General features: G+C 31.9%; 4 protein-coding genes and 3 long non-coding RNA genes across 7 annotated transcripts; 1 reads left to right on the top strand and 6 right to left on the bottom strand.

Annotated features, from left to right (window-relative positions):
• Positions 1–67,272: 67,272 nt before the first annotated feature.
• On the bottom strand, positions 67,273–68,464 carry LOC141664407 (uncharacterized). Its single transcript, XR_012552012.1, has 3 exons — positions 68,383–68,464; positions 68,052–68,197; positions 67,273–67,405 (listed from the first exon to the last, which is right to left on the bottom strand). It is a non-coding gene; the product is annotated as an uncharacterized LOC141664407 (long non-coding RNA).
• A 13,001-nt stretch (positions 68,465–81,465) lies between these two features.
• On the top strand, positions 81,466–83,665 carry LOC141668692 (uncharacterized). Its single transcript, XR_012553149.1, has 4 exons — positions 81,466–81,788; positions 83,132–83,201; positions 83,286–83,385; positions 83,490–83,665. It is a non-coding gene; the product is annotated as an uncharacterized LOC141668692 (long non-coding RNA).
• Positions 83,666–85,350: 1,685 nt separating this feature from the next.
• Positions 85,351–89,194, bottom strand: LOC141667646 (F-box/FBD/LRR-repeat protein At1g13570-like). Its single transcript, XM_074474214.1, has 4 exons — positions 89,120–89,194; positions 87,949–88,816; positions 87,631–87,795; positions 85,351–85,851 (listed from the first exon to the last, which is right to left on the bottom strand). The coding sequence occupies exons 2-4, from the start codon at positions 88,810–88,812 to the stop codon at positions 85,570–85,572; spliced, it is 1,311 nt and encodes a 436-aa protein (XP_074330315.1). The 5' UTR covers positions 88,813–88,816; positions 89,120–89,194; the 3' UTR covers positions 85,351–85,569.
• Positions 89,195–98,999: 9,805 nt separating this feature from the next.
• Positions 99,000–103,085, bottom strand: LOC141667647 (F-box/FBD/LRR-repeat protein At1g13570-like). Its single transcript, XM_074474215.1, has 4 exons — positions 102,936–103,085; positions 101,731–102,598; positions 101,441–101,605; positions 99,000–99,532 (listed from the first exon to the last, which is right to left on the bottom strand). The coding sequence occupies exons 2-4, from the start codon at positions 102,592–102,594 to the stop codon at positions 99,254–99,256; spliced, it is 1,308 nt and encodes a 435-aa protein (XP_074330316.1). The 5' UTR covers positions 102,595–102,598; positions 102,936–103,085; the 3' UTR covers positions 99,000–99,253.
• Positions 103,086–109,668: 6,583 nt separating this feature from the next.
• On the bottom strand, positions 109,669–111,449 carry LOC141663736 (uncharacterized). Its single transcript, XR_012551619.1, has 5 exons — positions 111,166–111,449; positions 110,984–111,071; positions 110,779–110,899; positions 110,448–110,593; positions 109,669–109,801 (listed from the first exon to the last, which is right to left on the bottom strand). It is a non-coding gene; the product is annotated as an uncharacterized LOC141663736 (long non-coding RNA).
• A 10,766-nt stretch (positions 111,450–122,215) lies between these two features.
• Positions 122,216–139,913, bottom strand: LOC141667809 (F-box/FBD/LRR-repeat protein At1g13570-like). The gene is made up of 6 exons (XM_074474431.1): positions 139,764–139,913; positions 138,560–139,427; positions 138,270–138,434; positions 124,814–125,681; positions 124,496–124,660; positions 122,216–122,716 (listed from the first exon to the last, which is right to left on the bottom strand). Exons 4-6 carry the CDS (start codon positions 125,675–125,677, stop codon positions 122,435–122,437), a joined length of 1,311 nt encoding a protein of 436 aa, XP_074330532.1. The 5' UTR covers positions 125,678–125,681; positions 138,270–138,434; positions 138,560–139,427; positions 139,764–139,913; the 3' UTR covers positions 122,216–122,434.
• Positions 136,083–139,423, bottom strand: LOC141664654 (F-box/FBD/LRR-repeat protein At1g13570-like). The gene is made up of 3 exons (XM_074470608.1): positions 138,560–139,423; positions 138,270–138,434; positions 136,083–136,361 (listed from the first exon to the last, which is right to left on the bottom strand). The coding sequence occupies exons 1-3, from the start codon at positions 139,421–139,423 to the stop codon at positions 136,083–136,085; spliced, it is 1,308 nt and encodes a 435-aa protein (XP_074326709.1).
• Positions 139,914–144,179: the final 4,266 nt, after the last annotated feature.

Raw genomic sequence — 144,179 nt, 5'->3', positions numbered from 1 at the left:
TCTGATATCTTGACTGCATTAGTTTGGCAAACTTCTTGCAAAGTTTGTCATTTGTAGATCCAAAAATGATATCATCAACATAAATCTGGACCAGAAGTAAGTCCTTTCCATGGTTGAGGTAGAACAGTGTTTTGTCTATTGTCCCTCTGTTGAATCCACTTTCCAGAAGAAACTGAGCTAAAGTCTCATACCATGCTCTAGGAGCTTGCTTAAGTCCATAAAGTGCTTTATCAAGCCTGTAGATATAATCTGGATGTTTGGTATCTACAAAACCTGGAGGTTGTTCAACATATACCTCCTCCTCCAATTCTCCATTGAGAAAAGCACTTTTCACATCCATTTGAAAGAAAGTAAACTTTTTGTGAGCAACATAAGCCAAGAATATCCTTATGGCTTCTAACCTAGCAACTGGTGCAAATGTTTTATCATAATCAATTCCCTCCTGTTGAGAATATCCTTTTGCAACCAACCTTGCCTTATTCCTTGTAATTATGCCATCACTGTCAGTTTTGTTTCTGAATACCAACTTTGTACTAACAACAGATCTATTATTTGGTCTTGGCACTAGGGTCCAGACTTTGTTTCTTTCAAATTCATTCAACTCTTCCTGCATTGCTTGCACCCAATCAGCATCTTGAAGAGCTTCTTCCACTTTCTTTGGCTCAGTCTGAGAGAGAAAAGAATTGTAAAGACATTCATTTGAAGTACCTGTTCTAGTTCTGACACCTGCATCAGGATTTCCAATTATCAAATCAGGTGTATGTGATTTTGTCCACTTCCTTGCAGATGGAAGGTTTTCTCTAGAACTGGATGCTCCCCCATGATCCATGCTATCTTCATTTTCATTTTCTGATGCTCCCCCTGAAACTATGCTCTCTGAGTTGGAGTCTTCAGTATTTAAATTTTTAGCACTATCAGAACTTGGCTTATCAGAACTTGATGAATCAGAATTTGAAGAGCCAGATGTATGTTCTGATGTTTCTTGAGCTGTGGTAGGATCTTGAGTATGCTCCCCCTGCATCAGTGCATCTTCCCTTGGCGTAGCCACCACAGTTTCAATAACATCAGAGTTTATTCCATCAGAGTTTACAGTATCAGGACTTAGACTTTCAGGATTTTCAGTATCAGAATTTGAGTCTTCATTTTCAAATCTCAGCTGATCATGGTCAATGAAATCTTCAAGACCAGTAATCTTCTTGTCATCAAAAGAGACATTGATAGATTCCATGACTACTTTTGTTCTCAAATTATAGACTCTAAAGGCTTTTATGGAAAGTGGATATCCAACAAAGATTCCTTCATCAGCTTTTAGATCAAACTTTGATAGCTGTTCAGTATGAGTCTTGAGAACAAAACACTTGCATCCAAATACATGAAGGTATTTCAGATTTGGCTTCTTTTTCTTCACCATCTCATATGGTGTTTTTCCATGCTTGTTAATGAGTGTTGCATTTTGAGTAAAACAAGCAGTCTGCACAGCTTCAACCCAGAAATAGGTTGGAAGCTTTGCTTCTTCAAGCATTGTACGTGCAGCTTCAATGAGAGTTCTATTCTTCCTTTCAACAACTCCATTTTGCTGTGGAGTTCCAGGAGCAGAAAATTCCTGCTTTATTCCATGGATTTTGCAGAACTCTTCCATTATCAAATTCTTGAACTCAGTGCCATTATCACTCCTTAAAACTTTCACAGAATCTTTGACCATTTTATCCAGATGTTTGACATGATCAATCAAGATTGATGCGGTTTCACTTTTTGTATGCAAGAAATACACCCATGTGTATCTGGTGAACTCATCCACTATGACCAACGCATGCTTCTTCTTTGCAATAGACATGACATTTACTGGACCAAAGAGATCAACATGTAGTAGATGATAAGGCTCAAGAATTAATGATTCAGTCTTCCTCTTGAATGAAGATTTTCTTTGTTTGGCTTTCTGACATGAATCACAAAGACCATCAGGAGCAAATACTGTGTTTGGCAATCCTCTCACAAGATATTTCTTGACCAGTTCATTTATATTGTTGAAATTTAAATGAGAGAGTTTCTTATGCCAATTCCAGCTTTCTTCAATTGATGCTCTACTCATCAGACAGATTGCAGAACCATTAGTACTTGTTGAAAGCTTAGCTTCATAAATGTTACCACGCCTGTATCCTTTCAGAACAACTTTGCCTTTAGATTTACTCACAATTTCACAGTGTTCTTCAAAGAAATCAACATGATAACCTCTGTCACAGATTTGACTTATACTCAGTAGGTTGTGTTTAAGTCCTGAGACCAGAGCTACTTGTTTAATTATGACATTTCCAAGATTGATATTGCCATGTCCCAATGTTTTTCCAATGTTGCCATCTCCATAAGAAACACTTGGGCCAGCTTTCTCCACAAAGTCTGATAGCAGGGCCTTATTTCCAGTCATATGTCCTGAACTTCCACTGTCCAGAACTAGAATATTTTTCCTGTTGCCCTGCAATCACAAAGACCACTAATTATTAGTTTTAAGGACCCAGACTTGCTTGGATCCTTTGGCCTTATTAAGTTTGTTAACATTTGCAGCGGATTTAGCATCAGAGTTTATGTTAACATTTTTCTTATCAGAACTTACACTATCAGACTTTGAATAAGAATTTACACTAGAAGGAACAATGGAAACTTTCTTCAAAGAAGGTTTTATTTGATAATAATCATAGTACAAGCTATGATATTCCTTACAAGTATAAATGGAATGCCATAAACTACCACAATAAAAACAAGGATTTTGTGGTTTGTATCTAACAGACTGACTCTTAACTCCTGACTTTGAAGGTAAGGAGTTAATATTCTTATTCTTCCTGCAAAAAGAAGCCAGATGGTTAGAACTTCCACAGTTATGACATGTTTTCCTAGAAGCATCAGGAACAGGTTTATAATTATTGCTTTTATTCACACCTTCCTTTCCATTCCTATTTTTCCTAGGTGATTTTACCTTGTTTACATTCTTAACATCTTTCAGCTTATGCTTAAGCTGCTTCTGTGTCATTAAGCCTATGTTCACTTCAGCTGTCTTTTCCTGTTTTAGTTTGTCAGAAGTTAATTTCTTTGTAACTTCTGATTTTTCATTTTCAGACTTTACAGTTACAAACTTAACAGGTTTTAACTTTGGCTTTTGCTTATCAATAGACTTAATTTCTTCAGTTCCTTTATCATTCTTATCTTCTCCATAACCTAAGCCCTCTTTCCAGTTTCCACTACTTAGCAAATTTTGAGTTGTTTTGCCAGAGTTAGTCCAAGTCCTGATAATCTCTCTTTCCTTTTCTAACTCAGTTTTTAGAGATTCATTTATTTTTAGCACTTCATTCCTAACATAAAAAACATCATTTCTATCCTTTTGAGTTTGATGGAACATGACTAACTCTTTTTCTAAGAAATCATTTCTTTTCTTAAATGCAAGATTTTCGGAAGTTAATCTTTCACATGTTAAAGTTTGATCTTTATAACTAACAAACATGGTTTTAAGATATCTTCTCAACTCATTAATATCATCAGTATGAAAAGCATAAGTAGTCTGATGTACCTTTCTTTCAGCAGCTTCAGAACTGCTCTCAACACTTTCTTTATCAGCATTTGCCATCAATGCATAGTTTTCCTCACTTTCAGAGTCTGAGGTGTCTGTCCAGCTTTTCTGCTTTGTGACAAGAGCCTTGCCTTTGTCACCCTTTACCTTCTTACAATCAGGAGATATGTGGCCTTTCTCACCACAATTATAGCATTTAACATTGGTGTAATCTCCTCTGTCAGACTTTCCTCCTCTGCCTTCAGATCTTCTGAAATTCTTCTTATCAGAACTTATGCCTTTCCTGGAAAACTTCTTTCCCTTCCTGAACTTCCTGTATGCAATCTTTCTGATTCTTTTCACCATAAGAGCATACAGCTTCATCATCTCCTCATCAGCATCAGTCTCAGGCAAGCTTTCAGAATCTGAGTCATCATCACTCTCAGAACTTGATGACTCAGTATCAGACTTTATGAAAAGAGCTTTACCCTTGTCTTTCTTTGAGGAAGCTGCTTTGGGGAATTCTTCTTCAGCCTTAAGAGCAACTGTCCTTGACTTTCCTCCTTTTCACTTGCTTCTTTGTTCCATCTCCAGCTCATGAGTCTTGAGCATTCCATAGATTTCGTCAAGAGTTGTTTCATCAAGATTGTAGTTGTCTCTTATTATCGTTGCCTTCAAATCCCAGCATTCAGGAAGAGCTAACAGGAACTTAAGGTTTGAATCTTCAAGATAATACTCTTTATCAACCAACGACAAATCATTCAAAAGTTTGACAAATCTATCATATAAATCATTCAATGACTCATTAGCCTTTGAGTCAAAGTGTTCATACTCTTGAGTGAGTATTGTCTTCCTATTATTCTTAATTGTGTCAGTTCCCTGACACCTTGTTTCCAGAGCATCCCATATCTCCTTAGCAGTCTTGCAGTTGATTACCCTGTTTGACATTACATTATCAATGGCACTATGCAGTAAGTGTCGTACCTTAGCATCCTTAGCAATTGATGCTATGTCTTCAGCAGTATAATCACTCCTCTCCTTTGGTACGGTCTTTGCTGCTTCACCTGCAACTGCAACAGCGAGCTTGGTTGGTTTGTGAGGGCCTTCCTTGATTCTATCAAGGTATTCTGGATCTGTTGCTTCCAAGAACATGGTCATCCTTACCTTCCATATGGGATATTCAGATGGTCTCAGTATGGGAACTCTGATGGTCTCATACCGACTCTGAATTTGTGTCTTTGGTGGTTCCTCAGTTTTGGTAGGCTTAGTTAGAGTTTCCGTGTCCGACATGATTATGTTTGGATCTTTAACTGTATGTATGTTAACAGATAGGCTCTGATACCAATTGTTAGGTCACACACACACTGTAGAGGGGGTGAATACAGTGTATAGTACACTCAAATCGAACTTTAAGAACTTAAGTAACAGAAAACAAACTTTATTGAAACAATAAACTCTGTTACAGTATGGAACTGTTACCTCTCAGTGATGAACAAATATCACGAGAGCTGCTAGGGTTACAATGAATAATCTTCTCTAATAATGATAACACTTATAGTGTAAACCCTATGTCTGTGTTTATATACTACACAGTTACAAGATAATCGCTAATTGATATGGAATATAATTCTGCTTCCTAAAATATATCAATCAGATATCTTTTTCTTCCAAGTATTCCATTCTTTACAGAATTCCTTCTTCATGCATATCTCTTCTTATGTTTATCTTGATCTTCTTTCCTTTAATCAGCTACTGTCTTTATCTGATCGTCCTTCAGCACTTAAGTTCTGATATCTATCTTCTGATGATTATCTCCTGATAACATAAGTACCGATATCCTTAAGTCCTGACTTCCAGTATAAGTACTGATCAACAGTTAAGTACTGATTTATCCTGTTCAAGTAAGATCTGAAAGCTAAACATAAAACATATTAGCCATGACATTATCAAATATATCTAACATATATATGTGATGTCTAGACGATAATTTGAGATCTTTGATTTGTGCCATGGTTTGTGAAAATATCGAATAAGAACTGAGGACCGTGGTCACCGGATTGTAGTGACAGTTTTTTGAAAATTTAGAACAGTTATCAGCGGGTTGTAGTGGTCGTGACACGAATTATGGGTTTTGAATAATTGTTGTTTATGTGTTATGTGTATCGTACGTGTCGAATAAGAGTAAGAATGTGTATGGAAAGTATTTGTTTCGAATATCTTGTCGTATAATTATCGTATTTTGTTATATTGTATATGTTACTTGGCCTACTAGTTAGATCGATTGGTCTCTTGCTGGGTTTCGCAGCTCATTCTTACATTTTTTCAGGTTTCGTCTAAGAATTCGAATTGGATAGCATTGAAGTTCGAGGACCTTATGATCATGTTCTCTGATAACACCAAAGGGTCCAATATATTCATACCGTCACTGCCCTGAACTTCATGCCCCTATATACAAGGTTGAGATAAGAGTTTAGTATTAATCAATAGTTATGTTACCAAGAAAGCTATTGTAGATATTTGATGTAAATGTATGTGTTGTATGTTCCAACTTATCCAAAAAATATAACATTAAACATTGTATATGCACGGCAGAGGTGAATGAAACAATTTCTAACACTTAAGAAATATACTGACAAATAAAATTGGGACTGAATACAATCTTACAATAGACAAAATGGGAAGCTTTAAGATATAACACAATTAGTAAAGAGAAGAAAATTTAGTTAACAAGTAATTGAAGAAAAAAAATATTATCCAAGAAAGCATACAAAACAACTTTAAAGCATAGTTTATCTCTTTTTTAACCAACAACTTCACATATGAATACTTTTCAAAAAGTTGAACTTCTTGGATACCGATTACGGACATGTCAACCAAACAAGTGCTATCTGTTCACTTAAAGCTCCTAGGCTTTATATGTGAACTCAAAGTTCCGAACACCGATGGAGGTGTATATTTCTCCCTAGTGTTGTGCTCGAGAATACATAGATTATTTATCTTAGATTCATTACTATCGCCTACTTTTGACGGTCGGAGTCCAAATAAAGTTAACACTCAGTTTCAAGTACACAAATTTTAAGTTTTATGCGAAAAAACAAGTCATATATATCTATTTTATATTATGGATGGTTGCAGATGATTTTATAGCAGTTTCTGTAAAAAACTTGGCCGCAGACCTCCAAATCCAAATAGATCTATTTTAAAAAAATACAAATGATTAATGCTTGTGCCATCATTCAGTACGGTTAGGAGGAAGCTCTTTGTGAATAGGTGAAATATTTTGCAAATTAGACATTTGTTACATATAGGAAGACGAAAATGATAAAATAAATCTACCACTAAGAAAGGCAGGGAGAGGTATCAATACTACTCACACTCTTGCAGAATCACAGAGTTGGATTCATATGAAGGAAAATGTATTTAATAATTTGATCACATAACTGGTCCTTGGTTAAATTTAGTTTTACATAAGAATGGAAAATTGTCCCAATTCTTCTCTGTTCTATGAGTCACAATCCAAGCATGCAGAAACCTTCAAAATTATAGCTAGATACATTATCTAATTAAGTATCAATATAATTAACTAGGATTATTGCCCGCGTTGCTAAGCAATTTTTTTATATTAAAATAAAACGTGATAGTAAATATTATTTGCACTAAATTTATATGTTATTATAAACATTCACAACATCCTTCTTTCTTTATTATTATTCAATTTAAATAAATTTTCAATATCTCATAAAACTTTTTTGTTCCAATATATGTTAATTGTGCAATATGTTAATAAATTTTTACCTTTATATTTAATTACAAAATTTTGACATTAAAACCTCACAAAAAAAGTTCTATGTTCATAATAATTATCAATTATGATTTACTTAACTGATAATGTAACTTGAAAAATGATCATTATATATTATATAAATTATATAAAAAAAGTTAGTTAAGTATTTAGCAAAAAAAAAATAAAGTACAATTAATGGTAAAAAGTATAATTTAGCAAAAAAAAAATTTAAATTTAGCAAAAAAAAAAAAGTGATGTAAAACTAAATATAAAAAAGTTGGTTAATATATTTCAACAATGTCTTTGTAATATTTTTTGTTATAATAAAGGTTAAATTTTATTTTATGAACATTTCTCATCGTCCTCGACTTTTAATTAAGCATCACCTTAATTCATAATATTTTTTATATTTAATATATAAATTTTGATATCTTGGTTTTTTTAGCATTGCCTTCAACAAAATCTCGATTTTTATAGAAATGACTTAATTTGTTTAAATTTTTTATTATTAAGATTTAATTTTTATTATGAAACTTGCTTGGTGACACTTCGACTTTTATTTTATTAACTTCTAAATTTTTAATAAAGTACATTATAATTAAGGTTAAATATTCAATTATTCTAAAAAAATCTCGGCATTGCCTTTCACGACCCCTCAACTATTAGTTTTACGTCGTCTTAGTTTGTAATTTCAAATAATTCCAAATTAGTTAACATTCAAGATTGATAGTTTTTTATGATTAAGAAATTATTTAGCCTTTTTAAATTTTTTCCATCATACTTTTTTGGTATTGATTTGGGCAACATCTCAATTTTAAATTAAAAATGACTCAATTTGTTTTATTTTTATTATTGCTAAGATTTGATAATTACTAAGAAACTTGGGGATGACACCTTGGTTTTTAGTTTAATAACTTCTCAATTTTCAATAAATTATTATTAAAACTAAAGTTTAATACCTTTTATATAGAAAATTTCTTAGTAATTAATAATTAATTTAACAATATCTCAATTTATAACTTTAAATTAAACAACATTGAAGATGGAGACGTTAAATTTAAAATTATTTTAGTAAAAGTAAAATTCACTTATAAGTTCGAGGCTTTAATATCACAACAACTTCTAAATAAAAAGTGAAAGTGAAATGGAGTACTTGTTCATTGAATTTAGGCCTTATATAGGCATTAATTTTATAGACACCTCGGTAGCCCAAGTAGTTTTTGGGATCGTTTGCCAATCTATTCATGACTCATGAGCTAACTTATGCTCTATAATAAATTGAAAGTAACTATGTGCTTTCATCCCTATATATTTTTTATTATATTAATTTTTTAAATTTTTATAATTTAAAATTTAATAAATATGTTTCTATGTATTGAGATTATTATAATTAATAATATTTTTTAAAATTTAATTTAGTAAAAAAATTCTAGAACTAATAAATATTCATACTTAGTCATTTAAGTAATAAGAACATCTTTAATGGGATTGAATAAATTAATTAGCTATATTTATCCGTTATAATAATCAGTTAAAAGAGGATTTTAAAATAATAGCGTTGATCTTCAACTACCAAATCAAAAGAGTATAAAAGTCATCCATGCAGTGAATAAATTTAAAATAAATGGCATAAGGCTCTAATTCAATTTTAATAGTTAAAGTTTAAGTTTAAAATAATTTGTTTTTGTCATATATTTATTGAAAAAATTCAACTTAACACATTATAAACTTAATCCGCATATCGTATATCAATTTAGGTAGAATTTTATGATTTGAATAAGTAAAAAAAAATTGAGTATTTGGAGGTGTTAGCAGATATGTTTTCAAAATCTTGTACATGATGTCTTATTTTAATTTGTGAATATGCAAGTATGATTTAAATATGTTAACAAATTTTAAGTATTTAAGGTGTTGTAATATGTTTTTAAAATCTTGTACAAATAATGTCATATTATAATTTATAAATGCATCACCTAATAAGTATGTATTTTGGTACCGTATAAATTAATATTTCTCAAATAATTTACAGGAAAGTTCAAATATTTAATAAAAACGAAGTATAATTGCACATGTTTGATTGACATTAAAATATCATAGTGTGCGCAATTAATGCAACCTTTTTTTAATAAGAATAATTTGATTTTAATTTCAATAAAGTGTGCACAAACTTTACACATGGTCAAATTTCTTAAATCGGTGATTTGAAAATTTTAATCAAAAAAATATAAATATAAATTTTTAAATATTAATATTTAAATTAATGTGTTCAAGTTAATAATATAATGTATAATGTCAATCATAAGCGTATGCACTAAAACAATACAATTACATATTTATAAATAAAAAAGTGGTTTGTTACATATTGTATTTACAAACTAAATTTAAAATTGAAATAGGTTTTTAGTTAGTCGAAAAATAGGAGACCCCATTTTTAACCCATTTAATTATATTTAATTATATCAAAATTTCGGGTACCCATTTGAAGATCGAAAATAGGACTCGTTCGTTGGTTGAGTTGGTAAACTCATGGGCGTGCTCAACAGTTCGTTAACTGAAATATTAATTAATTAGTTAATAATTAATTTTAATATTATATTATATTAATAATTTATTAATTTATCGATATGTATCCTAGTTAAATTATCAACGTATATTTACAAATATATATGTAGAAAAAGTATTAATTATCATAATACAATAAATGCAGAAAATGTTATTGATTATCTTGACGAAAATGAAGCACGAGTAAAATTGCGGGATGATAAACGAATACTTAGATGTATTGGTTGACATAGAAATGAGAAATAAGATCAAGCTAAGGATGACAATATTAGGCTTAAACGGGTATCAATAAATGATTTTTAATATAAAGATAATGACATTGAATATTTTTTACTGTAGTTTGTATATATTAATTTCCTTTTGAAATATGTAGATAGTAAGTTAGAACTCCATGATTTCCTAAAAAAAATATAAAATGAAATACATGCTACAAATTACTTTCAAAAAGTATATATTAATAAAATCTATTACATTAATAGTTTTGTTTAGAAATTTATCTTTGAATAAATATATAATTTTGATATAAGATAAAATTATTAATTCATATATTATACAGGACCTACATGTTTTAATGAAAAACTATAATATTATAAATTTAGCGAATTATCAATTTATAATTATGGGTAAAAGTTAGGATTATAGAAAATTATTAATTAATCGAAATTTAACTATAGGAAGTTTAACTTGCTTTCACGCATTTTAAATGTACTGAAACTATAGTAAAATATTAAAATTTTAATCTTTTTAAATTAAGTTTAGCATATACAATTTTTTACAAAAAAGATAACTTATTTTTCTAATCAAATATTTAAAATAGATTTAAAATGTATGTGAAAAGATAAATAACCTATATTGTAGATAATTCAGGATTGAAAAGTGGCGTGGTCTAAAAGAAAATGAAAAAAAAAGTGTAAAATTTTGAATCAAAGCACGAACAATCTTGCAGAGAGGGCTACGTACTCCCTCTGTTCTACTCAGTTGTCTATTCCACTCAATTGTTTTTGTTTTAGACAGGGTGTCTGACATATATTTTAAGACTGATATAGAATATATAGTTTTATAATTTTCTTTTAAAAATTTATATTTTTGAATAACAATAGAATGTTTAAATTTTTATTAAAAAAAATTTAAAAATTATAAAACTATGTTTTTTTATTCATCTTAAAATATATATGCCTAGGGACGGATGGAGTAGTTCGGTAGCCTTGAGAATACATTAGGTAGATTTGTAACTTCATTGGAACTCACATGGTAACTTATCTTTACGATAGAAGAGTGGGTAGAACAGTTAAACATATATATTTAAAATTATAATTTAAGTAACGTCGGTATTCGAGGTAATTCTTTGTTCCCTTTAGAAATTATGTAAATTAAATTAAACCGTTAACATTGCCCCTTACTAATATACCCTTAAATTGAATAAATATAATTTTTTAATGAAGTATCCTTGCATAACTGCAACTTCAAAGTGGTGTCAGCATAGCTATTTCATTGAACAATTTTTAAATTGACCCCAACGTCCATTTTGTTATTAGTGTTGCAGACACTTACACCAGTTTTTTACTGAAAAGTGACAAAAGTGTTTGGTAAATTCTAAAGTTGTTGTTGAAAAAACGCTTTTGGTCTAAAAGCTGCTGTCAGCAAAAATATGTCCCCATACTTTTTGAAAAAGCCATTTTCAGCTTTTAAAACATTATTTTTATATATTATGTCTCAAAATATGCATAAATTACAAAGAATTAGCAGATAGTAATTTAATTTTCCTAACAACACTTTTTCCACAGGCATCTTTTGAATGACACTCCCACACTCCCAAATCTGAGCCTAAATCAGATACCTAATCTTCAAAATCATAATTATGTTAACGAAAGAATGTGCATGTCTACGCACTTAGCATTTTTACAAAAATTCATCTCTATCTAACTTTGTACACTTGCACCCAATCCCCTACTATCTTTTAGTGAATATCATTTCGTAAGTATCTTGATTTTTATTATGAGAATAAGTATCATGAGCTAGATATTAGAAATTTTTTCCTGAAATAGTGATTAATTTGTGTGTAGTACATTCATCATTTAATTATGTGATTTTTTAATTTTAAAATAACATACAAATATGGAAAGTACATATTTACTCATAAATATCTAGATCTTTATTTTTACAGGTTTTTCCCATTATCTCAGGAAAATTAGCCTAAGATTAACCTTATGATCCTTATTCTCTATTATATTAGGGCGGGTTTATCAAATTTGCAGAAGTATTAATTAATTTATGAAAGTAATTAATTTTAAAATTAGGAAAACTTAAAAAATGAAAAAGAAGAATTAATTTGTGGGGGAGAAAATATCAAGGAGACCCTGTCAACATTTTCTTATGTAGTGGCTTAACAAAATTACCTGTCAAAACACTCGTAAATTGAGAATGTCAATCCTCCGTTGGAGGAAACTTTCAAATTGTAGTTTTGTTTTCTTTTAACCAATTATACAAGTCATACCAATTACATAAAGCTCTATATCTGCAATTTTAAGTTGCCGTTATGGTTATATTAACCGAAATGACTTTTGAACATTTATACTAATGGTAGATTATTCAACTTTGGGGCGCTCACATACAATTTACACACCAAGTTAATCTTGCAATGTAGTATATATATATATATATCTTTCTCACTGATCTAGTAACTCAAAAGCAAGGAAAGTTTGTCAATCAAATCAAATAACCAAACTTCATTATAATTGAAGTACATTTTTAAACAATAAACATAAGGCTTTGGGCTATATTCTAGGAATGGGGTTGCTGAGTGTTTCTGGGATGAGGTATGTCATCAGCTGGTGTTGCTGCAATTGAAAATCTTGACGACTTTTGAATTGTATCTTGTATGATTGTATCCGTGAAGCTTAAGATTAAGACTAAGACCTAGGGTTTCATGCTAAGGTTCAAAGGTTAGTTTATAAAAAAGTAGAGAATTAGCCCAGGACTATTAAGCAGAGACTCTTTTATTTAGCAACAAAAAGAAAAGTTAAAACAAACACAGTACTTGTATAAGTTAGATATAAAAACCAATCTTGAATGTAGCAAACACCCACCAAGTATATGACCCCTACAGCCATACATGCATTCCAGCCAGTCAAAACCAATCTTGAATGTAGCAGCAGCATTACTGGAGTATTGAGAACATTTCCAAGGTAGGCAGTAATAAACTTTCAGCTCTGCTACAGAAAAGATATAAAAAAAAAGAAATTAAAAAAAAAGTAAGAAAAAGTAAGAGAGAAATGCAAATCAGGTATTAAAAGTAACTATCTCATACAAACATACATATGAAGAAATACAAACTTACATAAAAATCAATAACTATGTACTAGTAAACTTCATACCATTACAGTACTACATACAATAACTGATCTATACCTTATCAAATAAAGCCCAAAGATCTTATTCCATTTCCTCATCTTCTCTTTCAATATTGTACTGCAAGAATGCAACAAAAAAATGTTCTTTAGACCTAAGATCAAACAGTTGGAGCGCAAAGCTTAAGTCGCTACAAAATTGAAAAAATTACCTGAATTATGATAAGAAGAAAATATCAGATGATTGCGCATCTCAATTATCACAGAAGATCATTTTTTCCCAATTTAAGAACCATTTTATTCCTCCGTGATCTTCAAATTATGAATACACCCATCTGAAACAAAATAAGAATCAACGAACACAAAAGAGCAAGTCAAAATTATGGATACATAGATGTTGTTCTTGCAAAGTCATACCCCTGCCGTTATGTGAAGCCGTAATACTTGCAAAGTATGAAGAGCTAAAATTTCAACTATTGAATATTGTAAAGAAAACAAAGCTCACAATAATCAAGAAGACAACAAATAAAAGGCAAACATAAGGAAGACAAGGCAAACCAGAATTATAGGTTACGCAAGCGATTCATCGATCCAACCAACATAGAGCCAAATGCCTGCAGAAATAAAAGTGAGAAGATAATATTTTATCGAAATAATTGAAAAGAAAACATCCAGCTTAGATACCAGACCAAGGAGAAGAAAAAGATTCAAAGAATTATGTCATTATCAACATATTTCAACATTTAGTGCAGAATGGTTGAAAAAGTAAGTTGTACCCGCATCAAATCAACTGTGCACGTGGGAGAGGGTTACCTTCAACTGTAGCAAATCTATGTAAAAATTACTTGCTCTCACACGTGTGAAGAAAGTGAGGCTGACATATGATGAATTCCTACAATTATTAGACAAACAACTACAGTTTCCACTTTGACCACCGGAGGCGGAAAAAAACTGTTCATGTAGGACAAAAAGGGCATGAAGGTGGTAAACATTTTACATTTATATTGAAAGTACTGAAATCATTTATGAGGGTTGTAGGAGGGCTGTATTGGTAAAAATGCATCACGAAAGGATTCAGTTTTTATAATATACATAGATACATAGATTAGATTGGCCGAAGTAGTTCTCACCAGGTAAATGTCAAGAGAATGTAGCTTAGGTGAATCACTAGATTCAATATCGAAAAGATACAGATATTTCAAGTTCTCCATTGTTGTTGTAAGCCTCTTCATAACAACTGCACCTGGTTGCAAAGACTATACATTGAAAAATGTATTAAAATTTGAGACATATGGTTGGAAAGCTAAACAAATTGTAGGATATTCACTTTTGAGGAAAATGCCATTAAGGTCAAGAACATTGATTCTAGAAATTTTGTCAAATAGCTTGTCTATATCCATGATTTTCTTCGCAACTCGATAATCCTCCTTTCTGATGCTATCAAGCGAGCATTCAAGTCCCCGATATTGGAAGATGCTCAAATCAGTAAGATTCTTATTACATTTTAATTGACTACATATATGTTCAATTCCACTACACCCATAAAAATCTAGTGTACCGAGTTGAGTCCCAAATGACAAGTCAGTAGTAATTATGACATCCACAAGTTCAACTATAACTAGGTTACAGAAACCTTGAAAGCTAAGGGGTGGCTTGAGTATACAGTTAGTGAGCTTCATATGAGTTAATTCCAAATAGGAAAATAAGTAGGAGGGAATTTTGGAGGCACTTGGTGCTTTATTTTTAATCTTCGATTTCCTAATTCCATTGTTTGATATGCACATAATCCAAAGAGTCATATCTAGACATTGATGAAGAGGCAGATCTTGAGGAATATAAAGAACTGTTGAACCTAAGTATCTCTCCATACTCTAAAGTACCAACCCCCTTTCAAGTAATACTCCTCTCCTATTTATAGTAGAGTCAAGTGGGCTTTATTAGCTTATTGGGCCTAATATTAAGTCTGTGCCTTCATAATTGGGCCTCGGCCCTAACAATAGTCCCCACCAGGAGTTAAAAATCTTTAGATTTTGCTTTGAAATAGATTCACCGAGCATTTATTTGCAGCGGTTATTTTTCTCTTTTCTTCTTTTTCTTTATTTTTTGAAATTTGGGCCGCTTTTCTTCGTTCTTCTTTTTTGTATCTATACAGTTGCCCGCCCTTCTCTTTCATTCTTATTATTGCTTTAGGAACCCAAAGGTTTCTCCTTTGTCTTTCCACCTTCTCATTCTCAATTGTCTTGGAGTTTACTATAAATTTCTGATTAAACTTTTTTTTGCAGGTTGTTTGTTGGATGTGCTTATTCTCTCTCCACCATTTATAATCGGGACGTCAGAGACGTTCGCGAGGTTCTAGGTCTGTGGGGTCCTTCTCGTTGTCGAGGGCTTCGAGGATCTCTTTTTTCGAAATCTCGTGATCTTCGTGGACTTCGGCTTCGTCGGATTTTTGGGGATCTGGAATGCTGGATACTTCCCACAGCTTCCAGCTTCCTGAAGGGTAAATCTATGCTCAATAATCTTAATAGCCATCTGCAAGGTTTTAGGCTCCTTCTCGAAGAGCTCATCGAGCAATTGACTATGCCTTGTCCGGTCAATACCAGCTATGAGATAATTGACTGCTAAGGGATCGACCAAGTCAGTAATCTCAACAATATGTGCTCTGAAGCGTGTCAAGTATGCTCTCAAGCTCTCGTTCGATTTTTGATAGACCGTAATAAGTGACGCTGTGATTTTACCGCCTTTCTTGTTACTTGAGAAGCGAGTTCTGAACTTACTTTTCAAAATTGACCAGGAATCGATTGATCGAGGCTGAAGGTTGTTAAACCAATACAAGGATGTTCCCTTCAGGCAAGTAGAGAAGAAACGACAACGGGCTACCTCGGAGTGTCCAAAAAAATCCATCCTCCTGTCAAACAGGTTAATAAAATCTGATGGGTCCGAGGATCCATCGAATGACTCGATAGGAGGAACCTTCAGATCTCTGTTGATTTTAGCGTTCTCAATTTTTACTGATAGAGGACTTTCTGATGCAACTTCAATTCCTCCACTCTGAGTTCGAATGTAATTCTTAATCAAGGATAGATCATCTACTAACTTGGTTAGTTTCGATGTTTGCTGACGCTTCGAAGCTGAGTGAAAACTTTCATCATCTTCAGAGACGTCGTCTGCCTCTTCCTTTTCTTTTTTTCTTTTAGAATAGAGGGATCCTGTGGACTCCTCATATTCTGAAAAGTTTGACTGCTTAGAAGGAAGCCAGCGTCGAACTCCGTAGTTTGATTCTCTAGAGATTTATGATCCTTTGAGACTTCGGAGTACTCAGGCTGGAGGCGCAGAATCTCTTTCTTACGTCTGATTTTCTCAGTTAAAAGTCTACGCTCTATTTCGTACATTCTCAACTCCATATCATCCTCATCCTGAACAAATAGGTCTTCATCATCCTTCTCCTTGCTCTTATGGCGCTCTTTTTTTCGAGATGAAGGCGCATGTCACTGGACAATACTTTTTGACCTGTCGAGGCTTCAACCAGAGTTCTATCACGGCCTTTTGGTCATTTTTTCCGATAAACCGGATCTGATTGCGTTGGCCTCTCTACTAGATAGCATCTTCTCGGTCGAAAAGCAAGGTTTGAGGCTGTATTACCGATTTGGACTTGAGATCTGCTTTTTTATATACGCTTTTCACTTCATTGTTGGTGGACGTTGATTTTCCCGTGAGAGCTGTGTTGCTCCCTTCTCCCTCTAGTGACTTGTATCACTATCTGCCATAGGAAACGACTGAAGATCAGCCCCCTCCTTCTAGCGCCACTGTTGAACCTAAGTATCTCTCCTTACTCTAAAGTGCCAACCCCTTCCAAGTAATACTCCTCTCCTATTTATAGTAGAGTGAACTAGGCTTTATTAGCTTATTGGGCCTAATATTAAGTCTGGGCCTTCATAATTGGGTCTGGGCCCTAACAAGAACGAACTTTAAAATTGGGCCACTATGAGCTAAAAGTATATTACTGATGGTTCTTGAAAATTCAGATAGTTGAGTTTGTGTATCTTTCTGAGAAACCTTCCTGCAAACCAGTTGCGAGAAAAATGTATTATCAAATTCAAGCCGTGAATGCGTTCCCCATATACTTTCCCAACTTTTAGAGAGGATACTCGTTCCCCATATACGTTCCCATATACATACTAGAATTGTGTATGAGTTCTGCACGAATTTTATACCAGTTTGCTCGATGATAGTGATCGTGGGGTCGATTGGAGGAGCAAAGTTAGGAGTAATTTTAAATATTTTTTTTTTATTTATTGAACTTGATTATTTTAGGGTTTATAAGCCCCACATCTTAGCGTAATTACTTAGGCTGTGTTTCGGATAGAAAAGAAAAGAATAAATTTTCCTTTTTTTCTAATCTTTCCAAAAGTCGAAGAAGATTTTGGAGACAAAAATAAAGAAAACTTTTTTCAAATCTGCGGCTTTCTTTTTCTTTCTTTCATAAAAGTTGGTCAGGAACAAGCCGAAGAAATCTATTCTTTACATTTCTTTTCTTTTCTCTCCAAAAAAATGTTTCTGTAACACAGTGTTAGAGCGGGCCACTGGCCTAATTAGTAGTTTGATTCTAATATTAATGTTCCGAAATTAACATATTAAAATAGTGTTTATATTCAATAAGTTAATTTTTAAAAAGTTAGAGGAGTTTTTTCGATTAGATAATTATTCATGTACGGTAAAAATACAAATAACTAATTAAAATATTTATTTATCAAACAATTTTATTAAAAACATCGCGGAGACAATACAAACTTGATATAGTGATGATCTTCGGTTTTGGACAAATGACCGTAGGAATGTATGATAGGATAACCTGTATCCCGGAACCTTTTTGAAGCCTTCTGTGTATTAGTCTACGTCATCAAAAGGGATTTAATAAAAGTCAGAGGTTGACAAGGAAACAAAAAAAAAGATCTGTCATGAACGATTAATATAAACTAACTTATAAAAAAGCACACTTGTTGAGATACGGTGTTCATAAATAACATTAGACTAGAAATTTATATGGAGTTCTTATAAACGGTCTTTTTAATGTGTGACCAATGACACACAGTAAGCACTAATTCTCATGAGTTTTGTGCATTTTTATTGTTGGATTTTTGTAAATGCGGGGTATCCATCAATATTTATGATTAAAAAACCAATCAAACATAATGAAAGCAAAAAACCACAAACATATCTTTCACGTCTTAAAGTTACAAGATACGGTAAACTTTTTCAACTTGCGGAGTTCGTTTCAAACCAATTGAATTTATAACGGGAAAAAAAGATTCAATATGCCCAAGCTAGAACTACAACTCTTCTCCACCAGTTACAGTCCAAAACATTTTGAAGTTTACATGCTTCAACATTTCCTTCCAAGCACATGTCTGCCCTGCCACTAGCTACGCCCGCTACTACATCCACCGGATCTGTGCAGATTTGGATGCTCTAGAGATCTGCGACACCTCTCTTGAAATCCTCAACTCTTCTGTACAATTATCAATTCCGGTGTCTTCCATTTTAAGATTAATCTGTTTAAGTGAAGGGGACAAAGCAAGCAAAAGTTTTATGAACTGAAACTCGGCGAGGGAACCGACCAAGTAAAATATCAATATAGTTTCGAGTTTGTCTAGAATCATGTAGTCTGATAACACCATGAGGTCCGATAAGTCCACACCATCACTGCTCTGTACTTCATGATCCTATATAAAAAATTCTTTTCTGTTAAAAGTTGTATGAAATATTAATATAAATGTTATCCAGTTACTTCTTAATAATATTTATGCATTCAAGAGTAATGTTAGGAAGAGAAACATTGCTGATACATATGTATCTCATAAGTTGTAACTTGTCCACCTCAAGTTAGATAGAGTAGTGAATAATCAAAACCAATATCTAAAACTGACAAGTTGTCCTGGCTAGCCAACAAATAGACTGATAATATCATTGGACTAAACACAACTTTGTAATAGAGAACCTGAGAAACTTCGGGATATAATGTAATTCTTAGCCAGACAGTACATACTAAACACGAGTTATGACATTAAGAGAAAAAAAAAGACATAATTCAAGAGAGAAAACAAAACTTTCGAGATAAAGTGGGTAAAAAAGATAAAATATCTAAACAGGGAAAGTGGTTGTGTATCTATGAGAAAGGGAACTTTCACATTTGTAGTAGGAGTGAGCACAACAAAATCAAGAGGAACAATATAGATTTCTAAAATTGAGATGCCTAGTAATACTTCCAGCATGCTGTGAGGATCTACGAGGGTCTTGCATGTGAGCATAATCCGTTAATTATAAATTCTTTTTAATTTCATAACCAACCCATTTCTCTCATTGATAGGAGTGTTCTAAAAAGCAAATTCAACAGCCGCCTAAACGGATGCTGATACAAAATCGGACCAAAAAATATTTTCATTTTGTAACGCCACTTATACAGAGGAATACAGGGAAGGCCATCATTAGGCACGTGATTAAGCGGCCTATTCAGCGGATCAAATGGTCATTAAGTGTATTAAGTGGTCAAAGATGCCGACTTGCTAATTATTTAACTTCAACATATTAATAGTTATTATGATATAACTACATTAAAAAAAAGTTGAAAATATGTAAGAACATTTTATGTTTACATTTTTATTATTCAAGTATAATATAATTTAAAGCTTACATATATTAACATTTTAATCAAATTTTAAATATTAGTGCTTCCACTTAACCTCTAGAAGGCCCCCCCGACTCTTAGGACCTCTTATCGCTTGACGAAAAACTTCACAAGAAGTTGTAATGTTAACTGATCAACAAGCACTACATGTCAACTCAAAACTCTGAATATCAGTGGAAGAGTGTTTTTCTCTTCAGTGCAATGGTGAACCAGTTTTCGTCCCTATCTCTTTCCTTTTAGAGGGGAATCCTTTCCGGTAAGGTCAATAACAAGAACTTTGATTGCACAAAACACACATTTGCCTAGAAATTTCTGCAAATTTAAGCCTTGCAGAGAGGGGCTTTTACGGTGTTTCTTTCTTTTCCCTACTTTAGGCCCGTTGGGCTATCTCTGCATTTAATCATATTAGTCCTAGTCCGAATACAGTTATGTTACGGGTCTAACACGGTTTTCTAATTAAAGAAGTTTTAGGTTTATGCACAAAATAAAATATACCTATCGCTATAGGTTTGAAGAATTTATTATAGAATAGAACTCATTCCTTTCTTGTACAAGTTCAATTGTAAACAGGAGAGAGAAAGACATCTAGGGTATGTTTTGTGAATTACACTTCCGTTACAAGTTGAAAGGCGAAGTGAACCAAAAACGTCCAGGGCCACATTCATATGCAGCAAAACATGTATATTTAATAATCCAATGCTACTGTTTGATATCGTAAGTTATCACTTGATTAAAACATTATTTCATTTTACTTGGAGAGGAGATAAATAATCCAATTTCTATTGGGATTATATGATTACGACATTCCCAGAAGAATCCTTAAAAAATAATCAAAACAAATAAGGTAAAACTTTAATATCATAAGGTTGGGTGAAAAAGTTCTCACCAGATCAATGTTAAGAACTTGCAGATTAGGTGAACTCCTGATCAAACAAAGAACTTGTTGAATCTGAACCAAATCATGTAATTTAATATTGTGAAGCTTCAGAATTCTCAAGTTCTCCATAGCTCTTGTAAGCCTCTTCAAAATAGCTGCACCTGGTTCCAAAATCTATTTACAAAAACACAAGTACATCGAAAAATGAATTAAATTGTGAGACATGACATTGGATCAGCTAATTAGGTTAATAACATTTTCATTCTATCTAACTTTTAGAATGTTAAAAATTACCTTGAGGTAGAAGCCATCAAGGTAAAGAGAACGGATTCTAGGCGTATTGCAGACTAGCTTGTCTAAACTAATCATTTCTTTACCAGAACTTGGCATTTCAAAATGCATCCAGAGGCTAAGAGTTAGCAACTTTTGGGTGTATTCAAACCATTTCCAATCAATTTCTTCACAGTTCCCGATACTCAACTTGAAGAGTTTGTTTTCACATCTAAATTGGCTTCCCAAATGTTCAATCCCAATGCAAAAATACATATTCAATTCCTCGAGTCTAGTGCCGAACAACATATCAGCATTAATTAACACATGCTCAAGTTCTACCATAACCAGGTTACAAAATCCTCCAAATCCAAGGGGTGGATTTAGTATGCAGCTCACAACGGTTAAACGAGTTAACTGTGAACAGGAAAACAAATGAGAGGGAACAGTGCAGGCATGTAGTGATTCATTACGAAGCTTCAGTTCCCTAACACCATTGTTTGATATGTTTTTAATCCATAAAACCATATCTGTACTTTGATGAAAAGGCAGATCTCTAGGAATGAAAAGAACGAAATTCAAAATGGGGCCATTGTGAGCTAATAATATATTACTAATTGTTCTCGAAACTTTGTTAATTTTAGTTTGTTAATTTTATATTCCTCCACGTTTTCGAGAGAACAGTTGTCCTTACTGCATCAGGAGTCGACAAGCGTTGTAGGAAGAGGTGTATTATGTTTTCGGGCAATATCTATAAGCACATGATAAATAGCTACATATATTTAAAATTAATAGTTGTAGATACAATCATTTCTAGACTCAGGAATACAAACAATTCAACCAAGGGAATATCACATTTATAACAAAACAATTGAGGACAAATTGATTTCCCACAAATGAATGAATCAATTTACAGGTTTATAAAAAAATATATATAATCATGTACGTGTTTGATACCTGAGTTTCGGTGATAGACTTGTAGCAGTAGCCGTGATTTAGGACTTCAGTAAAAAATGGCACAGAAGTCGCAGAAGTGAGTGTCCTGATTAAATGTTCCGAGCTCCCACGCCTGAAAGATTATATAATTAGCTCAGTCCAATGGAGGAAAACTAAAATTGTAAGGTCTAAATTTTCAGGGGTGTATTTGGTTAATATTTTGAAAAATTGGTAATAATTCATGGGTTTTACGAGATTTTGTTAGCAGATTTTGACGGAGTTGATAAAATTCTTGTAAAATCTTAATATTTTTTTGAATATTTTTGAAATTGTTCAAAATCATGTATTTTGGTGGTTTTAAAAGATTAAAAAATGTGTATTCAATTCACAGTTTAAAAGATTTATAACAATTCATTGATTTTGAATGATTGTTGCTAATTTTGGCTGATATCGAGTGTACGCTAAAATGATATTGATTGTACGCTAAAATGTACAGGAATTTTAGCGGAGTTGTTGAATAGATATGGTAAAGTCTTGCTCATTTAAGTAGCGATTTCTACAAATCCATCAAAATCTTTATTTTTTTTAATAATTATGGAAACATAAAATACGGTAGCAAATCCATCAAAATTTTCAATTTTATAAAATACAAAACAATCCATGAAATTTTGAATACCACCAGATTTTAATGAATTTTTTAAAATCCAAATTGAATACCACCAAATTTTAATGGATTTTATAAAATCTAAATTGTATACCCCATATTTTAAAAGATTTTTTTCAATCCCTATTGAATATCATCAGCTTTTAAAAGATTTTTTAAAATCCAAATTGAATATCCTAAGATTTTCAAAATCCAAAAAATTTTATTTAAAATCTCAATTGAATACACCTCTCTAAAAATGTACTATCAAATCCATCAAAATCCACATATTTTATAAATAAAACAAATCCCGTGGACTTTTGAATACTATCAGTTTTTGGTGGAATTTTTAAAATCTAAATTGAATACCCAAAAACTTTGATAGATTTTTTAAATCTAGATTGAATACGCTCAGATTTTAATAGATTTTTCACAATCCAAATTGAATAAATCCAGATTTTGAATGATTTTTCAAAATTTAAACCGAACCCCATACATTTTGAAAATCCTTAAATATTCTTAAAAATCTTGATTGAATACATCTCCTTTGTTTTCGTGCATATACCTATTTATTTATTGCATTCAATGCTAAGTTATAAGTATATATATTTATTATAAACTTTGGAACTAATAATAAGGGATAAATATGAAAAAAATATGTTCAAATGTGAATTGTAATAAGAATGAGACAACTGGGGCAATTTTTTTAGTAAATGTGATAACAAAAAAGAGACTAAGGGAGTACTAGACTACAATTTTTTTGAGATTCGATCAAAAATTGTAATTTGTTTGGGGATAAGAATTTAAGACTGATTTGAACAATGACCACGATAAAATGTTTGGTGTTGTGTTTACTGCTCATGCCGAAACTAGTATTTGGTACGAGCAGAGCTGTAAATTGACCCGGAATATCCGATATCTCGGCTTATAACTGACTCGAAAATATGATACATATCTCATATCTGTTTTATAAACGATACAAATCTGGCGGAAAAATTAAGCTCAAATACAATATGATCCCGAATATGAGCACTCATATACCCGCTCAAATTAAGTCTCATATTATTTTCTATAAAATAATCTTACCTGAATATCCAAATATGATTCAAGACTCATATTCCATTTGACCCCATATGTAGAATATATTTTCAACTCATTATATTTGTAAGTAAATAATCATTTTATAACTATTTATATCTTATATAAGTTTGAACTTCTAATAAAATATGACATTTATGGTTATTATTTTTATAGTATTATATTTATTTTATACCAACAATTAGCTAAATAATTGAAATAAAAATGATATTTAATATTAGTGGATCATATTTGACTCGTATCCGGTGGATCATAAACTACCTGGTTAGAAAATGAAAATACGGTATCAGCTCATATTCGATTGGATCCGGTCCTCATATACCTGAGATCAGTTTGTATCTGAATAATATGATCCCAGACCCAACTATGGACACACTAAAAGTAAATCGATACGATACTTGAGCACATGGGTTTCCGGTTCTACTCGGATCATTTTACAGCCCTAGGTACGAGATTAACTCAATCTTTGGTGTGTTTAATTCAGATTTTGAGGATTGATAACAATTCACAGATTTTAAAATTTTTTTATTGATTATAATAGTTTGTGATTTTGACAGGTTTAATAAAATAATAACAGTTTACGGATTTTAACAAATTTAATAGAAAAAATAGAGTCTTAATGATTTTGTGAAATTTATGTAAAATTGGTTTAAAATTTCATGCATTTTAGAGAGATTCTGAAGTATTAAAAATATACTAACAATTTAAACAAAATCCACTGGTTTATCAAATCTATGGACTTTTTAATTGTATTAGATTTCAATGGATTTTTTTAAGTCCAAATTGAATATCTTAAGTTTTTAATGAAATTTTTAAATTTTAATTGATTACACTAAGATTTTAATGGATTATTGAACATATAAATTGAATAACTCGAGATTTTAAAGGATTTTTCAAAATGGAATTTAATACTCATTGACTATGAAAATCTTATAAAAAACTTAAAAATCTTAATTGAATACACCTACCCAATGAAAAAAGAAAAGAGAAAATTTTCATTCGTATTTGTGAGATAAAGTATAGTTAATAAATTATTTTAAAAACATTTTTCTTTTAAAAAGAAACAAAATGTTTAAAACACATATTTTAAAGTTTATATAAAATATAATTTGATAAATTATTTTAAAAACATCCTACATTGAATTAAATATTTAAATTTTATTCAAAAAAGAAAATTTATAAATAAGTTATGAAACTATATTTTATACACCTTAATGCCTGCCGATCCATCTACTTTTTTAGGATGAAGGAGAAATAATATTTTAAGTTATGAAACTACATTTTAAGCGATTCATATCGCTTCAAAATAATAAACTTAATTTTATATTATAAAAATTATTTATATTTTTTTAATATAGGCAATTATTCCGACGTCCTCCAAATCCAGAGTCTAGATTTGAGATTCACCAGCCAATCATAATCACAAACCAACTTGGGTAATATATATATATATATATATAAATATGCATCTAACCCCTATAACTAGCATGGATCGATCTCATGTTATCGTATGAACTAAGAATCCAAAACATAACAATTATTACAACCCAACTTAAATTCTCAACACAACTTTCAGAATAAGCATACTATAAAATAAAATCTAGTTAAGTTTTACAACTTGTTCAGTTTTAACACATACACAGTACATAATTTACACCTGAGTGGGTAACTCAAAACTCTCCTCTTGAATAGGTACTAGCACAATAGGTACTCGAGGGTCCCGCCTTCTCACACGCTTCCTTGACGTTCGGGTGTGGATAAGCTTCATCTTCTAACTTAACTAAAAGATAAATGGAGTAATAACGAGCATAAGCCATAATTGCTCAACAAGTCCATAATATGTATATATACAAGTATCAACAAACGTAAACAAGGTGAATCGGATAAAGAATCAATAAAGCTAAGGGTGTGCATTCAGTTCGGTTAACCGATAACCATACTGAATCACCGAAATTATTTCGATCCGGTTAACCAAACTTCAAATTTCAGTTCGGTTTTCGGTAGTAAAAATTCTGAAATTTGATTTTTCGGTAATTTGGTTATTAATCGCGATTAACCAAAAAAACAAATTAATGACCGAATATTTAATAAAAATGTATAATATTTACTATTTATTAAAACATATGTCTATGTTCAGTACTACTCCATTGTCTCATTGTCTCTTATCTTCTAAGTCAAATAACAGCCGATACTTACACAACCAAACAATTACACAACATACAGTACACAATCACAAGAGATTAAACCCGATCGATTATGTTCATCTCTTCTCTTCTACGACTACATAGTCTCTTCTTTTCTCTCCTCTCGATTCACCATTAGTTTCTCTTATAGCTATAAACGAACCGAGCTGTTCGTTAAGCTCGTCCGGTTCGTTCGAGTTCGAGTTCGATAAGCTCGTCTGATAAGCTTATCGAACTCCAGTTCGAACAACATTTCTTGTCCGATAATCTTAACGAACCGAACTGAACTTTTAAGGTGTTCGACTCGAGTTCGGTTCGTGTTCGGTTCGAATGTGGTTCGTTCGTTAAGTTCGAGTTCGGTTCGAAAAAATAGTATAGTTATAATATTATAAGTATAAATAATATATATTATTAATAATATATAATAAATATATTTTATAATTATTTCAATTAAATATTTTATTTATAGAAAAATATATAATTAATAGTTTGATATAATTTTTTACTTAAAATAATATTTAAAATTATTTTTAAAAAAAAATATAAATGATGTTCGCGAACAGTTCGTGTTCGGTTCGGTTCGATATGTTCCCGAACAGTTCGTGTTCGGTCCGAATATTACGGAACTCGAGTTCGGACAAGAAATTTTGTCCGATAAGCTTATCGAACAGTGTTCGGTTCGTTAAGATTTTGTCCGAGTTCTTTAAAAGTTCGTCCGAGTTCGGTTCATTTACGACTCTAGTTTCTCTAATTCGATTATTAATTGGATTTGATTGATTATATTGAGGTAAATATATTCAACTCTATTTTGAATATATTCGATTGATTGATTACTCGATTTTTGATTTTGATAATATCTTAAATAATCATAGACTCACAGGACTGCAGCAAGCAATCATTAAAGTTTGGACTTTGCACTTTTGATCAACTTTCTTCACCTACATTGCACTTTCATATTAGACATTTTTATCACTTTAGCTTCTTTTTTTTTTCTTAAATTTAATTTTACAATCCGATTTTTGGTTATAACCGATTTATTTAGTTCGGTTTCAGTTAAAACCGAATATAATTTGGTTCAGTTTTCGATAGGTGTTTTCCCATAATTTCAGTTCCAGTTAACGGAAAAAAGTTCGGTTTGGACCGAATGCACAACGCGCCCTAAATAAAGCAATCTCAACAGATAACTGTTTACTTTAGCAATTAAAAAGGAATGTCGCTAACGACGATCAACAATAAATTAGACTGAACACTAGAACCAACTTATGTACTATAACCCGCTTATCAATCGGGATACAATACGAATCTATGCCCATCCGCAAAGGCCCACAATCATATAGGGTACCCAGGCCCATTGTGGCCTCATAAAATATAGGGTCTAGTCCATCCCTGACCCTTTCTCGTAACCATCCAGTCCATAAGGTTAGCATCCTGACCAATCGGTATGCTTTGATGTTGTCCCAACATTATAATATTTTCCTAGTTACAAACAATGCGTAAGGAAAATAGGATATGAGTGGGTGCGTTCAACTTATCTAGAATATTAGGCAATCTAGTAAGAAACACTATCAAAGAAAGATAACTGAATTGCAAATAGTCTAGAACAATGGTTATATGCTCAAGATATCAATAAACTATCATAATGAAAGATCAAGGATATGCGTACTAGCATAATCAAAATTTAATGTAATAAGAAGTAAAGTATTTCTCTATTCTGAAATTAGAATATGTGACAAAACTTGCCTAGTATGTGATAAGAACAAATTCTATTATTGCTAGTTAACCTTGGCTCATATCGCCTCGTCCGACTCGCATCTATAAATAAAAGATACTATTTAATCGGTTTGTACAATAACTTGTACAACAGATTACTCATTTAAACCCTATCGTCAACCCATACGATAGCAAATAACTCACAAAACAATTAAAGATGATAATTAGGACTCGACTATACACATAAATTATATAACATATAAGTCAGATCATCACACAGGTTTGTAAATATTTTTAAAATCGAAATGAGATCATTATTCACATTTTTATAGAATATTTGGCTCGTAAAATAATTTTATAAAATATTTAATCCCTATTTCAAAATAATTTGGAAACTAGACATAATATGTATTTATTAGGTCACACACACTGTAGAGGGGGTGAATACAGTGTAAAGTACAATCAAATCGAACTTTAATATCTCAAGTAACAGAAAACAAACTTTATTGAAACAATAAACTCTGTTACAGTATGGAACTGTTACCTCTCAGTGATGAACAAATAACACTTCTAGTGTAAACCCCATATCTGTGTTTATATACTACACAGTTACAAGATAATCGCTAATTGATATGGAATATAATTCTGCTTCCTAAAATATATAAATTAGATATCTTTTCTTCCAAGTATTCTATTCTTCATAGAATTCCTTCTTCATGTATATCTCTTCTTATGTTTATCTCGATCTTCTTTCCTTTAATCAGCTACTGTCCTTATTTGAACATCCTTCAGCACTTAAGTTCTGATATCTATCTTTTGATGATTATCTCCTGATAATATAAGTACTGATATCCTTAAGTCCTGTCTTCCAGTATAAGTACTGATTTATCCTATTAAATAAGATCTGAAAACTAAACACAAATCATATTAGCCATGACATTATCAAATATATCTAACAATCTCCCCCAACTTGTAAATTAGAAAAATATACAAGTTAACAGATATTTGATGATGTCAAAAACATTAAGTACAAATGCATGAGAATTAGACTAGATAACTACAACTTACAGTCCTTAAAGCTTTACCAACATTTAACTTCTGATAACAGCTTCAGTCTGTACAAATATCAGACTTTAAGCAGTTGTAGATCTTGACTTGGCTTCATCTTCTGATCTCTCTGATGTCAGGAGTTGTTCTGAGATAGTTCTTCAACAAACATCTCTCAGCATATCTAAGTTCTTCAATCATCCTCCTTTTAGCATCTTTAAGCTCTGCATTATCTTCACCAATTTGAAAAATTACAGCCCTGAGATCATTAATCTTTGCTTTTCTTATATCCTGATCCAGTCTGATCAAATATGCTTTATCAGACTCAAGATTGAATTCCACAGCCCTGTAACCTAGAAAGGTAGTTATAATCTGAGCAGAATTGGGCTTCATTTCAACTATATCACCCTTGTGATCTCTGTAGTTTGGAACATATGTGCTGTCAGACTTAACAGAATAAAGCCTTTTCTGTCTCTGAATCTGATCCTTCAAATAGTTTGCAGCACTTCCTGTCAATCTGTCATTCACTTGAAGTAAGAATAGTACATGCTCCAATTCTTCAAAATACTTGGTAAACCATTTGTACAGATTTGTAAACCATTTGTACAGATTCTAGTTGATTCAATCTCTCAGGAGTTGCTCCAATACCTGGTTCACTCAAGGAAGTTGGATCATTGGTAGTGTTATGTATTCATCTTTCATCAGCACTTCCCAATCCAGTTTTATCTCTTGCTTCCTTTCCAGTAACTACTCTTGCTTTAAAACCAGTTGCAGCAGTCTTCAAAGGTTGAGTCTGTTTTGCTTTAGTGAATCCTGGTAGGAGTGTCTTTGGTCTAACTTCTGATATCAAGTTAACTTGAGTTGTGTCAGAGGTTACTTGCTTCTTTGAAATATCAGAACTTACTGTATCTTGACTCTGAACAACTTGAGCCATGTCAGAGGTTGTTTTAAGAACTTTTCTTGAAGTCAGAGCAAGATCATCCTTTTCATCAGTAATTTCTTCATTCTCAGGAGGCACATAAACCTTGATAGGTTCACGAACCTTTTCTTTACCCTTGGATCTTGGATCTATCTGCGGTTGTGATTTAGCCAATATTGCTTCAGCATTTGTCCTTTCTTTTATCACAATGCCTTTTGAGTTTTGGAAGTGGCTTTTTACCAGAAGCTTCAGATTTAGATATGGCTTTTTCTGATTTAAGTATGGCTTCTTCTTCCATTAAACTCTCCAAGTCCATTCCTGGATTTTCCTGAAGAAATAACTGTCTTGACATTTCTTCATCAAGATCTAAAAGTTCATCAGAACTTATCCTTTTACCAGTAGCAGAACTAATTTTTTTCCCAGTATCAGAACTTGTCCTGACTTGAGATTTCAGCTTTTCTTGATGTGAATCCTCTACCTTGACTATGACCTCTACCCATTCCAGAGCTTCCATGATCATCCTTTGCAACATCCTTTCCTTTCAGTGTTTTGTCAGGCTTGCATTTGGACTTAATTACTTTCTCCCCCTTTTTGGCATCAGCAGGTAGTAGAAGAGAGACAAACAATTCCACTGAGGCTTGGATTTCAGTAAGTTGAGATTGCTGAGAAGCTTAATTTTTCAGAATATCATCAATCTGAGTTTGTTGTGTTTCTTGAGTCTTCTCAATATAAGCAATCCTGTCAAAGGTAGGTTGGAAGAACTTTTTCTTATCAATCTTGTGAACTTGATCTTGCTTCATTAGTTCTTTCCTTAAGAGATGTAACTCTGCATGAGTATTTGAATAAAGACCTTGTAAATGTTTAGTACTCAATGCAGTGACTCTAAGCTGAGTTTTGAAATCATCAGTATTTAACATCTCATCAGCTTTTGTCAATTGCTCAGCCAGATGCTGTACAGAAGGGACACAGGTGACTGAGTTCCATTCCTTAGTCCACTCATGTCCTGCAGGAGTGTCACTCCAAGGCACTGGTGCTTCTCTGGTAACAAACTTCTTAACAAGTTTAGACTTAAGAATAGTTTGTTGAGGAGCATGTCCTGAAGGACCTGCTTCATCAGCATCTGCAGTTGGAGCAGCAACACCACTATCTCCAGCATTTACAGCATCAGAACTTACAGAACCAGTATCTTCTGATAAAACAACAGTGTGAGTAGCAATGGAGGCTTCAGCATCCTCTAATTGCTGATCTGGTTCTAAGTTCTGATCAACAGCCATATCCTGATGCTCACCTAAATTCTGATCATCAGCATCTAGATGCAGAGAAGGTGTAGTAGATAACTCTGGAGTTTGAACAGCATCAGTAACAAGTGTTGTTGAAGGATTAGTTGCTGTTGGAGCTTCTAAGAGAAGTACTTCAGGCACAACCAAGTTTTGAACATCAATATCAGCACTTGTGCCTGCATCAACAGGAGATACAGATGGTGTGTTGACCTATTCGGAAACAGCTTCCTGAGATGGAGTTGATGAAGAAGAAGTGACTTTAGCAAATTCCTTTTCTTGTGAGATCAGAGAATCCTGATCCCCTTCCTGAGTTGCTGCTTCTTCATCATCTGAAACAGGTATTTTTGCCCTCTGCTTCTTGTATCTCTTTGAAGATTTGGATTCTTTGGAAGTTTCAGGAACTGTCATTCTTCTAAGCCTCTTGAGAAGCCTAGATCCCCAAATTCCAGAATCCTTCTGAGAAGTCACTTTCTCAGCTTCTTTAACAACAGGTTCTGAAGAAGGAACTTGTTCCTCAGTATCAGATTCATCTCTCAAAGCAATCTTCCTTCTCTTTTGAGGTGTTTGAGGAACAGTCTTTGTCCTCTTTGGCTTGGAAGATGAAGGATTCACAGTAGGTACTGAGGTTGAGGGTTGAACTGTCTGTGAAGTGGAGAGATAGGATTTGATATATTGCCTGAGGGTTGGTTGAGTAGAATGGGTGGTAGGTGCTGATGGTTGTTGTGGTGTTTGGGAAGTTGTTGTTGGTTGGACATCAGAATATACAGATCTATAAGTATCAGGATCAGCATTTACTAAGATCTGTTTTACAGATTGAGGAATCTGTAAAGGTCTAACCACTGATTTCTTAGTGTCAGTATTTATCAGGTCATTAAAGTAACATTTTACAACCTTAAAAGGTGGAGTTGAGGAACTGACTAATTGAGGTTCATCAGTACAAAAAGTATATATAAGTTGACAGAATCTAGCAAAGTAAACAACATTCCTATCCTCTGTCATCCTATCCCCAATAAAACCAATTATAGCAGTTGCAAAATCAAAATGAGTTTGGTTTATAATAGCATACCCGATGTGCTGACTCATTATAGGAATATCATCAAAATTTGAACACTTGTTCCCAAAAGCTTTAGTGATGCAGTCGAAGAAGGAGCTCGATTCTCTTCTGATATGAGCCCGTTTCAACTGCCCAAGCTTTGCCAAACTCTGTTCATATCCCAAACTGTCCATTAACTCCTGAAGAGCTGATTCCTCTGGAATTGAAAAAGTACATCCTTCTGAGAGATGTAGAGCCTTGCGTATTGTACTAGGAGTGACTGCATATGAAGAATCACCCACTTTAAAAATAATACTAGGAGTACCATGTGTACCACCATTATCAAAGTGCCCAGTCCGCCAAAATGTCAGAACTTGTTGGCTTGAAAAGACTGAAGGCTGGGTCAATGCATACCCAATTTCACTATGTGCAAGAAGATCTTGCACAATATGCAGTTCAGATGGAGCTTCAGCATGATCAAGAAATGCAGCATAGTTATTTGGAACAAACTTAGCTCCATCAATGATTAAATCCTTAGGTGCCATGTGAAAAAATTGAGAGTTAAGAGTGCCTGTTAGGTGTTTGATAAAACGTCTGTATGAAAAACCAACGTTAGAAGAAGAAGGAGAGTAAAAGCAAGTAGAGAGAAAAAGTATGAAGGGAAATAAAAGATTAAAAAATCCTCTCTCTCTCTCTCTTACTTATACTCTGAAAAAAATGTTACCGTTGGACACCTGTCAGACATGCAGTAATAACGGATAGTTACCGGGCTCGAGAAAACAGTAATCATTACTTACCCACTTACAGTTTTTCAAGGAAAAACCGTTCCACTTACCCAGTTATTCCATTAATGACGGTGAAACAGTTTTAATTCAAAATTGAAACCGTTCCCACTTATTTAATTATTTGTCACTGCAACATCAATATTCTGAAAATAAATTTGAGTGAAAATGACCAAAATAAATCAGATGAGTAAGTACTGATAAAGAAAAATAAGAACTTAAATTAAAACAGAATTTATATGGTAATCAGAATACGATTATTTATCAGGATTTACCAATACATTACAAATTATCTCAGAGACAAAATCTTGAAACAAAAACAAATTTCATTAATATATCAAGATAATACATTCATGACATTGAAATTACATCAGAACTTATACAAGATTTCCCTAAGCTGCTAAACCTAACGTCAACAACCTTTGTCCTAGCTCAAGAAGCAGGGCAAGGCTGATGATGAAGAAAAATAGGAAGAAGAAAATAAATCATTTATTCTTCCTACTTTCGACAAACAGAATAGTGAGTCATATGATTCGCTCTTGCTGGCGGAGAGCTTCCAGCCTTTTCTCCTCCAATCGCTCCAGATGGCGATGGTAATCCATATAGAAGAACATGAGGTGGGTGAGAACCTCCTGGGGCACAGAGTCCCATATCTCATCAGGAATGGCAGTGACGTGCCATTCCTGCTGCCAGTCGGCACAGCTTAGCTCTATATTGAAGGTTTCGTAGTTCAAAAACATGTTATATCTGACCATGGTGTTTTTGATAGAAAAAGTATGAAGGTAAGGTGAGTTTGTGAGAAAAGATTTGATGGAAAGGCTGATGTGAAGTGGTTGCTTATATAGGCAAGAGAATGCCAGGAGACAAAAAGAAATTTAAAGCTGACAATTCTACCTCGTCTCCCCAGACTTGGAAAAAGAAAAACATTTATTGGAAAGAGAAAACATGATTTAATGCGCACAAGAAGCAAGTAAAAGTTGACTGTTCAAGTACGAGTACCACTAACCCTAACCATAGTGACTATTAATCTTCCACTTCAACATATTCAGGTTTAAACTGAGACTGTTGTCAAATTTTATCCACAGATAAGTCAAGTAAAGAATTATACTGTAATATCAGAACTTAGACTTACATCAGAACTTAACAGTCATCGGAACATAATTTCTTAACTCGAAAAAGGAATGCCTATCTTAGTAAGTCCTCATACAAGTTCTGATTTATATTCTTCAGAACTTAATCATCAGAACATGCAACCAGACTTGTCCTCAGAATTAGTGCAAAGTGACACAATGACTGTTTATCTAAAACAACATAGATCACCACGGTAATTTTCATCATTCATATGGAGTGATTAGTGTGTGTATTAAGCTAAATATCAAACAAAGAGTAAAGTCTGATTCACTTCAGTACATCTTAGAAATAAGGCATAACTAAAACTTTGCTAGAGAGCTGTCATTATTCTGAAACCTACTGTTGAATGAGTTCATGCTTGAGTCCACCTCAACTATTTTGTGCTAATTTTATGCATCTTTTTAAATTCCATTTTACAGTGGCTTCTCAGTGTAAGTGAGTCACGACTGCTTATCAGAATTTATGCTATTATCAGAGTATTTCTCCAGTAATCATAGAGTGTGAAAAGTCACCAAGAAAAATTTTTATTTGATTTTCTGATGCATATTACTTAATACCAGCAATGCACTTGGGTCTTCCCTTCCACGTTTTTACTCTAGATCTCAAAGGAGTACTTGATTTTTAATCCTTGGTTGTTTTGCTTTTTCTTTTGATAAGTGAGGTTTATCAGCACTTAGTGCATTCAGCAGATTTACTAGTATCAGAACTTAACAGATGAGTAGCATTATTCTAGTTTGTGACTTAGTAATAAGATAAACAAAGTAAACTCAACTAAGCTCAATTATCAGAATTTGCTCGTGTCAACAGATTTCCAAAGAAATAATTACTTCTTACATGGGATCCCTTGTTTATTGAAGACTACTAGGTCAGCATCTAACACAGTTATCCTCATAGGATTAAATAGTTACTTAAACAGACATATCACTTATCAGAGTTTAGAAACATATATCAGACAACAGTCAGTACTTAAACACATTTTTCAATTAAGCACAGAATACACAAAGAGATTAAATTCTGTAAATACTGATCATAGAGTCTGATGTAATAGAACAAAACTAAGCAGATTTAGAGAAAAAACCTGAAACCATTCCAAGTTCATTTACCAATCTTGTAAAGGTAGCTTCACACAATGGTTTTGTGAAGATATCTGCTAGTTGTTGATCTGTTGGAACAAAGTGCAACACCACTATACCTTCATCTACATGTTCCCTGATGAAGTGGTACCTGATGCTGATGTGCTTTGTCATAAAGTGTTGAACTGGATTACCTGTCATAGCAATAGCACTTTGATTATCACAGTAAATAGGAATTTTGAAATATGTTAACCCATAATCCAGTAACTGATTCTTCATCCAAAGAATCTATGCACAACAACTTCCTGCAGCAATATACTCTGCTTCTGCAGTTGATGTGGAAATTGACTTTTGTTTCTTGCTAAACCAAGAAACCAATCTGCCTCCAAGAAATTGGCAGCTTCCACTTGTGCTTTTCCTGTCAATTTTGCAACCTGCAAAATCTGCATCTGAGTAACCTATTAGTTTAAAATCTGATTCTTTGGGATACCACAATCCCAGATCAGCTGTTCCCTTAAGATACTTGAAAATTCTTTTCACAGCTGTTAAATGAGGTTCTCTTGGATCTGCTTGAAATCTTGCACAAAGACAGGTAGCATACATGATATCAGGTCTACTAGCAGTTAGATAGAGTAGAGAGCCAATCATACCTCTGTAATCAGTAATATCTACTGATTTACCAGTATCCTTATCCAGTTTTGTTACAGTGGCCATGGGAGTGGATGCATTTGAACAATCTTGTATTCCAAATTTCTTCAGCAAGTTTCTGGTGTACTTATTTTGACAGATAAAAGTGCCTTCTTCATTTTGCTTGACTTGAAGGCCCAGAAAATAGCTAAGTTCCCCCATCATACTCATCTGATACCTTGACTGCATTAGTCTGGCAAACTTCTTGCAAAGTTTGTCATTTGTAGATCCAAAAATGATATCATCAACATAAATCTGAACCAGAAGTAAGTCCTTTCCATGGTTGAGGTAGAACAATGTTTTGTCTATTGTTCCTCTGTTGAATCCACTTTCCAGAAGAAACTGAGCTAAAGTCTCATACCATGCTCTGGGAGCTTGCTTAAGTCCATAAAGTGCTTTATCAAGCTTGTAGACATAATCTGGATGTTTGGAGTCTACAAAGCCTGGAGGTTGTTCAACATATACTTCCTCCTCCAATTTTCCATTGAGAAAAGCACTTTTCACATCCATTTGGAAGACAGTAAACTTTTTGTGAGCAGCATAAGCCAAAAATATCCTTATGGCTTCTAACCTAGCAACTGGTGCAAATGTTTCATCACAATCAATTCCCTCCTATTGAGAATATCCTTTTACAACCAGCCTTGCCTTATTCCTTGTAATTATGTCATCACTGTCAGTTTTGTTTCTGAATACCCACTTTGTACCAACAACAGATCTATTCTTTGGTCTTGGCACTAGGGTCCAGACTTTGTTCCTTTCAAATTCATTTAACTCTTCCTGCATTGCTTGCACCCAATCAGCATTTTGAAGAGCTTCTTCCCCTTTCTTTGGCTCAGTCTGAGAGAGAAAAGAATTGTAAAGACATTCATTTGAAGTACCTGTTCTAGTTCTGACACCTGCATCAGGATTTCCAATTATCAAGTCAGGTGTATGTGATTTAGTCCACTTCCTTGCAGATGGAAGGTTTTCTCTAGAACTGGATGTTCCCCCATGATCCATGCTGTCTTCATTTTCATTTTTTGATGCTCCCCCTGAAACTATGCTCTCTGAGTTGAATTCTTCAAAATTTTGATTTTCAGCACTATCAGAACTTGGCTTATCAGAACTTGACGAATCAGAACTTGAAGAGTCAGATGTATGTTCTGATGCTTCTTGAGATGTGGTTAGATCTCGAGTATGCTCCCCCTGCATAGGTTCATCTTCCTTTGGCGTAGTCGCCACAGTTTCAATAACATCAGAGTTTAATCCATCAGAGTTTACAGTATCAGGACTTAGACTGTCAGGATTTTCAGTATCAGAATTTGAGTCTTCATTTTCAAATCTCAGCTGATCATGGTCAATAAAATCTTTAAGACCAGTAATCTTTTTGTCATCAAAAGAGACATTGATAGATTCCATGACCACTCTTGTTCTCAAATTATAGACTCTGAAGGCTTTCGTGGAAAGTGGATATCCAACAAAGATTCCTTCATCAGCTTTTAGATCAAACTTGGATAGCTGTTCAGGATGAGTTTTGAGAACAAAACACTTGCATCCAAATACATGAAAGAACTTCAGATTTGGCTTCTTTTTCTTCACCATCTCATATGGTATTTTTCCTTGCTTGTTAATGAGTGTTGCATTTTGAGTAAAACAAGCAGTCTGCACAGTTTCAGCCTAGAAATAGGTTGGAAGCTTTGCTTCTTTAAGCATTGTACGTGCAGCTTCAATGAGAGTTCTATTCTTCCTTTCAACAACTCCATTTTGCTGTGGAGTTCCAGGAGCAGAAAATTCCTGCTTAATTCCATGGTTTTTGCAGAACTCTTCCATTATCAAATTCTTGAACTCGGTGCCATTATCACTCCTTATTATTTTCACAGAGTCTTTGACCACCTTATCCAGTTGTTTAACATGATCAATCAAGATAGATGCAGTTTCACTTTTTGTGTGCAAGAAATACACCCATGTGTATCTGGTGAACTCATCCACTATGACCAACGCATATTTCTTCTTTGCAATAGACATGACATTCACTGGACCAAATAGATCATCATGTAATAAATGATAAGGCTCAAGAATTGATGATTCAGTCTTGCTCTTAAATGAAGATTTTCTTTGTTTAGCTTTCTGACAAGAATCACAAAGGCCATCAGGAGCAAATACTGACTTTGGCAGTCCTCTCACAAAATCTTTCTTGACTAGTTCATTTATATTGTTGAAATTTAAATGAGAGAGTTTCTTGTGCCAATTCCAGCTATCTTCAATTGATGATCTTCTCATCAGACAGATTGCAGAACCATCAGTACTTGTTGAAAGCTTAGCTTCATAAATGTTACCACGCCTGTATCCTTTCAGAATAACTTTGCCTTTGGATTTACTCACAACTTCACAGTGGTCTTCAAAGAAATCAACATGATAACCTCTGTCACAGATTTGACTTATACTCAGCAGATTGTGTTTAAGTCCTGAGACCAGAGCTACTTTTTTAATGATGACATTCCCAAAATTGATATTGCCATATCCCAATGTTTTTCCAATGTTTCCATGTCCATAAGAAACACTTGGGCCAGATTTCTCCACAAAGTCTGATAGCAGGGCTTTATTTCCAGTCATATGTCCTGAACATCCACTGTCCAGAATTAGAATATTTTTCCTATTGCCCTGCAATCACAAAGACCACTAATGAGTAGTTTTAAGGACCCAGACTTGCTTGGATCCTATGGCCTTATCAAGTTTGTTAACATTTGCAGCGGATTTAGCATCAGAGTTTATGTTAACATTTTTCTTATCAGAACTTACACTATCAGACTTTGAATCAGAATTTACACTAGAAGGAACAATGGAAACTTTCTTCAAAGAAGGTTTTAATTGATAATAATCATAGTACAAACTATGATATTCCTTACAAGTATAAATGGAATGCCATAAACTACCACAATGAAAACAAGGATTTTGTGGTTTATATCTAACAGACTGACTCTTAACTCCTGATTTTGAAGGTAAGGAGTTTATGTTCTTATTCTTCCTGCAAAAAGAAGCCAGATGGTTAGAACTTCCACAGTTATGACATGTTTTCCTAGGAGCATCAGGAACAGGTTTATAACCATTGCCTTTATTCACACCTTCCTTTCCATTCCTATTTTTCCTAGGTGATTTAACCTTGTTTGCATTCTTAATATTTTTCAGCTTATGCTTAAGCTGCTTCTTAGTCATTAAGCCTATGTTTACTTCAGCTGTCTTTTCCTATTTTAGTTTGTCAGAAGTTAATTCCACTTTAACTTCTGATTTCTCATTATCAGACTTTACAGTTACAAACTTAACAGGTTTTAACTTTGCCTTTTGCTTAACAACAAGCTTAATTTCTACAGTTCCTTTATCATTCTTATCCTCTCCATAACCTAAGCCCTCTTTCCAATTTTCACTACTTAGCAAATTTTGAGTTGTTCTGCCAGAGTTAGTCCAAGTCCTGATAATTTCTCTTTCCTTTTCTAACTCAGTTTTTAGAGATTCATTCATTTTTAGCACTTCATCCCTAACATAAAAAGCATCATCTCTATCCTTCTGAGTTTGATGGAACATAACTAACTCTTTTTCTAAGAAATCATTTCTTTTCTTAAAAGCAAGATTTTCAGAAGTTAATCTTTCACATGTTAAAGTTTGATCTCTATAACTAACGAACATGGTTTTAAGATATCTTCTCAACTCATTAATATCATCAGTGTGAAAAGCATTAGTAGTCTGAGGTACCTTTGTTTCAACAGCTTCAGAACTGCTCTCAGCACTTTCTTTATCAGCATTTGCCATCAAAGCATCTGAGGTGTCTATCCAGCTTTTCTTCTTTGTGACAAGGGCCTTGCCCTTGTCACCCTTTACTTTCTTGCAATCAGGAGATATATGGCCTTTCTCACCACCGTTATAGCATTTGACATTGGTATAATCTCCTCTGTCAGACTTTCCTCCTCTGCCCTCAGATCTTCTGAAATTTTTCTTATCAGAACTTGTGCCTTTCCTGGAAAATTTATTTCCCTTCCTGAACTTTCTGTATGCAATCTTTGTGATCCCTTTCACAATAAGAGCACACAGCTTCATCATCTCCTCATCAGCATCAGTCTCAGGCAAGCTTTCAGAATCTGAGTCATCATCACTTTCAGAACATGATGACTCAGTATCAGACTTTGTGCAAAGAGCTTTACCCTTGTCAGTATTCCATAAATTTCATCAAGAGTTGTTTCATCAAGATTGTAGTTGTCTCTTATTGTTGTTGCCTTCAAATCCCAACATTCAGGAAGAGCTAACAGGAATTTAAGGTTTGAATCTTCAAGATCATACTCCTTATTAACCAGTGACAAATCATTCAAGAGTTTGATAAATCTATCATATAAATCAGGCAATGATTCATTAACCTTTGAGTCAAAGTGTTCATACTCTTGAGTGAGTATTATCTTTCTGTTCTTCTTAATTGTATCAGTTCCCTGACACCTTGTTTCCAGAACATCCCATATCTCCTTAGCAGTCTTGCAGTTAATTACCCTGTTTGACATTACATTATCAATGACACTATGCAGTAAGTGTCGTACCTTAGCATCCTTAGCAATTGATGCGATATCTTCAGTAGTATAATCACTCTTCTCCTTTGGTACGGTCTTTACTGCTTCACCTGCAACTGCAACAGCGAGCTTGGTTGATTTGTGAGGTCCTTCCTTGATTCTATCAAGATATTCTGGATCTGTAGCTTCCAGAAACATGGTCATCCTCACGTTCCATATGGCATATTCAGATGGTCTCAGTATGGGAACTCTGATGGTTTCATACCGACTTTGAATTTGTGTCTTTGGAGGTTCTTCAGTTTTGGTAGGCTTAGTTGGAGTTTCTGTGTCATACATGATTGTGTTTGGATCTTTAACTGTATGTGCGTTAACAGACAGGCTCTGATGCCACTTGTTAGGTCACACACACTGTAGAGGGGGTGAATACAGTGTAAAGTACAATCAAATCAAACTTTAATATCTCAAGTAACAGAAAACAAACTTTATTGAAACAATAAACTCTGTTACAGTATGGAACTGTTACCTCTCAGTGATGAACAAATATCACGAGAGCTGCTAGGGTTACAAATGAATAATCTTCTCAAATATGATAACACTTCTAGTGTAAACCCTATGTCTCTGTTTATATACTACACAGTTACAAGATAATCGCTAATTGATATGGAATATAATTATGCTTCCTAAAATATATCAATCAGATATCTTTTCTTCCAAGTATTCTATTCTTCATAGAATTCCTTCTTCATGCATATCTCTTCTTATGTTTATCTCGATCTTCTTTCCTTTAATCAGCTACTGTCCTTATCTGAACATCCTTCAGCACTTAAGTTCTGATATCTATCTTCTGATGATTATCTCCTGATAATATAAGTACTGATATCCTTAAATCCTGTCTTCCAGTATAAGTACTGATTTATCCTATTAAATAAGATCTGAAAACTAAACATAAATCATATTAGCCATGACATTATCAAATATATCTAACAGTATTTAGTAGACACTTTGGGCGAAACGTATAACCGATCAACATTTTGAATAGTTGGAGTTGGAAAGTAGTATAATATAAGAATTCTCCCTTCTTTTCACAGATTCTGATTGAAGAATAAAATTTAAAGAATTTGAAAAAAAATAAAAGAATTCGAAGACAGGATCATTAATTAAGATATCCTCGTCTCAATTCACAATTCTTATTTAAAAAAGTATATATTTATATGTATATTAAATAGATTAGTAAAAAATATATTTTTTATAAAATAACATGTTTTGAATTTTTAATCTATTTCACAAATCAATTTTTTATATCAAAGCAAATTTTATTATCAACTATATCTTTATATTTTAATATAAATAAATGTAATTTACACTGTTATTTAAAAAATGATAAAAATTTAAGACACGGATTACATAATATGATTTACCAAATTAAATTTATTAAAAAATATATTAATGAATATTTAAGTTTTATATCTGATTGTTAAAATATGTTGTAATTTAAAATAATAATATAAAACTTATATTGTTAAACAATTTTTAGTTATTAAATTCCATTTTATCATATTTACAAGTTCATAATTATAGTAGAGTTTCAATTTAAATCTTATGAAGTTGAAAATTCATGTTATATATCCACAACCGCCACAGTGCAAATTATATTAAGTAATACGGTAGATAGATGATTGTTTTCATTAGAATAAAATTAGAATAAATAAAGTATAAATAAATTTGAATGAATTAATATGTATTTATTAGTATAAAACACTAAAGTAGCTTGTTAACCATGCAAAGCGGGGGTTATTTTCATCTTAAATTTTCTTCTTTTTTTCATAATTATTTATATTAGATTTTTACTATTTTTTACATTATTAGTTTAAAACCCGGGACATTAGAATTTGTTAGTAGAATTTGCATGAACACTAACTAAAAAAAAGAATTTAGCTGGAGATATAATAAAGTACATAATGCTAAATAAAAATATAAAAGCAAAGAACAAAACATTCTTTCATGTCTTAAAGCTAAGCTACTTCAGATGGTAATTCACGTTCCAATTTTCTCTCTGTCTATATGACAATTTTTTTCTCTGTCTATATGATAGTTTTTTAAACACCTTATTCTTAGTAAGTTCATCAACATAATATCATTGTCTTCATCATCATACTACTAAAACCTGCGTGGGTATTATGGCACGTTCTGAAGCATCGTTAGAAGATATGTATGCAAATCTGGTAATCGAAGAAAAAGAGGAGGATAAAATAGTGGTGACCAATACTGAGGTGGTTGAACATAAACCAACATAAATGCAAGTGGAGAAGTTTTTTTTTTGACGAATGGTGGAGAAGTTTATAACAGAGAAAAATATCAACTTTCAAGCTATGCAGAATTTAATGGCGTCATTGTGGCGACCCAAAGAAGGAATGGAGGTGTATGAGATGGGATGTCGGAAATACTCGCTCATATTCTATCATAAACTGTATGTGGCAAAGGTTATAGAGGGAGGGCCTTGGTCTGTTAAAAAATAGATGCTTGTGCTTCATCAAGTGGAAATGGGGGAACATCCAACTGCGGTTCAGATACAAGATATGGAAATGCGGATACATATACATGATATATATACATGATATGCCAAGGGGCTTTGTCTCTGAGAACATTTTGAAAAACATAGGTACAGTAACTAGAAAGTATGTCAGATCAAATCCAAGAACATTTGAAGGAGGCTGGAAACCATATATAAAAATTCGGGTTGCAGTGAACGTAGAAAGGCCGCTATAACGAAGGTTAAAGATAAAGCGAGAAGGAAACAATTGGAGTTGGATTAATTTTAAAAGTGAAAAACTTGGTATATTTTGCTTTGTTTGCAGTGTCATAAGACATTCTGAAAGGGAGTGTGACGTTGTTTATTCAAATCCTGAGAAGAGATAGACAAGGCATACAAAACTTGGTTATGTGCACCGTTCAGAGGTGCGAAAAATAATACAGGATCGAGGTGGATTCGAAATGCAGGTGGTGGAAAGGATGCATGGGGTGCCTAGAAGCAACAAGGGGAAGCATCAAGCGCCCATGATGGAAATCATGGAGATGCGAGATTCATGGGTGTTGATTGTAGGATTCACGTGATTGGAGAGGTCCTAGTCAAATCAAGTCATTTGAGGGAATAGAAGATAGGGGATAAAATTAAATTAAATGGAAAATAAGTAACAAAAGATATCAACCAGGGATACAAGGAATCTAATGCTAAGAATGTAGTGATTGACCCCAAAAGAAAGCGGATTGATAATGGGAAATATGGAGAAAGTAACAGGACAAATATATTACAAATAGATGAGAATCCACAGAAAGATGTGTAAAAAACATGCTAATGGCGGGTCATGGGGTCCAGGCCCACCAAATATTAAGAGTATCTTAGCATGGAACTGTCGTGGGCCGGCCAACCCATGAACAATTAGATTTCTGTTGGATTTTGAGGTCAATAATGAACAAATTGGAAGGTGGAGATATATTGGGTATTATAGCATTCCTGATAGAGCTAGACAGATTGAATATTGGAATATGCTTCGTGATCTATCCGTAGCCTCAATGTTACCGTGGTGTATAATAGGAGACTTTAATGATATTATTTTGATGAATGAGAAGAGAAGGGGGCAAAGACAACCTAGAAGATTGATGAAGGGATTTTCTGAGATAATAATGGATTGTTGTAATATCCGGTAATTTTTAGAATTAGATTAATAATATAATAATGGAACAAAAAAGTATTAAAATTAGATAAAGATTAGGATATTAAAATTGAATTAGACCAATGGGCCTAAAATTTGGATCAGATTCTAATATGGATAACTTGTAGGTTAAGATATAGGGTTTTGTATCGTTATAAATACACCATATTCGTCTTCCTCGCCTGAATTATTAAAATTTGTAGGGTTTTATACACCAAAATCAACAATTTATAAAATTCTTAGAAAATTCATCGTAAGTCAGAATTCGTTGATTCTGAACTTTTCGGAAAGGATTTCATCCTCTACAACTTTTGTATTTCGTGTTTTCCAAGAAAACATCGTTTCGAGGGTCAAAAAAGATATATTCAGATCTGGTCGAATTTTGAGTTAAGTTTTCGATCGATCTTTCTAGTATTTTCAAATTGTGTGATATACGTGTATATTTGATTATCAAAACTAGGGCTAAATGATGATATATTTGATAGTATTATATTATATATAATATGTATCAATGTATATATGTGATGTCTAGACGATAATTTGAGATCTTTGATTTGTGTCATGGTTGGTGAAAATATCGAATAAGAACTTAGGACCATGGTCACCGAATTGTAGTGACAGTCTTCTGAAAATTTAGGACCGTTATCACCGGGTTGTAGTGGTCGTGGCATGAATTATGGGTTTTAAATTATTGTTGTTTATGTGTTATGTGTATCATATGTGTCGAATAAGAATAAAAATATGTATCGAAAGTTTTTGTTTCGAATATCGTATCGTATAATTATCGTATTTTATTATATTGTATATGTTACTTGGCCTACTAGTTGGATCGATTGGTCTCTTGCTGGGCTTCGCAGCACATTCTTACAATTTTTCAGGTTTCGTCTAAGAGTTCAAATTGGATAGCATTGGAGTTCGAGGACCTTAGGATTGAAGTATATTGACTTTTGGAGTTCCGTTTTTAGCCGCGCTTTCGTATTGTAACCTTTGTAATAAAATTTCGGTTTAATTATTGGATTTGTATTAGTTTTGGTTTAGATTTAATAGTCGGGAAGTACGGGCTGTTACAGTTGGTATCAAAGCAGGCCGTCCCTCCGAGTGTTTCTTTAGGATTCGATCTTGTGGACCATTGTTTAAGTTTCACCTATAAGAGATTAGAGAGCCTAGATGTATGGAATTATTGTGACTTTGGGGACCAAATTCTTTTTAAGGAGGGTAGTATGTAATATCCGGTAATTTTTAGAATAAGATTAATAATAAAATAATAAAACAAAAAAGTATTAAAATTAGATAAATATTAGGATATTAAAATTGAATTAGACCAATGGGACTAAAATTTGGATCAGATTTTAATATGGATAACTTGTAGGTTAAGATATAGGGTTTTGTATCGTTATAAATACACCGTATCCATCTTCCTCGCCTTAATTATTAAATTTCATAGGGTTTTATACACCAAAATCAATAATCTTATAAAATTCTTAGAAAATTCATCGTAAGTCAGAATTCGTTGATTCTGAACTTTTCGGAAAGGATTTCATCCTCTACAACTTTCGTATTTCGTGTTTTCCAAAAAAACATCGTTTCGAGGGTCAAAAAAGCTATATTCAGATCTGGTCGAATTTTGAGTTAAGTTTTTGATCGATCTTTCTAGTATTTTCAAATTTTGTGATATACGTGTATATTTGATTATCAAAACTTGGGCTAAGTGATGATATATTTGATAGTATTATGTTATATATAATATGTATCAATGTATATATGTGATGTCTAGACGATAATTTGAGATCTTTGATTTATGTCATGGTTGGTGAAAATATCGAATAAGAACTTAGGACCATGGTCACCGGATTGTAGTGACAGTCTTCTGAAAATTTAGGACCGTTATCACCGGGTTGTAGTGGCCGTGGATGTGTTATGTGTATCGTATGTGTCGAATAAGAATAAAAATGTGTATTGAAAGTTTTTGTTTCGAATATCGTATCGTATAATTATCGTATTTTGTTATATTGTATATGTTACTTGGCCTACTAGTTGGATAGATTGGTCTCTTGCTGGGCTTCACAGCTCATTCTTATAATTTTTCAGGTTTCGTCTAAGAGTTCAAATTGGATAGCATTGGAGTTCGAGGACCTTAGGATTGAAGTATATTGACTTTTGGAGTTCCGTTTTTAGCCGCGCTTTCGTATTGTAACCATTGTAATAAAATTTCGGTTTAATTATTGGATTTGTATTAGTTTTGGTTTAGATTTAATAGTCCGGAAGTACGGCTGTTACAGTTGGTATCAAAGCAGGCCGTCCCTCCGAGTGTTTCCTTAGGATTCGATCTTGTGGACCATTGTTTAAGTTTCACCTATAAGAGATTAGAGAGCCTAGATGTATGGAATTGTTGTGAGTTTGGGGACCAAATTCTTTTTAAGGAGGGTAGTATGTAATATCCGGTAATTTTTAGAATAAGATTAATAATAAAATAATAAAACAAAAAAGTATTAAAATTAAATAAATATTAGGATATTAAAATTAAATTAACCCAATGGGACTAAAATTTGGATCAGATTCTAATATGGATAATTTGTAGGTTAAGATATAGGGTTTTGTATCGTTATAAATACACCGTATCCGTCTTCCTCGCCTTAATTATTAAATTTAGTAGGGTTTTATATACCAAAATCAGCAATCTTGTAAAATTCGTAGAAAATTCATCGTAAGTCAAAATTTGTTGATTCTAGACTTTTCAGAAAGGTCTTTTCGTTCTATACAACTTTCATGTTTCGTATTTTCTAAGAAAACATCGTTTAGAAGGTCAAAAAGGCTATATTTAGATCTTGTCAGGTTTTGAGGTACGTTTTCGATCGATCGTTCTAGTGTTTTCAAAATTGTGTGATATACGTGTAAATTTAATTATCAAAACTTAGGCTAAGTGATGATATATTTGATAGTATTATGTGATATAGAATATGCATGAATGTATATATGTGATGTCTAGACGATCATTTGAGATCTTTGATCTGTACCATGGTTTGTGAAAATATCGAATAAGAACTTAGGACCGTGGTCACCGGATTGTAGTGACAGTTTTCTGAAAATTTAGAACAGTTATCAGCGGGTTATAGTGGTCGTGGCATTAATTATGGGTTTTAAATTATTGTTGTTTATGTGTTATGTGTATCGTATGTGTCGAATAAGAGTAAAAATGTGTATGGAAAGTGTTTGTTTCGAATATCGTGTCGTATAATTATCATATTTTTGTTATATTGTATATGTTATTTGGCATACTAGTTAGATCGATTGGTCTCTTGCTGGGTTTCGCAGCTCATTCTTACATTTTTTTCAGGTTTCGTTTAAGAAATCGAATTGGATATCATTGGAGTTAGAGGACCTTAGGATTGAAGTATATTGACTTTTGGAGTTCCGCTTTTAGCCGCGCTTCCGTATTGGAACCTTTGACAGTAATATAATTTCGGTTTAATAATTGGATTTGTATTAGTTTTGGTTTAGATTTAATAGTCCGGAAGTGCGAGCTGTTACAATTGTGGCTTGCACGACTTGGGTTTTACTGGAGACATATTTACATGGGAGAGATCAAGAGGAAAGGAAACGTGGAGTTGTAATGGCTAGCTTGAAATTGGTTTGTGGTTGATTAAATTGTAAAAACTTGAGTACCACATTGATAAGGTAAAAGAGTGTTGGTGGCTTTATATTGTATAACATGCAAGTGTAGTGCACAACTACTAAGGCATGTGGGTATGCACACGTGCACGCACGCACATGCGAGTGTAGTATGGGCCTCGCGCGCACGCACACATGCGCGCCGCCGCCTCGCCACGACACGACTCGGGTCGGGTCGATGGGCGAATGTTTCGGCGTCTCGCGTACGCGAGGCGACCTGGGTGAGAGATTTTACTATTGTTTTAATTAAATAAATAGTTACTTAATATAATATATTAATATAAATATTATGTGTTAGAATTTGTTAGTGGGCCTAGAATTTATGGGTCTCGGCTTGGTAAATTGGGTTTGTCTAACTGTTACAATTCTAAATAATATTCATATTAAAATATTTTTTAAGTAAAAATATTTTTGTTAATTAAAACTGATCAGTTATGTTTTTTTTGGATTAAAAAGAAGAAAAATGTTTTTGATGAAAAGTGGGATATACATGTGGAAAACCCTAGCAGCCTCCTCATCCCATTCTCTCTCTCTGGAAAATATACACATACATATTTCCGGCCGACTGACGTCTGATCGCCGTTGAACATCGTGCTGCTGTTAGATCGGTAATCTGTTGTTGTTTTATCCTGGGGTTATTGCAGGCTCTGGACAAAGTAACTGAGGCAATAAACTCTTCAAAAACAGCCTCTTCCTTTTGAGGGATTGGTGACTCAGCTGTGTTGAAAGCTTCATTACGATAAGCTTTCTTCCTCGTCTTGTTTTATTTTACAGTTTCTGATTATTTTATGTTTTCAATCTTCGTGGCTTGTTTTCGTTATTGGTGATTTGCCTTCTTGTTATTTGTTATATAACTGTCTCGTTGTGTTAATTTAGTTGTTGTTCTATTGTTTTTCCTAACAGAGATTACTTAAGGGATTAACCCATTAATTTCTGCAGTAATGAAGCCGAAGGATTATCCTAATTCGAGTTTCTTAGATATATGTGTTTGGGGTGTTCCTTGGCTACCGGAGGTGAATAATGAATATGTAATGACTCCAATGCCTGTGCAGATACACGATAACACAGTATATAGCTTAATGCAGATACACGATGACATATGGGGTATGTTTTGTGAATTATAGTTAGTTACAAGTTAAAACACAAAAACATCTAGGGTCACATTTATATGCAGCCAATATGGTATATTCAGTATTCTAAAATATCTACTATTTGATAACATAATTTGTCCATTGATAAGAAAATCTGTTTATTCCAAGTCTATCTTAGGATTATGATAAGATTGGGAAAAAAAGTTTTCACCAGATCAATGTCAAGAGTGTGCAGATAAGGTGAACTTCTGACCAAACAAAGAACATGTTGAATCTGAATCAAATCATATAATTCAATACGGTGAAGGTACAGATATTTCATGTTCTCCATAGATCTCGTGAACTTCTTCAAAATATCTGCACCTGATTCAAGAATCTACATACAAACACGTTTATATCTGAGTATATCGGAAAAAATTACTTTTGTAAGATGTTTAGTTGGAACAACTAATTATATTAGTTAAATAACAATTTTACTACTAGTAGGATATTAAAGATTACCTTGAGGAAGAAGCCATCAAGGAAAAGAGAATTGAGTCTAGGCATATTGCAAAGAAGCTTGTCTAAAGTAATCATTTCCATACCAGAACTTGGCACTTCATCCATCCCGAGCCTAAGAACTTCCATCTTTTGGGTGCATTCAAACCACTGCCAATCAATATCTTCACTGTCAATGATACTCAAGAAAGTGAGATTGTTTTCACATTGAAATTGGTGTCCCAAATGTTCAATCCCAGTACAGATTTCCATTTCCAATTCCTTGAGTTAAGTGCCGAATGACATGTCAGCATTAATTGTGACATACACAAGTTCAACACTAAAAAGGTTACGAAATCCTTCAAATCCAAGGGGTGGATTTAGTATGCAGTTCATGAGGGTCAAATGAGTTAATTGCGAACAAGAAAAGATATGAGAGGGCACAATGCAGGCATCTTGTGATTAATTAAGAAGCTCCAGTTTCCTAACACCACTGTTTGCTATATTTTTAATCCATGTAACCATATGATGACTTTGATGAATAGGTAGGTCTCGAGGAATGCAAAGAAGGAAATCCAAAACTGGGCCTCTATGAGCTGAAAATATATCAGTAATGATTCTGGAAACTTCTAATATTTTACTTTGTTTATCTAACTCGGAAAATTTCTGAGAAACCAATTGCGAGATAAAATGTTCATCCAAATGTAGTCGGGGGTGCATTCCCCACACATTCCTCCATGTTTTAGAGAAAACACTTGTCCTTGCTGCATCATGAGTCGGTAAGCGTTCTAGGATCAAGTCCATTAAGCTTGTGGGCAAGCTGCTTATCCTATCGAATGCTGCACTTCTATTTTCAAATTGCCTAGTTTTTGAATCACTAGCCATAAGTCTGAACACAGAAACAGGCAGGGACACAAAAAATTAAAGGGATCCTACATACAAGTAGTAAATAAATTGCCCGCTGCACAAAGTCACAAAATCTGAAAGCATGAGATTTTGCTACATATATCAACTAATAAAAGTGGATTTAACATGTTTTCAAGATCCATATATACAAACAATTCAACCAGAACACTTTCAGTGTTTCTTTAAAAAAGAGGACAAAATTCGAGATGTAAACTTAAAGTACAATAGTTGATCAAAACCCACAAACGATTGAAGAAAACATACTATCATATATCAATATACGGGTTTCATAAATCATATATACGTTTATTTATACCTGAGTTTAGGTGCTGTGATTTAGGGCTTAATTAGAAAAATTGTGCTTCGACTGAAGTTTGTCATTCCACTGGGAAAAAAATTGAAACTGTTCTGTATGGTTAAAGAAAGGGACGTGACTAATGCTAGTGTTGTGTCTTCCCTACAAGCTTCCACGTCAACCAGATGGGGTGCTGCTTCAAAATAAATATTACCCGGTGAAGGCTTTATCTTATGAGTATATTTAAAAAAATGACCAAAATACCTCTTTTAAATCTTTTTTTGCACAAAAATCAAAATAACCACTATTTGGATAGATTTGCCCAAAATATCTATTGACGGGATGTTCCGCCATTTTTACCTACTGAATACGCATGTGGGGATGCAGAAAGATTTTAAAATTTTAACAATAAGATACGTATGTTCAACATACGTATTCACTTTTTGTTTTTCCGTGAATACGCATGTTTGTGAAACCAAAAGTGAAACATGCATATTCTTTGTAAAACCAAAAGTGAATACGCATGTTCATATGTTAAATTTTAGAAGACTGAATATGCATCCCTGAAATGCGTATTTCGTGGGTATTTTGGGCGGTTCGCGCGTATCTGGAAATTTTGGGCAGTTGAAGGTGAAAAGTGGTGTATTTTGAGCATTCTTTTTTTTGAAAAAAGGTGCCCAAAATACCTACCTGATACTCCACTGATATTGGAGTATCGGGATGATACACCCCTTTCAATAGAGTATCCAGATGATACTCCTTTGTCAGCAGAGTATCATGGCAGATACTTCTCTGTTACTGGAGTATCAGTCATGTTACTCTTTTCCCATTGGAGTATCACTTTTAATTTTCTTAAAAAAATATTTTTAAAATATAAAAATAAAATTTTAAAATTTTAGATGATACTCTACTAACAAAGGAGTATATGACTCGATACTCCACTGATAAAGGAGTATCAGGAAACCTGATACTCCACTACAAATGGAGTATTTGGTGAGTATTTTGGACAACTTAAAATTCTGATGGGTATTTTGGGTGATTGTTATTTAAAAATTGTTATTTCCGTTTTTCAACCTAATAAAAATGACCAAAATAACTCTTTTTAGATGTACTTTTGCCCAAAATACTCATTCTGAAAAAACGTGCCCAAAATACTCACCTGATACTCCACTAAAACTGATACTGGAGTATCAGGATGATACCGCACTTTCAATGGATTATCAGGATGATACTTCTTTGTCAGCAGTGTATCATGGCAGATACTCCTCTGTCAGTGGAGTACAGTCCTGACACTACACCATAGATGGCCTACAGCAACACCCAAAAAATGTTACAATAGGCCAAAACAATGCTACCATAGCCACCCAAAAGACCTAAGGTAACATAAAATTTAAGTTGTTTTTTTTCGAGTTACCTTTGGCCCCTAAAGTAACATTTCCTTTGCCCTGGTGTAACATGAACTTTTGTGTTACAATTGACATCAAAGGTAACATCAATGTATGTCTATAGTATCACACAATGTATGTTACCTTTGCACTTTGAATTTGTAAAAAAAAATGGGGTCCACTTGTGGGGCCCTTATTGGGACCCACAGGTGGGCCCCATTTTTTATAATGATTTGTATTATATTAATTTGATAGGGTTTGTTTGTAAATTCAACAAATATACAATTAACATGTTTTTCATATGTAAAAAGCAACACTACATAAAATTCTGCTATTCAAAATCGAACAATCCCGAAATATCATTACATACCACAAAATGTATTACATCCAAACCAACTCAAACATTCAAACCATCACATGTCTAAAACTACGATAACAATTAGTTTAAAAAAAAAAATTAGTTCAGGTTCTTTACTAAATATTATATAAAAAAAGATAAACTTAATAAAATAGTAACACTAGAAACTCTTCACATTCTCCTCAACTTCAGACGCAGGTGTTTGGTCCACTTTTTGTTAAGTGTCCTCCTTTACCGACATGTCCCTAACTGTAGGATACCCCAAAAATAACAATGCACAAATTAGTTATACAACACTTTTGATAAACCATGATAGACAAAAAAAAGTTATTAAGAACTTCTGATAGAATCTTTAAACAATAACCGTGCAATGGGTCTTTTAGTCAGTAATTCAAAAATTAGTTTCCTTGAAGTACTATACAACAATCCTAAATATGCACAATGGCGTTACACACAACTAAATCAGTTTCCGGAAATTTCATGTACATTTACAACTCATCTGATTCATGAATTATTCTAGTATAGTATTTCTTAATATTACAAGTGCAAGTCAAAGATGGATAAATTTAGTGTAATTACAACTCTTGCTAAAGTTGAAAATATCAAAAGCAGAGTCTACCCATTTAAGTTACAATTTACAACTAATTACTTCTAACAATAAAGGTCAACACCGTCGTAAGATCATGGAAAACCCGAAATAAGAGTCAACTTATACACAACTTAAAATCAAATATATATAAATTAATAAATGAATAATATGTTATCTACTACCTTAACTTCTACATAAATTCCCGGAAATGACAAGCAGCCCTCGTCAAACAAAACCATTTTGTGCTGTTGATAGTGATTCTGATTGCCCGAACAAAGTCTCTTGTGTTGTTGACAAAATCATGGTTACAACAAAGATTGTACCAGCACAAATAACAAGAAATGATACGCAACCATTAAATCACAATTACTTCTGAAGTTCTAAAATCATAAAAAAGAGCTAAAATCGAATACCGTCAACCCAAATGAAAAAACATAAAATGATAGTATATTTGACATACTATCACATACTGGAGGCTCTAGCTTAGCTTCTTGTTGGCATCAAACAAAAAGTTTTCCAGGCATACATTTATGTTAGAAAAAAATATCATTTTAACCTGCAGACTGTTAATAGCTGACGGTACCAAGACCAATTTTTCATATAGATTAAAGATGACAAGAACCTTAGCAGAATGGATACCACTATATTTATTAACGAGTATATATGTGAACACAAATCAGTCAGGGAACATAGAGTAAAAACATTCATACAAGATGCTGTAAAATTGACTGCTCAGTTTTAATAAAATTAACAGTATCTCCTTGTAGATTAGTTCATCTTCTCCACATTCTTGTATCTGCATTCAATTATTCAAATAGATAGTTATAAAATTGTCCATAGTCCTGATGTCAGGTATATATGTTAATCAACAAATAGTCTTCAAATAAATGTACCTAAACGTCGGGTGTACCTCCTTGAAATCAATGTAACTGTTGTAGGTAAACGTTTAAGCTTCAGCTTACCAGTCTGGAAACTTAGATTAGGTCAAGTAAAACACCATTATATTAGGTTAAGAGAGCGTAACTATTAATCTAATTTATCTACACATTATCAAGCGCACACACAACTATAAAATTATTAAGGATATTCCCTTGTAGTAGAGGCATAATGAACCCATCAAGCTGCAATAAAAACGCATGATACATTAAGCAAGAGCTGAAGTTTACAAGTCAACTTGGGAAATTAGTAGAGCTCTGTTTAGATGATTTAAAATGCATTACAAAACTCTTGCATGATACTTTTCTACAAACAAAAAGAATATCTAACCTTATGTTCAATAAGCTCCTCTATAATGTATCTGTTCCAAACATATTGTGGGTCAGACTGAAACACACATATGGACCCCAAATTAGAAGCCTGTTTGAATATATGATTAAAGTGCTAGCCTGGTAAGAGAATAGATGTTTAAAAAATACTCCAAAGAATGGGAAACTCAATATGCAAATTACGACCAATGAGAAATCAATAAACCAAGGAACCTCTACACTATGCCATAGATGTAGAGGTTCATTCGGGAAGTTCTGTGTGCATTTTTCTTAACTTTCCTTGTTATGTCACCTGATATTTATCTAATACATATATCCCTGAGGATCCTCCAATTGAATGAAGTGAAGATCGTGGTGGTTTTCCTGCTCTTAGAGGAAAAAGGCTGAATTGATGAACTGAACAAAGAAAAAGTAATATTAAAAGATTGTAATAACATTGCAAATAACCATGCAGAACTGTTCACCATATCATACCCGTAAATCTGTAGAGGTGTTGCAGGAAGAGCAAAACTTTTTTTCTGCTCTGCATCATTCTGGACCGTATTTAGCAATAAGCTTCTATTTACAACTCTCTTTTCCTGTCCAGCTTCTCCTTCTTCTAGTTCAACTTCTGTTTCTATTAAAGTAAAGCCTATGTCAGAACTCAGATACAAAAATCAGTAATATACTAGGTTATGCATATCACTGATTTATGTCAACATGGCACAAAAAGGAAAAAACCAGGCAAACTATTATTTTTAAGTAATGAACTGATTAATGAAGGGGATAAAACTGAACCATAACTACTCAATCAAATATAAAAAATGAAAAAATTTATAAAGCACTTAGCTCTAGGGGCCACCACAATATGCTTCAAACAGCTGAACTGGTATGTGTTGTTTCATTAATCTCCATTCCTGAAACAATAAGTGCAAAACATTTAAATACCAGGGTTTTGGCCTTCCTGATAGTTCAAATTTCATAATTCCCTAGATATGTTACTCTTACTGGTAATTTTGATTTCGAAACTTAACTGCCATATCACATTAATGTACAAGCTACCAACAACTTTAAATGCCAATAGCAAGCTAGTATCTCCTCCCTGGCTATGGGTAATACATGTCGAACACAAATTGCAATTGTTTTCGATCTCAGCATTATGGCCTTTACAAATATATGTAGAGTAAAGTCACATAGGTGTCTACAAATAATAATAACAGATTAAAAAGATTTATTAAGCTTTGGAATTAGTTATAAAACATTACTCCTTACATTCTTGTCATGCCCTGCACCAGCTAACAGCTTCCCCTATGGAAAAAAATGGCAGCATGTAACTTTGTTTCTGGTCCGTATACACCCAAATTCTTCAAATGAGAATCCTGAAAATAGGGGTGAAAACATGATAGAGTCAACAACATTATGCAAAACAGTTCACTTAATAGAAGTATAAAACATATTCAACAAGTATATCATTACCTTTGGAAGACTCAGTTTAGCAAAATTAATAAATTTCACTTGTATTATCCAATTTTATAACACAAACCCCAACATTATAAAGCAACCAACTGCTTGAACCTAACAATGACCAACGTCTATAAAAAGCTTAATTACAATCATTACTCTCATACTTTAAAAAAAGCACATTAGAAAACAAAAATAAATCAAATAAAAAACTATAAAATAAAAATTTACAGAATCTAAATAGATTTATATATATAACAACAATCCTAACCTAAAATTTAGTAGTTTGCAGGTCTCTTAACTAGTCATCGACTCGTACTAGTTATTTTAAAGAGTTAAAGTTCATAAAGTTGTAAGTGTAATTACAGAGTTCTTTTGACTGCAAGACACAAACACATAACATAAAATTTAGAAATCTGCAAAATAGAGATGGGAGAGCATGGAAGAAGGGAGAGAGGGGGTAAAGGTAGTATATTCATATACACATAAAATGAGAGAGAGAAAGAGAGGTAATACCTTAAAGTAGAACCCCAATTCCAATTTAAAACCCTAATTTTATTTGAAACTCGAATTTGTAAGATTTTATCAATATAAAATCCTAGCTTGAATAATCGATCTCTGAGGCAGTAGTTTAGAATGATTAGATTCGATTCAATTGAATTTGAGAGAGAGATAGCGTGTGAGAGGAGAGAGCGACCGAGAGAGAGAGGGAGATTCTGGAAGCTGAGAGAGTGTTTTGACTTGTCTACAAAATTGCCGGTTCTCAAAAAATTTTAAGCCTATTTTAGCCCGCCTGATGAGAACTAAAGCCCAACATTGCTAATTTCACTTTATTTTTATTTTTTAATAAATTTTTAAGTTTAAATAGTATTCAAATTTTTAATTAATAAAAAAATTGAGTTACTATATACTACAGTTTAGAAAATATAACAAAAAGAAAATATTTAATCAATCTTAGCTAATATTAATATTAATGGTTAATTATATAATCAAATTAAATTAATTTTGAAGTCAAATAATTATATATAGGTAATTTTTTGTAAAATGTTACTTTTTTATCCATTAACACCCTATTGTAACATAAGTTTTCACATGTTACAGTATGTAACACTTTAGAACTATAGTAACATATTACAAAGGCTATGGTAACATTAAAAATACTACGTTGCGGTAGGCTAAGATGAACATAGCTAAGGTAACATAATTTTGTAACACACATGATTAAACCATTGCGATAGACCATCTATGGCGTAGTGTGATACTCCTTTCCCACTGGAGTATCTCTTTTAATTTTTTTAGAATTTTTTTCAAAAAAATAAAAAATAAATTTTAAATTTTTAGATGATACTCCAGTGATAAAGAAGTATCTCAAATGTTACTCCACTGACAAAGGAGTATATGATTCGATACTCCACTGACAAAGAAGTATCAGGCCACTCAAAATGGAGTATCTGGTGGGTATTTTAAACATCTTAAAATCCTGGTGGGTATTTTGGGCGATTGTTATTTAAAAATTGTTATTTCGGTTTTTTACCCTATATTTAACTAGGTTTAACTAGTAAATAAATTGAAATAACTCATAATAAGTAAATAGAATAAAGTAAAATAAATTATTTTTGAATTATATCTATTTATATAGTTGATAAATTTATTTATGAAATTATATTTGAATTTTCCCTTGGTTTGCATTACCAGAGATTTCCGGGGATACTCGAGGGGTACAGTGATGCAAGTTGGATAGCTAAGAAATCTGGTTTCAATGGAGTGAATGTATATGTGTTTACCCTTGCGGGTGGAGCAGTGTCCTGAAAGTCTTTTAGACAGACTTTGATTACTCAGTCTTCTTTTGAGGCTGAGTTGTGTGAACTTAATGCCATGGGGACGGAGGCATAATGGTTACATGGACTGATGTCAAGATCAGAAGTGTGAAATATAATGCTAAAACAAAGAGACACATTCAAGTTAGACTTAAGTATATAAGGGGTCTATTATTTTTGCTAATAAATAATTATTCTATGTGTTCAGTATTTATTCTGTGAATTAATTGAGTATTTTAATTTTTATATATCCAAAATAAAATATAGATAATTGTCATGTCTCCCTAATTATTTTTATGTTGATTTATGAATTTATAGGAATTATATGGATTTTATAAAATATTTTTCCGAGTATTTAAAAACTATTTTATACAAACGGGAACCAACCGATGTCATCCGTTGTTACGTTTTTAAAATCCGAAACTCTTATGAGAACTCCTTCCCAACCTAATTGCAATATTCCGAGCATTTTCCATGTTTCGACTTTTTCGATCCGGCGTACGGTTTGTCCTGCGCGGGTCCCGGCGTAACATTTTCTATACATTATTCGTTTCAGTAAATCGATAAAACTCGTATTTTCGATAAACGAGAGATTTTTATCAAACCATCATAATTATCACCTCGTAATACGTGTAACCAGGCGCTCAGACCAAGACCGCAGTACAAATTGTACTGATTTGGATAATTATCTCGAAAACAAATATCGTTTGGATCAGTTTTTATAAATAAACGTACCATTTCATATCTGGAATGATCCAACGGGATACTAATTTTCCGTAATTATAAATAGCCTTTTACCGTATTTTATTCCGTATCAAAATCATTTGCAGTTAGTTAAATATATAATTTTCCAGAGAAAAACCCTAAATTCATAAAATCTTCTGAGAATCAAACTATAATTTCAAGGTGTTACTGAAATCAGTTGGGAAAGTTGGAGTAACCAAATCGAAGGTCTCAAGGAGTACTATCAGATTCTGTGTTCCATATCACTACAGAAATCAAGGTTTATTTTCTAAAAATTTATTTATTTTCGAATTATTTTTATTAAAAATATGATTTTTTGTTCGGGTGATTGTTTGAATAATTTAATGATTGCATGTTGTAGAGCTTGTTTTCCTGATGATTTTCATATGTCATACGTTTGATTTGGAGTTCAATAACATGCTCAAAATTGAGTTTAATTCTCGAATTTTGAAATTAGGATTTATAACCCGTATGAATGTTTTCAATTGAAATTTGAGGCTTTTTGATTTAGGGGTTATTAGCTGTTGATTTATAGTGGGTTGTGTTCCTTATGAAATTTGCAATCGATTGGTATATAGCTCGTTAACAGAGGATGTCTGAATCGAAGGGAGTTGTATTTTGAAGTTTTCGTCGTTTCTCCGGAATCCGGCGATGTTCTTTGCCATTTTCCAGCCAGAACATGGATGATTGATATGTTTTGATTGCACGAATATATTCTCGATGTTGTGTAGATGTGATCTTCAGCACATGGTGAGGTGAGGGTGCCGGAATCGTGTTCTCTGGCCACACCTGTATTTTCCGGCGACTAGAACTGTAAAATTATAGTTTGGTACCTGGACTTTTGGGGACGATAAAGTTTGGTCCCTGAAGTTTCCAGAACTTGCAAATTTAGGATTCATGTTTTAAAAATATTCAAAAATCATATTTCCTATTTATTTTTATTATAAAAATTAGTTTTTAATTTTTGAAAATTCCAAAAATTATTATTTTAATTCCAAAAATTATTTTTAATTCAGAAATAAATCTGAATTAATTATTTAATTAATTTCAGTTAATTTTTAATTGATTAATTGGTCAATTAATTAGAAAATTAATTGATTAATTGATTTAATTAATTATTAATTGATTTTAATTAATTATTTAATTAGATTTATTTATTTAAAAATGATTTAAAAATTCTGAAAAATAGTTTCGAGCTTTAAAATATTATTTTAAATTATTTTCAAGGCTCGATAATTATTATAAAATTGTTTTGAAGCCAGATTTGGCCAACCGAACTCTGTTATTTACTCCGAAATTGATCCAACGATCCGTTTTAGTTCCGAAAAATGTTTTAAAAATTATTTTAAATACCCGAAAGCCTGTTCATGACCGAAGACTTCTTTATAAATGGTATATCATTGATTATGTGATGTATTATGTGTTATATATGACTTGTTGGTTGGTTGTCGGTCTATATATTCGATGTTTACTTGTTTATAGTATAGCTTTCAATCTGTTAATCGGATTTGGGTGAAACGAAGGGTAGATAGAAGTACATTTCGAATAGAATCGTATGAGTTGAATATTGATAGATGCTTATGATATGTGAGCAGAAGAGGCAAGGCGTAGGAAAGAGAAACAGGTAGTCGAGAAGTAAGACGGTCGTGATTGAAAGCGAGTGCAGTATAGTAAGCTAGTACCAGGCAAGTGTTCTGAACTTTCTCAAGATATATTGTAGTTGATTGATAGACCTGTTTTATATTACAAGTGCTTTGATGCACTGAACCCAATAACCTGATTCCAGTTATTGATCTTGAGCCATAAACTTGATTCTTTCTAGAATAATTATTGTTGTACATCCAAATATAAACCACAAATATCCGATACTACTCCACAAATGCATACAAACTAAATATCAAACACTGAACCAGATTGCTTACACATTTCAGCCATTGTATCTTATGCTTTGACATACCAAATCCTGGAAACCCTGAAATATTGATTCCTTTGTTATCCAATTCTTTTATTTCCTACCATCCAAGCTTTGAAAATGCCATATTAATCCTTATGTAGATTGAAACCATTTCATTATTGAACGTCTAATGTTGTTAATGATTCTGTTTATTGTTTATCACTGCTTATTCTGTTATTATGCTAGAATTGGATTGTTTTTATAAAATTGTGGACCAGATTCGTGGTCAGACCATATAATGGTCAAAGTTAGGCCAATGTGTGCCTTGGATCCAGTAGTTAGAGCAGTGTTGTGTGCTATGCTCGGGGTTAGTGCGTGACTGATCAGCAGCCTAACCTTGGTTTTTAAAATGAAAATATAATATCCAGTTCTAAATCATAATTCATTGTTCACTTGATATCATAACCCTTTTCACTTGATGATCATTATTCTCAGTTTTGTCATTGAGACTTGCTGAGCTAGTTAGCTCATTTGTGCGATATTGTTTATGTTCTTTTCCAGTTAAGAAGGAACCAATTGGTAGCGAGGATCCCCGGTCCAACGCGAGAGCTAGGGGTATCCAAGGCCCCGTATAGAATGGCGCCCGTTGAGATGAAGGAGCTAGCGAAGCAATTGCAAGAGTTATTAGAAAAAGGAGTAATTAGACCCAGTGTCTCCCCGTGGGGTGCACCTGTACTATTTGTCAAAAATAAGGATGGAAGTATGAGACTGTGCATCAACTATAGGGAGCTTAACAAGCTTACAATCAAGAACAAGTATCTGTTACCCAGAATTGACAATCTGTTTGAGCAATTAAAGGGAGCCAAGTACTTCTCCAAGATTGATTTAAGATCAGGATATCATCAACTGAAGATCAAGCCAGAAGATATACAAAAGACAACTTTCAGAACAAGGTATGGACATTATAAATTTTTAGTGATGTCTTTTGGGTTGACCAATGCCCCGGCAGCGTTTTTCTCGAGTCTGAAGTCTCTTTATTCTTGACTTAGTACCCTAACAACGTCATTCATAATTCTCAGTAACATGATTTTATTAATAAATTAAAATCTAAATCTTACCAAGTAAATTCTAATATTTACTTAATTTAACTAATACAAATTACCTATAAATAATAATAAAAATGATAATGGATGAGGGCGTAGGAAGACTAACCAACTAAGGAGCTTTTCTTTTAGCTTCTTCCTCCCTCTTTATAAATAACTCACTTCATTATCTTATAGGTAGTGAAACTTTACTACTTCTTTTCTTTTTTCGATGTGGTACTCAATTTGACAAGTTTAAAAATAAATTTTCCATTTTCCAAAACAAGTCGCAAAAACGGACAAGTAACTCCGAAGGCAACCCCCATGCACACATCAAACTTGAATCTTGCTCAAGGCAAGGTGCACACAAGTGCACCTGCCCCTTGGCAACAAATATGCTAAAGACTTCCCAATTTATTCTAGTTTATCTTCTATTTTCTTTCCAATGTGGGACTATGACACTCTCATATGCTCTTACATCCCAAGTCCCACATTGCCTATATTTTGAAGAGACTCACTTCCCTCATCTATAAAAACAAGGCTTGGGCAATACAAGCCTTAGTTAAGTCTTAACATTCTTGGTTCCCACATTGAGAATGAATAGACACAAGGCTACACTCTTCTCCTATATAAAGGACGGGGTAGCAAATTATTTATTTTTAACAAGTGTTAAAATGATTTTACTTGGCTTCTATAAGTTGAAATCCTTAAATAAGCTAAAAATTCTTTTTATCAAGATTACTAGATTTTGAGTTTGATTTGAACTAGTTATCTAGTCCAATTTAGTCCCACATTGACTAGATTATGCTAATAAGACTTACTATAACTCTATATAACTCACACAATAGTGTCGTTTTGAGTTATAGTTTAGAGACAAGTTCAAATTTATCCCACATCGAGAGAGTTTTGAAAAGAACCACCTCTCAATTCTATTTAAGATTATGGGGTTCAAAGTATTGAAATCATATCAACTTATATATTTGGGGCTCTTTATAGCCGAAAAATATAAAATATTTGGAGCATTATTAATGCAAGGAAAATTAGTTGAAAATTTTAAAATGCAAGAAAAATACAAGTCACTAAAATGTGTTTGGATGTTTAAAACATGATGTTATTTAGTCCCATATCGAAATGGGGTGAAACTAGGCATCTAACATTCTCTATATAAATAGGTGCAAGAAATTTTTAGAATCATATTTTGTGCACTTGGAACACTTGTTATTTCATTGAACTAAGTTCACTTGTCCCACATCGAGGGGATTAAAGTGAAGGTTCCCTTACTTCTCTATATATGCACACATTAGCTTAGCATAACACATTAGCTCTGCATAATATGCTAAGCTCGGGGCTAACACATGTTGGCTCTTTGAATTAGTTCAAAATTTTCATCTTTCTTCCTTGGGCGCCAAACCCTCAATTCTCATTCCTCTCAAATCTTTCAGCGTTTCTCTCCCTTTCATTCCTTTTCTTTGGCCCTTGATTAATTTCGGGCTTGACTTATAGTTAAATTTTATGGGAGCTTCGATCAAAGAAGCAAACCAACACTCAAGATTAAAATAAAATTTTATACCAAGTATTATTATTATTTAAACAACTTAAATAATATAATAAGAGTGCTTTATTATATTATTCAATCAAATGACTTAGGATATTACATTCTTTCCCCCTTAATAGAATTTCGCCCTCGAAATTCAAAATTTAATTCGTACTTGACTTAAGAAATAAGTGGGGATACTTTGCTCTCATCATCTCTTCGGGTTCCCAAGTTGCTTCCTCTATCTCATGATTTCGCCAAATCACCTTCACGAGAGATATAACCTTGTTTCTCAATTTTTGCTCACGACGATCGACTATTTCAACTGGTAGTTCTTCATACTGCATATTTTCCTGAATCTCTATTGGTTCATAATCTATAATATGCGATGGATCCGGAATATACTTCCTCATATATGATACATGAAAAACGTTATGAATATGCCCTAAACTCGGTGGTAATGTTAATTCGTATGCTACTTCTCCAATCCGTCTAAGAATCTCAAATGGTCCAATATAACGTGGACTTAACTTTCCTTTCTTCCCGAATCTCATAATGCCCTTCCAAGGAGAAATCTTAAGAAATACAAAGTCTCCTTCCTTAAACATCACCTCTCGACGATCCTTGTCTGCATAACTCTTTTGTCTGCTTTGAGCCGTCAAAATTCTCTGTTGAATCAACTTGACTTTCTCGGTAGTTACACGAATCAACTCAGGCCCTAAAAATTTTCTTTTTCCAACTTCATCCGAACATAACGGCGTTCTACATCGACGTCCATAAAGAGCCTCGTATGGAGCCATTCCAATTGTTGCTTGAAAACTGTTGTTGTACGCAAATTCTACTAAAGGTAAATGTTCTTCCCAACTTCCTTTAAAATCCAATACACAAGCTCTTAACATGTCTTCCAAAACTTGAATTGTGCGTTCTGATTGCCTATCAGTCTAAGGATGAAACGCCGTGCTCATACTTAACTTAGTACCCATCTCTTCTTGAAAACTATTCCAAAACCTAGACGTAAATCTAGGATCTCTGTCAGATACAATTGAAGCAGGTACTCCATGCAATCTCACTATTTCCCGCATATACAATTTTGCTAATTTCTCTAATGGTGATGATTCTGAAATTGCCAGAAAATGTGCACTCTTCGTCAGTCTATCCACAATAACCCAGATGACATCATTTCCTTTTTGTGACTTTGGCAAACCAAGTACAAAATCATCGTTATGTGCTCCCATTTCCACTCAGGGACAGGTAAAGACTGTAATAATTCCCCAGGCCTTTGATGTTCTGCTTTTACTTGTTGACAAATTAAACACCTTTCTACATACTACGCAATTTCTCTCTTCATCTTAGGCCACCAAAAATGTTCTTTCAAGTCCTTATACATCTTCGTAGATCCAGGATGTACCGAAAAAGGTGATGAATGAGCATTAGACAAAATTTCTTTCTTAATTTCTACATCAGACGGCACACATATTCGATCCCGAAATCTAACGATTTCATCATTACCTTTCCTAAAATCCTTTTTACCTAATTCTGAATTTGAATTATTCCAAATCTCCTTTAAGCATTCATCTTGTCTCTGACTTTCCTTTATCTTTTCTAACAAGATGGGTCTAACCTCGATTTGATACACTAAACTCTCTTCCTCTCCTTTCTTAACAAATTCAATCCTAAATGTTTCCAATTCCTTATGATTTATGGATTCCACTTCAATGCTCGAACAATTCCCTACTTGTTTCCTACTTGATGCATCAGCCATAATATTTGCCTTACCGGGGTGATATAAAATTTCACAATCATAATCTTTCAACAACTCCAACCATCTTCTCTGTCTCATATTTAAATCCTTTTGTGAGAAAATATACTTTAAGCTTTGATGGTCAGTATAAATTTTGCACTTTTCCCCATACAAGTAATGTCTCCAAATCTTAAGAGTAAAAACTACTGCAGCCAATTCCAGGTCATGGGTGGGGTAGTTCTTCTCATGGTTTCTTAATTGTCGAGATGCATAAGCAATTACCTTACCGCGTTGCATTAGCACACACCCCAAACCTTTTCTTGATGCATCACTATAAATCACAAAGTCTTCAGTTCCATCTGGTAATCCAAGTACCGGGGTAGACGTTAGTCTTTTCTTTAATTCATCAAAACTTTGCTCATATTCTTCCGACCAAACATAATTAACTTCCTTTCTTGTAAGATTCGTTAACGGTCCCACTATCTTAGAGAAATTTTGAACAAACTTTCTATAATATCCGGCCAACCCTAAGAAACTTCGAATTTCTGTCACCGTCTTTGGTCTCTCCCAATTCATAATTACTTCAATCTTTGAAGGATCAACTGAAATTCCTTCTTCCGAAACTACATGTCCTAGAAAACTTACTCTTCTTAACCAAAACTTACATTTTGAAAATTTAGCATACAACTGTTCTTTTCTCAAAGTTTGTAACACCATCCTCAAATGTTCCTCATGTTCTTCCTCAGTTCTCGAGTAAATAAGAATATCATCGATAAACACAATTACAAACTTATCCAGATAATTCCTAAATACTCGATTCATCAAATCCATAAATACTGCCGGTGCATTTGTCACCCCAAATGGCATCACTACAAATTCATAATGACCATATTGAGTCCTAAATGCCATCAATGGAATGTTTTCTTTCTTTACTCTCAACTGATGATAACCTGAGCGCAAATCAATCTTCGAAAAGTAAGTGGCTCCTTGCAATTCATCAAAAAGATCGTCTATTCGTGGTAGCGGATATTTATTCTTTACCATCAACTTATTTAGCTCTCTATAATCAATACATAATCTTAGATAACCATCCTTCTTTTTTACAAACAACACTGGTGCTCCCCAAGAAGAAATACTTGGTCTAATAAACTTTTTATCCAACAACTCTTGTAATTGTATCTTAAGTTCCGCTAATTCTGTCGGTGCCATTCTATATGGTGCTTTCGATACTGGTTGGGCATCCGGAATCAATTCAATCCCAAACTCAAATTCTCTTTCAGGGGCAAATTTGGTAACTCTTCGGGAAAGACATCTAAAAACTCTCTAACTACAGGTGTATCCTCGACTTTATTTTTAATTCCTTCATTCCCTACCACATATGCTAGAAAACCTTCACAACCTTTTCTTAACACTGGGTTTTTCTACACTATCTCCCTTGAAATATACTTTCTTTTTATTCGAGCCGGTTAAACATATTCGCTTCTTATAACAATTTAGATTCGCCCTATGCTTCGACAACCAATCCATTCCCAGAATCACTCCAAAGTCCCTCAGTTCTAACGGTAATAAATCCACTAAGAAGGTTTGTTCACCAATCATTAAGGGACAATCTCGATAAATTTTATCTACGAACAAATTTCTACCGTTTGGAAGTTTTACCAGAAATCCATTATCTAGATTTTGCACAGGTACATTTAACTTATCCACATATTTTGTATCCATAAAAGAATGGGTTGACCCCGAATCAAACAACACATGAACATCTTGAGCACAAAGTTGAAGCGTACCTCACACAACATCATGAGATTTTTCGGCATCCTGAGTTGTCATTGCATAGGTTCGTGCCACTGCCCTGGGTGCTGATTGTTGAAAAGGTCTTGCTGTAGAAGTCCTATTTCCTTTAGTTTCCACTTCTTGCCTGACTCCTTTTTGTGGGCAGTCCCTTGATAAATGACCTGGTTGTCCGCAACTGTAGCAAGAAATCACTTTAGGCTTGGGACATTGAGAAGCTATATATCCCTTTTCTCCACAATTGTAACACAGCCCATCAGCTCGATAACAAATATCACCACCATGTTTCAGTCCACATTTCTTACACTCAGATGCAATGATCCTCTTATCACTTCCCCGAAAACTCTCCTTCTTCCTTATATGTAGTTTCTTGTTGTCCTTCTTAAATCCTGAGTTAACACTCAATTCTGTTTCTCTTCCTCGTTCCTTATTGTTAAAGAATTGAGTATGAGCTTCATAGTCCCTTTCTGCAATACTCGCCTTCCCAACCAACTTATCAAATTGTTCCAACTCCAACAAGGACACCTTCTCTCTAATTTGGGGTTTCAGCCCTTCTTGAAATCTCTGACATTTTCTGGCTTCAGTATCAACCTGATGAGGAGCAAACCTGGAAAGTTCCAAGAATCTTGAAAGATACTCCGACACAGACATTCCTTCTTGCTTTAGTCCTAGAAACTTCATCTCCATCTCATTCTTCATACAGGTAGGAAAATATTTATCAAAGAACAATTCACTACAAGAAAAATGTCCATAGACATCGGTTTTTGGCCGATGTCTGTGTTGTTTGACAACCGATATTGATGTCGATGATGTCTATTCTACACATCGGCCATAACCCGATGTCTTTACTTGATTAGACATCATTTCTGGCAAAAAAAGTGATGTCCATGCATTATTTTTTACAAAAAAATGTTAGAAATAAATAATTTAATAAATAAATTACACCTATTACAATAAATTAAACATATAATGGGCTATGTTTTTTTCCACATAGACATCGAATATTTTCATTTAGGTGATGTAAAATCTGATATTAAACATCGATTTATTTAGTAAAAGGTGATGTCTATGTTGGCACTTAGACATCAGTTGTATCTCAAACAAAGTGATATCTATGTTCCTTTTAGAGTTGAACATGTTAGTCTTTGACATCGGTTTTTAGGAAAAAGCAATGTATATCAACTTTTTTGACATCAGTTTTTCTTCATTAAAAGTGATGTACAATTGCATTTGAGACATCAATATTTATATATTAAAAGTGATGTACAATTATTTTTTTGACATCAGTATTTATTCATTGAAAGTATTTACATAATGAACTAACTAAACACTTATATTCAGTAACATAAATATCAAGTATCTAGTTTTATTACAGAATCGTTCAAAACCAAACTAATGTTATATGTTTGCTAAGTCATCCCTGCTAACATAAATATCGAGAATAATTTCTTCAACCTCCCTCTGTACTGAGTTGATGCCTATCTTATGAGAAGGTGGAAAGGGAGATTCAACCTGCACGATAACAAAAGGGTAAGAGGAAACAAAAATTTATAAACTTTACAGCACTACAATCTAATTTTCCTAAAAGCGCTAAGTTTAAAAGACATGAGTTGGGTGACAGTTAAGAGTTACTTTCCAAACAAAAAGTACCACTGAAATTTTATGTATCTTGAGATTTCAGTATTATGATTATTGAATATCAAGTAAACCCTTCTAATGTACTGTTCTGTAGTGAGCTCTAATATAGTTATGAAGTACATTACTTTATGATCTTTTATAATCATGTATATTACACTACATTAAGAAAAAAATCACAACTTACAAGTTCAAAAAATGGAACATGATTTGAATCCTCACAATATTCACTCTTTTCGTATCAGCTAATAAACATTCCTATAAACTTGTCTATTGACATGTTATCATTGTTATACCCAATTTACACTCACGAAGAAGATACAACCACCTACTTGTAAATAAAAAATCTAAAAATTACATGTTTTTAAAATCTATTAATGTTCTTTATATGTATAAAGATAGAAAATAACCGAGTTTTATCAAAAAATATTGCAACATTTAGTCATGAATGATAAACAAGGGATAAGGTCAATTTTTTTTTCAATACTGTGAATCTATGATCCATTCAGAAGAGACTCATTACCTCAGTGTCATCTATCCTGAACCAACTGCCTTGCATATCTTCAACATATTCTTTATGCTTCAAATGTAGAATTTCAATCACCTCATACAGATTATTAGCCTCCTCTTTCATCATATTGTCAATCTTAGACAACTGCACAACAGTATCTGCATACTCCAGATTGTAACAGAGCACATTGTCAATGTTAAATGGTTATGAAGAACAACAATATCTAAGATTGTAATAGAGCAGATAGCCGGAAAGAAACAAGAGGAGTTCCATAATCTAGCGAATAATAATAATAAGCGATGTTTATATATAGTATTACTTAATAATAGGCAAGTTTCCTGACCTTCTCCGGATGGCTTCCCATGCAAAACCTGCCTTATGCTTTCAGCTTTGTGTCTTTCCACAACTCAATTCTAATATTCTACACAGAAACATCTCCTCTGCAGGATATGATGGAACTGGACCTAAATTACAGATAAGATACAATTAATCAATGCATTTATGGGGATCACCAGTATTATGCAAAGTAAATTAATATCGTTAAAAACCTCTCACACGGTATGCACGATCCAACATATGTATTGTACTTTTTCCATCCCCAACACGTGCGCCAAGAAAAATAAAATCATCAACCAACTACATCAGAAGAGCAAGGAAAATAGTTAAAATAATAATAACATAAATTATATAGTGATAACAGAATAATGAGACGTGCAAAAGATGAAGCAACCTGATTCCATTGTTGGTTCACTGTGATTAATATCTCATCATATGTGGACTGTTTGTCCTTAAGTTCTCTTATTCTGCCTTCAAGATTGTGCAACTCATGCTTCTGCACGTCTAACTGCTGAACAAGTTTCTGATTCTGATACTGGAGAACTATTGCGTCAAAGATTCACAGTATTGGAAAAAAAATTGACCTTACATTAAGTAGGTAATGTAATGCCCGGAGAAAGATGAATTAAGCATATCTATAGGTAATGTAATATCATCTGCTACAGTCATAAACGAAATCAAATCCAACATCTCTGGGAAAGTTAATACACTTGTTTATCTTTCCATAATTTCCTTCCTGAGAAAGCAAAATCATGATTCTGAATAGACTATTAAAGAATAGAGAAACTCAACAAATTTAAACAGAAAGAAGCAATAGCTCTGCAACTAGACCAGTTAGTAGGGAATTTAAATAGAATGTTATCCTTAATGGCTTCACAATATATTTATGCTACCATGTTGATTAAACAATGGATAAAGATAATAACTAAAATGTTGAACTGCTCTTACAAAAAAAAAATTGCCAATGGGTATCACTAAGGACACCTTAAATAGTAAGCTGCTTATATTACACGCTAAACCTACCAAACTGCTTTTTTTGGTGGACAAAAATCTGGATCTTTATGGCTAAACCTCAAACTCAACGTGTAGAACAAGGGATTTAAGGATTAGTACATGAGTATTTTAATGCTTGTTGCTTAGACAACAATTACCCGAAATCTCTTTAGGACTATCGTCAAGATATTTGGAGCTTCCTGTATTCAAATCTTGTAAACAAACCCAAGTTTTTTACTGGAAGAGACAATATTAGTTGTCATTTACACACCATCTTCAATCGCTTAGCAGAGTGCATAAACCCCGGTATGACTTGCAACTCGTCCAATTGCTTCACCAACAACATATAAATTGTTTAAAGTCAATACATATATGTAGTATATTTCTAGAACTTTAAAAGGCAGAAAGCCAAAAACTAATATACTAAGAGTAGCAGTAACTAACAAGTTATTATTTGGTTAGAAAAAACAAGCATACACTATATATGAGTTGCCGGAACAATCTTATGACTGGTCTAAATCTCAACACTCTTAAACATGAGCAGAGGTTTGGGACAATATTTATATTATTTATATAATGACAGTTTAAGTTCACAATTTAAAAAGATTACTACAGAAAATGCATAAATTACCATCATCATGAAATGCCTCTGAACTACATCAACCAGTTGCTCTTTGGTTGGGTTGGAGACTGCATCCGCCTAAAATACAAACCGCGTTATTACATATAAGTATACAATCAAAGGATATTCGACCAAGTTCAATAATCAAGTTCTTTATAAAAGCACAAGTTGGATAAAGTAAACACCTTAAGCAGCTATAGAGTTTTTGGAATGATTCCAAACCCTTTCCATGAATAACGATTTTTGGTCTTCTTGGTAAGCAGCTGCATATCAATATCAAAATCAGAAAATTCCCCTAAACCAAATAATATAAATGGAAGAAAAGACGAGGAACTATATATCTTACACCAATGCTTTCAAGAACATTAACAATACCATAGACCTTCGCTTCTCAACACCTAAAATTAAACCAATTACAAAAAAAATCAACACGATATTCATTACAATTCACATATAAACAAGAATTACACAATTCAACACACAAGACCTCTCCAATTAAAGTAAAAAATCAAAAAAAATATTCTAAATTAATTTAATAAAAATTAAATCGAGAAATAAAATAAAGAAAGGGGGTATCAGGAAGAATACCTAGACGGGCAACAGCATCATCAAGAAACTATAATAAAATTTAAAAAAAACAGATGCATATAGAATTAAATTAAGGATGTTGTGTATATAAAGGGAGGTGGGAGAGAGATTACTTTGAGCATAAGAGACCAAGAGATTTCTGTTTGCGGTAGTAATTGGATTCTCTGGATCCAGAAGGAAGTGAAGATGAATCTTTTGAATTCGATGAAACCAGCGCCATTTCACCACCTATATATCTATTCAAATTCATGAGAGAGAGAAGGGGGAGAGAGAACTAAAATCTAAATGAAAATTTCACTAACGGGGGAAAGAAAAGGTGGGCGCGATTTTTTTTTTTTGGTGAATTTTAGACATCGGTTTAATTATAATCGATGTCTACAAAGAACAAAGACATCACAAAAACACGGGGTGATGTCAATACTTTTTTTAACATCAGTGGCAAAGTTAACCGATGTCTAATGTGTGATGTCTATTGACATTTTTCTTGTAGTAATTCCTTAAACCTTGTCCAACCCATTTTAGAACAATCCTCAGTCTGTTTAACCGTATCCCACCAAAATACAGCTTCCCCCCTTAATGAGTGTGTTGCAAATTTTACCTTTTGCTCCTCTGAACATTCCGATATCTCTATTACTTTCTTCATTTCTTTAATCCAAACATTCGCAACATGTGGATCCAATTCTCCTTTAAAAATTGGGGGATCTGCATCCTTAAAAGCCTTGTATGTACACCTTCGCTTATTCTCGCCTTCTTTTTCCATATTTTCAACACGTTCCCCATTTATTTCGGGAGTATCCGCAGTTGTTCGCCCCTCCATTAGGCTCTTAAACATATTCTTCATTTCTCCAAAAATCAACAACATCTCAGGGCTAATTTGTACACTGGATCCAGTCCCATCAGAATTTCCATCAGCCATCTTCTCCTACAATTCAACATATAATATTAATCCTACTTCATTCGGAATATATGCCGCACACATCATGATGTATGTCATAATAACGATCGATCGAGTACTAAACATGTCATACACACGTCATACACCTTATATTGACCATGTTCAAGAATTACGACTACGCATTTTCTACACATACGTTAGGCCTACAATTGGACTACCCGCGATTCGAAATCCTATATTCATCCTATTTCTAAACCTTAGCTCTGATGCCACCTGTGGCGCCCCGGATCCCGGGATGACCTCAAAAACCCGAACCCGGGAATGCCAAACCAAACCAAACCAATTCACTCAATATTTGTTTACACAACCTTAAACTTAAATAATAATATATAATTCTTACAGTATTCCAAGTATTACAACCAAAGTTCACGATACAACCAAAAGTCTATTACACAAGCATTATTCATTAAGATACTATACGCGTTCATCATCTACTAAGCATTAGTTCATCACATACTTATCCTTTCCCGAACATCCTTCTCCAAAGTTCTTTCCTGTGGAAGTTAGTGACATAAACGAGTGAGCTTAGAAAGCTCAGTAAGCATATATAGTAGAATTCAACTGAGGTTTATCCAAGAAATCAAAGTTCATCAAACAAATATTCGAATAAAGAGACATGAAAGTTACTACAATCAACAAAAATTCATCATATAGTTCTCACAAGATTAAATCTGAGTATTCAAGCACGACAAGTTCATCAATTCATCAAGTTGGGATCCCGGCAAGCTAAACAATTGGTTTAGCTTACTTCCAAAAAGGAAGTATCATCATCAGTTCATCAAGTATCAGTGCAAGAATACTCATTTTCCATCAGTGAGTTATCAGTCCGATCAAATCAATCATCATATAAGAATCAAAACATGAACAGTGAAATACAGTGAAATAGTACAGTATATACTTACCTTAAATCGCTTTTAATACAACTTCTAAAACAATTTCTTTCTCGAGTCTCAAGTCCCTTTATTCTTGACTTAGTACCCTAACAACGTCATTCACAATTCTCAGTAACAAGATTTTATTAATAAATTAAAATCTAAATCTTACCAAGTAAATTCTAATATTTACTTAATTTAACTAATACAAATTACCTATAAATAATAATAAAAATGATAATGGATGAGGGCGTAGGAAGACTTACCAACTAAGGAGCTTTTCTTTTAGCTTCTTCCTCCCTTTTTATAAATAACTCACTTTATTATCTTATAGGTAGTCAAACTTTACTACTTCTTTTCTTTTTTCGATGTGGTACTCAATTTGACAAGTTTAAAAATAAATTTTCCATTTTCCAAAACAAGTCGCAAAAACGGACAAGTAACTCCCAAGGCAACCCCCATGCACACAGCAAACTTGAATCTTGATCAAGGCAAGGTGCACACAAGTGCACTTGCACCTTGGCAACAAATATGCTAAAGACTTCCCAATTTATTCTAGTTTATCTTCTATTTTCTTTCCAATGTGGGACTATGACACTCTCATATGCTCTTACATCCCAAGTCCCACATTGCCTATGTTTTGAAGAAACTCACTTCCCTCATCTATAAAAACAAGGCTTGGCAACACAAGCCTTAGTTGAGTCTTAACATTCTTGGTTCCCACATTGAGAATGAATAGACACAAGGCTACACTCTTCTCCTATATAAAGGACGGGGTAGCAAATTATTTATTTTTAACAAGTGTTAAAAGGATTTTACTTGGCTTCTATAAGTTGAAATCCTTAAATAAGCTAAAAATTCTTTTTATCAAAATTACTAGATTTTGAGTTTGATCTGAACTAGTTATCTAGTCCAATTTAGTCCCACATTGACTAGATTATGCTTAAGTTTAGAGACAAGTTCAAATTTATTCCACATCGAGAGAGTTTTGAAAAGAACCACCTCTCAATTCTATTTAAGATTATGGGGTTCAAAGTATTGAAATCATATCAACTTATATATTTGGGGCTCTTTATAGCCGAAAAATATAAAATATTTGGAGCATTATTAATGCAAGGAAAATTAGTTTAAAGTTTTAAAATGCAAGAAAAATACAAGGCACTAAAATGTGTTTGGATGTTTAAAACATGATGTTATTTAGTCCCATATCGAAATGGGGTGAAACTAGGCATCTAACATTCTCTATATAAGTAGGTGCAAGAAATTTTTAGAATCATATTTTGTGCACTTGGAACACTTGTTATTTCATTGATTTCATTGAACTAAGTTCACTTGTCCCACATCGAGGGGATTAAAGTGAAGGTTCCTCTCAATCTTTCCGCGTTTCTCTCCCTTTCATTCCTTTTCTTTGGCCCTTGATTAATTTCGGGCTTGACTTATAGTTAAATTTTATGGGAGCTTCGATCAAAGAAGCAAACCAACACTCAAGATTAAAATAAAATTTTATACTAAGTATTATTATTATTTAAACAACTTAAATAATATAATAAGAGTATTTTATTATATTATTCAATCAAATGACTTAGGATATTACACGTATGATCACCGTTGAACATCGTGCTGCTGTGAGATCGGTAATTTGTTGCTGTTTTATCCTGGGAGGGTTATTGCAGGCTCTAGATACAGTAAGTGAGGGCAATAAAATCTTCTAGAACAGCCTCTTCCTCTTGAGGGATTGGTGACTCAGTTGTGTTGAAAGCTTCATTACGATAAGCTTTCTTCCTTGTCTTTTTTTATTTAACAGTTTCTGTTTATTTTATGTTTTCATCCTTCATAGATTTTTTTCTTTATTGGTGATTTGCCTTGTTCTTATTATTCGTTATATAACTACCTTGTTGTGTTAATTTAGTCGTTGTACTATTGTTTTCAACTATTAAAAGGGGATTTAACATGTTTTCAAGATCCATATATACAAACAATTCAACCAGAGCACTTTCAGTGTTTCTTTAAAATAGTGGACATAATTCGAGATGTAAAGTAAATTACAATATATAGTTCAAAACCCACAAACGATTGAATAAAACATACTATCGTATATGCATTTAATACCTGAGTTTCGGTGCTGTGATTTAGGGCTTAATTAGAAAAATCGTGCTTCAACTGAAGTTTTTCATTCCACTGGAAAAAAATTGAAACTGTTTTGTATGGTTAAAGAAAGGAACGTGACAAATGCTGGTGTTGTGTCTTCCCTACAAGCTTCCACGTCAACGGGATCGGGGTGGTGCTTCAAAATAAATATTACCCGGTGAAGCCTTTTTGTTATGGAGTATATTTAAGAAAAAAATGACCAAAATACCTTTTAGATCTCCTTTTACTCAAAATACCCATTGTGAAAAAAGGTGCCCATACCCACTAGATATTCCGGTATTCCACTAATACTGCAGTATCAGGATGATACGCCACGTTCAATGGAGTATTAGGATGATACTCCTTTGTCAGCAGAGTATCATGGAAGATATTCCTCTATTAGTGGAGTATCAGTCCTGATACTCCTTTTCCAGTGGAATATAATTTTTAATTTTTTTAAAAAGTATTTTAAAAAATAAACATAAAAATTTAAAATTTTAGATGATACTCCATTCACAAACGAGTATCTCACATGTTACTCCACCGACAAAGGAGTATATGAGTCGATATTACACTGACAAACGAGTATCAGGGTACCTATACTCCACTAAAAATGGAGTATCAAGTGGGTATTTTGAACAGTTTAAAATTCTGGTGGGTATATTGGACAATTGTTATTTAAAAATGGTTATTTAGGTTTTTCAAACTATATTTAACTAGGTTTAACTAGTAAATAAAATGAAATAACTCATAATAAGTAAATAGAATAAAATAAAATAAATAATATTTTAATTTTATCTATTTATATATAGATGAGAAATTTATTAAATGAAATTATATTTGAATTAATTTTTCCTTATTACTTCAGAATGTGGTCAAAATTTATTTTTTTAATTAATTAAGGTCAGCAAATTTTGACTTCCCTTGAAAAATTACTTTTTACATGTTTATTTTTAATAAAATATATATTAATAAGAATTATTTATATTTTGTACAATTTTTTAAAAAATAAATATATGATATATATAAAATTAATTAAAATTTGATTAGTTTGAAACTTGTCTAAGGTGAATAAGTATTTTGAAATACGACAATGTATTATAAAATAATTTATATTTTTTGTTGTTAAATACGTTAAAATAAATAAGTGATGGTGAACCTCATTGAAAAGCAAACTAGAATTCTTATATAAAATATGTTAGTTTGATTTTTATATTAACTAGATTAAAACTGATGCAGACTTTATATAATTAAATATATTTTTTTGTAAGAAAATAATTTGAATTAAATATTTAAATTTGTTCACTTAAATTTTTAAATAGTATGATTTAATGATAAATATATTAATACATGTATGTGTTAATAATTTCATTAATTAGAGATATTTTAAAATTATTATATAAACTAAATAAGAGATGTAGTTTTATTCATTTTTTTATTTGTGTTCACAAAAATATTAAAGTTTAATTAAAAGTAAGGTTTAGTTAAGATGAATAATATGCAAATTATGATTACTACTATATTAATTTTATTTTATTGGGGATCAAAAGTTTAAATTAATGTGTTTTAACTAAGTCCCCCGATTACATTATTACATTATTGTGTTTTAATCAAAGCTAAGTAATTATTTTAAATTTCAATTAAAAATTTTTAAATCATGATTAATAGGATAATTTATTTTAATCCCGATTAATATTATATATGGTGTTTTAGTTGGTCGAATTATATTTTGCTTTTTTTTAAGTTTGGATCAATTATTTAATATTTTTTAATGGGGATGAATAGATTATGTTATTTTGTTTAAACTCAGCTCAATGTAACTTATCAATAATATTTATTATTTTTGTGTTAGACCGATACATATTCATATTAACCAAATGCAATTAATTACATTTTTTTAAATTTTATTATATCCGAGATTAATAGTATACTTTTATTTTAATTCGAATGAAAAGTGCAAATTATTTTATTTTATCTTGCAAGGGTAATTATTTTTAGATTATATATGTGTAAATATTTATTATATCTAATAGATATTAATATCTATTTTATAATTTAAATAAAAATTAACTAAGTTGGTTGTTACAATAAAAATTGTTCAAGAAATAAATTAAATAAAAATTATATTTGGAGATTAAGTTGACTTCAATATCAATAATATAATATAGAGCTTAATATAAATTAAAATTAAAATTGTTTATAAAAGATGACTTGAACATCAATTAAACTAATATAGAGTTCAATATGAATTATAATTTAAATTAATAGAGGAAAATATTAATATCTATTTTATAGTTTAACTAAATATTATCTAAATTGGTTGTTATAATAAAAGTTTTTTTAGAATTTAATTTAAATAAAATTATATTTGGAATGTAAGTTGACTTCAATATCAATAAAATAATATAGAGCTTAATATTAACTAGAATTTAAATTGTTTATAAAAGTGGACATAAATATCAATTAGAATAATATAAAATTCAATATGAACGAAAATTTAAATCGATAGAGAAAGTTAACATTAATATCAATTAGAATTAAAATTGGCCGACCACCAACTAACCAAGTTTTTAATGTTTTGTTTATTATATTATAGTATAGATATGGATTTTGTCTTAGAGGACAAATGCAAATTAAAGAAAAATCTTAGATTATTTTATCGAGCTTAATGTTATTTTAAATTTTATTATTGAATATCTTAGATTTTTTAAAAAATTAAAAAACTTGAAAAAGAAAAAGCAAATTACTAATTTAAATTGTTTAAAATTTTAAGAGATTTATAAATTTCATAAAAACTTAGTATATTTAGTAAACTTATGTGTAAATTAAAGAAAATAAGTCTGTATTGTTATATTAGTTATGTGCAAAAATTTTCAAAATTTATAATATTAATACTTACTAGCTTAGAACCTCTACGATGCACAGATTATTTTTAACAACATATATTTTTTGAATTTCATTTGAAGTGAATTTTTTAAGATTTAATTTATTTATTTTAAATTTTAAATATAAATGATTTGATAATAGTCATAAATATATATACATGTGTATAAGTTAGTGAATTATTTTTGTCAAAGTTATTGATAATATTGAAATAAGTAGTATTTTTTAAAAAAAAATATTAATGAACGAAATATATAGTTTCATTGATATTTATTGAGATTTAGAGGGGTTTCTAGAAAATATAATTATGTTTGAATTAAAAGATAAATTTTAGTTAAGATCAATATTATACTGATAATTTTAGTTTGATTATTTTAGTCCATATCAATTATATACCTTATTTTTTATTAGCCTAAGATCATTATACCGACCAAATTCAACTAATGTTATTAGGATTTATTTTATTTTGATCTTTTTAAAACCGGATCAATAATAAATTTTTATGTTAGCCCGAATAAAAATACATATTATTGAGTTTTAGCTGATATGTTTTTTCGAGGAAGTTTTAGTTGATCTAACTTTTTATATTTTAATTTTGGTTTAATCATTTATATAAATTTTGTTACCAAATGTCAATAATATATATTAATTTGTGTTAGTTTAATGTTATTACTCTGACTAACAAATAATCTCTAAATTTGTTTTAATAAAATAGTATAAATATTATAGAAATTAAAAAAAGTCTTTAATTATTTTTCGGCTATTAGGGGCGGATCAGTGATCCCACTCATGTTTAAGCTTACATTATATTTTGACAACTAATCAAGTAGATTTTAATTTTATTTAAACACAGATCGAGATTATCTTTAATTTAATTTTTTTAATTTTAAATCTAAAGTAATAAGACTTTTAAAGAAAATTAAAATAATGAAGATCCAAATTAGTGTTTATTTCCTATTTTAGGTCCAAATAATAAAATTTAATAAAATACAACTTGGGTGCTTTGGTCCTTTATAACCTCTTGCTAGTGTATTGTTTTTGGATAATAGGTTTAGTGTATTGTTTTTCGATAATAGGTTTTTGGGTATGTTGTATAGTGTGAAAGTACAGTATATATACTTGGCCCCTAATTAGTTTAATAAAAAAATTAGAAATCTACTTCTAACCGTTTTAATATTATATTATTTAATAAGGGTATGTAAGTAATTTTAGTAAATACCCACCGATTAATTATCAAACTTTTAATATTCCGTTACTATAAGTGCTGGTATTTTTGAATTGGAGAGTCACTACAACAAAATAGGCCAATTACGACGACCAACTTACGACGGAAAAAAATGCGCGCCCAACTTACGACGGAAAAAAGTAAAATGTCGTAATTATTTACGACGAAACACAAAACCGTCGTAAGTTTAGTATTTTATTAATAAAATTATGCACGACACGATTAAACAAAAGTGAAAATAATTTGATGTTGCGACGATTTAAACATTTCGTCGTAAGTTAATTATTTTTATTAAAATTTTAAATTGAAATTGAATAAAAAATTATTTTATCTAAATTTGCAACGGAATATTTGCGACGGAAAAAATCGGATCGTCAAATTTACGACGGAAATTAAAATTCGTCGTAAGTTATCAAAGGGGGAAATTTAACTTTTTTCCAAAAAAATTGGCGGGAAAATTAAAATCATTTGAAATTGCGACGATTTGAAAATTTCGTCGTAAGTTAAATATTTTTATTAAACTTTAACTTGAAATTAAATAAAAAAAATGTTTTCATCTAAATTTTACGATGAAATATTGTGACGGAAAATATTGGAACATCCAATTTACGACAAAAATTAAAATTCGTCGTAAATTATCAAAGAGGGAAATTTAACTTTTTTCCAAAATTTGGTCGGTAAATTTGACTGTTCTAAAATTTTACAGATAATAATTTAGGACGGATTCTGTCGTAAATTAGCACACGAATTTTGATAATTTCAATTTTTAAAAAATATTATTTCATGATCTAACCATATTAATATCATCATTTATTTGTTTGGGTGACATTTCAAGAATTTCAGAAAAAAATTAAATTTTTTGCTAAAATAATTTAATATAAAACATTGATCATATCACTAATATATATATATATATATGTATATATTGTCATCCATACGGTTGAATCGATGAAAAATATTTTTAAAATAATCGAACCACAAATTCAGAACTAAAAACTAGTTAGCTGTCCTAGTCAAACTGATGTTTGACTCTTAAAATGTCAAACCAAATAAAACTATTTTGATATGAAATTTTGGTTATAACATTAATATATATATCTATTGATATCCATACGGTGAGATTGTTGAAAAATATTTTTAAAATAATTGTAACACTAATTTAGGATTCAACACTAGTTAGATGTATTAGTCAAACAAATGTTTGACTGTTAAAATGTCAAACCAAATAAAATTATTTTGATATGAAATTTCATTTATATCACTAATATATATATCTATTGACATCCATACGGTTGGATCGATGAAAAATATTTTTAAAATAATCAAACCACAAATTCAAAACTAAACACTAGTTAGTTGTCCTAATCAAACTGATGTTTGACTGTTAAAATGTCAAACCAAATAAAATTATTTTGATTTGAAATTTTGGTTATATCACTAATATGTATATCTATTGACATCCACCCGGTTTGATCGATGAAAAATATTTTTAAAATAATCGAACCACAAATTCAGAAATAAACACTAGTTAGCCGTCCTAGTCAAACTGATGTTTGACTGTTAAAATGTCAAACAAAATAAAATTATTTTGATATGAAATTTTGGTTATATCACCAATATTTATATCTATTGACATCCATACGGTTAGATCGTTTAAAAATATTTTAAAATAATCGAACCACAAATTCAGGACTAAACACTATTTAGCCGTCTTAGTCAAACTGATGTTTGACTGTTAAAATGTCAAATCAAATAAAATTATTTTGATATGAAATTTTGGTTATATCACTAATATATATATCTATTGACATCCATCCGGTTGGATCGTTGAAAAATATTTTTAAAATAGTCGAAACACTAATTCAAGATTTAACACTAGTTAGCTGTACTATTCAAACTGTTACTTGACTGTTAAAATGTCAAACCAAATAAAAATATTTTGATATGAAATTTTGGTTATATCACTAATATATATATCTATTGACATCCATCCGGTTGGATCGTTGAAAAATATTTTTAAAATAGTCGAAACACTAATTCAAGATTAAACACTAGTTAGTTGTACTATATAAACTGTTGCTTGACTGTTAAAATGTCAAACCAAATAAATATATTTTGATATGAAATTTTGGTTATATCACTAATATATATCTATTGACATCCATACGGTTAGATCATTGAAAAATATTTTTGAAATAATTGTAAGACTAATTCAGGATTCAATACTAGTTAGCTGTACGAGTCAAGCAAATGCTTAACTCTTAAAATGTGAAACCAAATAAAATTATTTTGATATGAAATTTCGGTTATATCACTAATATATATATCTATTGACATCCATATGGTTGGATCGATGGAAAATATTTTTAAAATAATCAAACCACAAATTCAGAACTAAACACTAGTTAGCCGTCCTAGTCAAACTGATGTTTGACTCTTAAAATGTCAAACCAAATAAAATTATTTTGATATGAAATTTTGGTTATATTACTAATATATATATCTATTGACATCCATATGGTTAGATCATTTGAAATTGCGACGATTTGAACATTTATGATAAAGTGATAAAAGAACAAAAATAATTTATTTTTGGGTGAAAAATGAAAATTTATTATTAGACCCAAAAATACAAAATGCTAAAATGGTCCGACCCATCTAAGTTAACCCGACCCATGTTAAAAGCCATCAGTTGAAATAGCCTGGTATTATTCCCAATCGCAAATCACAAGGACTACTTAGTTAAATTGTTGCTTAAATGAAATCTAGATAGCTTTGTACAGTTATAATCTTCGATTTATAAATCTCGTTTTTTGATTTTTACTTAGTTTCAGAAGGCAGAGCAAGGACTACAAAGAGCGGGTCTTGCACCTTTTTCCAAAACAGCACCTTTAAAATGGGATGATGCCCAGAAATGGATAGCAAGCCCAACATCCAACCAGACTAAGAATGGGCAGCCTCATGGGCTGCAGGGTGGAGTAGGATTGAGGAAAAATAATCAATTCGGCTATGGAAGCAGACAAACATCGATGAAAGTTTTTGTTGAAGTTCCAGACCAGACATTGATTTCTTGCAAAGAAGCAGATACCAAGTAGATGGAACTGAGCCAGGGAAACTGGAGGGCCAGTACTTTGTCTCTGTACTTCAGGTACAACTTTTTGTGTGGGTTTTCTTGCAACTTTTTTGGTCATTTTTGTACTCTATCTCTTGTTTAGTTCAGCTTGTGTTAAATGGCTTTTGTGGTGACTTAAGCACAAGGACTGCACAATCATATTTTTTTGTAGCTTAGATTATTGAGTCATCTTATAGAAGGGTTTTTCTTTTTCAGTATTTTGTTTTGTAACTCCTTCTAGATAAATTGGGGACTCATGTGTGTATTATTATATTTCTGGTAAACTTAAGGAAGTCTCTAATAAGTAGTCGGATTAAAAGAAAGTATATTAAACAGAGTCTCACAAGGTTTGAATGAAAATCGAGAAATAAGTGCAACCAAATTAGTGTTACTTACCAGGAGACCAAGTCTTACTAGGTGTACTTGTTGGCTCACTAAGTAAATACCTTAACTTGTATTGATTTGGATTCCTGGAAGTGTTCATATTTCTAATGCTTACAAGTGCAGTGCAGAATTTGATATTTCAGGATTAATGGCCTAAATTCCAAAATTCATAACTTGAGTTTCGAGTGTCCATTTTCTGAGTTTAAACATGTTCTGAAAACCTCTTGAAACACCCTATAATCTGGTACTTTGATACTGTGCAATTTCCTGTGTTTTGTATGTCAAAAACCTGTGTCAAAAATTCTGGACAGATTGTAAATCCCTTGGAGTCTTATGTTCTATGTCCTCTATTTTGATATGAGTTCGCTGACAGCGAGGGCCTTCTGATTGCAAACATATTTAATCCTCTTCATTTTTATGCCTGTAATTAATTTTACTTTAGTTTGCAACTAGGGAAATCAAAAGTAGAACTATAAAGTAATGCATGCTAGATTTTTAGTTTCACTTATGTATAGATTCACGAGAAAAATCATAAGTTGAGTTTCGAGTATCCGTTTTGCATGATTCAAGATGTTTCGGAAACCTTGTGAAATATTCTAGAGTCTAATCGAATTTATACTGCTATATTGATTGGTGCTTAAATAATTTAGGCAGAATCTGAACTTTTGTAAATTTGATCGCTTTCTCTCCTTGTAATTTTTATGATTTTGCTTCGAACAACAGAGTCAATTTGTGTTTAGAATGTATTTAGTACTCTTCGTTTTCCCATGCTTTGAGATTGTTGTAACTTAATAGAGTATTTACCTGTTTAAAATACATTAAGTATCTTTCGAAAGTGAAGTACTAAATAAATTTAGCAAGTTTATGGATGGAGAAAATCGAATTCTGAACCAAGTACCTGAAGTATCCTTACTTAGGGCACTCGTTGATTCTCACATAGCTTAACTATACTTGTTTCGAAATGCCAAATTCTTATTGAACGATATTAATCTCAGTATTACCAGCAAAAAGCCACGAGATTACGTCGGGATATTACCAAAATACAGCAGGACAACAGGACAACAGGTGACATTTTTTAATTAATAATATGTATACCTAGGCTAATATGCATATAATCTGCTTAATTAATTATGTTGAGTCATTTTACAGGAACATGATGGGTGAAGCCATAAACTCTCTGAATGTTAAGGATCTGAAAAACCTGGAAACCAAACTTGAGAAAGGACTTAACAAAATCCGCTCCAAGAAGGTATAGTCTACAATGACATTTCATTCTTGCTCGATAATGATAAGCGAATAACATTTTTGTAGTAATCATTTTTCCTCTTACAATTATTCTTCATAATAATGCAGACTGAGCTTTTGTTTGCTGAAGTTGAGTACATGCAGAAGAGGGTAACATAAAGAATTGTGTGCAACAATGTTCAACCAATTGCTCAAGGACATTATATTTTGTTGGATTTAGTTAGTGGCTTCTACTTAAGTTTTGTCATGTATTGTACAATTTAATACGACTTTGTTAGCAGTACTTTTAACGTTTTTATGTATTTTTTTTGTAGTTTATGATATTTGAATATTATTCCAATTATAGTGAAATAATATGAGTTCTTCCACTAGTTTTGATTGCTTTTTGTTTGGCATTGTATTGAATTTAAAAAATGGTTGGAAACTGAAAAATCAGAATTTGGCTATTTTGAAAAAACAAACTTACGACGGTTGTTCATCACATATTCCGTCGTAAGTTACTAATTTACGACGTATAGTTGCGTCGTAAATTTCTGTTTTATTTTAACGAAGGTGGGTCTCACAATTAAACATACGACGTTTCCTTCGTCGTAAGTAACTAACATACGACATTATTATTCGTCGTATGTTGATAACTTACGACGGAATATTTCGTCGTAAGTAGATTTATTATTTTATTGAGAATGTGGGCCCCCCTTTCTAACTTGCGACGCAATTTTATCTTGTGACGAAAAAACGAACTTACTACTCGACCAAAAACGACGATTTTTTTCCGTCGTAAATGGCTCAATTACGACGATTTCAGTTCAAAAAAACCGTCGTAAATGGCCAGATTTGTTGTAGTGAGTGGAAGAAGAAGAAGATGAAGGGGGAGACCGGACATGTGAGGTAATTGAGTTTCAGTGAGAAACTCTCAAGTGTGTTGATTAGAATTTGGTTTTTATTTATTTGTTAATTTAAAATATTTAATAATGTAATTATTAGATTATTAAAATATTAAATCCTAAAAATAAGAAAGATTAAACCGAACTACCAACATTACTCTACCATTTTATTGTTTCCTTTACCTAAACGGGTGTAAAGGTGATAATTGCAGAAAAAAACTAATATCATGAGTTGAACAAATAGAACCTAACATTTTTTACCAAAAGCCTCTTGATAAAAATCAAATGAGAGATTTTAAAGTTTTCATTTTATGGTAAGAATTTAATCTTACTTAGCAATCATTTTTTACTTTCATAGTAAACTTTCTCCAAGAAATTTCACAAGGATTAGTGAATTTTTCTACTCTCTCCCTCTTAAAAAAAACTCCATAGGTGCAGTGAGTTTCAAACAGTTACAACTTACAAGTTTAAAGGGCTTTGCGGAGTTCAATATCAAAGCCAGTCTAGAAAAACGAAAACTTCTTCATGTCGCTTAAGATGGGTTAAGGTAAGAGACTGCAGGTTCAGTAACGAGAATGGGTCTCCTTTGCTTAATTCAAAGTAGAAATTTGAGAAAGGGAGCAACAACGGGTCAGAGTTGCAACCTGAATTTTGCTTCAAGTTTTCAGTTTTATTGTTAGGGTGCTGGTCCAATTCGCCTATCAGGGAGAGCTTATATAACACACTCTCCCCAACTATTAGATCTGTATTTTTAAGAGCATTTTCGAGGATGGGACCTTTTTTTCCGCCTAAAGGAGATTTCCGATCCACGGAAAATTATTACGGATCGACAAAAAAATCCTACAACATGGATCCTTAAAATATAGATCCTATGGCATGGAGTAGCGTGTTAGATAAAACGTCCCTTACACAATCCCGTACACGCGATTGTAAGAGACCGAACCCGTGCTGTTATTCATATTTAGATAAAGTAAAAACAAATATAAAAGAAGAGTTTTAAGATAGAGTAATGCTAGGTGTAGAGAATTTTGTACAAAAAATTTGTACATAATGACATGACAATTGATGTGGGATGTTTTAATTGGTTTAGTTGATGTAAATACAGGATGCCCATTCCAATTAAAACACAGCACATGTTATTGTGTACAAAACTTTGTACACAATTCTGTACAACAAGCATTTTCCTTTAAGATAAGCCAAAATACAGCTCTTCTCCACAACATACACAACATACATTTATTTAAAGTTTACAAGCTTCAAACATTTGCTTCCAAGACATGTCTGCCCTGCCACTAGGCCAGCTATTACATCCACTGGATCTGTGCAGATTTAGATGCTCTAGGAATCTGCTCCACCTCTTGTGAAATCCTGAACACATCTGTAGGATCCTTCATTGTGAGTGTCTTAAGTTTAATCCGTTTAAGCGACGGGGACGACACAAGAAAAAGTTCTATCAACTGAAACTCCGTGAGGGAACCAACCAAGTCAAATATCATAATGGTTTCAAGTCGGCTTAGAATCATGGGGTCTGATAACACCGCGAAGTCTGATAAGTCTACTCCATCATCGCTCTGTACTCCATGAAGCTATATAAAATGTTTTTTCATTGACAGGTATATAAAATGTTAATACTAAAGTTATTCAGTTAGTTCTGAATGAATAAATATATATCCTTTCTTGCAGTAGAAAAGATACCGTAAATAGCTAAAGAGGGAAAGTGGCTATGTATTTATGAGAAAGGGAACTTTCAAATTTTTAGGAGTGAAAACACAAAATCAAGGGGATCAAAATATTTCCAAATTTAGACCGTGTAAACCTACTTTATGATGTATATTACCGAAGGGATAGATACCAAAATATCAAGCATTTCTTTTTTTTTGATCAATTGAGATGCCTACTATCATACATTTGGAAGGAAAACAGATGTTCACCATAATATTTAGTAATACTTCCAATGTGTTGTGAAGGATCTATGAGGGCCTTGCATGTGAGCATATAACTAAACAACTGCACACTAATGCATACCAGTGTTCTAAAAAGCAAACTCAGCAGCTTCCTAAGCAGATGCTTATACGGAATCGGACCATAAAGGGTTTTCATTTTGAAACATGGATTACATAGTGTAATCCAGAGAGGGTTATCATTTAATGCATTATTAAGCATTTTTAAAGATTATCCGTCATATTCAGCCGATCAAGTAGTCAAAGATATGTCAACTTGCTGAATATTTAATTTTAACATATTATATTTATTTTAATACAACTATAAGAATATATACATTTGAAAATAATTTGTCAGTTAGGTAGGGACAATCGATCTATAGTGACAAATTTTATTAAGAACATTTATGTTTTGATTCCTGTTATTTTATTGTTATTTTATTATAACATAATTTTAAGTTTACATATAGTAATAGACAATAAATAATCAATTTAAATATATATTGCTAATTTGCTTAAAACTCCATTTCAGTGTCCACTTAACCGCTAGAAGGTACTCCATTTCAGTGTCCACTTAACCACTAGAAGGCCCAGCTATTCAACAATATATCCCTCTCAATCGTGTCGATTGAGCAGACAATTACATAACCAAAAATATATCAATTACCAAAACTAATATCAACAAATATGTAAATTAGATAGATGGTGGTTGGAGGACTTCAACCGGAGACTCCCCATAAACCGAAATCTGATATCATGTAATAACCAACTCCTCTGAAAACCTTAAGGTGTCACATGAAGACCCCAACAGGATTTATGATATTCAACAAACTAAAAAAGCAGTCAAGCACTCAAAGCACTCAAGGGAAGTGTGTTTTTCTCTTTACTGCACCTCCATTTTCATACATATATCTCTTTACTTTGAGGGGAATTCTTTTCCGGTGAGGTAATTACAAGAACTTTGGATTCTTATACACATATTTCCTACAAATATCTTCTAAATTAATCCTTGTGGGGGGTGGAGGGCTGGGGGTGGGTTTAGGGTGTTCTTTCTTTTCTCTTCTTTAGGCCTGTTGGGCTATATCTTCTTTTAGATTATATCGGTCCTATATATTCTGAATACTGTTAGGTTACGGGTCCAACACTCCGTTTTCTAATTTTAGTATTTTAGGTTTATGTGCAAAATTAAAGCATACCTATAGTTATAGATTTAAGGCATTTATATTGAATAAAATTCATTCCGTTCTTACATATGTTGTTTCTAAATAATAGAGAAAAAAACATCTAGTGTATGCTTTACAAATTATACTTGAATATAGATATATTCCATGTTTCTCTTTAAATTATGAGTTCTGGAGTCCCCAGCAGAAACCTTAAAAAGTATGTAAAATTTTATTATAACAAGATTGGGGAAAAAGTTCTCACCAGATCGATTTTAAGAAGTTGCAGATTAGGTGAACTTCTGACCAGACAAAGAACATGTTGACTCTGATCCAATTCATACAATTCAATACAGTGCAGGTACAGATATTTCAAGTTCTCCATAGTTCTTGAAAGCCTCATGAAACTAGCTGCACCTGGTTTCAGAATCTACATACAAAAACAAATATATCTAAGTACATCGAAAAATAAATTAAACTGTGAGACATTTAGTTGGATCAGCTATTTATAGTAGTTAATAACAATTAAATTTAGTTGGATCAACTAATTATAGTAGTTAATAACAATTAAGTTAAAGATTACCTTGAGAAAGAAGCCATCAAGAAAAAGAGAACTAAGTCTAGGCATATTGTGGACTAGCTTGTCCAAAGTTATCACCTGCTTACCGGTACTTGGCAATTCATTCATCCCAAGCTCAAGAACTTGCAATTTTTGGATGCATTCAAACCATTGGTAATAAATTGCTTCACAGTCAACGATTCTCAATGAAGTGAGCTTATTTTCACAGTTAAACTGGCATCCCAAATGTTCAATCCCAGTGCAAACTTCCATATCCAATTCCTTCAGTTGAGTGCCTAATGACGTGTCAGCATATATTCCGACATACTTAAGTTCAACACTAATCAGGTTACAAAATCCTCCAAATCCAAAGGGTGGATTTAGTTCGCAGTTCACGAGGGTCAAATGAGTTAATTGCGAACAGGAAAAGAAATGAGAGGGCACAATGAAGGGGTTATAGAGTGATTCATTAAGAAGCTTCAGTTTCCTAACACCACTGTCTGATATGTTTCTAATCCATATAGCCATATCTAGAGTTTGATGAATAGGCAGGTTTTCAGGAATGAAAAGAAGGAAATCCAAAACTGGGCCTCTATGAGCTGAAAATATATCAGTAATTGTTTGTGAAAGTTCTAATAATTGAGTATGTTCATCTAACTCAGAAAACTTCTCAAAAACCAATTCTGAGATTAAATTTTTATCCAAATGTATTCGGGGACGCATTGGCCACACATCCCTCCATGTTTTGGAGAAAACACTTGTCCTTGCTGCATCATCAGTCGGTAAGCGTTCTAGGATTGAGTCCATTAAGCTTGTGGGCAAGCTGCTGATCCTATCAACTGCTGCGCCTCCACATTCAAATTGCCTAGTTTTCGCATCACTAGCCATGAGTCTGAACTCGAAAACAGGCAGGGACACAAATTTAAAAGGATGTTACAGACTAATAGTAATTAAATTGCTCGCAGTACAAAGTCACAACATCTAAAAGCATAAAATTTTGCTACATGAATGTGAATTCATCATGTTTTCAAGATCGTAATTGAAACAAACAATTCAACCATAGCACTTTCAAATTTAAAGGAAAAGGGGGGGACGAAATTCGTGATCTAACCTTAAGTACAATAGTTGATCGAAACACAGAAACGAATGAATAAAACATACATCAATAAATAGAAATCATATATGGATTTGATACCTGAGTTTCGGTGATAGACTTGTAGTAGCTATGATTTAGGGCTTAATCAGAAAAGTCGCTACATGAATTTGGAAATAATAAATATAGATTTATAATAAAAATAATAAAAAAATTAGGAAGAAGTTGTGATCATAATTTAGTAGGATAAGTTTTGATCGTGGTTTAGCGAAATAAGGAGACTAAATTTAGTAATTTAGTAGTTTAACATGTATATAACACTGTTTATTTTTATTTTTAATAACTAAAATATAGAATAACCATTGAAATAAAATATAACTCATTCCGATTATTATACTATTGTATAGATAGTATAAATTATTATAGTTAAGTATAGCTAAGGACAAACAATTTTCGAGTTGGTTCAAATTACAAATTAGTTCTAATTCCCCGTTGCAGCAGTCATCTACGTTATCGTGTAACTTAAAATTAGTTGGCAATTACCGCGGACTATAGGATGATGTCTACGTGAGATTGGTTTAAGGTCCATGAGTGATTTTATTTTATAACATAGTTTCCTTGTGGTTGTAACTAAAGTAAGGAAAATAACATAAGAAGTTGATTTTAATAAATTAATTAAATTAGGTATTTACTCAAGGGTAATTAAGTAAATTCAACAATTACCGACCGACCGTCTACAAACTTTTAATGTTTCGTCTATTATAATATAGTATAGATGAGTTACATATTTAATATATTTATAATTGAATTTTAAAACCTCTTGTTTCAAACCGATTTGATATTTTGATATTTTTCATTACTACAGATTTCAACTTGCATAGCGTTTATTTTTGAGGTTACATAGCGCTTTTAAGTGCTATGTAAGTCAATGCTATGCAAGTTCAATTCACTCGCATAACACTTTTTAAGGAGCTCTCTAAGTACATTACTTACAAAACGGTTTCAAAAGTGTTATGTGTAACACCCCTTCTTTAAAATAAAATGGAGATATTACTTAAAATCCAAAAACCTGCCAACAGAGCACTAATATATTTCTAATAATAATTTAAAAGTCTAAAATCTCCAAAATAATATTAAATCTCCAAAATATCTAAATCAATAATATACATGTAGAAATCTATAATTAAATAATTAAGTAATTAAGTCTAGATAATGATAAAGTCCGTAATCCTAATCAATAAATGCGGTAACTCTCCATCACACAGTCCCAGATCCCCCTAGGCACTCGCCAACAACAGAATACGGCATGAGCCAAACGCCCAGTACGGATTTGGAATACAGTTTATAAAAAAGAGATCATAAATAATTAATCTACAATTTATAATAAATCAACAATTTAAATAAAGTAAGGCTGAAACAACGAGGGGTTATGATATTTCATACCGAGATCAGAACACATACAAATACACACATCATAGGGTACCTAATGCGTGCAACAGAATTAATAATGTGTACGACATATACAATGTCACCATAAATCAAATCACAGATCAAACTCTAGGTGCACCCACGTATCCTGAACAAAAATCAAAATGGCCAAAAGCTCCTCACAAGAGATAACAGAAGGATACGCCGTGACCAATCATACTGTCACGGAAGTATCATGTCACTGATGCCACAATGGCATGGCTGTAGTACCTCTATAGTACCCCTACAGCTGGTTAACTCGGTATACCCTAAATCTCAATAAGGGTTTAAAATAAAATATTCTCGCAAAAATTAAAATTACCTAATACAAGTAACTCAAATTTGCAAACCATAGGGTGTCATAAATAATATTTGAAAACAGAATAAACAGATATTTATAATTTTGCAAATCCATTTTGAAGCAATTTTCGGAAGTCAATGAGATCAAAAGGAATTTTAACGGAACAAATAGGAAGTAGAACGAAACGACTCAAATATATTTAATGTCTAAGAGAAGTAGCACATAATAAAAAGGGACAAAATCCGTAACTCAAATATCGGAACTAAAATACTATCAAAATTCACAACGATCTTCTAAACTCCCGGCTCCGGACCTAATTATATAAAATATTATTTAGTGTTTGTTTTTATAACAATTAAAATATTCACTAAATTAAGTTAGTAACTTATTCTTAATATTATATTATATGACATTAGAGTCACCTGACATGCTGTAACACTACGCACTAGTTCTAGTTTCAATATTACAATCTTACAAGCCAATTATCAATGAATTACTATGAACTAATATAACTGAACTAATATAACTAAGTTAGGCCAAGATATGGTGACATATATTTATCAAATATTGTATACCAAGCTTCCTCGTATGACATGGCCACCTCTGGCAAAACTTAGACTAAGTAACAATATTTAGATATCGCAAAGTACACATACCATCATTAGTACCTAACATTTAAATAATTACATAGTACCATGATTTAAGAGAGAGCATTACCATGCATGTACATAAACAATTGAAGTTGCTAATATAAAAAAATATATTTTAAAATAAACTCCACATGCCAATTAATTAAAATAATATGTACATGATGCGCACATAAGATCAAAATAGAGCATGGGTTCATAGGTCCTCTGTTGGTTTAGCAAACGAACTTATAATAACAAACATATACCATAACAAATAAAAACTTAATATAAAATTATAAATATATATAAATGAACCCTCTCAAACTCGGTGGTAGTATTTATCCCCTAACACCATACATACTAAGTGATTGAAAAGTTTAACACAAAGACAACATAAAATAAGTCATGTAGTGTACCGCACATATGTATAATAATGAAAAATTTAATACTAGAGTTGTATACATGGTATAAGAATTAACACAAGCAAGAGCAAGCTATGCAATCATATGAATATTACATTAGATTTATATTCATGTCGGAGAAACGATAATAGGAATACCTTTATCTTTTGTGTAAGTAAGTATGACACTACCTCTCGTCTCCTGATCTGCTCACCCGTATTTCTTCTCTCTGCCCTGTTAATATTTTTTACGCGGCTCTCCTCCATCTCTCTGATTTATCTGATTTCATGGTTTAGGGTTTGAATTATGGAACATACATGTGATACTATATATATATCGAATATAATCACAGACAGCCAAATTCTAATAGGACTCCAAAACTCAATTTCATTTATAAACCTTTTCTAAATAAGAAATATAATATAATTTATTCTAATTCTAATTTTTTAATTCAAATTTAATTACTATTATTATTATTATTATTATTATTAAAATTCACATATATTACATATATACCCCCTTAAAAGGATTCCGTCCCCAGAATCAAGAGAAACTAAATACTCATACCTGAATCGAATAAATGCGGATAATCCTTATGAATAGATTCTTTAAAGTCCCATGTAGCCTCTCTCAGAATGATTTTTCCACAAAACCTTCACAAACGAAATGATGTTTTTCCTCAAAACTCGCTCCTCTCGAGCTAAGATAGCCTCAGCTTCTTCCTCACAGGAAAGGTCCTCTCTAATCTTATGCAATGGATACTGAACTACTTGTAATGGATGATATTTATAGCCCCTAAAAACAGACACATCAAACACACATTATGCATATGAGGTAGTTGTGGTGGCAATACAACTCTATAAGACACTTCCCCCACTTTCTCCATAACATCAAAAGGTCCAACATACCTTGGACTAAGCTTCCCCTTTATACCAAAGCGCTTCACACCCTTACAAGGCGATACCTTCAAGAACACATAATCACCTGACTTAAATCCACCAAACTTTTGATGTTGATCAGCATAACTCTTTTGACGAGGTCGAGCTTCCTTCAAACTTTCTTTAACTTTCTCCACCTTCTCATTAGTAATTTTAACCAACTCTGGCCCTTCAATTACTCTTTCACCAATCTCATCCTAACAAGATGGTGCCCTACACCTCCTACCATACAAAGCCTTTAATGGTGGCATATCAATACTCGCGTGCCAACTGTTATTATACGCAAACTCAACAAGATAAAAATACTTATCCCGGTCACCTGTCCACTCTAAAGCAGATTCCCTCAACATATCTTCCAACATCCGGATCTTCCTTTTTGACTGTCCATCGGTCTGCGGATGATAAGCTGTACTAAAATTAAGCCTCTTACCCCAAGCCTGTTGGAATCCCTTCCAAAAATGCGATATAAATCTCGTATCCATATCAGAAACCAGCCTGGATAATATATATATATATATAAACATACATTTGACCCCCTATAACTATCATGGATCGATCTCATGTTATGGTATGAAATAAGAATAAAAAACATAACAATTATTATAACCCAACTTAAATTCTCAACACAACTCTGATAATAAGCATACTACAACCAAACATCTAGTTAAGTTTTACAACTAGTTCAGTTTTAACACACACACTACTACATAATTTACACCTGGCTCATATCGCCTCGTCCGACTCGTATCTATAAATAAAAGATTACTCGTCTAAACCTTATTGTCAAACTATACGATAACAAATAACTCAAAAAATAAATAAAGATGACAATTAGGACTCAACTATGCACATAAATCACATAGCACATAAGTCAAATCATCACACAGGTTCGTAAAATATTGTTAAAATCGAAATGAGATCAATATTCGTATTTTTATAAAATATGTAATCCCTATTTCAAAATAATTTGGATCTAAAATAAAAAAATATCAAAAGCTGACTCGTTTCCGAAAAATTGAGATTTAATTTTTTTTTGTCGGAAATAGATCATTTTCTTATTTTTAGAAACATTCATTTCATTTAAAACGAATAAACATTAAAGAGTATAATCAAATTAATTTTCAAAATAATTGATAACTAAAATAATTATTTATTAATCATGTTTTTAAATAATTATTTAAGAAAAATCAGAATTTAAAATATTTTTTTATAATTTCTAGAAATTAATTAATGGTAAATCAAATTATTATTTAAAGAACATGATTAATCACTAAAAAATTTAATCGATTAAAATGAATAAATAAATGAATAAATTCTGGATTTTGGAAAATAATTAAAATAAATCAAATTTATTTATGAAATAAATCAATTTATTAATTAATCAATTTATTTAAATAAATAAAAAGATTTTAAAATTTGTTTTTAAAATAAAACTCAGAATCATGTTTTTAAGAAAATAATTGTATATTTTCGGATCAAAACCGTGTCAAAACCCGGGTTAGAATTCGGGTTAACGGGTCACCGGACCATGAAGAACACGTGGAAATTAATGGAATTTTCGGCGAGCTTTTCATTATCCGACGAGCTCGATTCCTACCCAAACCATCACAGGTTCGACCGATTTTGTCTCCGATTTCGTTCACCAACAATGCCGCAACACCGATTTAGCCTCAACGAGAACTACCAACCTCAACCACGTCATTTCTGGTGAAACAACATAATGAAGCCACCAACCTTTACTGAGTTTTGGCGATGTCAACCCAAAATAGACACAAAACTTCAATTAAACTATATCAACCGATCCATACAATTGATACACAATCTAAAATCCGGTTTAAATCAACCAAAACACAATAACCATGTCGGAAAAAACAAGGACCGCAAAAGCGGCTCCGGTTTCCCGTGGCCTCAAATCGGAAAATAAACATAATACATATTTAGTAAACAGTTTGGGGGAAACGTATCACCGATCAACATTTTTTAACAGTTGGAGTTGGAAGGTAGTATAATTTGGGGATTTTTCCTCTTTTCACATGTTCTGATTGAAGAATAAAATTAAAAGAATTTGAAGAAAAAATAAAAGAATTCAAAGACAGGATCGTTAATTAATATATCCCCGTCTCAATTCACAATTATTATTTAAAAAAGTGTATCTTTATATGTATATTAAATAGATTACTAAAATATATAATTTTTTATAAAATATCATGGTTCTAAATTTTTAATCTATTTCACAAATCATAATTTTTTTATCAAAGAAAATTATATTATCAAATGTATCTTTTATATTTTAATATAAATAAATGTAATTCGTACTGTTATTGAAAAAATGATGAAAATTTAAAATACAGATTACATAATATGATTTACCAAATTAAATTTTTAAAAAAGTGTATTAAAAAATATTTAATTTTTATATTTGATTGTTAAAATATGTTGTAGTTTAAAATAATAATAAAAATTTTATTGTTAAACAATTTTTAATTATATAATTCCATTTTATCATATTTACGAATTCATAATTATATTAGAGTTTCAATTTAAATCTTACGAAATTGAAAATTCATGTTATATATCCACAACCGCCACGGTACAAATTATATAAAGTAATAAGGTAACTAAATGATAATGATTGTTTTCATTAGAATAAAATTAGAATAAATAAAGTATAAATAAATTAGATAGAATTACTATGTATTTATTAGTATAAAATACTAAAGTAGCTTGTTATTTATGCAAAGCTAGGGTTATTTTTATCTTATTTTTTTTAAAATTATTTATATTAGATTTTTTACTATTTTTTATGATATTAGTTTAAAACTCGGGACTTTAGAATTTGTTAGTAGAACTGACATGAACACTAACTAAAAAAGAATTTAGTTGGGAATATAATAAAGTATAATGCTAAATAAAAATATAAAAGCAAAGAACAAAATAATCTTTCATGTCTGAAAGCTAAGCTACTTCAGATGGTAATTGGCGTTCCAACTATCTCTCTGTCTGTAATTTCAATTCTTTAAAATAAAGTGTATAAATATTCAACTAACTATCCTTTTTTTTGCGGAATTCAAGTAAATATCGTTAAAATTAAATAAAATACTAATTTAGCACACTTACATATTATGTGTATCATAAAAAGCACATGTGACAATATGGTGCAGTGGTAAACGGTTGTAGAGTTGAATGAAATAACTTGAGTTTGATTCCCACCAACCACATCTTTTATATAGATATTAAAAACATGGGTAATATAGTCTTTTCAATGAGACTTTTTAATCTCATGAAATTATACTCTTGTTCTCCTATTATATATAGAAGAGAAATAATATTTTTTAGAAGGTTTGATGGTGAAACTGATAGTTACTACCTGCAAAAGCTGAAAACAGCTTTTTCGAAAACTATGGGAGGACATGCTTTTGCTAATAGCAGCTTTTAGACCAAAATCGCTTTTCGAGACAGCAGCTTTTAGAATTTACCAAATAATTTTCTGACAGATTTTCAGTAAAAAGCTGTTGTAACTGTATGCAACAACAAACAGAGCTTTAGTGAGACTCCGGTTAAAAGCAATAACGTAGAGAAAGTTAGTAAGAAATTAGGTTTTTCAGGGTGTTTTGCTATGGGTGAAAAACCAAAATACCCATCATTTGGGGAGATTTGCCCAAAATACACACCGGCGGGAAAAGTGTCCAAAATACCCACTGAATAGGCATTACCATCATGCGTATTCAAATTTTTTAAAAAAATACAAAGAATACGCATGTGAGACATGCGTATTCACTTAGAGAATATACATGTATCACATGCGTATTCTTTGTATTTTTAAAAAAAATTGAATACGCATCTCAGTGTGTATTTTGGGCACTTTTCCCGCATGTGGGTATTTTGGGCACTTGAAGCTGGAAAGTGGTGTATTTTGAGTATTCTTTCTTTTGCTATCAACGTACAAGGTCACGGAGGAGGTGTTGATTGGAAGGTGGAGATATACCGGGTACTATGGCATTCCTGATAGAGCTACATGGGTTGAATCTTAGAATATGCTTCGTGATCTATCAGTAGCCTCAATGTTACCGTGGAGTATAATAGGAGACTTTAATGATATTATTTTGATGGATGAGAAAAGCGGGGGGCAAAGGCAACCTAGAAGATTGATGAAGGGATTTTCAGTGGCAATAATGGATTGTGGCTTGCACGACTTAGGTTTTTCTCGAGACAAAATTAAAAAAATTGAAAAATGAGAATGGGGATTGGAAGGAAACGGATGCTGAAATTCAAGAGGTTATCACGGATTATTTCAATAATATGTTATGCAGTACAAGTACAGGAATAAGTCTTCCGGCAAGAATCGAACTTCTAGTTGTTTCAGAAGTGCAGAGCCAATTGCTTGTCACGCCTATAGTGAAGGAGGAAGTTAAACGTGTTGTGTTTACTATGCACTCAGATAAATCGCCTGTGATCGATGGATTAAATCCGAGATTTTATCGAGCTTCTTGGGAGATAGTAGGGGAAGATGTGACTAAGTTTTGTAGAACATTTTTCGAAACTGGAGAGCTACGAGCTGAACTGAATCGCACTCTAGTATGTCTAATTCCCAAAGTGAATTGTCACGCTCTAGGAAGGTAACTCTACTGTCCTCTTCAGCTCAAACACTACCAAGTTTCTGGACGAGCTTATTTTTAATTCCACATACCATGTGTGAGGAGAATGAAAGAAAAATGAATGCATTCTTATGGGGGAATGGGGTAAATAGTAAGGGAGTGAAGTGGATGTCATAGTGTAAACTGTTTATGCCTAAGAATTGTGGTGAGTTTGGACTTAGGGAGTTAAGAAAGTTTAGTTTATCTATATTAGCTAAACAGGGATGGCGATTACTTAAGGGATCTAACCCATTAGTTTCTGCAGTAATGAAGCCGAAAGATTATCCTAATTCGAGTTTCTTAGATGCTGAAGTAGGAACAAATCCAAGTTACATTTGGAGAAGTATATTGGCGTCTATAGAGGTGTTCAAGGCAGGGGCTCGGAAAAGAATAGGGAATGGAAGAGATATATGTGTTTGGGGTGTTCCTTGGCTATCGGAGGTGAATAATGGATATGTAATGACTCCAATGCATGTGCAGCTACACGATAAAACAATATATAGCTTAATGCAGGATGACGAGCGTTGATGGGATTATAATGTCATTAATGACATTTTCCAAAGTCGAGATGTTAAGCTAATTAAGCAAATCCCGTTGCCGATGAAGGATACCACAGATTAATGATTTTGGATATTAGAGGAGAAAGGGGAGTTTACAGTAAAGAATGGGTATTGATGGATGTCTGAAGATGCGTTTAAGCTGTATTGGACTAAGCTATGGCCGTTAAAATTACCATGAAAGGTTTTCAATTTCTTATGGCGATTTCGTAAGTCATGTCTGCCTACAGCTCACGCACTGGCAACGAAGCAGGTTAACATCAGTATACCGTGTCCCTGGTGTCGTTCTGAAACTGAAACAGATACTCATGTCTTGTTTACATGTGAGTTTGCAAAAACAGTATGGTCTATGGCAGGAATGTCTTCGATGGTGCAACATTCGCCTCACGACTTAGCTTTTATGGTGATTCGAAGGATATTTGACGAGTGTTTAAGAGAGCAATGTGTGCAGATGGGAATGCTGTGTTGGGGTCTGTGGAACAGAAGAAATAAATGGGTCTAGGATAGGGCAAATGGATCTGCCTTTGGAGTTATGGCTGCAGCTAACAACATGCTGAGAGATTGGAGAGAAGCTCAGCTATCGACTACAAATGGTTGACAGGAAGTTGAAGCAAGAAAGTGGGAGAAACCGAGTGCAGGACGGATTAAAGTTAACGTAGACGCTGTAGTGTTCCAGGACATGAGTAATTGCTGCGGTGCGGTTATCAGAGATGCACATGGAATGTTCATGAGAGCTATGTGTAAGAAGATAGAGAGGGTTTGGAGACCAAAAGAAGCAGAAGCTATTGCGCTAAAGGAAGCACTGTCTTGGATCATTGAGATATAGTATGAATTGTGTGTGTTTGAAACTGATTCAAAGACAGTATAGTGCAGGCATGTAAGAGTGCTCCAGATGAATCATTTTTCGGAACCATAGTCGATGATTGTGTCCATTTATCAAAGCATGTAAATCAAGTGCTAATTTAGTTTGTGTTTAAATCTGCGAATACGGTGTCACATGAGTTAGCTAGAGCTGCCTATTCTATGTCAGATAAAGGAGAGTGGTACGCCACTCCTCCTCCTGATTTTATTTCCCATGTTTTAGATCTTGATATTTGAATGCAAGTACCAGTTACTCACACAAAAAAAAAGCTACTTCAGATGGTTACAAGTTATAAGGGACCTTGATGAGTTCGTTATAACCAATTGATTTTACAACCACCAAAAAAAAGGTTCAATGTGCACTTTAATAAGAGTTTTGAAATAAGCCAGAAGAACTACAGCTCTGCTGCACAAGATATACCAGTCACCCCTGCCACTAGGCTCGCTACTACATCCACTGGATCTGTGCAGAATTGGATGCTCTAGGGATCTGCAACAACTCTTGTGAAATCCTCAACTCTTCTGTAGGATCATCAACTATGTCTTTCATTTTAAGTTCAATCCGTTTAAGCGAAGGGGAAGATGTAAGCAAAAGTTTAAGGAACTGAAACTCGGCACGGGAACCAATCAAGTCGTATATTTTAAGGGTTTCAAGACGAATCATGTGGTCCGACAACGTCGCAAGGTCCAATAAGTCCATACCATCACTGCTCTGTACTCCATGATCCTATATACGATGTTAATATAGAAGCTATCCAGTTAGTTCTTAATGAATATCTATGCATTCAAGATTCTTGTTACTATCAGAAATATTGTAGATAACATATAGTATCTTCTAATAATAAGTTGTAACTTGTCCATATAAAATAAGATACAGTAGTGAATAATAAAACCCAATCTCTAAAACTGACAAATTGTCCTGACCAGCCACGAAATAGATTGATAATATAATTATGACTCCATGCGACCATTTATACAACTTTGTAAGAGATGAGCGGAGAAACTTTCAAATATAATGTGAATTCTTAAAGAGACATGAGTTCATATTAAATCCTGTTATAGAATGAAGAGAAGAAATAAATATTATTCAAAAGAGCAAAGAAAACTTTTGAGTGAAAGGGAGTAAAAATTATAGTTTAAAGTGACTATCACTTATACAGAGGTTGTGTAAGGTCATCTTTATTGTAGTTAAAAAGATTATGCATAAAATCTAAAGGAGGAAAGTATTATGTATTTATGAGAAACGGATCTCACACTAGAGTAGGAGCGACCATACAATCAAGGGGAAAATATGATTCCAAATTTAGATTGTGTAGAACTTACTGCATGATGCAGAGTGTAGACGGTACATAAACAAAGGGGTAGATACTCACATTTGGATTAAAAACAGACACTCACCACAATATTAATTTCTATGTGTTGTAAAGGATCTATGAAGGTCTTTCAAGTGAGAAACGACTCTTAAATTTTTACACCAAAAAACTTCACTCATGGGTACCAGTACTGTTCTATAAAGGAGATTGAGCAGCGGCCTAGGCCTAGGCCTAAGCCAATGCTTAAGCGGAATCGGACCATAAAGTGTATCGATTTTGTACTAGGCACACAATTAAGCATTTTCCAAGATTAAACAGCCTATTTAGGCGGATAATCGGTCATTGAGTGTATTACATGATCAAAGAGATGTAGAGCTGCTGATTTTTTGGTTTCAAAAGATTAATATTATTTAATATATAACAATAATAAGAATCAAAATTAAATTGCTTTTTTTTGTTATGAACATTTATGTTTAGATTCTTTTCACTTCACTATAATCTAAATTTTAATTTTACTTATTACATTTTATTAAAAATTCAAATATATATTGCTATACCACTTAAAAGTAAGTGTACCCTTAACCTCTAGAAAGTCCTTCCGCTGCTCGCAGCTGCTTAGTGCTTTTTAAGAACACCGATAGATACTTCTCAAGAAGTTGAAGATTTTGGGTACTAATAAATTGTTAATGTCAATTGCACAACCTTATATGTCAACTCAAACCTGAGAACATAATTGGAAGTGTATTGTTCTCTCTAGTGCATATGAAGATTTGGAACCTCTTTCCATCCCTACCTTTTTCCTTTTAGAGGGTAATTCTTTTGAGTAAGGTCAATTACACAACTTCAAATACTTATTTGCACATTTTTCTAGGAATATCCGCTAGACTAAGCCTTCGAGAGGGGGGCTTTTAGGGTGTTTCATTCTTTTTTCTTCTCTTAGGCCTGTTTTGGGCTATATTTTTTTTAGATTATATGGGTCCTAGTCAGAGTTAGGTTACATGTCCGACACTCAGTGTAATAAAATATACCTTACATTGTAGGTTTAAAGCATTTATTCTTGAATAAAATTCATTCCTTGCTTAATTAAGTTCTTTCCATATAGGAGAGGGAAAAACATATGGGGTATGTTTTGTGAATTATACTTAGTTACAAGTTGAAACACAAAAACATCTACGGTCACATTTATATGCAGCCAATATGGTATATTCAGTATTCTAAAATATCTACTATTTGATAACATAATTTGTCCATTGATAAGAAAATCTGTTTATTCCAAGTCTATATCTTAGGATTATGATAAGATTGGGAAAAAAAGTTCTCACCAGATCGATGTCAAGAGTGTGCAGATAAGGTGAACTTCTGACCAAACAAAGAACATGTTGAATTTGAATCAAATCATATAATTCAATACGGTGAAGGTACAGATATTTCAAGTTCTCCATAGCTCTCGGAAACTTCTTCAAAATAGCTGCACCTGATTCAAGAATCTACATACAAACACGTATATATCTGAGTATATTGGAAAAAAATAAATTTGTAAGATGTTTAGTTGCAACAACTAATTATATTAGTTAAATAACAATTTTATTACTAGTAGGATATTAAAGATTACCTTGAGGAAGAAGCCATCAAGGAAAAGAGAACTGAGTCTAGGCATATTGCAAAGTAGCTTGTCTAAAGTAATCATTTCCGTACCAGAACTTGGCACTTCATCCATCCCAAGCCTAAGAACTTCCATCTTTTGGGTGCATTCAAACCACTGCCAATCAATATCTTCACTGTCAATGATACTCAAGAAAGTGAGATTGTTTTCACGTTTAAATTGGCGTCCCAAATGTTCAATCCCAGTACAGATTTCCATTTCCAATTCCTTGAGTTGAGTGCCGAATGACATATCAGCATTAATTGTGACATACACAAGTTCAACACTAATCAGGTTACGAAATCCTTCAAATCCAAGGGGTGGATTTAGTATGCAGTTCATGAGGGTCAAATGAGTTAATTGCGAACAAGAAAAGAAATGAGAGGGCACAATGCAGGCATCTTGTGATTCATTAAGAAGCTCCACTTTCCTAACACCACTGTTTGCTATGTTTTTAATCCATGTAACCATATCTTGACATTGATGAATAGGTAGGTCTCGAGGAATGCAAAGAAGGAAATCCAAAACTGGGCCTCTATGAGCTGAAAATATATCGGTAATGATTCTGGAAACTTCTAATATTTTACTTTGTTCATCTAACTCGGAAAACTTCTGAGAAACCAATTGCGAGATAAAATGTTCATCCAAATGTAGTCGGGGGTGCATTCCCCACACATTCCTCCATGTTTTAGAGAAAACACTTGTCCTTGCTGCATCATGAGTCGGTAAGCGTTCTAGGATCAACTCCATTAAGCTTGTGGGCAAGCTGCTGATCCTATCGAATGCTGCGCTTCCATTTTCAAATTGCCTAGTTTTCTTCGCATCACTAGCCATAAGTCTGAACACAAAAACAGGCAGGGACACCAAAAATTAAAAGGATGCTACATACAAGTAGTAATTAAATTGCTCGCTGCACAAAGTCACAAAATCTGAAAGCATAAGATTTTGCTACATATATCAACTAATAAAAGTGGATTTAACATGTTTTCAAGATCCCATATATACAAACAATTCAACCAGAAAACTTTCAATTTTTCTTTAAAAAAGAGGACAAAATAATTAGAGATGTAAAGTAAAGTACAATATATAGTTGATCAAAACCCACAAACGATTGAAGAAAACATACTATCATATATAAATATACAGGTTTCATAAATCATACATGCATTTAATACCTGAGTTTTGGTGCTGTGATTTAGGGCTTAATTAGAAAAATCGTGCTTCGACTGAAGTTTGTCATTCCGTTGGAAAGGGAGGTGACTAATGCTGGTTTTGTGTCTTCCCTACAAGCTTCCACGTCAATGGGATCGGGGTGCTGCTTCAAAATAAATATTACCCGGTGGAGGCTTTATCTTATGGAGTATATTGACTAAATTACATGAGGGTGCAGCATTTTACATTTATTTTCAAAATAATTGGTAAATTTTCAAATTTTTAAAATAATTACCAACTTCTTGTTCCGCCTTTCAACAAAATGGTTGTTTTCAACTCCCGTTAAGTTTTCATCATTACTTACAGAATAATAGTTGTTTTTCGTACTTATTTTCAAAATAATGGTTAAACTTTTATAAATTGTTAAAATCTTTTTTCTTTTTAAAAGAATGGTTTCGTCAAATTACTAACCGGACTCACGTTTTTATCATCACAAAAACATATATATCACTAAACAAATAAGTACAAACACAACTTAAATAATTATCAGTTTTTTCAATTCTTCTAATTTAATCAAGTGCCCCACTTCTCTATTTTTTCAACCTCCTCACAAAAAAATATGAATAAAAAATTTAGCAAAATTATAGAGAAGAGTATCCATTAATTGAAAAAACTTATAACAAAAGTGATAATGATTTGTTAATCGACATCTAGTATTAAGATCAATCTAGAAAAACTCTTTAAAACTCTTCCTACAATAAAAATTTAAAAATGTCATTATTTAAAAATTTTAAAAATTTAGCCACTATTTTAAAAATAAATGTGAAGTACGACCACCAATATGCAATTTTCACTTTAAATATATTAGTTAACGGAGACGGCAACCATTTTTTTTTTGAAATGCAGAAAGAAAAGTTGGCCACTATTTTGAAAATCGGTGTAAAGTACGACTCTCTAATTTACTCGGAGTATATTTAACTAGTAAATAAAATGAATAACTCATAATAAGTAAATAGAATAAAATAAAATAAATTTCATTTGAATTTTATCTATTTATATATAGATGAAAAACTTATTTAATGAAATTATATTTGAATTTTGCCCCATTACTTCAAAATGTGGTCAAAATTTACCTTTTTAATTAATTAAGGTCAACAAATTTTGACTTTCCTTGAAAAATTACTTTTTACATGTTTAATTTTAGTAATATATATATTAATAAGAATTATTTATATTTTGTACTGTATTAAAAAAATAAATTATATATAAAATTAGTTAAAATTTGATTAGTTTGAAACTTGTGAAAGGTGGATGAGTATTTTGAAATACGACGGCGTATAAAAAATAATTTATATTTTTTGTTGTTAAATACGTTAAAATAAATAAATAATTATGAACCCGATTGAAAATCAAACTAGAATTCTTATATAAAATTTGTTAGTTTGATTTTTATATTAACTATCTTAAAACTGATGGAAACTTTATATAATTAAATTTATTATTTTGTAAGAACATAATTTGAATTGAATATTTAAATTTTTGTTCACTTAAATTTTTAAATCATATGATTTCATGATAAATATATTAATACATGTATGTGATAATAATTTTATTAATTAGAGATATTTTAAAAATATTATATAAACGAAATAAATGATATAGTTTTATTCAATTTGTGTTCACAAAAATATTATGGTTTAATTAAAAGTAAGGTTTAATTAAGATTAATAATATTTAAATTATGATTACTATTATATTAATATTATTTTATTGCCGATCAAAAGTTTATATTAATGTGTTTTAACTAAGTCCCCCGATTACATTATTACATTATTGTATTTTAATCAAAGCTAACTAATTATTTTAAATTTCATTATAATTTTTTAATCCATGATTAATAGGATAACTTGTTTTAATCCTAATTAATAATATATGTGGTGTTATTTTAGTTGGTCAAATTATATTCTGATTTTTTTAAGTTTAGATCAATTATTTAATATTTTTTAACCAGGATGAATAAATTATGTTATTTTTTTTAAACTCAACTCAATGTAACTTATCAATAATATTTATTACTTTTGTGGTAGACCAATACATATTCATATTAACCAAATGAAACTAATTATATTTATTTTTTTTAAAATTTTATTATATCCAAGATCAATAGTATACTTTTATTTTAATTCGAATGAAAAGTGCAAATTATTTTATTTTAACTTCTGGGGTAATTATTTTTAGATTATATAGATATAAATATTTATTATATCTAATAGATATTAATATCTATTTTATAATTTAAATAAAAATTAACTAAATTGGTTGTTACAATAAAAATTGTTCAAGAAATAAATTAAATAAAAATTATATTTGGAGAGTAAGTTTACTTCAATATTAATAAAATAATATAGAGCTTAATATAAATTAAAATTATAATTGTTTATTAAAGGTGACTTAAACATCAATTACAAATATATAGTTCAATATTAATTATAATTTAAATTAATAGAGGAAAATATTAATATCTATTTTATAGTTTAACGAAATATTAACTAAATTGCTTGTTATAATAAATGTTGTTTTAGAATTTAATTAAACAAAAATTATATTTGAAATGTAAGTTGACTTCAATATCAATAAAATAATATAGCTTAATATTAATTAGAATTTAAATTGTTTATAAAAATTGACTTAAATATTAATTAGAATAATATAAAATTCAATATGAATGTAAATTTAAATCGATAGAGAAAGTTAAGTTTAAAAATCAATTAGAATTGGGACTAGGTTTAAAAGTACTAAATATTTGCTTCCCTTCTTTCATTCTCTTTGTTACCGTTTGTCTATTTTCAAGTAAATCGAGGTGTTTTCACTGGTTTTCTCCGGTGGAAAGCCCCAACCCCTTCATTCTCTGTTATTCTCCTTTATTTTCTTTCAATAAAACCCAAATTTTTGGGTGTTTGTGTATCTCTCCTCTTGGAGTGTGTATTTTGTCTCTACTTTTTGAGTGTTTGTTATGTTTTTATTTAGTCATGCTTGGGTTTATCTGGTGATGGATCTGTTGATGACGAATTTATTCATATTTTTGGTGATCTGCAAAGCCTGTCCGGCATGTAGATAGCTGGGGTGTCGCTTCTCCAATCTCATTTTATGCGATTGGTGTTTCGGAACACCGGGCTAACCATATTTTTATGTGATATGGCCACCAAAAATGTTCTTTCAAGTCCTTATACATCTTCGTAGATCCAGGATGTACCGAAAAAGGTGATGAATGAGCATTAGACAAAATTTCTTTCTTAATTTCTACATCAGACGGCACACATATTCGATCCCGAAATCTAACGATTTCATCATTACCTTTCCTAAAATCCTTTTTACCTAATTCTGAATTTGAATTATTCCAAATCTCCTTTAAGCATTCATCTTGTCTCTGACTTTCCTTTATCTTTTCTAACAAGATGGGTCTAACCTCGATTTGATACACTAAACTCTCTTCCTCTCCTTTCTTAACAAATTCAATCCTAAATGTTTCCAATTCCTTATGATTTATGGATTCCACTTCAATGCTCGAACAATTCCCTACTTGTTTCCTACTTGATGCATCAGCCATAATATTTGCCTTACCGGGGTGATATAAAATTTCACAATCATAATCTTTCAACAACTCCAACCATCTTCTCTGTCTCATATTTAAATCCTTTTGTGAGAAAATATACTTTAAGCTTTGATGGTCAGTATAAATTTTGCACTTTTCCCCATACAAGTAATGTCTCCAAATCTTAAGAGTAAAAACTACTGCAGCCAATTCCAGGTCATGGGTGGGGTAGTTCTTCTCATGGTTTCTTAATTGTCGAGATGCATAAGCAATTACCTTACCGCGTTGCATTAGCACACACCCCAAACCTTTTCTTGATGCATCACTATAAATCACAAAGTCTTCAGTTCCATCTGGTAATCCAAGTACCGGGGTAGACGTTAGTCTTTTCTTTAATTCATCAAAACTTTGCTCATATTCTTCCGACCAAACATAATTAACTTCCTTTCTTGTAAGATTCGTTAACGGTCCCACTATCTTAGAGAAATTTTGAACAAACTTTCTATAATATCCGGCCAACCCTAAGAAACTTCGAATTTCTGTCACCGTCTTTGGTCTCTCCCAATTCATAATTACTTCAATCTTTGAAGGATCAACTGAAATTCCTTCTTCCGAAACTACATGTCCTAGAAAACTTACTCTTCTTAACCAAAACTTACATTTTGAAAATTTAGCATACAACTGTTCTTTTCTCAAAGTTTGTAACACCATCCTCAAATGTTCCTCATGTTCTTCCTCAGTTCTCGAGTAAATAAGAATATCATCGATAAACACAATTACAAACTTATCCAGATAATTCCTAAATACTCGATTCATCAAATCCATAAATACTGCCGGTGCATTTGTCACCCCAAATGGCATCACTACAAATTCATAATGACCATATTGAGTCCTAAATGCCATCAATGGAATGTTTTCTTTCTTTACTCTCAACTGATGATAACCTGAGCGCAAATCAATCTTCGAAAAGTAAGTGGCTCCTTGCAATTCATCAAAAAGATCGTCTATTCGTGGTAGCGGATATTTATTCTTTACCATCAACTTATTTAGCTCTCTATAATCAATACATAATCTTAGATAACCATCCTTCTTTTTTACAAACAACACTGGTGCTCCCCAAGAAGAAATACTTGGTCTAATAAACTTTTTATCCAACAACTCTTGTAATTGTATCTTAAGTTCCGCTAATTCTGTCGGTGCCATTCTATATGGTGCTTTCGATACTGGTTGGGCATCCGGAATCAATTCAATCCCAAACTCAAATTCTCTTTCAGGGGCAAATTTGGTAACTCTTCGGGAAAGACATCTAAAAACTCTCTAACTACAGGTGTATCCTCGACTTTATTTTTAATTCCTTCATTCCCTACCACATATGCTAGAAAACCTTCACAACCTTTTCTTAACACTGGGTTTTTCTACACTATCTCCCTTGAAATATACTTTCTTTTTATTCGAGCCGGTTAAACATATTCGCTTCTTATAACAATTTAGATTCGCCCTATGCTTCGACAACCAATCCATTCCCAGAATCACTCCAAAGTCCCTCAGTTCTAACGGTAATAAATCCACTAAGAAGGTTTGTTCACCAATCATTAAGGGACAATCTCGATAAATTTTATCTACGAACAAATTTCTACCGTTTGGAAGTTTTACCAGAAATCCATTATCTAGATTTTGCACAGGTACATTTAACTTATCCACATATTTTGTATCCATAAAAGAATGGGTTGACCCCGAATCAAACAACACATGAACATCTTGAGCACAAAGTTGAAGCGTACCTCACACAACATCATGAGATTTTTCGGCATCCTGAGTTGTCATTGCATAGGTTCGTGCCACTGCCCTGGGTGCTGATTGTTGAAAAGGTCTTGCTGTAGAAGTCCTATTTCCTTTAGTTTCCACTTCTTGCCTGACTCCTTTTTGTGGGCAGTCCCTTGATAAATGACCTGGTTGTCCGCAACTGTAGCAAGAAATCACTTTAGGCTTGGGACATTGAGAAGCTATATATCCCTTTTCTCCACAATTGTAACACAGCCCATCATCTCGATAACAAATATCACCACCATGTTTCAGTCCACATTTCTTACACTCAGATGCAATGATCCTCTTATCACTTCCCCGAAAACTCTCCTTCTTCCTTATATGTAGTTTCTTGTTGTCCTTCTTAAATCCTGAGTTAACACTCAATTCTGTTTCTCTTCCTCGTTTCTTATTGTTAAAGAATTGAGTATGAGCTTCATAGTCCCTTTCTGCAATACTCGCCTTCCCAACCAACTTATCAAATTGTTCCAACTCCAACAAGGACACCTTCTCTCTAATTTGGGGTTTCAGCCCTTCTTGAAATCTCTGACATTTTCTGGCTTCAGTATCAACCTGATGAGGAGCAAACCTGGAAAGTTCCAAGAATCTTGAAAGATACTCCGACACAGACATTCCTTCTTGCTTTAGTCCTAGAAACTTCATCTCCATCTCATTCTTCATACAGGTAGGAAAATATTTATCAAAGAACAATTCACTACAAGAAAAATGTCCATAGACATCGGTTTTTGGCCGATGTCTGTGTTGTTTGACAACCGATATTGATGTCGATGATGTCTATTCTACACATCGGCCATAACCCGATGTCTTTACTTGATTAGACATCATTTCTGGCAAAAAAAGTGATGTCCATGCATTATTTTTTACAAAAAAATGTTAGAAATAAATAATTTAATAAATAAATTACACCTATTACAATAAATTAAACATATAATGGGCTATGTTTTTTTCCACATAGACATCGAATATTTTCATTTAGGTGATGTAAAATCTGATATTAAACATCGATTTATTTAGTAAAAGGTGATGTCTATGTTGGCACTTAGACATCAGTTGTATCTCAAACAAAGTGATATCTATGTTCCTTTTAGAGTTGAACATGTTAGTCTTTGACATCGGTTTTTAGGAAAAAGCAATGTATATCAACTTTTTTGACATCAGTTTTTCTTCATTAAAACTGATGTACAATTGCATTTGAGACATCAATATTTATATATTAAAAGTGATGTACAATTATTTTTTTGACATCAGTATTTATTCATTGAAAGTATTTACATAATGAACTAACTAAACACTTATATTCAGTAACATAAATATCAAGTATCTAGTTTTATTACAGAATCGTTCAAAACCAAACTAATGTTATATGTTTGCTAAGTCATCCCTGCTAACATAAATATCGAGAATAATTTCTTCAACCTCCCTCTGTACTGAGTTGATGCCTATCTTATGAGAAGGTGGAAAGGGAGATTCAACCTGCACGATAACAAAAGGGTAAGAGGAAACAAAAATTTATAAACTTTACAGCACTACAATCTAATTTTCCTAAAAGCGCTAAGTTTAAAAGACATGAGTTGGGTGACAGTTAAGAGTTACTTTCCAAACAAAAAGTACCACTGAAATTTTATGTATCTTGAGATTTCAGTATTATGATTATTGAATATCAAGTAAACCCTTCTAATGTACTGTTCTGTAGTGAGCTCTAATATAGTTATGAAGTACATTACTTTATGATCTTTTATAATCATGTATATTACACTACATTAAGAAAAAAATCACAACTTACAAGTTCAAAAAATGGAACATGATTTGAATCCTCACAATATTCACTCTTTTCGTATCAGCTAATAAACATTCCTATAAACTTGTCTATTGACATGTTATCATTGTTATACCCAATTTACACTCACGAAGAAGATACAACCACCTACTTGTAAATAAAAAATCTAAAAATTACATGTTTTTAAAATCTATTAATGTTCTTTATATGTATAAAGATAGAAAATAACCGAGTTTTATCAAAAAATATTGCAACATTTAGTCATGAATGATAAACAAGGGATAAGGTCAATTTTTTTTTCAATACTGTGAATCTATGATCCATTCAGAAGAGACTCATTACCTCAGTGTCATCTATCCTGAACCAACTGCCTTGCATATCTTCAACATATTCTTTATGCTTCAAATGTAGAATTTCAATCACCTCATACAGATTATTAGCCTCCTCTTTCATCATATTGTCAATCTTAGACAACTGCACAACAGTATCTGCATACTCCAGATTGTAACAGAGCACATTGTCAATGTTAAATGGTTATGAAGAACAACAATATCTAAGATTGTAATAGAGCAGATAGCCGGAAAGAAACAAGAGGAGTTCCATAATCTAGCGAATAATAATAATAAGCGATGTTTATATATAGTATTACTTAATAATAGGCAAGTTTCCTGACCTTCTCCGGATGGCTTCCCATGCAAAACCTGCCTTATGCTTTCAGCTTTGTGTCTTTCCACAACTCAATTCTAATATTCTACAAAGAAACATCTCCTCTGCAGGATATGATGGAACTGGACCTAAATTACAGATAAGATACAATTAATCAATGCATTTATGGGGATCACCAGTATTATGCAAAGTAAATTAATATCGTTAAAAACCTCTCACACGGTATGCACGATCCAACATATGTATTGTACTTTTTCCATCCCCAACACGTGCGCCAAGAAAAATAAAATCATCAACCAACTACATCAGAAGAGCAAGGAAAATAGTTAAAATAATAATAACATAAATTATATAGTGATAACAGAATAATGAGACGTGCAAAAGATGAAGCAACCTGATTCCATTGTTGGTTCACTGTGATTAATATCTCATCATATGTGGACTGTTTGTCCTTAAGTTCTCTTATTCTGCCTTCAAGATTGTGCAACTCATGCTTCTGCACGTCTAACTGCTGAACAAGTTTCTGATTCTGATACTGGAGAACTATTGCGTCAAAGATTCACAGTATTGGAAAAAAAATTGACCTTACATTAAGTAGGTAATGTAATGCCCGGAGAAAGATGAATTAAGCATATCTATAGGTAATGTAATATCATCTGCTACAGTCATAAACGAAATCAAATCCAACATCTCTGGGAAAGTTAATACACTTGTTTATCTTTCCATAATTTCCTTCCTGAGAAAGCAAAATCATGATTCTGAATAGACTATTAAAGAATAGAGAAACTCAACAAATTTAAACAGAAAGAAGCAATAGCTCTGCAACTAGACCAGTTAGTAGGGAATTTAAATAGAATGTTATCCTTAATGGCTTCACAATATATTTATGCTACCATGTTGATTAAACAATGGATAAAGATAATAACTAAAATGTTGAACTGCTCTTACAAAAAAAAAATTGCCAATGGGTATCACTAAGGACACCTTAAATAGTAAGCTGCTTATATTACACGCTAAACCTACCAAACTGCTTTTTTTGGTGGACAAAAATCTGGATCTTTATGGCTAAACCTCAAACTCAACGTGTAGAACAAGGGATTTAAGGATCAGTACATGAGTATTTTAATGCTTGTTGCTTAGACAACAATTACCCGAAATCTCTTTAGGACTATCGTCAAGATATTTGGAGCTTCCTGTATTCAAATCTTGTAAACAAACCCAAGTTTTTTACTGGAAGAGACAATATTAGTTGTCATTTACACACCATCTTCAATCGCTTAGCAGAGTGCATAAACCCCGGTATGACTTGCAACTCGTCCAATTGCTTCACCAACAACATATAAATTGTTTAAAGTCAATACATATATGTAGTATATTTCTAGAACTTTAAAAGGCAGAAAGCCAAAAACTAATATACTAAGAGTAGCAGTAACTAACAAGTTATTATTTGGTTAGAAAAAACAAGCATACACTATATATGAGTTGCCGGAACAATCTTATGACTGGTCTAAATCTCAACACTCTTAAACATGAGCAGAGGTTTGGGACAATATTTATATTATTTATATAATGACAGTTTAAGTTCGCAATTTAAAAAGATTACTACAGAAAATGCATAAATTACCATCATCATGAAATGCCTCTGAACTACATCAACCAGTTGCTCTTTGGTTGGGTTGGAGACTGCATCCGCCTAAAATACAAACCGCGTTATTACATATAAGTATACAATCAAAGGATATTCGACCAAGTTCAATAATCAAGTTCTTTATAAAAGCACAAGTTGGATAAAGTAAACACCTTAAGCAGCTATAGAGTTTTTGGAATGATTCCAAACCCTTTCCATGAATAACGATTTTTGGTCTTCTTGGTAAGCAGCTGCATATCAATATCAAAATCAGAAAATTCCCCTAAACCAAATAATATAAATGGAAGAAAAGACGAGGAACTATATATCTTACACCAATGCTTTCAAGAACATTAACAATACCATAGACCTTCGCTTCTCAACACCTAAAATTAAACCAATTACAAAAAAAATCAACACGATATTCATTACAATTCACATATAAACAAGAATTACACAATTCAACACACAAGACCTCTCCAATTAAAGTAAAAAATCAAAAAAAATATTCTAAATTAATTTAATAAAAATTAAATCGAGAAATAAAATAAAGAAAGGGGGTATCAGGAAGAATACCTAGACGGGCAACAGCATCATCAAGAAACTATAATAAAATTTAAAAAAAACAGATGCATATAGAATTAAATTAAGGATGTTGTGTATATAAAGGGAGGTGGGAGAGAGATTACTTTGAGCATAAGAGACCAAGAGATTTCTGTTTGCGGTAGTAATTGGATTCTCTGGATCCAGAAGGAAGTGAAGATGAATCTTTTGAATTCGATGAAACCAGCGCCATTTCACCACCTATATATCTATTCAAATTCATGAGAGAGAGAAGGGGGAGAGAGAACTAAAAACTAAATGAAAATTTCACTAACGGGGGAAAGAAAAGGTGGGCGCGATTTTTTTTTTTGGTGAATTTTAGACATCGGTTTAATTATAATCGATGTCTACAAAGAACAAAGACATCACAAAAACACGGGGTGATGTCAATACTTTTTTTAACATCAGTGGCAAAGTTAACCGATGTCTAATGTGTGATGTCTATTGACATTTTTCTTGTAGTAATTCCTTAAACCTTGTCCAACCCATTTTAGAACAATCCTCAGTCTGTTTAACCGTATCCCACCAAAATACAGCTTCCCCCCTTAATGAGTGTGTTGCAAATTTTACCTTTTGCTCCTCTGAACATTCCGATATCTCTATTACTTTCTTCATTTCTTTAATCCAAACATTCGCAACATGTGGATCCAATTCTCCTTTAAAAATTGGGGGATCTGCATCCTTAAAAGCCTTGTATGTACACCTTCGCTTATTCTCGCCTTCTTTTTCCATATTTTCAACACGTTCCCCATTTATTTCGGGAGTATCCGCAGTTGTTCGCCCCTCCATTAGGCTCTTAAACATATTCTTCATTTCTCCAAAAATCAACAACATCTCAGGGCTAATTTGTACACTGGATCCAGTCCCATCAGAATTTCCATCAGCCATCTTCTCCTACAATTCAACATATAATATTAATCCTACTTCATTCGGAATATATGCCGCACACATCATGATGTATGTCATAATAACGATCGATCGAGTACTAAACATGTCATACACACGTCATACGCCTTATATTGACCATGTTCAAGAATTACGACTACGCATTTTCTACACATACGTTAGGCCTACAATTGGACTACCCGCGATTCGAAATCCTATATTCATCCTATTTCTAAACCTTAGCTCTGATGCCACCTGTGGCGCCCCGGATCCCGGGATGACCTCAAAAACCCGAACCCGGGAATGCCAAACCAAACCAAACCAATTCACTCAATATTTGTTTACACAACCTTAAACTTAAATAATAATATATAATTCTTACAGTATTCCAAGTATTACAACCAAAGTTCACGATACAACCAAAAGTCTATTACACAAGCATTATTCATTAAGATACTATACGCGTTCATCATCTACTAAGCATTAGTTCATCACATACTTATCCTTTCCCGAACATCCTTCTCCAAAGTTCTTTCCTGTGGAAGTTAGTGACATAAACGAGTGAGCTTAGAAAGCTCAGTAAGCATATATAGTAGAATTCAACTGAGGTTTATCCAAGAAATCAAAGTTCATCAAACAAATATTCGAATAAAGAGACATGAAAGTTACTACAATCAACAAAAATTCATCATATAGTTCTCACAAGATTAAATCTGAGTATTCAAGCACGACAAGTTCATCAATTCATCAAGTTGGGATCCCGGCAAGCTAAACAATTGGTTTAGCTTACTTCCAAAAAGGAAGTATCATCATCAGTTCATCAAGTATCAGTGCAAGAATACTCATTTTCCATCAGTGAGTTATCAGTCCGATCAAATCAATCATCATATAAGAATCAAAACATGAACAGTGAAATACAGTGAAATAGTACAGTATATACTTACCTTAAATCGCTTTTAATACAACTTCTAAAACAATTTCTTTCTCGAGTCTCAAGTCCCTTTATTCTTGACTTAGTACCCTAACAACGTCATTCACAATTCTCAGTAACAAGATTTTATTAATAAATTAAAATCTAAATCTTACCAAGTAAATTCTAATATTTACTTAATTTAACTAATACAAATTACCTATAAATAATAATAAAAATGATAATGGATGAGGGCGTAGGAAGACTTACCAACTAAGGAGCTTTTCTTTTAGCTTCTTCCTCCCTTTTTATAAATAACTCACTTTATTATCTTATAGGTAGTCAAACTTTACTACTTCTTTTCTTTTTTCGATGTGGTACTCAATTTGACAAGTTTAAAAATAAATTTTCCATTTTCCAAAACAAGTCGCAAAAACGGACAAGTAACTCCCAAGGCAACCCCCATGCACACAGCAAACTTGAATCTTGATCAAGGCAAGGTGCACACAAGTGCACTTGCACCTTGGCAACAAATATGCTAAAGACTTCCCAATTTATTCTAGTTTATCTTCTATTTTCTTTCCAATGTGGGACTATGACACTCTCATATGCTCTTACATCCCAAGTCCCACATTGCTTATGTTTTGAAGAAACTCACTTCCCTCATCTATAAAAACAAGGCTTGGCAACACAAGCCTTAGTTGAGTCTTAACATTCTTGGTTCCCACATTGAGAATGAATAGACACAAGGTTACACTCTTCTCCTATATAAAGGACGGGGTAGCAAATTATTTATTTTTAACAAGTGTTAAAAGGATTTTACTTGGCTTCTATAAGTTGAAATCCTTAAATAAGCTAAAAATTCTTTTTATCAAAATTACTAGATTTTGAGTTTGATCTGAACTAGTTATCTAGTCCAATTTAGTCCCACATTGACTAGATTATGCTTAAGTTTAGAGACAAGTTCAAATTTATTCCACATCGAGAGAGTTTTGAAAAGAACCACCTCTCAATTCTATTTAAGATTATGGGGTTCAAAGTATTGAAATCATATCAACTTATATATTTGGGGCTCTTTATAGCCGAAAAATATAAAATATTTGGAGCATTATTAATGCAAGGAAAATTAGTTTAAAGTTTTAAAATGCAAGAAAAATACAAGGCACTAAAATGTGTTTGGATGTTTAAAACATGATGTTATTTAGTCCCATATCGAAATGGGGTGAAACTAGGCATCTAACATTCTCTATATAAGTAGGTGCAAGAAATTTTTAGAATCATATTTTGTGCACTTGGAACACTTGTTATTTCATTGATTTCATTGAACTAAGTTCACTTGTCCCACATCGAGGGGATTAAAGTGAAGGTTCCTCTCAATCTTTCCGCGTTTCTCTCCCTTTCATTCCTTTTCTTTGGCCCTTGATTAATTTCGGGCTTGACTTATAGTTAAATTTTATGGGAGCTTCGATCAAAGAAGCAAACCAACACTCAAGATTAAAATAAAATTTTATACTAAGTATTATTATTATTTAAACAACTTAAATAATATAATAAGAGTATTTTATTATATTATTCAATCAAATGACTTAGGATATTACACGTATGATCACCGTTGAACATCGTGCTGCTGTGAGATCGGTAATTTGTTGCTGTTTTATCCTGGGAGGGTTATTGCAGGCTCTAGATACAGTAAGTGAGGGCAATAAAATCTTCTAGAACAGCCTCTTCCTCTTGAGGGATTGGTGACTCAGTTGTGTTGAAAGCTTCATTACGATAAGCTTTCTTCCTTGTCTTTTTTTATTTAACAGTTTCTGTTTATTTTATGTTTTCATCCTTCATAGATTTTTTTCTTTATTGGTGATTTGCCTTGTTCTTATTATTCGTTATATAACTACCTTGTTGTGTTAATTTAGTCGTTGTACTATTGTTTTCAACTATTAAAAGGGGATTTAACATGTTTTCAAGATCCATATATACAAACAATTCAACCAGAGCACTTTCAGTGTTTCTTTAAAATAGTGGACATAATTCGAGATGTAAAGTAAATTACAATATATAGTTCAAAACCCACAAACGATTGAATAAAACATACTATCGTATATGCATTTAATACCTGAGTTTCGGTGCTGTGATTTAGGGCTTAATTAGAAAAATCGTGCTTCAACTGAAGTTTTTCATTCCACTGGAAAAAAATTGAAACTGTTTTGTATGGTTAAAGAAAGGAACGTGACAAATGCTGGTGTTGTGTCTTCCCTACAAGCTTCCACGTCAACGGGATCGGGGTGGTGCTTCAAAATAAATATTACCCGGTGAAGCCTTTTTGTTATGGAGTATATTTAAGAAAAAAATGACCAAAATACCTTTTAGATCTCCTTTTACTCAAAATACCCATTGTGAAAAAAGGTGCCCATACCCACTAGATATTCCGGTATTCCACTAATACTGCAGTATCAGGATGATACGCCACGTTCAATGGAGTATTAGGATGATACTCCTTTGTCAGAGTATCATGGAAGATATTCCTCTATTAGTGGAGTATCAGTCCTGATACTCCTTTTCCAGTGGAATATAATTTTTAATTTTTTTAAAAAGTATTTTAAAAAATAAACATAAAAATTTAAAATTTTAGATGATACTCCATTCACAAACGAGTATCTCACATGTTACTCCACCGACAAAGGAGTATATGAGTCGATATTACACTGACAAACGAGTATCAGGGTACCTATACTCCACTAAAAATGGAGTATCAAGTGGGTATTTTGAACAGTTTAAAATTCTGGTGGGTATATTGGACAATTGTTATTTAAAAATGGTTATTTAGGTTTTTCAAACTATATTTAACTAGGTTTAACTAGTAAATAAAATGAAATAACTCATAATAAGTAAATAGAATAAAATAAAATAAATAATATTTTAATTTTATCTATTTATATATAGATGAGAAATTTATTAAATGAAATTATATTTGAATTAATTTTTCCTTATTACTTCAGAATGTGGTCAAAATTTATTTTTTTAATTAATTAAGGTCAGCAAATTTTGACTTCCCTTGAAAAATTACTTTTTACATGTTTATTTTTAATAAAATATATATTAATAAGAATTATTTATATTTTGTACAATTTTTTAAAAAATAAATATATGATATATATAAAATTAATTAAAATTTGATTAGTTTGAAACTTGTCTAAGGTGAATAAGTATTTTGAAATACGACAATGTATTATAAAATAATTTATATTTTTTGTTGTTAAATACGTTAAAATAAATAAGTGATGGTGAACCTCATTGAAAAGCAAACTAGAATTCTTATATAAAATATGTTAGTTTGATTTTTATATTAACTAGATTAAAACTGATGCAGACTTTATATAATTAAATATATTTTTTTGTAAGAAAATAATTTGAATTAAATATTTAAATTTGTTCACTTAAATTTTTAAATAGTATGATTTAATGATAAATATATTAATACATGTATGTGTTAATAATTTCATTAATTAGAGATATTTTAAAATTATTATATAAACTAAATAAGAGATGTAGTTTTATTCATTTTTTTATTTGTGTTCACAAAAATATTAAAGTTTAATTAAAAGTAAGGTTTAGTTAAGATGAATAATATGCAAATTATGATTACTACTATATTAATTTTATTTTATTGGGGATCAAAAGTTTAAATTAATGTGTTTTAACTAAGTCCCCCGATTACATTATTACATTATTGTGTTTTAATCAAAGCTAAGTAATTATTTTAAATTTCAATTAAAAATTTTTAAATCATGATTAATAGGATAATTTATTTTAATCCCGATTAATATTATATATGGTGTTTTAGTTGGTCGAATTATATTTTGCTTTTTTTTAAGTTTGGATCAATTATTTAATATTTTTTAATGGGGATGAATAGATTATGTTATTTTGTTTAAACTCAGCTCAATGTAACTTATCAATAATATTTATTATTTTTGTGTTAGACCGATACATAATCATATTAACCAAATGCAATTAATTACATTTTTTTAAATTTTATTATATCCGAGATTAATAGTATACTTTTATTTTAATTCGAATGAAAAGTGCAAATTATTTTATTTTATCTTGCAAGGGTAATTATTTTTAGATTATATATGTGTAAATATTTATTATATCTAATAGATATTAATATCTATTTTATAATTTAAATAAAAATTAACTAAGTTGGTTGTTACAATAAAAATTGTTCAAGAAATAAATTAAATAAAAATTATATTTGGAGATTAAGTTGACTTCAATATCAATAATATAATATAGAGCTTAATATAAATTAAAATTAAAATTGTTTATAAAAGATGACTTGAACATCAATTAAACTAATATAGAGTTCAATATGAATTATAATTTAAATTAATAGAGGAAAATATTAATATCTATTTTATAGTTTAACTAAATATTATCTAAATTGGTTGTTATAATAAAAGTTTTTTTAGAATTTAATTTAAATAAAATTATATTTGGAATGTAAGTTGACTTCAATATCAATAAAATAATATAGAGCTTAATATTAACTAGAATTTAAATTGTTTATAAAAGTGGACATAAATATCAATTAGAATAATATAAAATTCAATATGAACGAAAATTTAAATCGATAGAGAAAGTTAACATTAATATCAATTAGAATTAAAATTGGCCGACCACCAACTAACCAAGTTTTTAATGTTTTGTTTATTATATTATAGTATAGATATGGATTTTGTCTTAGAGGACAAATGCAAATTAAAGAAAAATCTTAGATTATTTTATCGAGCTTAATGTTATTTTAAATTTTATTATTGAATATCTTAGATTTTTTTAAAAAATTAAAAAACTTGAAAAAGAAAAAGCAAATTACTAATTTAAATTGTTTAAAATTTTAAGAGATTTATAAATTTCATAAAAACTTAGTATATTTAGTAAACTTATGTGTAAATTAAAGAAAATAAGTCTGTATTGTTATATTAGTTATGTGCAAAAATTTTCAAAATTTATAATATTAATACTTACTAGCTTAGAACCTCTACGATGCACAGATTATTTTTAACAACATATATTTTTTGAATTTCATTTGAAGTGAATTTTTTAAGATTTAATTTATTTATTTTAAATTTTAAATATAAATGATTTGATAATAGTCATAAATATATATACATGTGTATAAGTTAGTGAATTATTTTTGTCAAAGTTATTGATAATATTGAAATAAGTAGTATTTTAAAAAAAAAAATATTAATGAACGAAATATATAGTTTCATTGATATTTATTGAGATTTAGAGGGGTTTCTAGAAAATATAATTATGTTTGAATTAAAAGATAAATTTTAGTTAAGATCAATATTATACTGATAATTTTAGTTTGATTATTTTAGTCCATATCAATTATATACCTTATTTTTTATTAGCCTAAGATCATTATACCGACCAAATTCAACTAATGTTATTAGGATTTATTTTATTTTGATCTTTTTAAAACCGGATCAATAATAAATTTTTATGTTAGCCCGAATAAAAATACATATTATTGAGTTTTAGCTGATATGTTTTTTCGAGGAAGTTTTAGTTGATCTAACTTTTTATATTTTAATTTTGGTTTAATCATTTATATAAATTTTGTTACCAAATGTCAATAATATATATTAATTTGTGTTAGTTTAATGTTATTACTCTGACTAACAAATAATCTCTAAATTTGTTTTAATAAAATAGTATAAATATTATAGAAATTAAAAAAGTCTTTAATTATTTTTCGGCTATTAGGGGCGGATCAGTGATCCCACTCATGTTTAAGCTTACATTATATTTTGACAACTAATCAAGTAGATTTTAATTTTATTTAAACACAGATCGAGATTATCTTTAATTTAATTTTTTTAATTTTAAATCTAAAGTAATAAGACTTTTAAAGAAAATTAAAATAATGAAGATCCAAATTAGTGTTTATTTCCTATTTTAGGTCCAAATAATAAAATTTAATAAAATACAACTTGGGTGCTTTGGTCCTTTATAACCTCTTGCTAGTGTATTGTTTTTGGATAATAGGTTTAGTGTATTGTTTTTCGATAATAGGTTTTTGGGTATGTTGTATAGTGTGAAAGTACAGTATATATACTTGGCCCCTAATTAGTTTAATAAAAAAATTAGAAATCTACTTCTAACCGTTTTAATATTATATTATTTAATAAGGGTATGTAAGTAATTTTAGTAAATACCCACCGATTAATTATCAAACTTTTAATATTCCGTTACTATAAGTGCTGGTATTTTTGAATTGGAGAGTGGAAGAAGAAGAAGATGAAGGGGGAGACCGGACATGTGAGGTAATTGAGTTTCAGTGAGAAACTCTCAAGTGTGTTGATTAGAATTTGGTTTTTATTTATTTGTTAATTTAAAATATTTAATAATGTAATTATTAGATTATTAAAATATTAAATCCTAAAAATAAGAAAGATTAAACCGAACTACCAACATTACTCTACCATTTTATTGTTTCCTTTACCTAAACGGGTGTAAAGGTGATAATTGCAGAAAAAAACTAATATCATGAGTTGAACAAATAGAACCTAACATTTTTTACCAAAAGCCTCTTGATAAAAATCAAATGAGAGATTTTAAAGTTTTCATTTTATGGTAAGAATTTAATCTTACTTAGCAATCATTTTTTACTTTCATAGTAAACTTTCTCCAAGAAATTTCACAAGGATTAGTGAATTTTTCTACTCTCTCCCTCTTAAAAAAAACTCCATAGGTGCAGTGAGTTTCAAACAGTTACAACTTACAAGTTTAAAGGGCTTTGCGGAGTTCAATATCAAAGCCAGTCTAGAAAAACGAAAACTTCTTCATGTCGCTTAAGATGGGTTAAGGTAAGAGACTGCAGGTTCAGTAACGAGAATGGGTCTCCTTTGCTTAATTCAAAGTAGAAATTTGAGAAAGGGAGCAACAACGGGTCAGAGTTGCAACCTGAATTTTGCTTCAAGTTTTCAGTTTTATTGTTAGGGTGCTGGTCCAATTCGCCTATCAGGGAGAGCTTATATAACACACTCTCCCCAACTATTAGATCTGTATTTTTAAGAGCATTTTCGAGGATGGGACCTTTTTTTCCGCCTAAAGGAGATTTCCGATCCACGGAAAATTATTACGGATCGACAAAAAAATCCTACAACATGGATCCTTAAAATATAGATCCTATGGCATGGAGTAGCGTGTTAGATAAAACGTCCCTTACACAATCCCGTACACGCGATTGTAAGAGACCGAACCCGTGCTGTTATTCATATTTAGATAAAGTAAAAACAAATATAAAAGAAGAGTTTTAAGATAGAGTAATGCTAGGTGTAGAGAATTTTGTACAAAAAATTTGTACATAATGACATGACAATTGATGTGGGATGTTTTAATTGGTTTAGTTGATGTAAATACAGGATGCCCATTCCAATTAAAACACAGCACATGTTATTGTGTACAAAACTTTGTACACAATTCTGTACAACAAGCATTTTCCTTTAAGATAAGCCAAAATACAGCTCTTCTCCACAACATACACAACATACATTTATTTAAAGTTTACAAGCTTCAAACATTTGCTTCCAAGACATGTCTGCCCTGCCACTAGGCCAGCTATTACATCCACTGGATCTGTGCAGATTTAGATGCTCTAGGAATCTGCTCCACCTCTTGTGAAATCCTGAACACATCTGTAGGATCCTTCATTGTGAGTGTCTTAAGTTTAATCCGTTTAAGCGACGGGGACGACACAAGAAAAAGTTCTATCAACTGAAACTCCGTGAGGGAACCAACCAAGTCAAATATCATAATGGTTTCAAGTCGGCTTAGAATCATGGGGTCTGATAACACCGCGAAGTCTGATAAGTCTACTCCATCATCGCTCTGTACTCCATGAAGCTATATAAAATGTTTTTTCATTGACAGGTATATAAAATGTTAATACTAAAGTTATTCAGTTAGTTCTGAATGAATAAATATATATCCTTTCTTGCAGTAGAAAAGATACCGTAAATAGCTAAAGAGGGAAAGTGGCTATGTATTTATGAGAAAGGGAACTTTCAAATTTTTAGGAGTGAAAACACAAAATCAAGGGGATCAAAATATTTCCAAATTTAGACCGTGTAAACCTACTTTATGATGTATATTACCGAAGGGATAGATACCAAAATATCAAGCATTTCTTTTTTTTTGATCAATTGAGATGCCTACTATCATACATTTGGAAGGAAAACAGATGTTCACCATAATATTTAGTAATACTTCCAATGTGTTGTGAAGGATCTATGAGGGCCTTGCATGTGAGCATATAACTAAACAACTGCACACTAATGCATACCAGTGTTCTAAAAAGCAAACTCAGCAGCTTCCTAAGCAGATGCTTATACGGAATCGGACCATAAAGGGTTTTCATTTTGAAACATGGATTACATAGTGTAATCCAGAGAGGGTTATCATTTAATGCATTATTAAGCATTTTTAAAGATTATCCGTCATATTCAGCCGATCAAGTAGTCAAAGATATGTCAACTTGCTGAATATTTAATTTTAACATATTATATTTATTTTAATACAACTATAAGAATATATACATTTGAAAATAATTTGTCAGTTAGGTAGGGACAATCGATCTATAGTGACAAATTTTATTAAGAACATTTATGTTTTGATTCCTGTTATTTTATTGTTATTTTATTATAACATAATTTTAAGTTTACATATAGTAATAGACAATAAATAATCAATTTAAATATATATTGCTAATTTGCTTAAAACTCCATTTCAGTGTCCACTTAACCGCTAGAAGGTACTCCATTTCAGTGTCCACTTAACCACTAGAAGGCCCAGCTATTCAACAATATATCCCTCTCAATCGTGTCGATTGAGCAGACAATTACATAACCAAAAATATATCAATTACCAAAACTAATATCAACAAATATGTAAATTAGATAGATGGTGGTTGGAGGACTTCAACCGGAGACTCCCCATAAACCGAAATCTGATATCATGTAATAACCAACTCCTCTGAAAACCTTAAGGTGTCACATGAAGACCCCAACAGGATTTATGATATTCAACAAACTAAAAAAGCAGTCAAGCACTCAAAGCACTCAAGGGAAGTGTGTTTTTCTCTTTACTGCACCTCCATTTTCATACATATATCTCTTTACTTTGAGGGGAATTCTTTTCCGGTGAGGTAATTACAAGAACTTTGGATTCTTATACACATATTTCCTACAAATATCTTCTAAATTAATCCTTGTGGGGGGTGGAGGGCTGGGGGTGGGTTTAGGGTGTTCTTTCTTTTCTCTTCTTTAGGCCTGTTGGGCTATATCTTCTTTTAGATTATATCGGTCCTATATATTCTGAATACTGTTAGGTTACGGGTCCAACACTCCGTTTTCTAATTTTAGTATTTTAGGTTTATGTGCAAAATTAAAGCATACCTATAGTTATAGATTTAAGGCATTTATATTGAATAAAATTCATTCCGTTCTTACATATGTTGTTTCTAAATAATAGAGAAAAAAACATCTAGTGTATGCTTTACAAATTATACTTGAATAGAGATATATTCCATGTTTCTCTTTAAATTATGAGTTCTGGAGTCCCCAGCAGAAACCTTAAAAAGTATGTAAAATTTTATTATAACAAGATTGGGGAAAAAGTTCTCACCAGATCGATTTTAAGAAGTTGCAGATTAGGTGAACTTCTGACCAGACAAAGAACATGTTGACTCTGATCCAATTCATACAATTCAATACAGTGCAGGTACAGATATTTCAAGTTCTCCATAGTTCTTGAAAGCCTCATGAAACTAGCTGCACCTGGTTTCAGAATCTACATACAAAAACAAATATATCTAAGTACATCGAAAAATAAATTAAACTGTGAGACATTTAGTTGGATCAGCTATTTATAGTAGTTAATAACAATTAAATTTAGTTGGATCAACTAATTATAGTAGTTAATAACAATTAAGTTAAAGATTACCTTGAGAAAGAAGCCATCAAGAAAAAGAGAACTAAGTCTAGGCATATTGTGGACTAGCTTGTCCAAAGTTATCACCTGCTTACCGGTACTTGGCAATTCATTCATCCCAAGCTCAAGAACTTGCAATTTTTGGATGCATTCAAACCATTGGTAATAAATTGCTTCACAGTCAACGATTCTCAATGAAGTGAGCTTATTTTCACAGTTAAACTGGCATCCCAAATGTTCAATCCCAGTGCAAACTTCCATATCCAATTCCTTCAGTTGAGTGCCTAATGACGTGTCAGCATATATTCCGACATACTTAAGTTCAACACTAATCAGGTTACAAAATCCTCCAAATCCAAAGGGTGGATTTAGTTCGCAGTTCACGAGGGTCAAATGAGTTAATTGCGAACAGGAAAAGAAATGAGAGGGCACAATGAAGGGGTTATAGAGTGATTCATTAAGAAGCTTCAGTTTCCTAACACCACTGTCTGATATGTTTCTAATCCATATAGCCATATCTAGAGTTTGATGAATAGGCAGGTTTTCAGGAATGAAAAGAAGGAAATCCAAAACTGGGCCTCTATGAGCTGAAAATATATCAGTAATTGTTTGTGAAAGTTCTAATAATTGAGTATGTTCATCTAACTCAGAAAACTTCTCAAAAACCAATTCTGAGATTAAATTTTTATCCAAATGTATTCGGGGACGCATTGGCCACACATCCCTCCATGTTTTGGAGAAAACACTTGTCCTTGCTGCATCATCAGTCGGTAAGCGTTCTAGGATTGAGTCCATTAAGCTTGTGGGCAAGCTGCTGATCCTATCAACTGCTGCGCCTCCACATTCAAATTGCCTAGTTTTCGCATCACTAGCCATGAGTCTGAACTCGAAAACAGGCAGGGACACAAATTTAAAAGGATGTTACAGACTAATAGTAATTAAATTGCTCGCAGTACAAAGTCACAACATCTAAAAGCATAAAATTTTGCTACATGAATGTGAATTCATCATGTTTTCAAGATCGTAATTGAAACAAACAATTCAACCATAGCACTTTCAAATTTAAAGGAAAAGGGGGGGACGAAATTCGTGATCTAACCTTAAGTACAATAGTTGATCGAAACACAGAAACGAATGAATAAAACATACATCAATAAATAGAAATCATATATGGATTTGATACCTGAGTTTCGGTGATAGACTTGTAGTAGCTATGATTTAGGGCTTAATCAGAAAAGTCGCTACATGAATTTGGAAATAATAAATATAGATTTATAATAAAAATAATAAAAAAATTAGGAAGAAGTTGTGATCATAATTTAGTAGGATAAGTTTTGATCGTGGTTTAGCGAAATAAGGAGACTAAATTTAGTAATTTAGTAGTTTAACATGTATATAACACTGTTTATTTTTATTTTTAATAACTAAAATATAGAATAACCATTGAAATAAAATATAACTCATTCCGATTATTATACTATTGTATAGATAGTATAAATTATTATAGTTAAGTATAGCTAAGGACAAACAATTTTCGAGTTGGTTCAAATTACAAATTAGTTCTAATTCCCCGTTGCAGCAGTCATCTACGTTATCGTCTAACTTAAAATTAGTTGGCAATTACCGCGGACTATAGGATGATGTCTACGTGAGATTGGTTTAAGGTCCATGAGTGATTTTATTTTATAACATAGTTTCCTTGTGGTTGTAACTAAAGTAAGGAAAATAACATAAGAAGTTGATTTTAATAAATTAATTAAATTAGGTATTTACTCAAGGGTAATTAAGTAAATTCAACAATTACCGACCGACCGTCTACAAACTTTTAATGTTTCGTCTATTATAATATAGTATAGATGAGTTACATATTTAATATATTTATAATTGAATTTTAAAACCTCTTGTTTCAAACCGATTTGATATTTTGATATTTTTCATTACTACAGATTTCAACTTGCATAGCGTTTATTTTTGAGGTTACATAGCGCTTTTAAGTGCTATGTAAGTCAATGCTATGCAAGTTCAATTCACTCGCATAACACTTTTTAAGGAGCTCTCTAAGTACATTACTTACAAAACGGTTTCAAAAGTGTTATGTGTAACACCCCTTCTTTAAAATAAAATGGAGATATTACTTAAAATCCAAAAACCTGCCAACAGAGCACTAATATATTTCTAATAATAATTTAAAAGTCTAAAATCTCCAAAATAATATTAAATCTCCAAAATATCTAAATCAATAATATACATGTAGAAATCTATAATTAAATAATTAAGTAATTAAGTCTAGATAATGATAAAGTCCGTAATCCTAATCAATAAATGCGGTAACTCTCCATCACACAGTCCCAGATCCCCCTAGGCACTCGCCAACAACAGAATACGGCATGAGCCAAACGCCCAGTACGGATTTGGAATACAGTTTATAAAAAAGAGATCATAAATAATTAATCTACAATTTATAATAAATCAACAATTTAAATAAAGTAAGGCTGAAACAACGAGGGGTTATGATATTTCATACCGAGATCAGAACACATACAAATACACACATCATAGGGTACCTAATGCGTGCAACAGAATTAATAATGTGTACGACATATACAATGTCACCATAAATCAAATCACAGATCAAACTCTAGGTGCACCCACGTATCCTGAACAAAAATCAAAATGGCCAAAAGCTCCTCACAAGAAATAACAGAAGGATACGCCGTGACCAATCATACTGTCACGGAAGTATCATGTCACTGATGCCACAATGGCATGGCTGTAGTACCTCTATAGTACCCCTACAGCTGGTTAACTCGGTATACCCTAAATCTCAATAAGGGTTTAAAATAAAATATTCTCGCAAAAATTAAAATTACCTAATACAAGTAACTCAAATTTGCAAACCATAGGGTGTCATAAATAATATTTGAAAACAGAATAAACAGATATTTATAATTTTGCAAATCCATTTTGAAGCAATTTTCGGAAGTCAATGAGATCAAAAGGAATTTTAACGGAACAAATAGGAAGTAGAACGAAACGACTCAAATATATTTAATGTCTAAGAGAAGTAGCACATAATAAAAAGGGACAAAATCCGTAACTCAAATATCGGAACTAAAATACTATCAAAATTCACAACGATCTTCTAAACTCCCGGCTCCGGACCTAATTATATAAAATATTATTTAGTGTTTGTTTTTATAACAATTAAAATATTCACTAAATTAAGTTAGTAACTTATTCTTAATATTATATTATATGACATTAGAGTCACCTGACATGCTGTAACACTACGCACTAGTTCTAGTTTCAATATTACAATCTTACAAGCCAATTATCAATGAATTACTATGAACTAATATAACTGAACTAATATAACTAAGTTAGGCCAAGATATGGTGACATATATTTATCAAATATTGTATACCAAGCTTCCTCGTATGACATGGCCACCTCTGGCAAAACTTAGACTAAGTAACAATATTTAGATATCGCAAAGTACACATACCATCATTAGTACCTAACATTTAAATAATTACATAGTACCATGATTTAAGAGAGAGCATTACCATGCATGTACATAAACAATTGAAGTTGCTAATATAAAAAAATATATTTTAAAATAAACTCCACATGCCAATTAATTAAAATAATATGTACATGATGCGCACATAAGATCAAAATAGAGCATGGGTTCATAGGTCCTCTGTTGGTTTAGCAAACGAACTTATAATAACAAACATATACCATAACAAATAAAAACTTAATATAAAATTATAAATATATATAAATGAACCCTCTCAAACTCGGTGGTAGTATTTATCCCCTAACACCATACATACTAAGTGATTGAAAAGTTTAACACAAAGACAACATAAAATAAGTCATGTAGTGTACCGCACATATGTATAATAATGAAAAATTTAATACTAGAGTTGTATACATGGTATAAGAATTAACACAAGCAAGAGCAAGCTATGCAATCATATGAATATTACATTAGATTTATATTCATGTCGGAGAAACGATAATAGGAATACCTTTATCTTTTGTGTAAGTAAGTATGACACTACCTCTCGTCTCCTGATCTGCTCACCCGTATTTCTTCTCTCTGCCCTGTTAATATTTTTTACGCGGCTCTCCTCCATCTCTCTGATTTATCTGATTTCATGGTTTAGGGTTTGAATTATGGAACATACATGTGATACTATATATATATCGAATATAATCACAGACAGCCAAATTCTAATAGGACTCCAAAACTCAATTTCATTTATAAACCTTTTCTAAATAAGAAATATAATATAATTTATTCTAATTCTAATTTTTTAATTCAAATTTAATTACTATTATTATTATTATTATTATTATTAAAATTCACATATATTACATATATACCCCCTTAAAAGGATTCCGTCCCCAGAATCAAGAGAAACTAAATACTCATACCTGAATCGAATAAATGCGGATAATCCTTATGAATAGATTCTTTAAAGTCCCATGTAGCCTCTCTCAGAATGATTTTTCCACAAAACCTTCACAAACGAAATGATGTTTTTCCTCAAAACTCGCTCCTCTCGAGCTAAGATAGCCTCAGCTTCTTCCTCACAGGAAAGGTCCTCTCTAATCTTATGCAATGGATACTGAACTACTTGTAATGGATGATATTTATAGCCCCTAAAAACAGACACATCAAACACACATTATGCATATGAGGTAGTTGTGGCGGCAATACAACTCTATAAGACACTTCCCCCACTTTCTCCATAACATCAAAAGGTCCAACATACCTTGGACTAAGCTTCCCCTTTATACCAAAGCGCTTCACACCCTTACAAGGCGATACCTTCAAGAACACATAATCACCTGACTTAAATCCACCAAACTTTTGATGTTGATCAGCATAACTCTTTTGACGAGGTCGAGCTTCCTTCAAACTTTCTTTAACTTTCTCCACCTTCTCATTAGTAATTTTAACCAACTCTGGCCCTTCAATTACTCTTTCACCAATCTCATCCTAACAAGATGGTGCCCTACACCTCCTACCATACAAAGCCTTTAATGGTGGCATATCAATACTCGCGTGCCAACTGTTATTATACGCAAACTCAACAAGATAAAAATACTTATCCCGGTCACCTGTCCACTCTAAAGCACATTCCCTCAACATATCTTCCAACATCCGGATCTTCCTTTTTGACTGTCCATCGGTCTGCGGATGATAAGCTGTACTAAAATTAAGCCTCTTACCCCAAGCCTGTTGGAATCCCTTCCAAAAATGCGATATAAATCTCGTATCCATATCAGAAACCAGCCTGGATAATATATATATATATAAACATACATTTGACCCCCTATAACTATCATGGATCGATCTCATGTTATGGTATGAAATAAGAATAAAAAACATAACAATTATTATAACCCAACTTAAATTCTCAACACAACTCTGATAATAAGCATACTACAACCAAACATCTAGTTAAGTTTTACAACTAGTTCAGTTTTAACACACACACTACTACATAATTTACACCTGGCTCATATCGCCTCGTCCGACTCGTATCTATAAATAAAAGATTACTCGTCTAAACCTTATTGTCAAACTATACGATAACAAATAACTCAAAAAATAAATAAAGATGACAATTAGGACTCAACTATGCACATAAATCACATAGCACATAAGTCAAATCATCACACAGGTTCGTAAAATATTGTTAAAATCGAAATGAGATCAATATTCGTATTTTTATAAAATATGTAATCCCTATTTCAAAATAATTTGGATCTAAAATAAAAAAATATCAAAAGCTGACTCGTTTCCGAAAAATTGAGATTTAATTTTTTTTTGTCGGAAATAGATCATTTTCTTATTTTTAGAAACATTCATTTCATTTAAAACGAATAAACATTAAAGAGTATAATCAAATTAATTTTCAAAATAATTGATAACTAAAATAATTATTTATTAATCATGTTTTTAAATAATTATTTAAGAAAAATCAGAATTTAAAATATTTTTTTATAATTTCTAGAAATTAATTAATGGTAAATCAAATTATTATTTAAAGAACATGATTAATCACTAAAAAATTTAATCGATTAAAATGAATAAATAAATGAATAAATTCTGGATTTTGGAAAATAATTAAAATAAATCAAATTTATTTATGAAATAAATCAATTTATTAATTAATCAATTTATTTAAATAAATAAAAAGATTTTAAAATTTGTTTTTAAAATAAAACTCAGAATCATGTTTTTAAGAAAATAATTGTATATTTTCGGATCAAAACCGTGTCAAAACCCGGGTTAGAATTCGGGTTAACGGGTCACCGGACCATGAAGAACACGTGGAAATTAATGGAATTTTCGGCGAGCTTTTCATTATCCGACGAGCTCGATTCCTACCCAAACCATCACAGGTTCGACCGATTTTGTCTCCGATTTCGTTCACCAACAATGCCGCAACACCGATTTAGCCTCAACGAGAACTACCAACCTCAACCACGTCATTTCTGGTGAAACAACATAATGAAGCCACCAACCTTTACTGAGTTTTGGCGATGTCAACCCAAAATAGACACAAAACTTCAATTAAACTATATCAACCGATCCATACAATTGATACACAATCTAAAATCCGGTTTAAATCAACCAAAACACAATAACCATGTCGGAAAAAACAAGGACCGCAAAAGCGGCTCCGGTTTCCCGTGGCCTCAAATCGGAAAATAAACATAATACATATTTAGTAAACAGTTTGGGGGAAACGTATCACCGATCAACATTTTTTAACAGTTGGAGTTGGAAGGTAGTATAATTTGGGGATTTTTCCTCTTTTCACATGTTCTGATTGAAGAATAAAATTAAAAGAATTTGAAGAAAAAATAAAAGAATTCAAAGACAGGATCGTTAATTAATATATCCCCGTCTCAATTCACAATTATTATTTAAAAAAGTGTATCTTTATATGTATATTAAATAGATTACTAAAATATATAATTTTTTATAAAATATCATGGTTCTAAATTTTTAATCTATTTCACAAATCATAATTTTTTTATCAAAGAAAATTATATTATCAAATGTATCTTTTATATTTTAATATAAATAAATGTAATTCGTACTGTTATTGAAAAAATGATGAAAATTTAAAATACAGATTACATAATATGATTTACCAAATTAAATTTTTAAAAAAGTGTATTAAAAAATATTTAATTTTTATATTTGATTGTTAAAATATGTTGTAGTTTAAAATAATAATAAAAATTTTATTGTTAAACAATTTTTAATTATATAATTCCATTTTATCATATTTACGAATTCATAATTATATTAGAGTTTCAATTTAAATCTTACGAAATTGAAAATTCATGTTATATATCCACAACCGCCACGGTACAAATTATATAAAGTAATAAGGTAACTAAATGATAATGATTGTTTTCATTAGAATAAAATTAGAATAAATAAAGTATAAATAAATTAGAATGAATTACTATGTATTTATTAGTATAAAATACTAAAGTAGCTTGTTATTTATGCAAAGCTAGGGTTATTTTTATCTTATTTTTTTTAAAATTATTTATATTAGATTTTTTACTATTTTTTATGATATTAGTTTAAAACTCGGGACTTTAGAATTTGTTAGTAGAACTGACATGAACACTAACTAAAAAAGAATTTAGTTGGGAATATAATAAAGTATAATGCTAAATAAAAATATAAAAGCAAAGAACAAAATAATCTTTCATGTCTGAAAGCTAAGCTACTTCAGATGGTAATTGGCGTTCCAACTATCTCTCTGTCTGTAATTTCAATTCTTTAAAATAAAGTGTATAAATATTCAACTAACTATCCTTTTTTTTGCGGAATTCAAGTAAATATCGTTAAAATTAAATAAAATACTAATTTAGCACACTTACATATTATGTGTATCATAAAAAGCACATGTGACAATATGGTGCAGTGGTAAACGGTTGTAGAGTTGAATGAAATAACTTGAGTTTGATTCCCACCAACCACATCTTTTATATAGATATTAAAAACATGGGTAATATAGTCTTTTCAATGAGACTTTTTAATCTCATGAAATTATACTCTTGTTCTCCTATTATATATAGAAGAGAAATAATATTTTTTAGAAGGTTTGATGGTGAAACTGATAGTTACTACCTGCAAAAGCTGAAAACAGCTTTTTCGAAAACTATGGGAGGACATGCTTTTGCTAATAGCAGCTTTTAGACCAAAATCGCTTTTCGAGACAGCAGCTTTTAGAATTTACCAAATAATTTTCTGACAGATTTTCAGTAAAAAGCTGTTGTAACTGTATGCAACAACAAACAGAGCTTTAGTGAGACTCCGGTTAAAAGCAATAACGTAGAGAAAGTTAGTAAGAAATTAGGTTTTTCAGGGTGTTTTGCTATGGGTGAAAAACCAAAATACCCATCAGGAAAAGTGTCCAAAATACCCACTGAATAGGCATTACCATCATGCGTATTCAAATTTTTTAAAAAAATACAAAGAATACGCATGTGAGACATGCGTATTCACTTAGAGAATATACATGTATCACATGCGTATTCTTTGTATTTTTAAAAAAAATTGAATACGCATCTCAGTGTGTATTTTGGGCACTTTTCCCGCATGTGGGTATTTTGGGCACTTGAAGCTGGAAAGTGGTGTATTTTGAGTATTCTTTCTTTTGCTATCAACGTACAAGGTCACGGAGGAGGTGTTGATTGGAAGGTGGAGATATACCGGGTACTATGGCATTCCTGATAGAGCTACATGGGTTGAATCTTAGAATATGCTTCGTGATCTATCAGTAGCCTCAATGTTACCGTGGAGTATAATAGGAGACTTTAATGATATTATTTTGATGGATGAGAAAAGCGGGGGGCAAAGGCAACCTAGAAGATTGATGAAGGGATTTTCAGTGGCAATAATGGATTGTGGCTTGCACGACTTAGGTTTTTCTGGAGACAAAATTAAAAAAATTGAAAAATGAGAATGGGGATTGGAAGGAAACGGATGCTGAAATTCAAGAGGTTATCACGGATTATTTCAATAATATGTTATGCAGTACAATACAGGAATAAGTCTTCCGGCAAGAATCGAACTTCTAGTTGTTTCAGAAGTGCAGAGCCAATTGCTTGTCACGCCTATAGTGAAGGAGGAAGTTAAACGTGTTGTGTTTACTATGCACTCAGATAAATCGCCTGTGATCGATGGATTAAATCCGAGATTTTATCGAGCTTCTTGGGAGATAGTAGGGGAAGATGTGACTAAGTTTTGTAGAACATTTTTCGAAACTGGAGAGCTACGAGCTGAACTGAATCGCACTCTAGTATGTCTAATTCCCAAAGTGAATTGTCACGCTCTAGGAAGGTAACTCTACTGTCCTCTTCAGCTCAAACACTACCAAGTTTCTGGACGAGCTTATTTTTAATTCCACATACCATGTGTGAGGAGAATGAAAGAAAAATGAATGCATTCTTATGGGGGAATGGGGTAAATAGTAAGGGAGTGAAGTGGATGTCATAGTGTAAACTGTTTATGCCTAAGAATTGTGGTGAGTTTGGACTTAGGGAGTTAAGAAAGTTTAGTTTATCTATATTAGCTAAACAGGGATGGCGATTACTTAAGGGATCTAACCCATTAGTTTCTGCAGTAATGAAGCCGAAAGATTATCCTAATTCGAGTTTCTTAGATGCTGAAGTAGGAACAAATCCAAGTTACATTTGGAGAAGTATATTGGCGTCTATAGAGGTGTTCAAGGCAGGGGCTCGGAAAAGAATAGGGAATGGAAGAGATATATGTGTTTGGGGTGTTCCTTGGCTATCGGAGGTGAATAATGGATATGTAATGACTCCAATGCATGTGCAGCTACACGATAAAACAATATATAGCTTAATGCAGGATGACGAGCGTTGATGGGATTATAATGTCATTAATGACATTTTCCAAAGTCGAGATGTTAAGCTAATTAAGCAAATCCCGTTGCCGATGAAGGATACCACAGATTAATGATTTTGGATATTAGAGGAGAAAGGGGAGTTTACAGTAAAGAATGGGTATTGATGGATGTCTGAAGATGCGTTTAAGCTGTATTGGACTAAGCTATGGCCGTTAAAATTACCATGAAAGGTTTTCAATTTCTTATGGCGATTTCGTAAGTCATGTCTGCCTACAGCTCACGCACTGGCAACGAAGCAGGTTAACATCAGTATACCGTGTCCCTGGTGTCGTTCTGAAACTGAAACAGATACTCATGTCTTGTTTACATGTGAGTTTGCAAAAACAGTATGGTCTATGGCAGGAATGTCTTCGATGGTGCAACATTCGCCTCACGACTTAGCTTTTATGGTGATTCGAAGGATATTTGACGAGTGTTTAAGAGAGCAATGTGTGCAGATGGGAATGCTGTGTTGGGGTCTGTGGAACAGAAGAAATAAATGGGTCTAGGATAGGGCAAATGGATCTGCCTTTGGAGTTATGGCTGCAGCTAACAACATGCTGAGAGATTGGAGAGAAGCTCAGCTATCGACTACAAATGGTTGACAGGAAGTTGAAGCAAGAAAGTGGGAGAAACCGAGTGCAGGATGGATTAAAGTTAACGTAGACGCTGTAGTGTTCCAGGACATGAGTAATTGCTGCGGTGCGGTTATCAGAGATGCACATGGAATGTTCATGAGAGCTATGTGTAAGAAGATAGAGAGGGTTTGGAGACCAAAAGAAGCAGAAGCTATTGCGCTAAAGGAAGCACTGTCTTGGATCATTGAGATATAGTATGAATTGTGTGTGTTTGAAACTGATTCAAAGACAGTATAGTGCAGGCATGTAAGAGTGCTCCAGATGAATCATTTTTCGGAACCATAGTCGATGATTGTGTCCATTTATCAAAGCATGTAAATCAAGTGCTAATTTAGTTTGTGTTTAAATCTGCGAATACGGTGTCACATGAGTTAGCTAGAGCTGCCTATTCTATGTCAGATAAAGGAGAGTGGTACGCCACTCCTCCTCCTGATTTTATTTCCCATGTTTTAGATCTTGATATTTGAATGCAAGTACCAGTTACTCACACAAAAAAAAAGCTACTTCAGATGGTTACAAGTTATAAGGGACCTTGATGAGTTCGTTATAACCAATTGATTTTACAACCACCAAAAAAAAGGTTCAATGTGCACTTTAATAAGAGTTTTGAAATAAGCCAGAAGAACTACAGCTCTGCTGCACAAGATATACCAGTCACCCCTGCCACTAGGCTCGCTACTACATCCACTGGATCTGTGCAGAATTGGATGCTCTAGGGATCTGCAACAACTCTTGTGAAATCCTAAACTCTTCTGTAGGATCATCAACTATGTCTTTCATTTTAAGTTCAATCCGTTTAAGCGAAGGGGAAGATGTAAGCAAAAGTTTAAGGAACTGAAACTCGGCACGGGAACCAATCAAGTCGTATATTTTAAGGGTTTCAAGACGAATCATGTGGTCCGACAACGTCGCAAGGTCCAATAAGTCCATACCATCACTGCTCTGTACTCCATGATCCTATATACGATGTTAATATAGAAGCTATCCAGTTAGTTCTTAATGAATATCTATGCATTCAAGATTCTTGTTACTATCAGAAATATTGTAGATAACATATAGTATCTTCTAATAATAAGTTGTAACTTGTCCATATAAAATAAGATACAGTAGTGAATAATAAAACCCAATCTCTAAAACTGACAAATTGTCCTGACCAGCCACGAAATAGATTGATAATATAATTATGACTCCATGCGACCATTTATACAACTTTGTAAGAGATGAGCGGAGAAACTTTCAAATATAATGTGAATTCTTAAAGAGACATGAGTTCATATTAAATCCTGTTATAGAATGAAGAGAAGAAATAAATATTATTCAAAAGAGCAAAGAAAACTTTTGAGTGAAAGGGAGTAAAAATTATAGTTTAAAGTGACTATCACTTATACAGAGGTTGTGTAAGGTCATCTTTATTGTAGTTAAAAAGATTATGCATAAAATCTAAAGGAGGAAAGTATTATGTATTTATGAGAAACGGATCTCACACTAGAGTAGGAGCGACCATACAATCAAGGGGAAAATATGATTCCAAATTTAGATTGTGTAGAACTTACTGCATGATGCAGAGTGTAGACGGTACATAAACAAAGGGGTAGATACTCACATTTGGATTAAAAACAGACACTCACCACAATATTAATTTCTATGTGTTGTAAAGGATCTATGAAGGTCTTTCAAGTGAGAAACGACTCTTAAATTTTTACACCAAAAAACTTCACTCATGGGTACCAGTACTGTTCTATAAAGGAGATTGAGCAGCGGCCTAGGCCTAGGCCTAAGCCAATGCTTAAGCGGAATCGGACCATAAAGTGTATCGATTTTGTACTAGGCACACAATTAAGCATTTTCCAAGATTAAACAGCCTATTTAGGCGGATAATCGGTCATTGAGTGTATTACATGATCAAAGAGATGTAGAGCTGCTGATTTTTTGGTTTCAAAAGATTAATATTATTTAATATATAACAATAATAAGAATCAAAATTAAATTGCTTTTTTTTGTTATGAACATTTATGTTTAGATTCTTTTCACTTCACTATAATCTAAATTTTAATTTTACTTATTACATTTTATTAAAAATTCAAATATATATTGCTATACCACTTAAAATTAAGTGTACCCTTAACCTCTAGAAAGTCCTTCCGCTGCTCGCAGCTGCTTAGTGCTTTTTAAGAACACCGATAGATACTTCTCAAGAAGTTGAAGATTTTGGGTACTAATAAATTGTTAATGTCAATTGCACAACCTTATATGTCAACTCAAACCTGAGAACATAATTGGAAGTGTATTGTTCTCTCTAGTGCATATGAAGATTTGGAACCTCTTTCCATCCCTACCTTTTTCCTTTTAGAGGGTAATTCTTTTGAGTAAGGTCAATTACACAACTTCAAATACTTATTTGCACATTTTTCTAGGAATATCCGCTAGACTAAGCCTTCGAGAGGGGGGCTTTTAGGGTGTTTCATTCTTTTTTCTTCTCTTAGGCCTGTTTTGGGCTATATTTTTTTTAGATTATATGGGTCCTAGTCAGAGTTAGGTTACATGTCCGACACTCGGTGTAATAAAATATACCTTACATTGTAGGTTTAAAGCATTTATTCTTGAATAAAATTCATTCCTTGCTTAATTAAGTTCTTTCCATATAGGAGAGGGAAAAACATATGGGGTATGTTTTGTGAATTATACTTAGTTACAAGTTGAAACACAAAAACATCTACGGTCACATTTATATGCAGCCAATATGGTATATTCAGTATTCTAAAATATCTACTATTTGATAACATAATTTGTCCATTGATAAGAAAATCTGTTTATTCCAAGTCTATATCTTAGGATTATGATAAGATTGGGAAAAAAAGTTCTCACCAGATCGATGTCAAGAGTGTGCAGATAAGGTGAACTTCTGACCAAACAAAGAACATGTTGAATTTGAATCAAATCATATAATTCAATACGGTGAAGGTACAGATATTTCAAGTTCTCCATAGCTCTCGGAAACTTCTTCAAAATAGCTGCACCTGATTCAAGAATCTACATACAAACACGTATATATCTGAGTATATTGGAAAAAAATAAATTTGTAAGATGTTTAGTTGCAACAACTAATTATATTAGTTAAATAACAATTTTATTACTAGTAGGATATTAAAGATTACCTTGAGGAAGAAGCCATCAAGGAAAAGAGAACTGAGTCTAGGCATATTGCAAAGTAGCTTGTCTAAAGTAATCATTTCCGTACCAGAACTTGGCACTTCATCCATCCCAAGCCTAAGAACTTCCATCTTTTGGGTGCATTCAAACCACTGCCAATCAATATCTTCACTGTCAATGATACTCAAGAAAGTGAGATTGTTTTCACGTTTAAATTGGCGTCCCAAATGTTCAATCCCAGTACAGATTTCCATTTCCAATTCCTTGAGTTGAGTGCCGAATGACATATCAGCATTAATTGTGACATACACAAGTTCAACACTAATCAGGTTACGAAATCCTTCAAATCCAAGGGGTGGATTTAGTATGCAGTTCATGAGGGTCAAATGAGTTAATTGCGAACAAGAAAAGAAATGAGAGGGCACAATGCAGGCATCTTGTGATTCATTAAGAAGCTCCACTTTCCTAACACCACTGTTTGCTATGTTTTTAATCCATGTAACCATATCTTGACATTGATGAATAGGTAGGTCTCGAGGAATGCAAAGAAGGAAATCCAAAACTGGGCCTCTATGAGCTGAAAATATATCGGTAATGATTCTGGAAACTTCTAATATTTTACTTTGTTCATCTAACTCGGAAAACTTCTGAGAAACCAATTGCGAGATAAAATGTTCATCCAAATGTAGTCGGGGGTGCATTCCCCACACATTCCTCCATGTTTTAGAGAAAACACTTGTCCTTGCTGCATCATGAGTCGGTAAGCGTTCTAGGATCAACTCCATTAAGCTTGTGGGCAAGCTGCTGATCCTATCGAATGCTGCGCTTCCATTTTCAAATTGCCTAGTTTTCTTCGCATCACTAGCCATAAGTCTGAACACAAAAACAGGCAGGGACACCAAAAATTAAAAGGATGCTACATACAAGTAGTAATTAAATTGCTCGCTGCACAAAGTCACAAAATCTGAAAGCATAAGATTTTGCTACATATATCAACTAATAAAAGTGGATTTAACATGTTTCAAGATCCCATATATACAAACAATTCAACCAGAAAACTTTCAATTTTTCTTTAAAAAAGAGGACAAAATAATTAGAGATGTAAAGTAAAGTACAATATATAGTTGATCAAAACCCACAAACGATTGAAGAAAACATACTATCATATATAAATATACAGGTTTCATAAATCATACATGCATTTAATACCTGAGTTTTGGTGCTGTGATTTAGGGCTTAATTAGAAAAATCGTGCTTCGACTGAAGTTTGTCATTCCGTTGGAAAGGGAGGTGACTAATGCTGGTTTTGTGTCTTCCCTACAAGCTTCCACGTCAATGGGATCGGGGTGCTGCTTCAAAATAAATATTACCCGGTGGAGGCTTTATCTTATGGAGTATATTGACTAAATTACATGAGGGTGCAGCATTTTACATTTATTTTCAAAATAATTGGTAAATTTTCAAATTTTTAAAATAATTACCAACTTCTTGTTCCGCCTTTCAACAAAATGGTTGTTTTCAACTCCCGTTAAGTTTTCATCATTACTTACAGAATAATAGTTGTTTTTCGTACTTATTTTCAAAATAATGGTTAAACTTTTATAAATTGTTAAAATCTTTTTTCTTTTAAAAGAATGGTTTCGTCAAATTACTAACCGGACTCACGTTTTTATCATCACAAAAACATATATATCACTAAACAAATAGTACAAACACAACTTAAATAATTATCAGTTTTTTCAATTCTTCTAATTTAATCAAGTGCCCCACTTCTCTATTTTTTCAACCTCCTCACAAAAAAAATATGAATAAAAAATTTAGCAAAATTATAGAGAAGAGTATCCATTAATTGAAAAAACTTATAACAAAAGTGATAATGATTTGTTAATCGACATCTAGTATTAAGATCAATCTAGAAAAACTCTTTAAAACTCTTCCTACAATAAAAATTTAAAAATGTCATTATTTAAAAATTTTAAAAATTTAGCCACTATTTTAAAAATAAATGTGAAGTACGACCACCAATATGCAATTTTCACTTTAAATATATTAGTTAACGGAGAAGATTTAACGGGAGTTGACGGCAACCATTTTTTTTTGAAATGCAGAAAGAAAAGTTGGCCACTATTTTGAAAATCGGTGTAAAGTACGACTCTCTAATTTACTCGGAGTATATTTAACTAGTAAATAAAATGAATAACTCATAATAAGTAAATAGAATAAAATAAAATAAATTTCATTTGAATTTTATCTATTTATATATAGATGAAAAACTTATTTAATGAAATTATATTTGAATTTTGCCCCATTACTTCAAAATGTGGTCAAAATTTACCTTTTTAATTAATTAAGGTCAACAAATTTTGACTTTCCTTGAAAAATTACTTTTACATGTTTAATTTTAGTAATATATATATTAATAAGAATTATTTATATTTTGTACTGTATTAAAAAAATAAATTATATATAAAATTAGTTAAAATTTGATTAGTTTGAAACTTGTGAAAGGTGGATGAGTATTTTGAAATACGACGGCGTATAAAAAATAATTTATATTTTTTGTTGTTAAATACGTTAAAATAAATAAATAATTATGAACCCGATTGAAAATCAAACTAGAATTCTTATATAAAATTTGTTAGTTTGATTTTTATATTAACTATCTTAAAACTGATGGAAACTTTATATAATTAAATTTATTATTTGTAAGAACATAATTTGAATTGAATATTTAAATTTTGTTCACTTAAATTTTTAAATCATATGATTTCATGATAAATATATTAATACATGTATGTGATAATAATTTTATTAATTAGAGATATTTTAAAAATATTATATAAATGATATAGTTTTATTCAATTTGTGTTCACAAAAATATTATGGTTTAATTAAAAGTAAGGTTTAATTAAGATTAATAATATTTAAATTATGATTACTATTATATTAATATTATTTTATTGCCGATCAAAAGGTTTATATTAATGTGTTTTAACTAAGTCCCCCGATTACATTATTACATTATTGTATTTTAATCAAAGCTAACTAATTATTTTAAATTTCATTATAATTTTTTAATCCATGATTAATAGGATAACTTGTTTTAATCCTAATTAATAATATATGTGGTGTTATTTTAGTTGGTCAAATTATATTCTGATTTTTTTAAGTTTAGATCAATTATTTAATATTTTTTAACCAGGATGAATAAATTATGTTATTTTTTTTAAACTCAACTCAATGTAACTTATCAATAATATTTATTACTTTTGTGGTAGACCAATACATATTCATATTAACCAAATGAAACTAATTATATTTATTTTTTTTTAAAATTTTATTATATCCAAGATCAATAGTATACTTTTATTTTAATTCGAATGAAAAGTGCAAATTATTTTATTTTAACTTCTGGGGTAATTATTTTTAGATTATATAGATATAAATATTTATTATATCTAATAGATATTAATATCTATTTTATAATTTAAATAAAATTAACTAAATTGGTTGTTACAATAAAAATTGTTCAAGAAATAAATTAAATAAAAATTATATTTGGAGAGTAAGTTTACTTCAATATTAATAAAATAATATAGAGCTTAATATAAATTAAAATTATAATTGTTTATTAAAGGTGACTTAAACATCAATTACAAATATATAGTTCAATATTAATTATAATTTAAATTAATAGAGGAAAATATTAATATCTATTTATAGTTTAACGAAATATTAACTAAATTGCTTGTTATAATAAATGTTGTTTTAGAATTTAATTAAACAAAAATTATATTTGAAATGTAAGTTGACTTCAATATCAATAAAATAATATAGCTTAATATTAATTAGAATTTAAATTGTTTATAAAAATTGACTTAAATATTAATTAGAATAATATAAAATTCAATATGAATGTAAATTAAATCGATAGAGAAGTTAAGTTTAAAAATCAATTAGAATTGGGACTAGGTTTAAAAGTACTAATATTGCTTCCCTTCTTTCATTCTCTTTGTTACCGTTGTCTAGTTTCAAGTAAATCGAGGTGTTTCACTGGGTTTTCCCTCCGGTGGAAAGCCCCAACCCCTTCATTCTCTGTTATTCTCCTTTATTTTCTTTCAATAAACCCAAATTTTTGGGTGTTTGTGTAGTCTCTCCTCTTGGAGTGTGTATTTTGTCTCTACTTTTTGAGTGTTTGTTATGTTTTTATTAGTCATGCTTGGGTTTATCTGGTGATGGATCTGTTGATGACGAATTTATTCATATTTTTGGTGATCTGCAAAGCCTGTCCGGCATGTAGATAGCTGGGGTGTCGCTTCTCCAATCTCATTTTATGCGATTGGTGTTTCGGAACACCGGGCTAACCATATTTTTTGTGATATGGCCACCAAAAATGTTCTTTCAAGTCCTTATACATCTTCGTAGATCCAGGATGTACCGAAAAAGGTGATGAATGAGCATTAGACAAAATTTCTTTCTTAATTTCTACATCAGACGGCACACATATTCGATCCCGAAATCTAACGATTTCATCATTACCTTTCCTAAAATCCTTTTTACCTAATTCTGAATTTGAATTATTCCAAATCTCCTTTAAGCATTCATCTTGTCTCTGACTTTCCTTTATCTTTTCTAACAAGATGGGTCTAACCTCGATTTGATACACTAAACTCTCTTCCTCTCCTTTCTTAACAAATTCAATCCTAAATGTTTCCAATTCCTTATGATTTTGGATTCCACTTCAATGCTCGAACAATTCCCTACTTGTTTCCTACTTGATGCATCAGCCATAATATTTGCCTTACCGGGTGATATAAAATTTCACAATCATAATCTTTCAACAACTCCAACCATCTTCTCTGTCTCATATTAAATCCTTTTGTGAGAAAATACTTTAAGCTTTGATGGTCAGTATAAATTTTGCACTTTTCCCCATACAAGTAATGTCTCCAAATCTTAAGAGTAAAAACTACTGCAGCCAATTCCAGGTCATGGGTGGGGTAGTTCTTCTCATGGTTTCTTATTGTCGAGATGCATAAGCAATTACCTTACCGCGTTGCATTAGCACACACCCCAAACCTTTTCTTGATGCATCACTATAAATCACAAAGTCTTCAGTTCCATCTGGTAATCCAAGTACCGGGGTAGACGTTAGTCTTTTCTTAATTCATCAAAACTTTGCTCATATTCTTCCGACCAAACATAATTAACTTCCTTTCTTGTAAGATTCGTTAACGGTCCCACTATCTTAGAGAAATTTTGAACAAACTTTCTATAATATCCGGCCAACCCTAAGAAACTTCGAATTTCTGTCACCGTCTTTGGTCTCTCCAATTCATAATTACTTCAATCTTTGAAGGATCAACTGAAATTCCTTCTTCCGAAACTACATGTCCTAGAAAACTTACTCTTCTTAACCAAAACTTACATTTTGAAAATTTAGCATACAACTGTTCTTTTCTCAAAGTTTGTAACACCATCCTCAAATGTTCCTCATGTTCTTCCTCAGTTCTCGAGTAAATAAGAATATCATCGATAAACACAATTACAAACTTATCCAGATAATTCCTAAATACTCGATTCATCAAATCCATAAATACTGCCGGTGCATTTGTCACCCCAAAT

Source organism: Apium graveolens, chromosome 6 (assembly GCF_009905375.1).
Source record: "Apium graveolens cultivar Ventura chromosome 6, ASM990537v1, whole genome shotgun sequence".
NCBI lineage: Eukaryota > Viridiplantae > Streptophyta > Magnoliopsida > Apiales > Apiaceae > Apium > Apium graveolens.
Note: the sequence above shows the minus strand (reverse complement) of the source record. Positions and strands in the feature narration are given on the sequence as shown.

Bases quoted from the DNA above. Each gene is read 5' to 3' on its own strand.
- LOC141667646 (XM_074474214.1), bottom strand. From the start codon at position 88,812: ATGGCTAGTGATGCGAAAACTAGGCAATTTGAATGTGGAGGCGCAGCA. The intron at 87,796-87,948 runs GTAATCTTTAAC...TTTTGTATGTAG, and splicing joins TTGATGGCTTCTTTCTCAAG to ATTCTGAAACCAGGTGCAGC. The intron at 85,852-87,630 runs GTGAGAACTTTT...CATTTTATATAG, and splicing joins AACTTCTTAAAATCGATCTG to CTTCATGGAGTACAGAGCGA.
- LOC141664654 (XM_074470608.1), bottom strand. From the start codon at position 139,423: ATGGCTAGTGATGCGAAGAAAACTAGGCAATTTGAAAATGGAAGCGCA. The intron at 138,435-138,559 runs GTAATCTTTAAT...GTTTGTATGTAG, and splicing joins TTGATGGCTTCTTCCTCAAG to ATTCTTGAATCAGGTGCAGC. The intron at 136,362-138,269 runs GTGAGAACTTTT...CATCGTATATAG, and splicing joins ACACTCTTGACATCGATCTG to GATCATGGAGTACAGAGCAG.
- LOC141667647 (XM_074474215.1), bottom strand. From the start codon at position 102,594: ATGGCTAGTGATGCGAAGAAAACTAGGCAATTTGAAAATGGAAGCGCA. The intron at 101,606-101,730 runs GTAATCTTTAAT...GTTTGTATGTAG, and splicing joins TTGATGGCTTCTTCCTCAAG to ATTCTTGAATCAGGTGCAGC. The intron at 99,533-101,440 runs GTGAGAACTTTT...CATCGTATATAG, and splicing joins ACACTCTTGACATCGATCTG to GATCATGGAGTACAGAGCAG.
- LOC141667809 (XM_074474431.1), bottom strand. From the start codon at position 125,677: ATGGCTAGTGATGCGAAAACTAGGCAATTTGAATGTGGAGGCGCAGCA. The intron at 124,661-124,813 runs GTAATCTTTAAC...TTTTGTATGTAG, and splicing joins TTGATGGCTTCTTTCTCAAG to ATTCTGAAACCAGGTGCAGC. The intron at 122,717-124,495 runs GTGAGAACTTTT...CATTTTATATAG, and splicing joins AACTTCTTAAAATCGATCTG to CTTCATGGAGTACAGAGCGA.